The sequence below is a fragment of the Onychostruthus taczanowskii genome, unplaced genomic scaffold (genome assembly GCF_017590055.1).
Source record: "Onychostruthus taczanowskii isolate IOZ18803 unplaced genomic scaffold, ASM1759005v1 scaffold138, whole genome shotgun sequence".
In the NCBI taxonomy this organism is placed as follows: Eukaryota; Metazoa; Chordata; class Aves; order Passeriformes; family Passeridae; genus Onychostruthus; species Onychostruthus taczanowskii.
Genome location: NW_024498551.1, coordinates 1031987 through 1157172, shown reverse-complemented (window position 1 = coordinate 1157172; position 125186 = coordinate 1031987). Strand labels below are relative to the sequence as shown.

The 125186-nt window shown below is 58.9% G+C and overlaps 16 protein-coding genes across 42 annotated transcripts in view; 9 read left to right on the top strand and 7 right to left on the bottom strand.

Annotated features, from left to right (window-relative positions):
- Window positions 1-13385: 13385 nt before the first annotated feature.
- ZBTB7B (zinc finger and BTB domain containing 7B) lies at window positions 13386-27267 on the bottom strand. 3 transcript variants are annotated; one of them, XM_041397299.1, is made up of 3 exons: window positions 27221-27267; window positions 15773-16776; window positions 13386-14918 (listed from the first exon to the last, which is right to left on the bottom strand). In XM_041397299.1, the coding sequence occupies exons 2-3, from the start codon at window positions 16765-16767 to the stop codon at window positions 14498-14500; spliced, it is 1416 nt and encodes a 471-aa protein (XP_041253233.1). In that variant the 5' UTR covers window positions 16768-16776; window positions 27221-27267; the 3' UTR covers window positions 13386-14497. The 3 variants fall into 3 exon arrangements, with proteins under 3 accessions (XP_041253233.1, XP_041253232.1, XP_041253234.1); XM_041397298.1 differs by lacking the exon at window positions 27221-27267 and adding an exon at window positions 26001-26135; XM_041397300.1 differs by lacking the exon at window positions 27221-27267 and adding an exon at window positions 26062-26088.
- On the top strand, window positions 24332-27825 carry LOC121332155 (collagen alpha-2(I) chain-like). The gene is made up of 6 exons (XM_041397291.1): window positions 24332-24821; window positions 24957-25213; window positions 25705-25966; window positions 26220-26568; window positions 26623-27548; window positions 27788-27825. The coding sequence occupies exons 1-6, from the start codon at window positions 24332-24334 to the stop codon at window positions 27823-27825; spliced, it is 2322 nt and encodes a 773-aa protein (XP_041253225.1).
- Window positions 27562-30652, bottom strand: LOC121332160 (mothers against decapentaplegic homolog 6-like). 2 transcript variants are annotated; one of them, XM_041397301.1, is made up of 4 exons: window positions 30527-30652; window positions 29750-30163; window positions 29518-29616; window positions 27562-28903 (listed from the first exon to the last, which is right to left on the bottom strand). In XM_041397301.1, the coding sequence occupies exons 2-4, from the start codon at window positions 30141-30143 to the stop codon at window positions 28368-28370; spliced, it is 1029 nt and encodes a 342-aa protein (XP_041253235.1). In that variant the 5' UTR covers window positions 30144-30163; window positions 30527-30652; the 3' UTR covers window positions 27562-28367. The 2 variants fall into 2 exon arrangements, with proteins under 2 accessions (XP_041253235.1, XP_041253236.1); XM_041397302.1 differs by having other exon boundaries at window positions 29533-29616.
- A 958-nt stretch (window positions 30653-31610) lies between these two features.
- FLAD1 (flavin adenine dinucleotide synthetase 1) lies at window positions 31611-35468 on the bottom strand. Of its 2 annotated transcripts, XR_005952117.1 has the most exons (8): window positions 35182-35468; window positions 34321-35080; window positions 33758-33905; window positions 33473-33571; window positions 33196-33385; window positions 32734-32807; window positions 31957-32652; window positions 31611-31752 (listed from the first exon to the last, which is right to left on the bottom strand). XR_005952117.1 is itself a non-coding variant. In XM_041397349.1 (7 exons), exons 1-7 carry the CDS (start codon window positions 35329-35331, stop codon window positions 32517-32519), a joined length of 1557 nt encoding a protein of 518 aa, XP_041253283.1. In that variant the 5' UTR covers window positions 35332-35468; the 3' UTR covers window positions 31631-32516. The 2 variants fall into 2 exon arrangements, 1 of the variants encoding a protein (XP_041253283.1); XM_041397349.1 differs by having other exon boundaries at window positions 31631-32652.
- CKS1B (CDC28 protein kinase regulatory subunit 1B) lies at window positions 35397-41082 on the bottom strand. Of its 6 annotated transcripts, none has more exons than XM_041397352.1 (3): window positions 40955-41082; window positions 35988-36110; window positions 35397-35916 (listed from the first exon to the last, which is right to left on the bottom strand). In XM_041397352.1, the coding sequence occupies exons 1-3, from the start codon at window positions 41065-41067 to the stop codon at window positions 35397-35399; spliced, it is 756 nt and encodes a 251-aa protein (XP_041253286.1). In that variant the 5' UTR covers window positions 41068-41082. The 6 variants fall into 6 exon arrangements, with proteins under 6 accessions (XP_041253286.1, XP_041253288.1, XP_041253287.1 ...); XM_041397354.1 differs by having other exon boundaries at window positions 35988-36193; window positions 40955-41047; XM_041397353.1 differs by lacking the exon at window positions 40955-41082 and adding an exon at window positions 36454-36646 and having other exon boundaries at window positions 35988-36193.
- SHC1 (SHC adaptor protein 1) lies at window positions 36666-46679 on the top strand. Of its 3 annotated transcripts, XM_041397348.1 has the most exons (13): window positions 36666-36694; window positions 42224-42385; window positions 42625-42695; window positions 43011-43074; window positions 43333-43452; window positions 43882-43935; window positions 44055-44106; window positions 44288-44414; window positions 44512-44680; window positions 44839-44899; window positions 45013-45180; window positions 45263-45525; window positions 45771-46679. In XM_041397348.1, the coding sequence occupies exons 2-13, from the start codon at window positions 42227-42229 to the stop codon at window positions 45897-45899; spliced, it is 1437 nt and encodes a 478-aa protein (XP_041253282.1). In that variant the 5' UTR covers window positions 36666-36694; window positions 42224-42226; the 3' UTR covers window positions 45900-46679. The 3 variants fall into 3 exon arrangements, with proteins under 3 accessions (XP_041253282.1, XP_041253281.1, XP_041253280.1); XM_041397347.1 differs by lacking the exon at window positions 36666-36694 and having other exon boundaries at window positions 41198-42385; window positions 45016-45180; XM_041397346.1 differs by lacking the exon at window positions 36666-36694 and having other exon boundaries at window positions 41198-42385.
- A 122-nt stretch (window positions 46680-46801) lies between these two features.
- Window positions 46802-48841, top strand: PYGO2 (pygopus family PHD finger 2). The gene is made up of 3 exons (XM_041397350.1): window positions 46802-47062; window positions 47141-47190; window positions 47266-48841. The coding sequence occupies exons 1-3, from the start codon at window positions 46939-46941 to the stop codon at window positions 48337-48339; spliced, it is 1248 nt and encodes a 415-aa protein (XP_041253284.1). The 5' UTR covers window positions 46802-46938; the 3' UTR covers window positions 48340-48841.
- A 121-nt stretch (window positions 48842-48962) lies between these two features.
- On the top strand, window positions 48963-52474 carry PBXIP1 (PBX homeobox interacting protein 1). Of its 5 annotated transcripts, none has more exons than XM_041397343.1 (11): window positions 48963-49036; window positions 49549-49627; window positions 49837-49942; window positions 50030-50094; window positions 50184-50322; window positions 50415-50627; window positions 50709-50732; window positions 50815-50888; window positions 50973-51098; window positions 51187-52162; window positions 52247-52474. In XM_041397343.1, exons 2-11 carry the CDS (start codon window positions 49568-49570, stop codon window positions 52393-52395), a joined length of 1932 nt encoding a protein of 643 aa, XP_041253277.1. In that variant the 5' UTR covers window positions 48963-49036; window positions 49549-49567; the 3' UTR covers window positions 52396-52474. The 5 variants fall into 5 exon arrangements, with proteins under 5 accessions (XP_041253277.1, XP_041253275.1, XP_041253276.1 ...); XM_041397341.1 differs by having other exon boundaries at window positions 50169-50322; XM_041397342.1 differs by having other exon boundaries at window positions 50027-50094.
- Window positions 52475-53060: 586 nt separating this feature from the next.
- Window positions 53061-54924, top strand: PMVK (phosphomevalonate kinase). Its single transcript, XM_041397359.1, has 5 exons — window positions 53061-53287; window positions 53430-53493; window positions 54104-54256; window positions 54323-54452; window positions 54665-54924. The coding sequence occupies exons 1-5, from the start codon at window positions 53205-53207 to the stop codon at window positions 54799-54801; spliced, it is 567 nt and encodes a 188-aa protein (XP_041253293.1). The 5' UTR covers window positions 53061-53204; the 3' UTR covers window positions 54802-54924.
- Window positions 54925-55628: 704 nt separating this feature from the next.
- Window positions 55629-72374, top strand: KCNN3 (potassium calcium-activated channel subfamily N member 3). The gene is given in 9 exon segments (XM_041397358.1): window positions 55629-56303; window positions 56306-56515; window positions 59306-59401; window positions 62531-62949; window positions 66437-66578; window positions 68205-68315; window positions 69593-69720; window positions 69891-69960; window positions 70380-72374. Coding segments are annotated over 9 exon segments (1977 nt in total). The 5' UTR covers window positions 55629-55799; the 3' UTR covers window positions 70677-72374.
- Window positions 72375-85179: 12805 nt separating this feature from the next.
- On the top strand, window positions 85180-98722 carry ADAR (adenosine deaminase RNA specific). 2 transcript variants are annotated; one of them, XM_041397294.1, is made up of 15 exons: window positions 85180-85564; window positions 87862-89391; window positions 90665-90851; window positions 90934-91091; window positions 91508-91649; window positions 91835-92040; window positions 92252-92408; window positions 93390-93561; window positions 94150-94243; window positions 95607-95735; window positions 95841-95974; window positions 96452-96634; window positions 97105-97217; window positions 97662-97789; window positions 98097-98722. In XM_041397294.1, exons 1-15 carry the CDS (start codon window positions 85482-85484, stop codon window positions 98335-98337), a joined length of 3657 nt encoding a protein of 1218 aa, XP_041253228.1. In that variant the 5' UTR covers window positions 85180-85481; the 3' UTR covers window positions 98338-98722. The 2 variants fall into 2 exon arrangements, with proteins under 2 accessions (XP_041253228.1, XP_041253231.1); XM_041397297.1 differs by lacking the exon at window positions 85180-85564 and adding an exon at window positions 86534-86671.
- Window positions 98723-100699: 1977 nt separating this feature from the next.
- CHRNB2 (cholinergic receptor nicotinic beta 2 subunit) lies at window positions 100700-103850 on the bottom strand. 2 transcript variants are annotated; one of them, XM_041397203.1, is made up of 6 exons: window positions 103743-103850; window positions 103061-103206; window positions 102918-102962; window positions 102568-102677; window positions 101490-102450; window positions 100700-100971 (listed from the first exon to the last, which is right to left on the bottom strand). In XM_041397203.1, exons 1-6 carry the CDS (start codon window positions 103783-103785, stop codon window positions 100801-100803), a joined length of 1476 nt encoding a protein of 491 aa, XP_041253137.1. In that variant the 5' UTR covers window positions 103786-103850; the 3' UTR covers window positions 100700-100800. The 2 variants fall into 2 exon arrangements, with proteins under 2 accessions (XP_041253137.1, XP_041253136.1); XM_041397202.1 differs by having other exon boundaries at window positions 103061-103842.
- Window positions 103851-104275: 425 nt separating this feature from the next.
- Window positions 104276-112151, top strand: UBE2Q1 (ubiquitin conjugating enzyme E2 Q1). 3 transcript variants are annotated; one of them, XM_041397204.1, is made up of 13 exons: window positions 104276-104716; window positions 105801-105905; window positions 106202-106306; window positions 106623-106673; window positions 108559-108699; window positions 109259-109343; window positions 109771-109831; window positions 110338-110428; window positions 110511-110569; window positions 110822-110870; window positions 111027-111122; window positions 111259-111325; window positions 111729-112151. In XM_041397204.1, exons 1-13 carry the CDS (start codon window positions 104291-104293, stop codon window positions 111758-111760), a joined length of 1368 nt encoding a protein of 455 aa, XP_041253138.1. In that variant the 5' UTR covers window positions 104276-104290; the 3' UTR covers window positions 111761-112151. The 3 variants fall into 3 exon arrangements, 2 of the variants coding, with proteins under 2 accessions (XP_041253138.1, XP_041253139.1); XM_041397205.1 differs by having other exon boundaries at window positions 104496-105403; XR_005952114.1 differs by lacking the exons at window positions 110822-110870; window positions 111027-111122; window positions 111259-111325; window positions 111729-112151 and adding an exon at window positions 110056-110248 and having other exon boundaries at window positions 110511-110547.
- Window positions 112152-114672: 2521 nt separating this feature from the next.
- Window positions 114673-119123, top strand: SHE (Src homology 2 domain containing E). Of its 2 annotated transcripts, none has more exons than XM_041397274.1 (6): window positions 114673-115612; window positions 116200-116326; window positions 117131-117439; window positions 117873-118023; window positions 118121-118240; window positions 118713-119123. In XM_041397274.1, exons 1-6 carry the CDS (start codon window positions 115229-115231, stop codon window positions 119110-119112), a joined length of 1491 nt encoding a protein of 496 aa, XP_041253208.1. In that variant the 5' UTR covers window positions 114673-115228; the 3' UTR covers window positions 119113-119123. The 2 variants fall into 2 exon arrangements, with proteins under 2 accessions (XP_041253208.1, XP_041253209.1); XM_041397275.1 differs by having other exon boundaries at window positions 118646-119123.
- A 520-nt stretch (window positions 119124-119643) lies between these two features.
- On the bottom strand, window positions 119644-123248 carry IL6R (interleukin 6 receptor). Of its 4 annotated transcripts, none has more exons than XM_041397278.1 (10): window positions 122984-123248; window positions 122063-122308; window positions 121857-121998; window positions 121320-121504; window positions 121121-121242; window positions 120868-121012; window positions 120744-120787; window positions 120548-120626; window positions 120349-120457; window positions 119644-120271 (listed from the first exon to the last, which is right to left on the bottom strand). In XM_041397278.1, the coding sequence occupies exons 1-10, from the start codon at window positions 123069-123071 to the stop codon at window positions 120082-120084; spliced, it is 1350 nt and encodes a 449-aa protein (XP_041253212.1). In that variant the 5' UTR covers window positions 123072-123248; the 3' UTR covers window positions 119644-120081. The 4 variants fall into 4 exon arrangements, with proteins under 4 accessions (XP_041253212.1, XP_041253210.1, XP_041253211.1 ...); XM_041397276.1 differs by having other exon boundaries at window positions 121082-121242; window positions 122984-123244; XM_041397277.1 differs by having other exon boundaries at window positions 121082-121242; window positions 121857-121980; window positions 122984-123238.
- An 813-nt stretch (window positions 123249-124061) lies between these two features.
- Window positions 124062-125186, bottom strand: part of ATP8B2 (ATPase phospholipid transporting 8B2) — a 9313-nt gene continuing 8188 nt past the window's right edge. For all 4 annotated transcript variants that reach the window (XM_041397333.1, XM_041397336.1, XM_041397334.1 and 1 more), the window contains 4 exons: window positions 125148-125186; window positions 124923-125061; window positions 124708-124838; window positions 124062-124617 (listed from right to left, as the gene is read on the bottom strand). The exon at window positions 125148-125186 is cut by the window's right edge. In XM_041397333.1, the coding sequence (XP_041253267.1) occupies window positions 124330-124617; window positions 124708-124838; window positions 124923-125061; window positions 125148-125186 (597 nt within the window). In that variant the 3' untranslated portion in view covers window positions 124062-124329. The remainder of the gene's footprint in view (window positions 124618-124707; window positions 124839-124922; window positions 125062-125147) is intronic.

Sequence of the window (125186 nt, the reverse complement as noted above, 5' to 3'; positions counted from 1 at the left end):
CTTGCCCTGCAGTCACCTGGAGAGCTCCACAGGGAACCTGTCAGTTCTGCAGAGGAATGTCACAGAAGCAGCTGAGTTTCCATCGCAGCTCCCTGTGTGAAGAAGCTGCACTGTGGCATTTGAGGCAGAAAACGTGAGAGTAGAATCTTAGAACCTCCTAGGCTGGAAGGGACCCGCAAGGATTGTGGTCAGCTGACAGTGGATCAGGACATGTCCTGACCTCCCTGATGCTAAGTCAGTAACAAAACACCCTGCTGGCCTTTCCAGCACTGCAGGAAGCTTTGAGAGCTTCCCTGTGCCCTCAGGCAGCTGCCTCTGGTGGGAAAAGGGCCCGGGGCCCTCTTCTGTTCACATTTTGCCCCTTGCCCACACCCAGATGAGCAGCCCATGTGCACCAGTCCCTCTCACTGCCTGTGCTGCCTCAAACCCTTTCACTGGAGGTTCCCACTTCCAGCCTGTGCCAGCACATCTTCCTACAGCCACTTTCTTCTTTCCCTGCTGCTTCAGGCAGAAGTTCTCCAAGCTGCAGACAAAGAAAGCAAGACAGAGGTCCAATCCCTGCTGGCCATTGGGGCTACTTAACTATTCTCTCTCCCCTCCCACCCCACCTCTGTGCATGGTTTGCTGCAGCCAAGGCAGGCTTTTGGCAGTCTTGAAGCACTGGTGCCACACCTGTCCTGGCTCTTAGAACCTCAGACCCTTTTTCTGTGAAGCAAGAGCATTTTTGGGAACTGTTCCATTCCTCCCCAGTGAGCCCCTGTCTTGGTGCTGCTGGTCAATATGTGATGGCTTTCAGGCCAGAAGAGATCCCACGGCTCCATTGCCACCCACACAGCTGCATTCTGGAAGACTCTGCCTGGGTTAAGGAGAGGGGAAGCCGCACGGAAGGGGTTCCAAGAAGGTTCTGTGGTTGTTGGCTGGCTCAGTGTCTGAGAGCAGAGAAACGTGTGGCATCTGTGTTAAGCATTTCCCTTTGGCTTTTGCAGGTGCTGTGTGGGCAGCCTTTGGAATTGGACAAAGGTTTGGGCTGAGCTGGGCCATGGTGAGGAGGAGCTCAGGGCTGGTGGTTTCTCACAAGTGCAGTTTTCTGTCTTTTGGTAACTTTGGTGCCACGAGTGATGGTGGCTGCAGTGTTCTGTCAGAGCAGGTGAGCAGAAGCTGTGGAAATTTTGAGGGCAGGGTTGTGGAAGACCTCTGCAGTGTCTGGTGTCATTCTGCCTGGGGAGTTTTCTTGCAGATGATGGAGAGTAGCCTGCCAGCTGCAGGAATGGTGCAGTTAGCTGATGCAGCTTCTGTTGAGGATGGCTTCAGACCCCTCTGCCTCTGAAAGCTCCACTGAGGGAGGGGGAACTGCTGCCCTCCCCTGTGTAGTTTTGACTTTGGTTGGAAAGAGACCCCAGTGCAGCACGCCTTCCAAACGTGGCTGGCATTCATTCTGCATTAATGGTCTCACTTCCATGTGTCCCAGCAGCATCTCTCTTGGGCAGTGCAGCTGGCCACGTGCAGATGTCCCTCCTAACTCTGTAACACAAAAAACCCTAGTCAGGGTAAAATTGTGTATTTTGGGATGGAAAATTTATTGGTACCAGTTTCCAGCTGTGCATGTTCAGTTAATGCAAAAGGACAATCAAAGACTTCTGTCATAAGAGTGTTTTTAGTGGATGTGTATAACCACACACCTCTCAGGATAAAGTGAATTACTGAGATTTGTTCTTTATTTTACTCTTTAAAGTTTTACACCTCAGTTCCAGTTTTACTGACCAGCAAGTGTGGTGTGCAGCAGCAAGGGCTGGAGCTGTTGTGGGGGGGGACACCTCCCCTTTTTTTTTTTTTGCAGGGGAGGAGTTTCTCCATTTTGAATGGCATTGTTAAACATAATGATCTGCTGGTCTGAGCTCTTTCCCTTGTTTTGTGCCTCTTTGGGAGGTTGGGGTGAGATTATGTCTGTGGGGACACCTGAATGTCAGAGTGGGGGTGGGCAGTGGTGCAGTGGAAGAGCAGGTGTGAGGAGGATGAGGGGGTCACAGGAGATTTCCAGCCCCAAAAAGTGTCTGTGTTGGTCTCAACAACAAATGAGGAGCTAAACTCCAAACAAGACACTGTCCTTCCCCTCCTGCTGTGAAGGGAGGGACAGTAAATCAGAGATAATGACTTAAAAATAATAATTTGTAAAAAAATAAAATCACAAATCAATGGAATCAGACATACATGATGGAAAGAAATTTGTGCAAAATAAAGGAAAAGGTTTTAACCAGCAAAAACCAAGGTGTTTAGTAGCTCCCTTGTAACAAAGAGAAAATGGCTGCTGCTTCCCTTAGCAGCTCCTGTGGCCCAGGAGGACAGAGACAAGGTGGTGGTGAGGCTTTCTTGGCTCTTCCTCCCTGGAATTAAAAAACTGGGATGTCAGGGGCTTATGGAGTAATTCTGGTGGTGGATGGGGGGTGCTGGCATTGCCTGCTGAGCTCCAGACCTGCAGTGTCAGTCTCCCTGCTCCCTCTCAGTGACAGCAGCACAGTTTTGGCACTTCACTGCCTCTTCCTGCCCTTCTTGCACCAGCTGGGCTCTCCCTCAGCTGGGTTGGACTCAGCTGGTATCAGCCCCGCTGGGTTTGGTCTCTTCTGCACTTGGGGGAGGAAGGAACAGCCAGTGGGGGAATCCAGGCACTGAAAACTGCACCCCTGGCCCCACAGGATGATCTTTCTGTCCTTGCTTCTCTTGTCTGGGAGTAATCCTTGGACATAATGAATTTTGGAGATGGAATCAAAATTTCGGGGGTGGTTACCTCACAGAGGTAACCACCTGGCTTGTGTCCATTTGTTTTGAATCTGGCTTTTGTCTGGGAGCAGTCCTTGGGTGTATGGAATTTTGAAGGTGAAACCCAGTTCTGGCCATGGGCTCCTGAATGATAATGACACCACAGGAAATTTTCCTGTGATGAGTGGAAGCTTCAGACAAGCCCTGCCTTAAGCCTGAGATTTTGGTAACAGTTTAAATTTAAGGGATCACTCTGGACTGCAAGATCTAATGATGGCAAATCAGATCTATTTATAATAATTAGTTATTGATTAAACAGACAAGAGACAGCATGCAACAGATGAAAGATCCTAACCAGAATTACTTACTACATAGTAGAAAACTAAAGACCTACTAGTAGATTATAGCATAATATAAAAGAGTGTGCTATATTAAAGCTAGCAAAATAAATAGTATTGATTAGGAGGCAAATGTAACTCACCACCAAAATGACAATAACGTACACAGATTCCTTCACTTAACCCCTGGGGAGTAACTGTGAAGTCTGTACTCACAAGAGAAACTCCACACATTTCCATGGAAATGTATAGAAGATTTCTGCCTTGTGAAAGTTTGGTATGGCTTTTAGAGTTCGTAAAGTGAGGTGTCTGTCAGTCAAAAATCTGACTTACACTGCCAGAGCTCACTTATTCAGTAAGATGTTTATTGGCATTTGGGGGATGCCAGGGCAGCGTTAAACCCGTGGTGCCAGAACGACTCCCTACAAGACAGCTTGTCCTGTTTGAGTTATCTGAGTGGTTAACAAACAATGGATAAGCTCTTGTGGGAGGGTCAGATGCCCTGCTATGGAAGGAAATAATGAAGGCCTGAAGTTTCAGGTTGTCCTAGATTGCAAGGCAGTGTGTATTCTATTGCCATCTGTTGGAGGTGTGGCAGTTATCTTCTGTTAATTGGGCAGTTTTCTTTATCTCTTCCACAAAGCAATCCTCACTCTGGGGAGATATCTGCTGCTGATGGCCCATTGAGTGTCCCTGCATGGCTGATAAAATTCCACCATCCCATTGGGAGATGCTCCGCCCAGAGGGAGGAGCCAAGCATTCCTAACTGGATGTAATCTGAGATTTTGGGACACCAGAACATTTCCCAAATGGATTCCCAACTGGATTCCTAAAGGAACAGCTGCCTCTTCCACTGGATCTTCAGAGAAAGACTACACCTTTCTGCAGGATCACTGCTCCAATAGGACCACACCTGCTGCTCCAGGAGGAATGCAGCCACAATTCCAATTGGACTGCTACCAGCACCCTGACCAGCAGGGTGTCAGGTTGTGTTCTGACTCTTGTCAGTGTTGTTTTGTATTACTGCATTGTTCTGTGGGGTTTTTTTTTATTTTATTTTCTTCCCTAATAAAGAACTGTTATTCCTGCTCCCATATCTTTGCCTGAGAGCCCCCCTTAATTTCAAATTTATAACAATTTGGAGGGAGGGGGTTTACAGTTTCCAGTGCAGGGGAGGCTCCTGCCTTCTGTAGCAGACACCTGTCTTTCCAAACCGAGACACAGGTGTAGAAGAGAAGCAGCCCAGGGGAGGCCAAGGCCAGCCAGACCCATCTGTCCTGGCAGCTTTCACCTGGGAGCAGTTCTCGCATGTGTTGCGTTTTGGAGGTGAAATCAAAATTTCAGCCATGAGCTCTTGGGTGAGAATGACAATTCTTTTCCACAAGAAGTAAAGCACGTAGCCCCAGTGTTTCAGGTGCAGATGAGAGGAAGCCCAGAAGAGATTAATGCCAGGCAGAGCAGTCTGTCCTGGCAGCTTTTGTCTGGGAGCAATCCTTGGATGTACTTCTCGCTTGCTTTGCCTTGTGAACCCAACCCCTGACTTGCCTTGCTCTTCCTTGCATACCCATTCCTCCCCTTGACCTGTCTTCTGCTTTCATTCCTGGCCTTCTCTTGCAAGGCTTGCCCCTCCTTTGATTTGCCTTCCCATGCCTACCCCAACCTTGCATTTTTTATGGACCCCCTCTGTGTTCTTCCCTTGCCCTTTCTCCACTCCATGGCCTTGCACCGCCTTGCTCACCCATCTCCCAAGTCTGACAAGAAAAGGGCTCTTCCAGGTTTTCCTTCTGTCCCTGTTCCAGACTGGTTGGTATTTTGGGGTGAAGAGGGAGTTCTGTAAACCCAGAAGATCCTTTGCTGTGTTGTTTTTCCTTTTTGCCCCCTCTCCACAACATTGTCAGAAGAAGTGGACTTCTCTTCCATCCTGTCTTTGTCCCCTGGGCCCCTGGGTCTTCTACAGAGGCTGCTACACTGGGGAAGGGGCTTCCCTGTCACACTGTCCTGGGACAAGGGACAAAGTCCAGTCCATACATGCAGTCCATCTTGGAGAGGGCCTTCTCTGACATTTTGTTTTCATTGTTTCTGGGGGACTGTTTCACTCTTTGCTTTAGAGCCTTTGTATTTTTCGTTACTGCTGTTTCCTTATTAATTGATGTTTTGTTTTTTAGTAAGCTGTTATTTTTTCACTTTTATCTTCTCACATTTGTCTCTCCTTCTGTTCAAAGGGGAGTGCTTAAAACTGAAGGAGAGGTGGCTCATTTCCCAGGCTCCACCCCATAAATAGGCTTAAACTAAGACAAATTTGGTGCACAACTAAAGGGGCTTGAGAGAGAAAATTACCAAATAACAATTTTGTCTGAAACATTTGTGTATTGGGTACAGAACTCCCTGGTCACTGTGCTTCTGGGTCTAGTTGTGTGGATGTGGCACCTAACTTTGTGTATGTGTAGAGCCATTTGCCACCATGATGGATGTCCTTTTTCAGATCAGGGAGAGAGAGAAACCAAGATTGCTTTGTGGATACAGTCTGTGATATCAGTTTATGGAAAGTCAGCATCAGTGGCAACGAAGATCATTTTGGATGTGTATTCACTGTTGTTTGCCTGTCCTGGTCTGGGATGCTGCTTCTGGGGGTTTATTAATGATTGCACCAGCCTGCTGGGACAACAGGAGAGGATGATTTTCCCCAGCCTTTCACCTCCTTCTGCCCTTTCAGGTGTGACACATCACTTTTTGGGAATGTTGAATTCCCTCAGGATGTTAAAAAACACCATAATTTGTTGCCTCTTGTGGAGCAAATACAAATTTCCACACATGAGGGGCAAGGTCCAAGAAAGCTTCTTTTCCTGGCACACATTTATCTGTGTCAGATGCAGCTGAAAACTTTTTGGTTCAGAATCGGCTACAAGAGTGACAGAATGTGATGGCACGTGGATGAGAGAAGGAAAGTGCATGGCCCTGGTGTGTTTTGACAGCAGCAGTGTGCTCTGTGCTGGCTCATTGTCCTGTGTGAGGAGCAGATGGACATTCCAGCCTCTGGGAGAACGAAAACGTGTGGTGTTACACAGAACGAAGAAGGAGCCTGCAGAGCCCCGTGGCTGTGATGCAGCGTACTTGTACGTGGCTGCCGCTCGGCCGCCTGCCAAATCCAAGTTATCAGCTGTCAGGGGAAGGTCTGACACAGCTACCTGTGCTGATAAATATTCCTAACTCATCCCTGCGTGGAAACAATTCCATTTGGCTTCAGACTCTGGGATCCGTCCAACATGATGGCTGGTGTAGCCAAGCAGGGAAGCGCAGGGCACACGAGGATGTGCACGGCAGGTGCTCCCTGCCCGTGGGGCAGCAGGGACACGCAGGCCCTGATCGGGAAGTTGGGGCAGAAGTGTCGAGCAGAAGAAACCAGAGAGCTGATCACCCCTTCTTCAGCAGCAAAGCATATTTTGCTGAGTAAGCCCAGCAATGCATAAGCTAAAAATGAATGTGACTGACAGTCTCATGCTATAAAAGGCCAGTCCCACATTTCCACAGTGAGGACTTCTAGCACACCCCTCTAATCTTTCCCATGAGTGGGGATGCCCCCCAGGTTTACACCTCAAGGCTCAGCAAAAGAGATTTGCCCACAGTTGCTGACAGAGGTGAGGAACATCAATCTCTACTTCAAAACCCTGTTTTTTCTAGCTTTAATGAAGTGGCTTCAATATTGTGTCAAAAATAGAGCATTATGCTAAAAGTTACAGCCACCTGTCCTCTGTATTAGATAATTCTGACTAAGGTCTTTTTGTCAAAGCACTATTAGTATTGTAATAGAATTAAAGAAATTATTTCATTTATATAAATATATTTGGTTAGCCATCCTTGATCACACAAGATAAAGTTGTATAAAGGTAGGGTTACACCTGTGATCCTTTAGACATACACCTTTGACCACATCTGGGCCTGGGATTGGATTTAGCCACACCCAGACTCCTCTATGAGGAGTTTAGAAAGCCAGGGCATCGTTTCTGCACCTTGTGACACAAGCTGAGGGCTTCTCTAATAAATTTTGTCTGAAGCTCCCATCGTGTCTGTGACAAAGAGGGAGATAGTTCATCAGTAATCAGTGTTAGAAAGTTCTCAGTGTAGAGCAGTCACTCTCAAATTTAAGGCAAGCTGCCCTGGATGTCCAGGTTACACCTTCCATGAAGGTCCATGCTGGCTGCTCCATAGTCACAACTCTGAAAAATAACTATAGGTTGGTCACAGTAAAAACCTACACACAGGTTTTTACATACTGTTCTTGCAGAAATGTATTCAAGATATTTGTTTGCTGTGTGGCCTGCAAAGCACAAGGAGCCAGCTTGTGATAAGGGAGGACAGCAGGAGTGTCATCTCTGTCCAGTAAGACACAGTTTTGTCTCATTTTCTCCAGCTAATACTGCTCCAGGCTCGGGAACTGCATGTGGGATAATGGCTCACGGAGATTGAAGGGCTGTGAGTTCTGTTTTAACAGACTGAGCTCCAACTTCATATTTGGTTTGTGACACCAGTTCTATCCCCCCTAAATAAGCACAGGAAATCATCAAAGATACCTAAAATACAGGAACTTGAGAATAATACAGGAATATTCCTGTAATAACTTGAGAATGCAGGAACTTGTGATAACAGAGGATGTAGAAGGGGAGAATGCAGAGTGCAGAGCCATACTGCATTGTCAGGGGTTGTTATGTAAATGGTCATTTCTAGATTAATAGGTTGCAGTCCCAGCACAGAATCCATTGGTGTAAACAATTCCACTTATTCTAACATTTTGGAAGAGACAGCATCTGAAAGAATTTCAGTCCTCACCATGTTTTATACTGCAGGTACAGTCACAATATTTCGGCCTGTAATTCTTTCTGTTTCTTGCAATGCCCAAATTACAGCTTTAATTAATTTTCCCCTTGGGTTATAATGTATAGCAGAGCCTAGTAATATCTTGGACCAAAATCCTAGAGATTTTTTCTGACTTTTCAGTCCAGTTGTGTGCCACAATCCCCGTAAGACTTTATCACCTAGAATTGTTCCTTTCAACTCAAAAGGATTTCCTTGCCTAAGAGTGTGTAATTTGGCTTGCTCAACCAAAACGTTTTTGCAGGCATCAGAGGCTTCTTCTTGTTTCTTTGTCCATTGCTAAACAACTTTCTTCCTGGTCCATTTCTGCTGTTAGAGCATTTACCATAGTGTCTTGGTGTGAGGTGACAGGGGGGTTGAAAGAGAAGAATTTTGTGCATAGGCATTGACTTCTGTCAATGATGAGACATTTTTGCTGTTAAGTTCCTATTTATTTCTGATCATGGGACACTTGCACAAGATCATTCCACATTTGTTTCCTCGTCACACGTGAGGTAAGTCTTCAGTTTTGCCAGATGATTTTCATTCACCACCCGCACAGCTGGTTCTGAAATTAGAGTCCAAATTTCCCCTAAGGTGCTTGCTAGGACACCTCTATTACTGGTAGCACTGTGGTGGCTGGTGTAATCAAGGTCTTCAGTGAAACAGGCACCCCTCTCAAAAGCTGTATTTTGATACTTCTAGTTACTGCTGCCCCATCCAGACTAGATCCTGTAATTAGAGCGTGAGCCGTCCCCATCTGCTGCAGGAAACTAAAACCTTCTGCCTGGAACATCAGCTTCTGAGGGATGGCACTAATTCATCAATGTCTGAAGTGCTGTTCAAGCTGCTGCACACAGCCCTTGATACAGCATGGGGGTGGCAATGTCCTGCCAAACAGGACCCCTGACCTCACTCTGTCCCTGAGCACATCCCCAAGATAGCTGGTCCTTACTGCCTTAGGATTTAATAGATTTTTGCACCAATTAATAAGTGGACCGACACAGCCCCGCTATTCCAAGCTCACAAAACCCTTATCAGTTTGTCTTCTCCTCTCTTCTGCTGATAGATCTCCAAAAATTACATTTTGGAGTATAAGTGCACTGCTCCATCTAGCAGATCCCTCTGCCCCTCCATTTGTATGAGGGGTTGTGCTTCTACCCCCTCCCTTCCTGCTAAATCTGGCTAAAGCTCAGCCTTGGAGTCTGAGGACTCACTTAAGGTATTTCCATCCCATCCCTCAGGATCCCCTGGGAAATCAAAATCTTACTTTTCCCATATCAGTGCCTTTGCTTGTGAGCAATGTGTGCCACCACATATTGCTGTTCTACACTGCATTGCTGCTCATAGCACCACTGTGCTGGAGTATAATTAGATGTTGTGTGATTGCCTTTGCATCTTGTAAAGTCCTGACTTCCCTTTCCAACACTCACATTGCTCTGCAAGGCTGTAACTCCACGGTCCAAAGCTCCAAGAAGCAGCTAGCAGCCATCTCCACTGACTTGCAAGAAGGCTTTGGTACCCTTCCAGAGGGCACACACAGGAAATATCGTGCTCTGGAGCTCTAAGAAGAGACAAAGGAAGTTGCAGCCCATGGCTACAGCTGATCCATACCTTATCTACAGCTTTGGATCGTGGTGTTTATGGGAAATGTGGATCTGTTGCTCTTTGAAGTGCATCAAAGCGGGTGACTGGCACCTGAGGATTCACGGCCCTGCACCCATCTCCACACAGACACAAAGGAAACAAACACCCAGCTCTGGGTGTGGATCAGCTCCTGGCACACTGTGGGAAGGAACCCGCTTGGGGACCTTGTGGGGACCCAGATGGGGTGGCCATGAGGCCTTGCCTGGAGCATCCTGCTGCCCCTGGAGAATCAGAGCAGACAGGACTCCAGTGGGCACCAGGCAGGTGATCAGGGACTCCAAAGCTGCTTCAGCATCATGGCAGTGAGCAAATCCAAAGGGAAATGCTCCGGGGATATTCAAGCAAGGATGGATGGATGGATGGATGGATGGATGGATGGATGGATGGATGGATGGAATTATTGGATTGGTAAGTGCACTGTTGTTCCTTTTTCATATTGCTTCTACAAAAGGTGTAGATTTATCAGTGTGACTGATCAGTGGGATCAACCTCCATGTCAGTCACAAGGAAACACTGGGCAGTGGGCCTTGATCAGTCAGTGGCATGGGAGCAGTGTAACTACTTAAGGACCAAACTTTTGTACTGTGGAAGAAAAAAGAATGGTGTTAGAGAAGGAGGAATAAGAGGAATGGGCTGGAGATTCAGAGGTCTTTGCCTGAACGTGCTATTTGTTGACAGAAGGGGTCATTATAAGAGGTAAATATTATGATGATGGAGGATTTTGGCAGTGAGGCAAGGGGATCAAGGGAAAATATCAGGGCATGCCCAGTTGATACTCTGGTTCCAGTAAAGCTGGGAAATGGAGCCACATCTTCAGAAGTAACTGGCTGCAAGGGCCTGCTGAGGAAAGCTCCAGTACAGATTGTTGGGGCAGCAGGAAAATGAGCTTTGTAGCCACTCCTACCACCCATGGCACGTACAGCTGGTGACACTAAAATAACTAATCCGTTTCTACACATGCCATCAATGACCCCTTCCCTTGCTGGGGTGAGATATGTTTTGTAATTTAAATGCACCAAATCTTAAATCTTTTCTGGGAATACCTTGCAGCTTCACATTCCACCTGAGACAGTCTGGAAAGCTCAGGTCTGCCTGTTAATGTGTAAGCCATCAGAGGGCATTGGAGAAAATATTCTGGATGCCATTTGAAATGCAGTGATCCGCATGGGACACAGGAAAATGAGGTAAAACAGAGAATGTGTCTCCAGTTAAGAGAAAAAGCTCAGAACCAAAAGTTAAACCCTTAAGAATGAATAAATATCCTGTATAGACAGAAGCACAGAAAGGTCTGGAACCATGGACATACACATTTTTACAATTTGGCATACTCAGACAATGCCAACCTGAGTTTTAGATGCCTTCCTCCAGGTTTCAAAGAAGCCTTGTTCTCAAGAGTGCAGATTAGTACAAGTTTAAGAGTAATCAATCAAACATGCACAGATATACATCCAAGTGTACCAAATCCTTATGGCTTGTTAACCTCAGTGCTGGAAACAAACTCTTATTTTACTGTTTTGGCCTTAAAGGATACTTTCTCTCAATAGAAAGCATCCCAATAGATGAGCAAAGCCAGTCTTTGAATTGAGAGAATCCTGTGGCTGGAAGAAAGATGCAGTTGGACAGTGTTCCCTCAAGGATTCAAAGATAAGCCCACTTTATTTGGTGGTTTTGGCAAAAGAACTAGAGAAATGGAAAAAAGGTAGCAGTGTTCTTTCACAGTGTGTAGATGACATCCTAATTGGAGCTGACAAGGAACAAACCTGCTTGAAAGTGACCATAAGCCTGCAGAACTTTTTGGGACTTGCTGGGATTTCCAGAAAAAAAGGTAAGACTAATATCTTAGCTTTAAGGTATCAAAAGGACAGTGAGCTCTGGGGGAAGGAAAAAATTAATGATATTCCAAATTGCAGCTCCTAGGACTAAAAGATAACAGGAGTTTTGTTAGTGGCAGAATTTTGCCCCATACAGATTCAAAATTTTGGACTAGTAGCCAACCCCTTTCATTTGGCAATCAAAGGCCCTGAAGAATTCCTGGAATGGCCCTGACAATGTTGAACTGGTTTTAACAACACCATAAGGGATGCCCATGGAAGCACCAGCTTCAGGCCTTCCAGATACAACTAAACTCTTTTCATGATGTGTGCACAAAAGGCAACAAGTAGCCTCCATGGGGACGACACAGCTTCTTGGAAGTTGGCAAAAGCCAGTGGCATCCTTCTCCAAGCAACTGGATGGTCAGCATGCTTATGGGCTATAGCAGCCACCACCCTAACAATGCAGGAGGCCCAGAAATTCACTTTGGGCTGATCTCTGACTGTGCTATTGCTGGCTCTTCGGAATCCAGAGGGACATCACTGGATCTCTCTAAGCTGACTGGCAAAATACCAAGCTGTGCTAATGGACCAGGGAGAGAAGTAGTCATGTGTGTGACATCAGCTTCAAATGAAGCCATTTTGCTCCTTACTGAAAAGCAAGGACCTTTTCCATGTGACTGGCTGCACACCGTGGAGCAGTCAAGATGCCAAGATTTAAGGGATGAACCTTTGCAGGAACCAGGCAAAAACTGTATGTTGATGGCAGCAGATTTGTGAATACAGGTAAGTTAGCCCTGGTGGGATGGAAGAGATCAGTGGTATCTCTGAGGGTCTGTGTCAAGGCCCCCCAGGATGGTATTGACCCACAGAGCATCACCCTGTGCCCACAAGTCTCCTGCCTCCACCAGCTTCTTGGGCGGCCAGGTTTCAGCACCTGCATCACACCCAGATGCCAAGGTAGCTCTCCCCACAGTTTGGGGACCCCCTCCCCAGAAAATTTCCCGTTCCCCCCTGACAGCCCCGTTTTCCACAGGGCTGTATTGCAGCGAGTGCTACAGAACCCTGAACAACACCTGCTCCGTCTGCATGGCCCCCCTGAGCTACCCCGACGCTGGGGATGAGGAGCTGTGAGCAGAGGGGTGCTGGGGGGCTGCAGTGGGTGTGCAGGGGGGCTGCAGCTCAGCCCTGCCCTCTGTGCCCCGCAGGGACTCGAGTGACGAGGAGGAGACAGCGGGGTTGCGGCCGGGCGCTGCGCGGGCGCTGCGGGGCCAGGAGCGAGGGCGGCGGCTGCTGCAGCGCATCAGGGACCTGATCAAGGACGTGATCAAGGGCCCGGGGCTCCCCTCCAGAACGGCTGCCCAGCTGTGAGCCCAGCTGGAGGAGGTGGAAAAGAGTGAGGAGAGCGATGTGGGCAGCGGTGGGGGCTACAAGAACAGACTGCTCTGCAGGCGAGGGCTGGCTGTGGGGTGGCAGTGCTCCCTGTCCTCCCCAGCTCTGGGGATACTGGATGCCAACACTGCACTCCTCCCTCCCAGCAAGACTTCAGCTACCAGCAGCAGGCCAAGAACAGTGAAAGCGAGGGCAAGGGCCCAGTGACAGCTGGACAGTGCCATGGGACAGCAAAACCACGGGTCCAGGTGCTGGGATGTGCCTGGAGCCCCACCAGTGCAGCAGAAGCTGAGAGCCACTGGGTGGGGAAGGGCTGGTGAATAAATCACCTGGTCCTCAAGGCACCTGAGTCCTGGTACTCTCAGCTGGCATCCACCATCCCGTGATGGTCCTGACCTTGTGATACCCTAGCTCCTTGCTGCCCTGGCTGCATCCCTGCTGTGACCCCAGCCTCTCAATGCCCACCAGTCCCCATCTATAGCACCTGGGTGTCACCATCTCCATGCCCACTGTGCCTCCAGCCCCTACACATCCCTTTTCCCAGCCTTTATGGTGTCCCTATTCCCCTCCCTGTAGTGCCCCCACCCCTCAGTGTCCCCAGCCCACACACGGTGCCTGCTCCCCATCCCTGCAGTATCCCAGACTCTCAATGTCCCTGTCCCCAGCCCCACAGTGCCCCCAGTCCCGAGCTGCTCCAGGGCGGGGATGCAGAATGGACAGACAGCTGGACACGGGGGAAGTCCCTGCTTCTCCGTTTATTACCAAGCAGCCTTCGTTTTAAAAAAAAAAAAAACAAACACAGACATACAGACAGGCAGAGGCGGCCCGGCGGGGCGGGGGCCGCCCGCCCATGGTTTGTTTGGTTCCTGACACCAGAGAGGTTCAAGTAGCCGAAAAGGTTCAAGTTCACCATAAGGCACTTTAAAGCCATGACGGGAGCAGAGCCCCCCCGGCCCCATCACCCCTCCCGGCACCCCATGGCAGAGGCCGGGCAGCGCTGGTGGTTGGCAGCGGAGGGGCTGTGGGGGGGAATATATTACATCATCTTTTTAAATATAGATAAAACTCTTATTTGTAGACAAATAGTGCCGGTCCCCTCCACCCCCGGGGAGGCTGCGCCCTGCAGGGGGCATGTGCAAAGGACAGAGGGGTGACCGCGGGGGCCCGGCCACCCCAGGGAAGGGGGGGGTCCCACAGGGCCGGGGGATTTCGGAAGGGGAAAGGGTCCGGGGGGGGCCGGGGCTGCCCCACACCCGGGTGGGCTCACCCGAATAGTGCAACCAAGAGAAAGCAGCCGGGAGTGCAGGGGCGAGGGGAGCTCGCCGGGGGGGGGCTGCTTGGAGTGGGGAGGTGGGGACAAGCTATGCACAGCGTAGGGCAGTGCCCCCCCCCCCCACTGGAGAGGATGGGGGGGCTCTCCCCACCTGGGGGGGGGCCTTGGTCCATGGGTGCCCCTGCCCGGTCCTGGCATCCACGAGGGGTTTGGTGGGGGGACATCCAAGTCCCAATCCCCCCACCACCCGCCTGGGCATGACCAGGTGGGCTCGGGCACGGTGGGGGGTGGTAGGGGCCCCCCACCCCCTTGTGCAAATCGGCCGAGGGGAGTTTCCCCCTTTGCATAACTAGGAATGAACCGTGACGGGAAAAACAGGAACAGAAACCCCAGTGGGCACGGCACAGCTCGGCATGGAACGGCACGACACCTGCCTATGCCATCTCCACCGGCACAGTGCCATCTGGCTGTGGCCCTTCCTCACCCTCCGGCTCCTCTTCCTCCTCCTCGGGCTGCCCTGGAGCCCAGTAGCGGGCAATGGAGAGGCGCAGCCCCTCCAGCCGCCCGTTGGAGAGGTCGAGGCCCGGGGGCCCCGCGGGCGGCGGCGGCGGCTCATCGCGGCGGCGGCGGCGGGTCCGCACCTCCAGGCAGTTCTGGCCCTTCAGGTGCCGCTGGAGGTGGTCGTCCTTGGCGAAGGCCTTGTGGCAGAGGTAGCACTCGTAGGGCCGGGCGCCTGTGTGCAGGTGCATGTGGTTCTTCAGGTCGTAGCTGTGCAGGAAGCGGGCGCTGCAGTGCTGGCAGGAGTAGGGCCGCTCACCTGTGTGCTTGCGCATATGGATCTTCAGTTTGTCGTTCCTGGAGGTGGGACACACAGGGAGACATTGGCATTGAGTAGCATCTTCTCGTTGTTATAATCATGTAATGAGACTGATGCTGGAAAATAAAACAGCTCAAGACACGTTCCTAGCGGTCCCGTCCCGTTTGTGATTTGTACACAGACCCGCAGCCAGAGATAGGCAATGGTGCTGGAAACCCGGGAGCAGGGATGCTCTGCAGGGCTCTGTGTGCCTGGCAGGGCAGGGGCCATCGTACGGCTGCATGGCTGAGATGCAGCTGGCTGCTGGCAGGGGGGATGCTGCCGGCTACCCCAGGCTGCTCTGGCAGAGCTTACATAGTGCAGAAAACTCCCCTGGACCTGCACCACAACCATGACAGATGTGGTGCTATGAGTGCCATCAGGTATCAGGCCTTGGTGATCTGGCGGCACTCAGGGTGCAGAACACCCCACTGACCTGACTTCACCAGCAGCTATGGCAGAGGGACACCACCAGGGATGCTACTGGGTACCTTAGGTCAGTCCAGCAGCACTCATGAGGTGCAGAAGGCCCCATAACCCCACTGCACCACAAGAGAACTTGCAGGGGGTGCCACAGAGGATGCCATTGGCTACGCTGTGTTGGTCCAGAGCACTCATGAGGTGCAGAAGACCCTCTGAATGTGCACCACACTGGCAGGACTGGCAGAGGGGTGCTGTGCTGTGTGCCATCAGGTAGCCCAGATTGGTCCAGCAGCACTCAGGGGGTGCACAAAACCCCATGAACCATGCCAGGCCTGTGGCCAGGCCCTGGTAGGACTGGCATTGGTGGGGTGCCACAGGGGATGTCATTTGGTACACGTCAGGCGGGGAGAGCCCGTCCAGCAGCACTCACCGTGTGAATCGGACTCCGCAGACCTGGCAGGCAAAGGGCTTCTCGCCCGTGTGCGTGCGCATGTGGCGAGGCAGCTTGCCGGCGCCATGGATGACCTTGTGGCAGACGGGGCACTCCTGGGGCATCTGTGAGCGGCGCTTGCGCACCAGCTTGTCGGGGCTATCCAGCCCAGGCGCCAGCGACTCGTGGTGCAGCGAGCTCAGATACGCCATCAGGTCGGGGTCGATGGCGTCATCGTCAGAAGCTGCCTCCTCAGGGGACAAGGGGGGCTGGTAGGGGAAGGGAAAGGGGTGTGGGGGCAGCTCCTCCTCCTCAGGCAGCTCAAAGCTGTCGTAGGGCAGGGACAGCCCCTCGGGCAGAGGCGGCGAGGGCAGCTGGGAGGGCGGCGGGGGGCTGCCGGAGCCCTCAGCCTCAGCGGGCGGCTCCTCGGCGTGGTTGTTGAGCTGGGCACCACGGGCTTGCAGGAACTTGCGGGTCTTCTTGCTGCGGCGGGCGGTGGGGCGGGGGGGTGGCGGGGCAGGCACCTCACCCTCGGGGAGGGTGGAGAAAGCCTCCAGGTAGCGGCGGGCACGTTCGCAGTCGCCGTCATCGGGGCCGGGTGCCTCCAGCCCGCTGCCCTGCAGGATCTCCACGCAGGCAGCGATGACACAGGGGATCTCCAGCAGCCGGGCAGCACGAAGCACCTCGCCCATGTTGGCGCTGCTGATGGTCAGCGTGGCTGTGTAGGCAAACTCCAGCAGCGCACCCAGTGCCTCTGGCCCCACAAAGTCCAGCTCACAGACCTCCTGCCCCGGCCCCGGCCCTGCAAAGAGCTTCTTGAAATAGCGGCTGGAGGCAGCCAGGACGGCACGGTGGGTGCGGTACTCCAGCCCCTGCGTCTTGATGGTGACGTCGCAGAGCAGCCCCAGCTGCCGTTGCTCGTTCAGGCAGCTCAGCAGCTCGCTGCTGTGCTCAGGGAAGGGGATGCCGATGAGGTCGTCCTCTGGGCTGGCCATCGTCCTCACCTGCAGGAAGGATAGGATGCTGCTTGACTGACAGAGGAACATGCTGGGAGAGAGCACTTGGAAGAAACACTGCAGCTGGAGCATCACTGTCATGGAGCCAGGGCACGAGGAAGGCTCCCTGTACGTGCTGGGTGGCACTGGGGTTTCAGTGGGACACTGAACTGGGGCAGGCTTGGGGCCCAGCTCTGTGCTCAGCTCCCTCAATGCTATGTGAAGGTTGGCGGGCGCAGGCCCCCCACCACAGGCCTCCACGCTTCCTCCACTACCACCAGCACCCAGCCGCCCGCGCCGCCACAGCAAAGGGAGAAATCTCAGCGTGGTGCCTTTGAACAGCAGCGAGGTGCAGCACTTCCTGCGCCAGCCCACCCACAATCCCCCCAGCCCACCGCCACGGCCAGGCGCAGCCACTGGCTCCCAGCAACCCCGTCCTGGGAACATGGGCCTCACTGGCAGCAGGCACGGGTGGGCGGGCGAACGCTGGGAAGAGCACCCTGAGGGCCGGGGGCCGCCCCGTGGAGCCCAGCTGGGCTGGGAACAGGGGCCACACTTCCTGCCACGGCAGATTAGGATCAGCACCTGTGCCACCGGTTCCTGCCCCCGCTCCTGGTCGGGACTGGGCCCCCTCCCTCCCCCTGTGCCCCAGCCCGGGGCCACTCCTCGCCCAGCCAAGCCCAGCCTGCGCCAGTCAGGCCTTTCCCACGCTGCAGCTGGCAGAGCTTGGCCTCAGCCCTAAACCCAGCACTTCTCACACTCCCACTGTGGTCCCCATGGTGCACCACCAGGGACCCACATGTGGAGCCAGCACAGGTGGGAAGGGGGAGCCCATGACCCTCACAACCTGTAGGCAGGCTGCAGGCAGCAGTGGCAGCTCTAGGGCTGCAGCCTGCCCTGTGACACCATGCCCAGCTATGGCCCTTGCAGCCAGCCAGACTGCTGGGTGACACTGGCACTGCTGGGTGACAGTGGAATGGGAGTCGAGCAACTGCAGCCTGTGGGAGGCAGAGGCAGGTACCTCCTCTGGGTTGTGGCTCTCGATGCTGCCAGAGCTGTGCCACGCCAAGCCGAGCCATGGTGGACGGCGGCATGTGGCACTGGCCATCGCCAAGCCGTGCCAGGCAACGCTGAGCCATGCCAGGCCCATCCACCCCAAACCCACCAGGCCGTGCCAAACCACACTGTGCCGTCGGCAGGCGGGCGTGGGGGACGTGCCCCCTCTTGCCCATGGAGGGGCGGCGCGGGCGACGGCCCCCGGCACAGGGGCCCATCCCCAAGCCGGCCGCTCCCTGCGCTTGGGCGGCTGCCAGCTGGGGCTGCCTCGGCAGGCAGCTGGGAACGGCCCCGGAGCAACCGGCTGTGGAGCCGCCCCAGCCGCTGCCGAGCAGGCCCGACCGGCAGGGCAGGCGGCAGCCGCCCCTGAAACTGGGAGCCAGGCAGTGCCGACCGCCTGGGATGCTGGCGCCAGCACCCACGGCCAAGCCCCCCTCCCTGGCAGGAGCCCATCCCACCACCGGTTGAGGTCCCCTCTGCCTGCCGAGGTGGGGGTGATCGGATTAGGGGTGATTAAACCATCAGGGCCCTGGGAGCCAACAGGCAGTGACAGCCCCCAGTGGGATTAGGCAGGATTAGCTGCTGGGGCAGGATTAAGCAGGGGGGCAAGTACCCCCTGCCACAGCTTGGGCAGCTGGAGAGGGATGACAGGGATGGGGCACCTGCCAGTGCCCCACGGACCCCCAGGACTGTCCCAGGATAAAGTGGCACTGTGTCCTCCAACACTGCCTCCTCCAGCGCTGGCACCAGGACAGCCTCCCTTCTGCCCTGGTCCCCACAGCACCTCCAGCCCCACAAGGCATCTGGGCACAGGGCACTCACAAGACTGATGGCACCCACTGGCACGTGCCCATGGGGGTGTCTGGGCACAGGGTAGCAGCTGAGACCCTGTCATATCCCAGCAAGGTGCTCTGTGGGACGGGCACGGGCACCAGCCCCATCATGTCCCAGTGCAGATGGACACAGCCTCCGTGCTGCCAATGTCACAGAAATCACCGGCAGAGGTATGGTAAGGGAGTTGGGACCCCTGTGAGCAGCCACAGGACTCAGTGCCACCAGACATAGCTGCAGGGCTGGGGCAGGGTGGGGGCGAGGCGGCGGTGACAGGAGGGGGATTTTCCATCGCACCAAACCGCCCCTTACGGCTGACACCCCCACCCCCCCGCACATCCTCCTCACTGGAGCGAAGTCACATGCTGAGCGGGTGCTGCCGTCGAGGAGATCACCGCAGTGATAAGGAAATGGCAGAGGATGAGGTGTGAGGGGACCGGAGCCGCCCCCGGCCCCCAGCATTCCCTGGCTGCTGCTGGAGATGATGGCTGGGAGGACGCAGTGGTGATGCCCATGGCCTCGCCACGCCAGAGCTTTCTTGGTTACCTCAATGCTGTGGCTGGGCACATTTCGGCTGAAGCAGGGGACTGAGGAAAGGAAAGGGGGAGTTGCTCCCCGTGCTGAGCTGGCTCCCATGCAGGGCGGGTGGCAGCAGGAACAATGTCTGCCCAGGTCACCCTGACATGCCTCTGCCAGCCCAGGCTGCCTGGGACAACCATGGCCAGGCTCCACCCACCCACCAGCTCCCTCCGTCCCAGGGGTCCAGCCACCCAGGCAGGGCCACAGGCAGCGGGGTGGAGCCCCTGCAGCACCCCTCCCACATGGGGACAGGCCGTGTCCCATGCCACCAAGCAGGCATGGCACCCTGGGTGAGGGCACAATGCCAGCCTGCGCTGAGCACTGGGCCCGGCTTGGGGACAGCGGGAGGTGTGAGGTGGAAAAGGATGTCTAGGGGAGATCTCCCAACCTCTTCCCCATGGGGAAGGAGAGCAGAGGTCCTGGGGAGCACGGTCCCCACACTGGGCTGCTGCCAAGTGCCCCTGCTTTCGGTCACAAGAGTCACAAATGCTGTCGAGGGACTTCACAGCCCCACTGGGGAGAATGAGTCACCCCGGAAGGGGAGCGCAGTGCAGTCGCCCTGGCCCCTCACCCCGTGGGGCCCCTCACCCTTTGGGATCTAGGACGTGGACCCAGGAGTCCGGGCTGTGCAAGCCCCCCACCCTGCCACTGCCTGAAGCCAACTGGGAACAGCAGTGGCCCAGGTGCCGATGGCCACAGTGTGGAGGGTGGTGTGGGAGGGCAGGGGCTGTGCAGCCCCTCTGTCTGCCCAGCAGGGAAGGTGGTGGCCAGGGTCTGGCTCAGCTGGCGACCCTGTAGCAAGCACATGCTGGGGGTCTCATTGCTGGAGGAAGTGGGGAGAGCAGCACTGCTCTTTGAAAGAAGAAAAGAACAAGTAGAGACAAAAGGAAATGGTTTGGAGATGAAAGAGGATAAACAGTCCCCCACCCCACAGCTCTGAGCATGAGCCCCATGGCACTGCTCAGGCCCCCTGACACTGGCCTGCTCACACACAGAGCATGGGACATCAGCCATCAGCACTGAGAAGGGGGTTGAGCACCGTGGCCCAGGGCTGCCTCAGTGCCAGGCAGCACTGCACCTGGGGCCAGTGCCAGCCCGGCACGACAGCTGCCACGGAGGCTGGACACAGGGCATCCCTGCTACGGTGGAGCAGGACTAGCAATGTTGCCAGAGCCACTCCTGGCATCTGTGACAGGGACAAAAAGCAAAGTCCCCATGCCGCCCACCCAGCCTGTTGGCACTGTGCTGGCATCCTGGCCCCCTCCTGCTGCCAAAACCTACCCCACTGCCACATCCAGCCGCCTGGCATTGCCGCTGTAGGGTGTGGGCCCTGCTCTGCCAAACCAAAGTGACCCAGATCTCGCCACTCGTCTCGTCCCATCCCATCCCATCCCCCCCCACCCCATCGGCAGTAAGCACGGTGTAGGGCTCAGGCAGCACCAACGTCCCACAGCCTGCTGGTGCTGAAGCAGCTGGCCCAGATCTCCCATTGTCCAGTGCCACACTGGGTTCCCACCACCCTGGCAACTTCCTCCACCACAGCAGCAGTGATGGCAGGGTGGGTGTGCAGCTCACCTGCCCCGTGTCCTGGCGTGGCTCAGCGCTGCGGCGCGGCCCGGCTGGCGGCCCGCGAGTGGCAGGGAGGGGAAGGCAGGGTGCTGTGTGAACTTGGCCCCGCTCCCCGCTGCACTTGAGCTCAGGATCCCACCTCAAAAGGAGTCGACGCCCACACCCCGGGTCACGCACCTCCCAGCCCCGCTTCCCAGAACACACACGGCATTAACTCTTTGCGGCCGGTACTGCGCCGTGGGGCGCCAGCCCGGAACCGGGCACGGGGCATCCCCTGGCCCACTCCCACGGGAGAAAATTCCCAGCACTGCCAGGACAGGCACCCGTACCACAAGTATGCCTTCCCCGCCACTAACATCGTCCCCAAGCCGTGTGCCCCTGCCCCCCCGTGCCGCGGCATCACACAGGCCCTCACCTTGCCGTGTGCCCCAAGGCAGGGCGCTGGGTGCTCGCCACTGGCCATGGCCAGCCCAGCCGGGCTGCGAGGGCGCCTGTGCTCGGCGGGAGCAGGGCAGGGCTTGGTGCAGCATGCTGCAGCCTGCCCGGCCAGCCCTGGAGCCACCCCCCGGTCCCATGGATTCCTGTCCTGCTCTCCCCTTGGAGCAGGTTCCTGAGATCCCATGGGGAATGTGGGAAGCAGTGATGGCCCAGCTGGACTATGCTGCCTGACCCCCTCCACTCCCTGGGCAGGGGCACTCGTGGGCTCCCCGGCCGGGCTGCACATTCACGCAATCCCCCCATAATTACACCCTCTGTGTCCCCAGCTAAACAGCAATTAGCAGCCCGGAGAGCGCGCCCCACACCCCACCACCAGCACCAGCACCCGCCCAGGCAACCCACGCCAGACCGGTCAGGGGCACCTGCACTGCGGCACCCTGGCATGGCCCGGCAGGCTCCAGTGCTGGGGCCGTCTGCAGCAGGCCAGGCAGAAAGGGGAAGAGCCCCACAGCAGCCAGACAGCAAAGGGCTCGGGCCCAGCCCCAGCAATGCTGACGGAAGGAGCTGGGTTGTGCAAGAGCCCCTGGGCAGGCAGTGGAGATGGGCAGAGGGGCATTGCTAGTGTGCCCTCCATGGTATCCCACCTCTCCCATCACTCTGGACCCTGTGCTGGGCAGGAGCCAGCCGTGGTACCACGGGTCACTCAGTGCCCAGAGTGCAGGCAGCACACAGCCTGCACAGGGTTGTGGGCAGCACTGCCCACCGCACTGCCACAATGCTCCAGGCTGCTCCAGTGGGGGGCACAAAACAGGGCACAGCCCTGGACAGCATTCGTGAGAGGGAGGGAGGGAAGGAGGGAGGGAGCGAGGGAGGGAGGGAGAAAGGACAGGAGGGAAGGAGGAGGGCTGTGGCACCTGCTGCCAACCCTTCCCCTGCCCTTTGTTCCCCATAAAGGAGGGGAATGGCGCCAGTCCCCCCTGGCCCAGGTGTGCCAGGTGCTAAGGGCGGGAGATAAGGTGGGCGAGGCGGGCAGGGAGGGGCATGGCACGGCATGGGCACGCAGCCCTGAGTCAGGGTTCCTACTGGTGGCCAGGATGGGGTGAGTCACCGTGGCCCCCCCACCCTGGGGGTGTTGCAACCACCCAGGCGCTGGCCACAAACTGCTGCTCGCCCTGGCTGGGGGGGCATCGGGCTGCCTACCTGGGGGGCCAGGTGGGGAGGTGCTGGCCTTTGGGGAAGATGGGCTAACATCCATCCATCCATCCAGCCATCCATCCATCCATCCATCCATCCATCCATCTCCAAGCTCCACCCTTGCCTTGGTCAGTGGCACCCTGACCAGTGTCACCAGTGAGGGGACATGGCCTCATCCCAGCTCCTCTTCCAATGGCAGGATGGGCAACCCCATCTCCTGCATCACGTCCTGACACAGAGCAGCACCCTGACCTGCCAGGGCATGGCGTGCCATGGCCACATGCTTGCCCAGGACAGATGTGGCCAAGGGCATGTGGCCTCTGTGTGTCACCTCTGGCCATCCCAATGTGCCAAGGAGATGGCTGAGGCACAGGCGGAAAGGAAGGGAAGGAAGGGAAGGAAGGAAGGAAGGAAGGAAGGAAGGAAGGAAGGAAGGAAGGCAAGGAAGGCAAGGCTCTGCCAGCCACCAGCCTGGGACAGGCCGCTCACCTACAACTGGGCCTGCTCACTGGCCCCAGGGTGAGCTGGCTCTGGAGTTGCTGGCCCTGCAGCACGGTCACGGGAACCCCTTGGAGGGCAGCCAGACCCCCTGGGTCCCACTGTGCTGCACAGCCCCAAGGGCCCCCCCAGCTGGTGGCACCTCCTACTCAATATGCAGGGTTCATGTCCTCACAGCACCTCGGGGACTGAGCATCACCAGTGGCACAGGCTGGCCCCCAGTGCTCCATCCTCGCACCAGGGTGGTGCTGGTCCTGGTGGGGTCACCTGGCAAGGACAGTGCCAGCCCACAGCCCCCCCTCCACACCCTCCAAAATAGCCCGGCTTCCGCCCCCACGGCAGCTGCCTGCTGCCAGCTCCCCGCTGCCCACGGCTGATCCCGGGGAGGGAAGGGGGGCAGGCGATTCTAATCCCCCCCAGCCCCCCCGAGCCCACACAGCACTGACAGCGAGGCCGTGCCCGCCGCAGCCGCTCCAACCCACAGAGCGCCACTGAGGAGACCCCAGCCAGCCCTGCAGCAAGGGGAGGGCAATGCCCCATGGCTCCACATGCAGCAGGCATGGGCAGCCTCTCTGGAGCCCCTCTGTGGGGCATGGGCTGTCCCCAGAGCCCACCGTGATGACTGCACCACACCAGCTGCCTTGTGCCACCCAGGCAGGGCACAAGGGCCTCTTCCCTTCTCTTCCTTGGCCCTGCAGTGGGGCTGATAATCCTCCTGTCCGCCCTTGCTATGGCTCCAAGCCCTGTGCCTTGATGCTTGCCCAGGGGAGGGGAATCAAAGCAAAACTGCTGGGGTGTCACTGTACCAATGAATGCCAGCCAGCACAGCCACATTCTCCACCCTGGTGTTCAGTGTAGGCAGTGCCTGGCACCCACCTTGCCCCAGACTCAGTGCCTGGCAGCAGGACCCCCCTACCCACTCCCATGCCAGCTGATGCCCACGGGGCCTGGGGACATGACAGAGACAGCTGGGCAGAGTGGAGCACGCAGTACAACCAAGGCTGCCGGGAGAGGCCAGAGCTCGCCTGACCTACTTCTCCTTCCGCATCACCTGCTTTCATTTTCCCTCACCCGGGCTGGTCCCCCTGCCTGCCCAGGGCTTCACCAAGTCATGCCAGAAGCTCTGGGGACACAAGTCACCCAGGCACCATGGCTCCCACTGCACCATCCTGCATGTCAACCGACCTCCCCAGCGCTGGGCACACAGCATGCCCGGGTGCACTGAAGGTCACTGGCCACAGCCCCGGAGCCCCGGCATCACCACCTCCCCTGCCTGCATGGCTACCCAAGCGCCATCTTCCTGGCACGAAGCGAGTTAGACGGGTCTCAGCCCAGCCCCTCACCAGGTCCTCTGACCGCCCTGGGGCTTGCTGGGGTGTGGACATGCAGCTCTCGGGGCATGTCAGGGACGCCAGTGCTGCCACGGGGAGCCAGGCGGGCGCCAATCCTCCAGACGGGGCGGCCGCTCCCACCGGCACCCTGCCTGCTCCCGCCGTGGAGTTACCATGGGAAGGCAGCGGTGGTGGCGCAGGGGGAGCGCAGGCTCCCGGGGGCTCCCGCCAGCAGCCCACACGCTGCCAGGAGAGATTTCTCCTCGGTTTCATCATCCGCTGCCTGCCCTGAAGGAGAAGTTCCTGCTTCACGCACGGAGCGGCAGCCACCCCTCGAGGGCTGGGGTGCAGCGGGGGCCGCGCGGGTCCCGCAGCCCCGCCGTGCCCCCCCCGCCCCCGTGTGCTCAGGCCTGTCGCGCTCGTGCCACGTGTGCACTGAGGGTGCACGGCAGCAGCTGGCAGAGCCGCGCTGCCACAGCCCCGGGCTCAGCACCGCAGCGCTGGGGGCAGCCTGCGCCCAGGCAGGGGGTCTCGGAGGGTCCCCAGGACCCGACACGGGTATGCCCGCCCACACAGCTGTCACCTCCCTATGCTCACCTCCGCACCCATCCCCGGCAGACACTCCTAGCCCTGCTGCCCCACTCTCTCTCTGCTGTGCCAGAGTTTCCCCTTCTCCATGCACCCACTTTTAAGTTCCCGAGCTCAGTCCCTCCCTCCCTCCCAGCACCAGCATCACCACCGAAGCCTTGAGTGGCTGCAGCTGCCGCGTGCCCGGGCAGTGCCGGGGATCCCAGGCTGCCCCCCGCGCCTGCCAGGCTGTGGTGGGGGAAACCGAGGTACAGTGCGACTCACCCCACGACAAAACTGGCACTGTATCCCCTCGCCAAGTGAACGCAGCCACGGATCGAGGGCGGCTGTGGCCCAAGACGTGGATCTGCTCCGGCGGGAGGGTAAATACCGCACCCCGCCCCGGGCAAACAGCGGCCGGGGGCAGCCAGCCAGGGGGACGAGGACAGGTACGGCAGGGCTGGGCGCACGGGGCAGAGTCCACCGGTGCTTGGCAGGTGCTACCATGACACCGATCCCGGGGGACCACTGCACAGCCGAGCCGAGGCACCCACTGCTGCTGCCGGTGTGCCAGGGCCGGGGCTCACCAGCGTGGCACAGCGTGCTGGGACACTGGAATACCTTCCAACTCTACCAATACCGGTGCAGAAGGGGCTCTCTGAGTTGCCTTCCTCCTGCAACGGTGCCGTCCCTACCCGGTGCGCCAGGCATGCCGCCAAGCTGCTCACCAGGTTAGGAAGGGAGGGTGGCAGAACGCAGTCACCCGTGGGAGACCTGCGGGGGACCCTGGCTGGATGGAGCAGCACCGCAACAGGACCACAGCGGAGCCTTGGCAGCCGCCCCGGCACGCAGCGGGGACCTGCCGATGTCACAGATTTCCCGCAGCCCCGTGCGCAGGGACCGGGAACAGCCCACGAGTGACACCCCCCGCCCCACGGGCGACGTGTCCACCGGCTCCGGCGGCGGGCGGGGACAGAGGGGCCGTGCAGTGATCGCGTGCCAACCGTGCCCACCCGCCGCCCGCAGCATCCCAAATCAGCGCGACTCACCGCAACCGGGCGGCAAAAGCTGTCGCCGCACCGGTCCCCGTCCCGATCCCGCTGCCGGTGGGTCGGCACCTCCGCGCAACCCCGCCGGTAGGTCCGTCCGCTCCCACCCACTGCCGCTCACCTGCGCACCCCGCCCGAGCCACAGACCGGTCCCGGAGCCACGGCCCCGCCTCCGCCTTCACCTGCCGCCGCCGCGCCCCGCCCGCCCCCCGGCCACTGCTGCTGCCGCCGCCGCCGCCGCCGCCGCCGCCGGGGCTCCAGGAAGCGCCCGCCCCCGCCTCCTCATTGGGCAGCGCGCCGGCGGTCACGCGTCCGATTGGTGGGCTGCCCCGCCCATCAGCCCCGCCCCACCCCCCTCGGGAGGGCGGGGGTCTTGCGGGCCCCCCGGGACCGGGGCGCGCGGGTGGGGGGCGGCTGAGTCAGAGGCGGTTAACGGGATCGGGCGGGGGTCGGCCCCCGGCCTGGGCAGGAGAGCACGGGACGGCCCCGCTGCGGCCCCCACCGGCGCCGAGTGCGGTGCCAGGCGCCGAGCGCGCCCCGCCCGCTGCGGCCGCCGAGTGCCGGGGCCGGCACGGCACTGCCCGCTCCGCCCCGCGGACACGGGGGGCGGGGAACCGGGCACGGGGGGGTAAGAACCGAGAAGTGTACACCGAGGGAGAGTTTCGAGTGCCGGGCACGGGAAACCGTGCGTAGGGTGAGGTACGGGGTGTGGAGAGCTGGGCTCGGGGAACCGGGCACCGAAGAGCGGGCACCGGGGTACTGGAGTGCCGGGGACGGGGCGATGGAGAGCTGGACACGGAGAACGTGGCACCGCGGGGTGCCGGGCAGGCGGGGGCGCAGCGCAGGGAGCAGCCCCCTGTTCTCGGCGGCGCTGGAGCGGGGCGCGGCGGCCCCCAGCAGGGTGGCTCCTCCGCAGGTGCCTGGGCGCGGGCCCCGCGCAACCTGTTTGGCCGCTGCCGGCTCAGGGAGGCAGCGGCGGCCCCGGGGCTCACCTCGGCTCACCCCGGCCCCCCCGCGCCTGGCTCCGAGCGCGGCCACTGCCCGGCGCTAGCGGAAAGTGTGAGGAGCCACCGCCGCTCCGGGGCTGCCAAGGCAAACACGGCCCCGCGCAGACGTTATGTCAGTGGGCGGGGGGGCCGCTCCGGGGCCGAGAACGGGACCCCCCACCCCTTCGCCAAGCCCCGGTACCGGGCACCTGCCGCCGCGCCTCGCCCAGCCACCCGCTTCGCTCCCCCCAGCTCCGTCCGTCTGACCGTGCACCTGCATCCCCGTCCAGGGTACCGGCCCGCCCGGCTCGGGGCTTCCGCGGGGCGGAGGGGGGAACCCGCAGAACTACCTCACCCTCCGCACGGCTGCCACCGACCCCCGGCTTCATCGCTCCCCGCCCGTCCCCTCGGGCTACGGTTCGCCATCGCCGCTGCGCTCTGCCACTGCCTGCGGCTGTGCTCCCGGTGTCTCTCTCTCCCTGCTTCCCCCGAGGCGACGCCGACGGTGCGGTCGCACTCACCTCTCTCGGCGGGGCCAAGACCGGGGCCGGGCGGGGGCCGCGGGCTCAGCCGGGCCGGCGGCGTGGCAGGAAGGACCGGGTGGTCATCGCGGTCCGCGGCAGCTGCCTGCAGAGGGCACTGCTGGCTCCCGGAGCCGAGCCCCGTGGGCGGCACCGATACGCGTAGGGACACGGGTGTCTCTTGGTGCCGGTGGCACCGTTTATTTAGGTTAAAAACAGCAGATACGACTCGGGCAATCCGGGATCCCCTCGGCTGCACTTGCTCGGGGCTCCCCCATGCTGCCAGAACGGTTGAAGGACCCCCCGGGCCAGGGACCTCGCTTGGGTAACCCTGAACCGGTCCCCACCCCAGGGGTGCTCACCTGCTCCCCCCTCATTGCACCTGCCCTGCACCTTTCCAGATGTTCTAACCTGCCCCACACCTATCCAGATGTTCTAACCTGCCCCACACCTATCCAGATGTTCTAACCTGTCCCGCACTCCAGCTGAGGACACCTGCCCCATCTCCCCCAGCCCCAGCCGTACCAGTTCACTCTCATTTCCCGTGTCTGCAGTGACACCTAGGCCCACAGCTCCCCCTCCTCCCCACTCCTCTCACCTCCCTTCTCTCCTGCTCCCCCTGTCCTCACCGGCCCTGTTGCCACCCCCCAGGCCTGGCCCTGACAATGGGGACTTCTGCCTCATGCTCTGCTTTTTAAATAAAAATAGATAAATTATTATAAATTTAAACATTAAAATAATATTAAAAAAATATTAAATAGTGCCCTGTGTCACTGAGAGCCCCATGACTGGGAGAAGCAGGTGCTGGCAAGGTGGTGAACCATGCAAGAGGGGCACTGCATCCAGTCAGCACTGAGGCACAGAGTCCCCAGCTGCGACACAGCCCTGGAAGACACAGGCTGAGGAACAGTAGAATGGCCCCCCAGTTTGTGAACCTGCTTTGGGGGAGCTCCCTGGCACCCCCCCCCACCAGCCTGAGCCTCAGCGTGGCTGGTTCAGCAGGACCTCAAGCCAGCAGGGGCAGGAGGTGATGAACTGCCGAGAGTAGCAGGGTCCCCAGCCCTTGGCAAAGCTGATGCGGATACTGTGGGGGTCACAGGGTCCCTCCCCAGGTAGCTGCCAGCCCCCTCTGTCCCCTGCCCACTCATAATCGAACACCTTTGCCGAGTAGCCAGGCAGCAGCTTGAGGACAGTGAGCCCGCAGGCACCGGGGGGGCTCAGGGTGGGCGAGCTGACGAAGATGGGGTGCTCGCTGCGGTTGTACGCCCAGACGCCGCCGGGCTCCTGGCTCAGCAGCAGCCCCCGGCCGATCTTGCCCCGTGCCCGCCGGACAGCACAGCTGCGGTAGGCGGCGGGCAGCTGGGCCAGGCAGAAGCCACTGCCCCACGGCAGCTCGCAGAAGACGTTCACTGATGCCTCGTGCACGGCGTAGAGGCGGCCCACGCGCGTCCGGTACTCCCAGTAAGCCAGTTTGCACCAACAGCCATCCTTGAGGGTGCTCCATGAGAGACTGGTGTCTGGCAGGGGAGAGCAGAGCTGTCACCACCCGGACGTGACTGAGCCAAGCAGCTGGACGGGCCAAGGGGAGTGGGCACAGAGGGCATATGAGGACAGATAGATGGACGTGGCCGCACCAGGGATGCCTCAGCACAGAGTCCCGCGCTGGGTGTGAGCCTCTGGAGCTGTTCCCAGTCCGCAAGTACCGTGGTGAAGGGGTGGGGGAGGGCTGTGCGGGGGGTTGGTCCCTGAGTGCAGGGGAAGGTGGGGCAGTGGCAGCTGGTGGCCTTGGTGGCCAGCAGCCAGGCGGGAGCTGGGGCTGTGTGCGTCAAGGCACATTGTGTGTGTCCCCATAGGCAGCGCTTCCTCCAGCAGGGAGCCTGGTGCTGCCAAAAATAACAGGAGCTTCAGTGGCGGGGGGGCGTCTGGGCCCAGACTGCTCCCCCAGCAGGAACCCCTCATCCCCTGTCGGAGCCTTTTCCTCCTGCTGGGAGTGACTGCTGGCTCCATTCCCTGATTTTCATGTTCTGTCCCCTCCAATCTCTGCTTCTGACTCAGGGGTTCAGCCCTGCCCAGTGCCCTCCTGCCTGCTGGGTGTGGCAGAGGGTTGTGGAGGGTGGTGGGCCCATCTTACCGCACCAGTCCCCACCGTTGTAGCTGAACTCCATGAGCTGAGGCTCATCTGGCCAGGACGGACCACGGGATGCCTTCAAGTAGGGGGGTGGCGGGGTTTCTGCAGGGGAGAGAGAAGGAAATAAAAGGCTGGGAGTGCATCCTGCCCCCCTGGAGCCCTGAGCCAGCCCCAGAGAGCAGGGGTCAGAGCCTGGGTGGGCGAGGCAGCCCCCAGTGTTGCCGCTAGCACTCACCAGCTACAGCCAGGCGGCTGAAATGATGGGGGTTGCAGCACAGCCCAGCCAAGTCCCCGCAGGCCCCCTGGCCCCCAGCACAGTAGCAGAGGTGCTTGAGCTCATGGGACTGGTGGAGGTCAGGCCAGCGGAAGAGGCGACAGAGCAGGACTTGAGGGGGGAGTCCCTGCTTGACCCCTCGTGGGTCCCCCCGTGGTGCCAAAACGCAGCCAGACTCCCAGGCGCCCCGGCTCTCCACCACCTGCACCAGCAGCTCCAGCTCCTCATCCTTCAGCTTCTTGAAGAGGGCATGCACCGCTGGTTTGAGGGCACCGGGGCCATCCTCGGGGCTGGCTGCTGCACAGCGCTGCCGCCACAGCCTCCGCACCAGCCCAGCACGGCGTGAACGGAACATGGGGTGGTCGTGGGGACCACCTGCAGGATGGAGACAGGCATCACCCCCCGTGCCCTCAGAGAGCTGTGCCTCCGGGGGGATCCCAATGGGGACCCTGTGCATCTTCCTCTGTCCACCCAGATCCCTGGCAAGGCTGCTTTGCCTGGATTTGCTGCTGTCATCCCCACTATGAGGGCACGGTGCTGCTTCAAGGTGTACTGGCATCCCCAAGGTCACATCAGACGTGAGCCCAAAAACAACCCTCACTGCTGGGGAACCTGCCTGTGCTCAGACAGCGAGGGCAGGGGTCCATATGCTCCTGCCCACAGCACCCACCCGCTCCCCTCTCACCCCCCTATTGTGGGGCTGGGAAAGGGGTCCCTGCAGAAGAGGGTCTCACTCACGGTGGGTGGTGGAGGTGGGTGAGAGGCTCCAGGGCACTGCATGGGGCTGTGCTCTCAGGGCGGCCGGCACTGCTCTGCCCGTCACGCGTCACTGCCTGGACTTTTTCCTGTGCTGGGACACTCTCCCCTCCCCCGGACCTTCCCGTTTGGGGAATTCATTGATTTCCCTCATCCCAGCCAGCCCTGGGGCTGAGCCACCGCCAGGCCCACCACGTCAGGGCTACCACACCAGCACACAGCAGGCACAAGATGCGTGGGCTCCAGCGGTCAGGGATGCCCAGCACCATGCTACCAAGGCAGCCAGGTACAGCCAGGAGCCCAAAAAGCACCACAGACACCAGGGCACAACCACAGGGCAGGGTCCACCTGAGTAGCTGATCTGGGCAGGGGGAGGCCATGAGGCACAGCAGCAGGGCACCATCTTGGCAGACCCCATCCCTACTCGTGTCTTCACAGGGACCATTGCAAGGACCACCTAAGCCCCTCATGGCATCTTGGGCAAGGGTTTCTGTTGCCCCTCAGTTCTTGACCTAGGCAGGCCCCCCCCCGCGGGCAGTGGGTGAGGGTGGGAGCCTGCTCCACAACAAAGGAGCTAATGTAAACGGGACCCTTATCCCGCGCCGGGCCAGGCTTCCTGCTCCTGACTTCCCGCCGAGATAAGGGAGGCCACACTGGCGCCAGTGCTGCTGCCGAGGACAGGGCATGCAGAGCTTCCCCTGTGCTGGGGCCAGGCACCAGCACAGGCAGCAATGGGGCAGGGTGGGCTCACAGACCCACAGCCACCCCCACAGCCATGCTCTGGTGCCACCAGCCATGACCTTTGCTGCAGCTCCCAGCCAGGCTGGGCCCATTGGAGATATTTTCCTCTAGCTGCTTCCCACAGACTGGAACAGGAAATGGCCAGGAGTGGGGGAGCAGGCAGGCAATGCAGGCACAACCCCAGCCCCCACTCTTGCCCCTTGGCCCCAAGGGACGTGGGGACCCTCAGTCCTGGACAGGGGCAAGGGGTGTGCTGGAGTGTCTTAGTGCAACCCAGGGCGAGGATCGGGAGGTTTGGGGGAGACAACACACACACAGACATTCCCAGAGCTCTGCCCAAACAGACGCAGCCATTCAGGCACTGCACAGGTTTATTGGGGTCTCTGATCAGGGGGAGCACAGGCTGGAGCAGAGTCTCAGCGCCAGAGGTCCGTCAGCTTCATCAGCACAGGGCAACAGGGACAGTCCTGGGGAGGGGAGAGAGGCACAGGGGGTAACAACCCACTGACCAGTACCAAGGCCACACCCTCTCAACCCCCAGAACTGCCACAGCCAGGCCATTTTCACTCCAGGAGCACCATGGTTGGTTTCTGCCACCCCCACACACCACTGCCAGGTCCCTGTCACATTCCAAGCACCATGTCAAGTCAAGCTGCAGGCAGGTCACTCACCCACAGCACCAGGGCAGGCAGGGGCTGACGGGGTCCTGTGACACTGGGGGGTGCCTTCCCTAGTCCAGCAGCTCACGGATGCACCAGCTGCAGAGAAGGAGGTAGATGCATTTCCACAGAAGCCGCAGCAACCAGGAGACCAGGCGCAGCCCAAGGGAGGTGGCAGTGGGTGCTGGCAGTGCCAGTACCCGTGCCACTTGATGGGGAGCACCCTGCAGACAGGCTGCCATGGTGCAGAAGAGGTGCGTGGCCCATGAGGAATCAGCAGGATCTGACACGGTGGGAGAGGCAGCAGTGCTGACGTGTGGGGCCCTGGCAAGCACTGGAACCTACTACATTCTCTGCATTTCCAAAAATCCTACAACAGTGGGTGCAGGGAGGTGGCACAACCTGGGGACCCTTTTGTTCCTCCCACTCCTGCCCCATGGAGCCCTCAGGGCTCAACAAGACCACGTGCCAGTGCAGTGCAGACTGCAGCAGGTTTATTTAGTGCTGACAGGCAGCAACTTTATTCAGTCACTCCCAGCAGCACTCCAGTGGAGGCTCCCAGAGCGTGGCCTTCAGCGGCGGGAGGTGCGCTCTTCTTCCTCATTCTCCAGCTCATAGGCAGGCCGGTAGCTCTCCCGGCCCTGCGCATCGCTACAGCGTAGGGCTGGGTTCTTCTGTGTGTTGGTCATGCTCCCCAGGGACGTGTAGCTGTGGAGGGAAGAAGCAGCTGCAGGACTGCACCCAGGGCCACTGGCCGTGCATGTGAGAAGGGCAGCACTGGGCACTCACCCCTTGTCATAGAGGATACAGTAGGGGACAAAGAGCTTGCGCAGGAATTCCCAGATGTCCCGGTAGGTCCAGTCCTGCAGGCAGAATTGGGCAGGGATTGAGGCAGAGGCAAAAGGCTGCTTGCTCCCTTGCTGCCCAGGGAAGCAAATCAGACCTTCCTGGAGAGCACCTGGGAGAGCCAGATGGTCATCAGAGCACCACTGCTGCTCCCAGCACCTCCCCAAACACAGGGCACCCCCCCAGCAGGCAAGAACGAGCCCTGCCCAACAGCACCAGCAGCCTCACTGCAGCAAGGGGCACCACAGCTGCACAGAGGGGCAGCAAATACTCTGGGAGAGTGAGAATTGTGAGAGAAGCTGTCCAGGATGGGGGTGGATCATTGCTGATTCCCAGCCCCATCAAGTCCCCCTGCCAGGCCCTGTGGCAAATGCTCCAGCCCCAAAGCAAGTGGAGGCCACGTACCAGCAAGGGGTTCACCCGCATGTAAGGGGGCCAGTCGGGGTCTGTCACACACATGGGGGTCAGGGTGCGTGAGTAAGGGTCCGTGCGGCGCGTTCCCATCAGGACAGCCTCCAGCTGTGGCTGCTGCTCCTTCAGCTGGGCCAGAGCCTCCCGGATGGAGCCCTCCACAGTGCAGAGCTGGACCCCGTACCTGCACAGGCAGGTGGGCAGCTGTCTGCAGGCTGCAAGCAGCACTGCACAGCCTCTGGGCAGCAGCCCACCCCACTCTGCCTCCTACCTCTGGACTGTTGCCTGAATGAACTGCTCCATTTCAGGGAACGGGGACACAATGCGAATGTAGAGCACCTGCAGCCTCTCCTGCCTCGCTGGGAACCGCCTGCAGAGAGACCCGGTGCAGCTGGACTCCGACCAACTGGAGGCAAGGCAGCGTCCAGATCCGACCAGCTAGAGCCCAGGAATCCGCTCATTCCCCAGGGTGGAGCCAGCAAGAGCTCCAGAGCCCTGGCCAGAGTCTGCAGGACCCCTCAGCCTTGCCCCAGCCTGGAGCCCCATGCGTGGGTACCTCTGCACAGCAGCATGGACGAGGTGCAGCAGGGCTGTGCAGTCCTTGCCCCCGTTGAAGCCCACGCAGAGCTGGACCAGGCTGTACTGGTCCAAAGCCTCCTCAATCGTCCGTAGGGCTGCTGCCACCTTCTGCCCCAGGGCCGAGCCTGCCAGGACAGGACAGTTGGTGCCTGCCCAGCTCATGTTCCCTTAGCATGGCCCCAGGGCCTAGGGCACTTCACCCTCTGGACACACAGCAGAGGCATTGCTGGTACCACAGCCAACAGCCTGTTCAACCCAGAGATCTGGGCCACAGTGTGACAAGGATCATGAGGGCACTGGGGAACTACAGCACTGCAGCTACTGCTGCACACTGTGCTCTCAGACCCTGCCACCACCAGCCCTAAATGAGGTTACAGGTCCCATTCCCACCTGGGTGGCATGAAGCCCACTGCAGCTGCAGCACGCCTCAAGCCTCCCAGCACAGCACAACAGGCAAGCTCTGCTCCCAGGCTGGTGTTCCCACTGCCCCAGGAGAAGCATGGAAGCACGGAGCTGTGCTGCAGCACCTCTTCCCAGTACCTGACTCAGCCAGGCCATAAACCTCCACAGCTGCTGGAGAGACGCAGTCTTTCACCAACGGCACGGCAACACCCGGTGGCAGCTCCCTCATCAAGAAGCAATACGCTTCCTCCAGGTCCTGCTCTGACTCTGAGTCCAGGGTCAGCTTCACACGGTAGTAGTTGCTGGTCCAGTCTGGGTAGGAGCCCAAGCTGACGCGGCCTCGGAAGGTGGCATCAGCCCTGTCCAGCACCGGCGTGATGAGCATCTCATCGGACGCCACGTAGATGGTGCGGGAGTGGAAGTGGGTCTGTTTGCTGTGAAAGAGGTGAGCAAGGCCATCCAGGGCACGCTCCATCAGTGCCGGGATGCCGGGGAAGATGTAGACGTTGCGCACACTGACCAGCGGGTACTTGAAGGTGCTGCCAGTGTGCCCGTCTGTGCCGTAGTTGAGGCGGGAGGACTCGGGGACGCGAGCCAGCTTCATCTCAGGGCACTGCTCCTCTGTCTTGCCAAAGAACTTGTGCACCATGGCCACCAGCTCGGGATGGAGGACGACCCGCTCCCCAAAGGCCTTAGCCACGGCCTCGAAGGTCACATCGTCGTGCGTGGGGCCGATGCCCCCGGAAGTCAGCACGAAGGTGAAGCGAGCAGCAAAGGTGGCCACCTCGCTGGCGATGGCCTCCACGTCGTCGGGGACCACGGAGATCCGGGCGACACTCACGCCGAGAGCCCGCAGTCGCCGGCACATGAAGAAGGAGTTTGTATCCTGCGTGTAGCCCTGAGGGGACCGGAGACGCCCATGACGGCGGGGCGCCCCGACCCCAGGCACAGGCCCCAGCCCGCCCCCCGCCCGCAGCCCAGACCCGCCACGGGCCGCACCTTGAGAATCTCGTCGCCGATGATGATGATGCCGGCGGTGCTGGCGGATCCCTGGGCCTCCGCTGCAGGGCCCGAAGCAGCCATGGGGCGACAGGCGGCAGCGCACAGAGGCCCGCGCACCCGCCCCGCAGCCCGCAGCACCCCCCACATGGAGCTGCCCGGGCACCTCCGCACACCGCGACACCGCCCCGCGCGCTCACAGGCCGGCCCGCACGTCAGTCACACGGCCCCGCCAGCTCCCATTGGCCGAGAGGCGGGACCTGCGGGACGGAACCATCGCAGAACCGGGTGGAGGGGGTGCCGGTGCAGCTCCGCCTCCGTGGCCGTGCCCGGCGGGCCGGGGCACGTGCCCTCTCCGGTGGGCGCGGGGAGGCTCCCTCCCCCGGAGACCCCGGGGAGCCTCCTCGGGAACCCCCGCGGGACAGACTCCGCGGTACCGGGATCCCTTCGCCCTCCAGCCCAGCTGCCCCCGGCACTGCAGACAGACAGCTCCCAAACATCACTTTATTGAAGCTTTGGAGGCATCGCAACGGGAAGGGCCGCCGGAACCAGGGCCGAGCCGACAAAACGACGCCCAGGCAGCGTCGAGGGTCAGAGGGTGAAGCCCCCGAGAAATGCCGAGGAGAAGGAAGGTGTTTTCTCAGCGTGGAAGGACTGAGAGTTTCGGCAGACCAGGGGCCACTCACTTTTCTGGCTTCTTCGGCAATGGCCGCCGGAAGAGCAGGATGTGGGGCTCTGCGGGGCAAAAGAGGGGGTCAGGCCGGGCCGCCTGGGCGCCACCCGCTCCCCCGCGGGGCTCACCTGGCTCGTGGATCATGTAGTGAACCCAGCCCTGGCTCTGCTGCACGCCCAGGTTCCGCCACTCCGACTCCGACAGCAGGTGGGTCTTGGGCACCAGCTTGGCGATGTCCTTGGGCAGCATCACGTGCCTGCAGCCCCGCACCTCTCAGTCAACACCGGGGCACCCCCAACAACCCCTCATTGCCCAGGACGGAGATTCCCCACCGGAGAGCTGTTAACGGCACCAGAGCCGTGACCCGACACAGAACCCTCACCGCGACCCCCCGAGTTACCAGGATAATTCCCCTCTCGCTTCGTCAGGGAGCCACGACTCGCCCACCGCCCCCCTCCCACTCGCGAGCCGTTAACAGCCTCCCCACCCCACCGTTCTACGCTACCGAGGCATTTCCCTCCCTCAGCCCAGTAAACCTTCACCGAGACCCCTGCATCCTTATCAAGCAGATGTTACCGGGACCCCTTCCCGCTCCGTACCGATACTCAAACTCCTCATCGTCGTACTTGTCGGAGTAGTAGATCTGTTTGTGCGCCATGACAGGCCCGCCGTGCCCTCCCTCGGCGGCCGTTAGCGCCCCCGCCCCCCGCGGCGCTTTCAAACACCGCCGCCTCGCGCGCCTATTGGTCGGTTCCGCGCCGGGGGCGGGGCGAGTCGGCTGCCCATTGGCCGGCGCGCTCGCGACGCGGCGCGAGGCCCGCGCGCGACCGATGGTGCCCGGTGAGCGCGCGCCGGCCGGGGCGGTGAGGGCGCGCGCGGATGGAGGAGGGGGGACCCGCGCCGGGCCCGGGACCCAGGGCCAGGCCCCGCGGTGCCCCCGCGGCCGCAGTGTCGCCGGACTGAGGCCGCTTCGCTCGCCGCCGCCGCCTTCCGCGGAACGAGTTCTGGGCGTTCTGCCGCAGCCGCCCCCGAGACGCCGCCGCTCCCCGGGCTGTGAGGGCCGAGCCGCCCTTCCCAGCTGCCTCGTTGGCCCGGCGTGCGGGAGCCTGGCCGTGGGGCAGGCCCGGACCCTCCCGTGTGTCGCCGGACGGGGGTTGGAGGAGCCGGTGCCGTGCTGAGATCTGGGCTGACCCTCCCGGCGTGGCGGCTGGCTGTGTGTGCCTGGGGCTCCGGCTGGCGGGTCCCCACCCCGTGCGGTACACCGGAAGGACACCGGCTGTAGAGGTGCTGCAGGGTCTGGGGACAGCCCCGAGCCGCAAGCCTGGCATGACCTCCGGCAGGGACGGGGCAGCGGCTGCGTTTGGAGGGTTCCTCGGCCTCTGCGGTGCTGGGGTCTGCCCTCCTGCCCTCTGTGCTTCAGAGTAAGGCAGCAGGGAGTACCTGGAGCCTACCCAGCTGCTGTGGACAGGGGTAGCTGCTCCCCCTTGGAGATCTGTGTCTGCTCTCCAGCAGTGTGTTGTGTCCATCTGTTCTTGCTTCTCGCCTTGAATCTCTTAGATGGGGTCACCCACACAGGTTACAGACCATGGACACGGCTTCCGAGGAGATGTGACCTGGGCCCTGCTTGCCACGTTGGTGCTGCAGAAGTCTGTGGGCAAAGGGCACTTATTTTCCGTACTTGCCAGGGCTGCCCTGGTGTCAGCCTGTACCAGAGGGGCTGAAGATGCCGTCTCCTCTCAGCCAAGGAGGGCTTGAGGATCCACCAACTGCCCTTTGGTGGGGGAATGCATTGGCTGGGCCACCTCTAGCGCTGTGCACAGCAGTGTTCCATCCTCGGGAGGGACACAAATGGGCTTTGGTAAGGCTGAGCACCCTGGGTCCAGATGCTCCTTCCCTGCCACCAGCCTCGGTGCCCAATGTCCAAAGGGCTCGGTCACCACCTCTGCTTGGTGGTGGCGTGGTGCTGCAGGGCTCAATCTCCACTGCCTTGGCCAAGCACAGCCCTCCTTATCTCGCTGCCGTTCAAGCTACTGGCGACAGCTGGCACAGGCAGATAAAGGTACAATTGCTGCCAAGCAGTAAATCATGTCTGCTGCCCTGCACTGCTCCTCTGGCCTGTCCTTGACTGCCTTGGCTGGGCAGTGGCAGTGGGAGTGAGAAGAGTGCTTTGCTTGCCTTGTTTTCCCCTCGCAGAGCTTCCTGCCTCTGCCAGCTCACCCCCATTGTAGACTCTTTCCATGACTCCTGTCTTCACTGGTCCCCTGGGAGGGAGGGACACAGCCCTGGGGGCTCTGTGTATAATTTTGCATCAGGGTGCCAGCTGAAGGGCTGGAGGAGGGGGCAGCTCTGCCCCCCTCGTTGCCTTTGCTCTCCCTCCTTGCGTGTGGCTTTCCAGTACTGGTTTTTGGGCTGGGCAGGGATTGGCTCCAGCACTTTCCTTGGGTCACAGAGTGACTCTAGGCCCCCGATACCACTAGCCAGTGTGGGCAGGGTCCAAGCAGTGCCAGGCTCAGCCTGGTGTTCCTGTCCCAGCGCATCCCATCTCCACCTTCTTTCCAATGGGAAGAAGGTGGCTTCCAGGTTTCTGTTACTCTTTGTGCCAGCCGCATGTCGCGCGGCAGCCACAGCCCCATCCACCTGTGGACAGCATGGAGGAGCAGGGTCTGCCTCCTGGCACCGTGGCCCCCACCCACCTCAGCGGGCTGGGACAGGGCTGGCTAACTCCCTGTTTGTCCCCGAACCGCAGGTCGGAGTGCCAGACGAGAGGGGCTGTGTGTCTCTGCTCCCTGCCCGGGGCCTGCCCTGCCCTCCGCCGGCGATGGAGTATGTGGTAAGGACTTCGGTGGAGGGCTAAGTGGCTTCGGTGGTGGATCCTGCCTGCCTCCTCTGCCTTCTGGGAGGTCTCCGGCCTCTTCCCCACATCTGCACTGGTATCTCCTAACCCCCTCTTCAGAATGAAGGAGAGGTCGCGTGCAGAAATGCATAAATGTTGTTCGATGCTGCTGTGATGCGTGGGGGAAAATCAGCTATTGGCTGGATTTGAGTGTTCTCCTTTGCTTCCCCCCTGCCTCAGAGGTTCAGCATTGGCTGCAGTTGGACAGAGGGGGTCTCCTGCCCAGGGCAAGGTTTGTATGTGTGGCCGCCTGCACCTTGCTGCGATTTCTTGCCAAACCTGAACACTGGTATGTTCAGGCCTCTGACTCAGCTCCCAGTTTTTTTCCAGGGAAGATGGTAGTGGAGCCCTGAGCATCCCCACTCTGCTTCTCTTCCTTGCCCCAGGTGGTGTGTGAAGTCCCAGTCACGGGTACCTGAAAGTAGTACAGGTCCCTCTGTTTCTCATGATCCATTGTTGTTCTCATGATCGTTGTTGTGGTGGCAGGGCACAAGGAGCAGCTGGGCCAGGACATGTCCCCAGAGCTCCTTGGGGGCAGTGGTTGCAGCTGCTCTGCTCATCCTCTGCTGCAGGGGCAGGAGCTCTGCCTGGCAAGGGGAAGGGCTGTGGGATGGGGTTTGGGAGTGCCTGTTCAGGCAGGGCCGGTGTTCTGCGCCTTTGCACATCTCCAGGTTTGCCTTCTGCACTCAGAGCCCACTGGGGGGGAGCTCTGGTGCCCTGAGGTAGACTCTGGGGCTGGGGGGGCTGTGATGGTCCCCAAGGGCTGGGAGCTGTGATGCATCTTGTAACAGGCTGTTGAGTGGTGTGGGCAGACTGGCCTCGAAGGTTCTGAGAAAATCAGGAATTACTCTAGCTTATAAAAGCAGTGATGTGTCTGAGCAGGAGCTTCAGCTGTGAGGCTCAGCAGCCCTTTGCTGCCTGGAGGTGATGGCTGCTCCAAGCCCTGGGGTGGTGGAAAGGGGCCAAGGAGACACTCCTGCACCCTTGCAATTCCCTCCTGCTCTCATCCTGGGGAAGCATCAGGGCTCACAGAGCTGCCGTGCCAGGCAAGCCCAGGCCCACATCAACCAGTCCATCACAGGCAAACCCCACTGCTCCGTGGCCACTTGATGCTGCCCAGCCAGGCTCCCCTGGCAACAGGGCTGCACTGGCCCCTCACCGGGCCAGCAACTTCCTGGCTCCGGGCTTCCTGCTTTTCTTTAGAGGAGTGGTGCTGCGGCCACAGGAAGGTCACAGCATTGAACAGCCGGGGGCCCCTGGAGGGGACAGGCACTTTGTGGAACAGCCAGCACAGGCTCTCTGCGCCTGTGGGACCACCGTGGCTGAGCTGGGGGGGCTGGCCTTCACAGAGCTAGTGTGCATGGCCAAGAAGATGCTTCAGTGACGGGCCCACTCGCGTGTGCCACAGCCCCTCGCATCACGTAGGTGGCAATTTCCAGCCCTGTTGTGGCTTTCCTTTCCCTGTCCTCATGGCAGTGTGCCAGGCTTTGTGGCACACTGCAAGTGGGGCAGGCAGCTGCCAGTGCCAAGCAGTGCTGGGTGAAGGCTCCAGTCAGGGAGAGCCTTTTCCTTGGCCTGGATTTACCCAGGTTTGGTTTGGTGGACAGAGCACCTGGTGGTTCGGAAGGATCTGGCTTGTGATGCGTCGGGGGTTGTGCTCTGTCTGAACTCCTTGCCTCGTCCTAGAGGGGATGGGGGAGCTTTTGTCCCTCAGTGGGACCAAGGCTGCGGAGGGCAGCACAGTCGGGCTGGCCCAAGTTCCTGCTGCGTGCAAGTGCGTCGAGGACAGGGCAACAGGGGAGACCTGCCCCTGAGCCCCCTGATCCACAGGTGGGAGTTTCGCCCTCCTCCCCGAGGCTGAAGGGGCCAACTTTGCCCCCAGCACGTTCTTGCCGCCCGCTCCCGCTAGCTCCGCCTGTGACCTTGATTTTTCTGCTCCAGATAAGCGCTGCGTCCCCTCCCCTCGCCGGGAGCCCCTCCTGCGCTGCGCCCCAGCCCCAGCGCAGCCCGCGCCGCGGGCAGAGCCTGCCCCGCCGCCTGTGAGTCAGCACAGCTCTTCCGATCAGCCGCAGCCCCTTCATCTCTTCTCCCGGGAGGAGCAGCTGGGATGCGGGAAGCAGCAGCGATTAGCTGCAGCCTCTCCCACAGGCTCCCCACCACGGCTGGGGGTTTGTGCTGAGCCCTGCCTTGCCCAGCGCACAGCCTACCTGTATCCTGCTCCTGGCCGTCCTCTTTCTCCCACCAGCCCTCCAGGCAAGATCTGTGCTCTCAAAGGACTGCATGTCCCCGTATTCCTGGAAGCTGCGAGCACCGGTGTCATCTCAGCATCGCTGCTCCCCCCCGGCAGAGCCCGGCAAGCCAACGGCAGCTGCTCACCGCCGGCACGTGGGTTGCGTGGCGCTGGCTGCCACAGAAGGACCTCGTTCCCTCCTGGACACTGTTCGGAGCAGGGCTGGGATGGGCTTGGATGCGCTCTGTGTCTGCCTCATCTCCGGGCTTTAAATATTCATGCTTTTGATTTTCTCTTAGTGGGCAGTGGCACAGGGGCTGGAGTGAGCTGTGGGGCGGAGGGTGGCCGTGCTGAAACGAGCAGGGCAGAGGGAGCTGGAGCTGGTCCTGGATGAAGACAATGGGTTTTGTTGCTGGCCCGGTGTTGAAGTGGCGAGGGGCTTGAGGACCTCCAGGCTGGGGCCAGAGCACTCTGAGCTCCCCTCCCTGTGCCAGCGGCTCCCCAGGGTGTCGCTGCGGCCCCGTTTCCTCCCTGCTGTAGCGCGTTGCTCTCAGTCTGAACGGATCTGCACGTCCTTGCTGCCGCCGATCACGACTGATCGGCCGTGCCTGCACGGTGCTGGGCAGCCCCTGGACCTGCTGCCCGGCGTCCCAGGCCCAGCTCTCCCTGCCAGCCATGTGGGGCTGGTGTGGACCTAGCGCAGAGTTCAGCCGAGGCTTCTGCTTGGGGGCAGCTTCCCGGCGGCTGCAGGCACTCGGACTCTCCGTGGGGCCCCTGTGAGGCCCAGCTGGCTGCATCCACCCTACTGCCACTCGGGACAGGGCGGCTGTGGCCCTTCTCACCTGCCTCCAGCATGGATCTCCTGCAAAAGAGCAAATACAGCCACCTGCGGAACGAGTCTGTCTCCTCTCCGGAGGAGGCCATGGCAGGCCTGGGAGTCCTGCCCTCCCCAGTGGAGTCCCTTGCAAGCATGCAGTCTCTGCCTGGTTCCCTGTCCTCCTCCCTCAGCCACGCTGCACCTCTCGGGGAGCTCTCACCCGAGTTGGAGGAGAGCCCTACCACCCTCTGCTCCTTCTTCCCCAAAATGGCCAACCTGAAGCTCTCCAATCCCGCCAACTTGCTCAGCTTGCGGGGCTCTGCAGCCAGCAGCAGCCCAGGGGAGCCTGGTCCCCCTGGGATGCCAGCACTAGTGCCAGGGGGTGGTGCCAGCCCCGGCTCAGTGAGACCTGTCACTGTCTGTTCCCAGGATATGAACAAGCTGAGCTGTGGGAAGAAGACGCGGGTGGAAGGCGGCCAGCTGGGGGGTGATGAGTGGACCCGCCACGGCAGCTTTGTCAATAAGCCCACCCGTGGCTGGCTGCACCCGGATGACAAGGTCATGGGCTCTGGGGTCTCCTACCACGTCCGGGTGAGTGCTGGGGAATGGGGGAGACTGAGAAGGGTCACTGTGGGGATTTGGGGACCTCCTGGTGGCAAGATGTACCAAGCTCTTTGGGGAGGGGTGGGGGATAGGGGGGGCAGTGGGCAGTGGGATTCCCAGGGAAGTTACTGCTGCAGAGCCAGGGTGCTTGAGGCCCTAGCCCCCTCCCTGGGTACATGGGTGACAAACTCCATGGCTGGCCAAGCTCACCTTGCTCTCTTGCACAGTACATGGGCTGTGTGGAAGTGCTCCAGTCCATGAGGGCTCTGGATTTCAACACCAGGACACAGGTGACCAGGTGAGCTCTGCCTCTTCCCAGGGGCTGCTCCTTTTGGGGAGGGGTAAGGAAGTTGTCTGAGCCCTAGGTGAGCCCCTTGTAGCACGTGGGGGTTTCAGTGGGGGCCAGGGGCTGCTGCAGCCCATCAAACACTAATTCCAGTGCACTTTGCCTGCCCAAAGAACCCCAGCTGGCACTGCCTGAGAGCTTCCACTTTGTCACCCTGTCTCTCCTATGCTGATCCCTGTGTCCCCACTGCCCCGAGTGCTGTGGCTGCAGGGGTCTTAGGGCAAGGCAGGCACTGTGGGGGCTGACCTTTCACTGCACTCCCTGCAGGGAGGCCATTGGGCTGGTATGTGAAGCTGTGCCTGGTGCCAAGGGAGCCGTGAGGAGAAGAAAGGTGAGGCCTGGCTGGGAAGCTGCTGGGGGAGCATTTGTGGCTGGTTTGAGCACAGGGCCAAGGACCAGATCCCAGCCCAGCTGGCAGTGCTGTGCTGGTCAGCCCAGGGCTCTGATTCCCAGATGAGGCTTGGGCCAGGGCCACTGGTGAGAACAAGGTGCCCATCTCTGCTGTGGAAGCAGTGGGATGTGCTCTGTCCTCCTGCTGCTGGGCTATCTGGTCTGGGAGCCCCTTCTCTATGCTACCATTTGCCCCTAGCCCTGCAGCCGCTCCCTGAACTCCATCCTGGGCAAGAGCAACCTGAAGTTTGCAGGCATGCCCATCACCCTGACCATCTCCACCAGCAGCCTCAACCTCATGGCCTCAGACTGCAAGCAGGTGAGAATGGGGAGGAGTTGGGTTGGTTTTGGACAAGCAGGAATCCTCATGTAACTCACCCCAGATCTTGCTGGGGCAGGGGATGTCCCCAACCTCCCCAGGGAATGTTTGGATGGGCTGTGAGATGAGTGCTCACCTCCCCACAGTCCCTGGGGCTGAAGAGGTGGGAGGAATATCCCATGTGCTTTGTGGGATCTCTCCTGGAGACGCTGAGACCCAAGTCCCCTTGCCTGGGGCCAGATCTCCTGGTTTTGACCCCACTCCCAGTGATGTCCCAGTCTTTTTCCTGGTGCTCTGTGGCTCATAACCAGGGCTCTGCAGGATTTTGAGCCCCTGTGGCAGGTCAGCCCTGGGAGGAGCAGGATATGCCACCCCTGGGTGGGTGACAGGGAATTCCTGGCTGTGTCCAACGAGCTCTCCTCCTTGCAGATCATTGCCAACCACCACATGCAGTCTATTTCCTTTGCATCGGGGGGAGACCCGGTGAGTACCCGGCAGGGTCCCCATCCGTGCCCTGTGCAGGGGCCTGTCCTGCCCTCTGCCCAGCTCTCGGGCCCCATGCTCCCCAGCAGCCCTGTCTCACTCTGCTGTCTCACCCACAGGACACAGCTGAATATGTTGCCTACGTTGCCAAAGACCCCGTCAATCAGAGAGGTGAGGGTGCTGCAAGGGTCCTCGATGCCAAAGCCCCACTTTGGAGGGGTTCAGGATCAGCTCAGCATAGGGGGGGAACTGGGTGACCCCTAAGAAAGCTCTGGGGTGTACAGGGCAGGCTCAGGGGTGGAGAACCTTGGTGCTGGAGTTCCACAATCCCACCCCTTCATTTTCTACCCAGCCTGCCACATCCTGGAGTGTCCTGAAGGCTTGGCACAGGATGTGATCAGCACCATCGGGCAGGCCTTCGAGCTGCGCTTCAAGCAGTACCTGAAGAACCCTCCAAAGCTGGTGACCCCCCACGACAGGTGAGAGCAGAGTTATGTGACAAGGAGGAAGGTGGTTTTGGAGAGGGGATGCAGCCATGGCTGCTGTCATGGGCTTATCTGTGCTGTGCTCTCCCAGGATGGCAGGGTTTGATGGCTCTGCCTGGGATGAAGAAGAGGAGGAACCAGCCCCGGATCACCAGTACTACAACGACTTCCCCGGCAAGGAACCTCCCATTGGGGGGGTCGTGGACATGCGGCTGCAGGATGGGGCTGCTCAGACCCCAAATCACTTGGGTGCCACACTGGTGAGGCTCTGGGCATGTCCTCTTGGGGAGGCACCATCTTATAAGGGAGTCATAGGGACCCTGAGTGGGCCATGGGTTCTGCTGAAGGTTATTTGTGTGTCTCTGGGGTGTGGGGAGCAGGAAAGGGGATGGGGGCTCATCTCTGCCTCTCCCTGCAGCCTGTTGGCCAGTCATCCGGTGGGGAGTATGACCCCCAGAAGCAGCATGCTCCTGCCCAAGGTAATGTGATGGGTGTCTCCATCCTCTTCCATGGACCCCAGTACTGTGATGGTGGGCACTGGTGGGGGGCCAAGGTGGGCTTGAAGCCCTGCTGACCACAGTGCTCCTGGCAGCAGGGAGAGAGAAGTACCCAGCTCCAGCAGGCACGTCTGGCCGCACAGACCTCTTTGATGACCCGTCCTACGTCAACGTGCAGAACATAGACAAGACACGCCAAGCTTCAGCCTCTGGCACCCCCGCCACAGCCAACGGCAGCACTCAGAGGGACCTCTTCGACATGAGTGAGTGAATGGTGGCTGCAGCCAGGGCTGTGGGTAGGGCTGTGGGCTTGGTCATGGTCCCCCCGCTCCTCTCTCTTTGCAGAGCCCTTTGAAGATGCCCTGCGTGTGCCCCCCTCTGTGCCTGTGGCGCTGCCCCCCGCCCAGGTGGTGGCCTCCATGGAGGAGCAGCTGAGACGGGAGCCCTGGTACCATGGGAAAATGAGCCGCAAGGAGGCTGAGAAGCTGCTGAAGGTGAACGGAGACTTCCTGGTGCGGGAGAGCACCACCACCCCGGGCCAGTACGTGCTGACTGGCTTGCAGGGTGGGCAGCCCAAGCATCTGCTGCTCGTCGATCCCGAGGGAGTGGTGAGTCCACACAGGGGGCAGCAGTGGGGGTCCTAGGGGTTACAAGAGCCACCAGAGCATTGGGGTTCTGCACTGCTGCTCAGGGGATAACTCTGGGCTGGCTCTGGGGATGGACAGGGCCTGGCAGAGCATGGGTTTGAGAGTGCAGCCCCAGGTCTGTGCCCAGCCCATGCCATGGAGGGTGGTAGCTCTGGCCTCACGTGGGCACTGACAGCCTCCTGAGCGCCCCTTTTCTGGCCCCCCAGGTGCGGACAAAAGATCATCGCTTTGAGAGCGTCAGCCACCTCATCAGCTACCACATGGACAATCACCTGCCCATCATCTCGGCCGGCAGTGAGATGTGCCTGCAGCAGCCAGTGGAGAGGAGACTGTGAGCGCCCGGGGACCCCAGTGCACGGCACCCCCAGTGCGCAGCCCTCTGGCCGTGTTCGTGCCCCAGGGAGCCCTCAGACTCTTCCAGGTGCTCCACCCAGGACTGAGCATGGACTTGGCTGAGGACAGGGCCTCTCTCCTTTCACCACACGGAGCTGGTGGCCATGGGGGCTCAGGCTGTGAGTGCCTGCAGGGTAGAGAACGGTTCTTGTAAAGCCCATGCCTCTCCAGCTCCAGCCTTTGCAGAGCAGCTCAGCTCCTACCAAAACCCAGCCCTGCTGTTGTGCCACAGCCATTCTTGTGCTCACCAGCACGGGCTCAGGACTGGCAGGCTGAGCCCCCCGAGCCAGAGGCAGCCTGTCCTTATCTCTGGCCCCTGGGCCAAGGAGGGGGCCCATGGGGGGCTCCGCTCCCCCAAGCACGAGGCCCTCGACTGTACCGGATCACTTTACGTGTTAACTCTGTGCCTTGACCCCGCAGGTCCCACACTCTTATGCAAGGGCAGGGGCTGGTTACAGAGCCTCCCCCGTGCTCCCAGCACCCTGTACCCCCTCCGTGACATGCTTGTGCTCCAGGACGCGTGCCACCACGTCCCCTTCCTCCCTGCCCGTCCCGGCTGGGCAAGGGCAACTCTGGCAGCCCCGGGGGTTTGGCGGGAGGACCCCCTGCATGCACAGTGTAACTCCCCCAAGCCAAAGCGCAGCCCCGCCCCTCGCAGCCCCAGGCCCCTGCCCCGCTATACCAAAGGAACTGGCGGTTGTATTAAAGTTGGTATTTCTCTAGGCCTGCCTGCTGTGAGCTGGGAGGGGTCGCTGTGGGCGGGTGCTCCCCTTCCCCCCGGACCTCGTACGTGGTTTGTCCCGTCTGGTTCCCCCTCCCATCGCGCTGCATTTGGTTTGGTCTGACCGGCGGGTGGGGCGGGAGCCTGCGGTGATTGACACGTCTAGCGCCCGTCGTCCCGCCTCCCGCGCGCTGTGATTGGCCCCGCGCGGGTTCCGGTTCCGGTCGGGCCATGGCGGCGGCGCGCGCGCTGTGAGGGCTATGGCGGCCCCGCACGCAGAGAAGCTGGAGGGAGCGGTCCCGGCCCCGCCGGCCCCGCCGGGGCCCCCGCACCCCGCGGGCAGCGCTGCCGCCGGCGGGCCCGGCCGGAAGCAGGGCAAGGCAGGTGAGCGCGGGGGGACCGGGACCGGGGTGGGTGGGGGTCGCCCCGGCTCCGCTGACGCGGCCTCGCTTGTCCCCGCAGGGCTGCAGATGAAGAGCCCCGAGAAGAAGCGGCGCAAGTCCAACACGCAGGTAGGGCCGGGCTCGGGGCGGCGCGGGGGCCGGGGACGCGCCGCAGCAACCCTGACCGCCACCTTCTCCCCGCAGGGCCCTGCCTATTCGCACCTCTCGGAGTTCGCCCCGCCGCCCACGCCCATGGTGGACCACCTGGTGGCTTCCAACCCCTTCGAGGATGATTTCGGGGCCCCCAAGGTGGGGGCGGCGCCTGCCCCCTTCCTGGGCAGCCCGGTCCCGTTCGGCGGTTTCCGCATGCAGGGGGGGATGTCGCCGCAGGTGCCCCCCGGTTACGGCGGGGGTCCCCAGCCCCTGCGGCGGCAGCCGCCCCCGTTCGCCCCCGGGCAGATGGGCCCGGCCTTTAGCATGCCCCCCCAGAATCCAAACTACGTGCAGCCGGGGGGCTTGACCTTCGCCGGGCAGCCCTTCAGCCAGCCCCTCGGACAGAACTTCAGCCCCCCTATGGGGCAGCTCATGCAGGGGCCTGTCGCGGGCTTCGGGCCCATGATGTCCCCCACTATGGGGCAGCCCCCCCGGGGGGACATGGGACCCGGGCCAGCCCTCAACCCCCCCGGGGGCCCAGCAGTGGCTCAGCGCTTCAGCCAGCCCAGCAACCTCTTTGGACAATCGCCCATGCAGCGCCCCGGGCAGAACATGCCCCCGCTGCCCCCCACGGCCAGTCCCTTCCCTGGGGCGGACCCCGGCTTCCCTGCTAGCAGCGAGGAGGGGGGCAAGAACCCTCCCCCCAGCACCTTCGCCCAGGAGCAGCACTCGGGCTCCCCCGCCACCGTCAACGGGGCACAGCCCGGCTTCGCCCCCAACAGCGCCGGCCGCGGCGCCAGCACGCCAGAGACCAACAGCCTCCCGCTGCCGCCCCCCGGCAAGGCCAGCGGCGCCTCGGGCCACCAGCCGCCGCCCGGGCTCGTGTACCCCTGCGGGGCCTGTCGCAACGAGGTGAACGACGACCAGGACGCCATCCTGTGCGAGGCCTCCTGCCAGAAGTGGTTCCACCGGGAGTGCACGGGGATGACCGAGAACGCCTACGGGCTGCTCACCACTGAGGCCTCTGCCGTCTGGGCCTGCGACTTCTGCCTCAAGACCAAGGAGATCCAGTCGGTCTACATCCGGGAGGGCATGGGACAGCTGGTGACCGCCAACGACGGCTGAGCCACCGTTCAGCCGCCATGTACAGCTTTCCCCGCTGATTTAGGACCAAACACCCATTTTTTGTAGCTGTTGTCCCCCCCGCCAGCCAGAGAGCCACTGCTGTGCGCTGGCTGTGGCTGCTCACCGGACACTGCCTGGCACCGGGACCTACCAGGGGACCGGGCACGGTGCTGGCCGTGCCGGTGTCAGCCTTTTGCTGTGGGCAAGGCTCTGGCCCCGGTGCACCGGCTTGGTGAGGGCTGGGGTTCCCTGGTGCTCCACAGTGCTGACCCCAGTTAGGTCATTACCCTTGCAGGGGGCGCCTCCTGGGCTGTGCAGCGCTCCTGGTGTCCCCTTCCACATTCATGGGGCAGTGCCGGTGCCCCCTGCTCCGGTGCTCGGGATGGTCCCGGTACCCGCTCCCCACCCCAGCTCCGTCCGTTTTAGCCAGTCGTTAATGGAAATTTTTGTACCGTCGTTATAAAACTCTTAAACGCGCGTGTCGGTGTCTGTCCGGGGTTGTCGGTGTCTGTCTGGTACCGGATTGGGGGTGGGGGAGGGGGTGTTCGGTACCGGCGGGGCCGCGCCCGCTGTCCCCGCCCCCTCCTCGCGACGCTGCGGCGCGGGCTGCGATTGGCTGCTGGCGTCACGTGCGCGCCCCGGCTCGGGGGCGGCGGCGGCCCCGGGGAAAGTTCCCGGCGGGACGCGGCGGGCGCAGGTACCGGCCCCGGCGGGAGCGCTGCCCTGCGGGCCGGACCGGCGCCGGGACGGGGCTGAGGGCGCGGGCGCAGCTCGGAGAGGCCGTGGGAAGCGGAGAGGAGGGGGCTGTCAGCGGCGGGGCTGTCACTCCCAGGCCGGTTCTGGGTCCCGGACGGGGGTGGGGGGGAAGAGAGGGGCGGGGGCTGCTCGAGACCCCCGCCCGGTGCTGCCGCTTTGTTGTGGGGCGGTGGGATCCCGACCGGGGCCCCTGGTTTCCCCACGCCAGGCCCTGCGTCTCCCGTCCACCTGCTGGGTCGCATCATGGGCTAAAAATACCCCGCGGCGGCAGCTGTGTCGGGGGGGTGCAGCCGCAGAGCCGGAGCCCCGGGACGGCTCCCTGAAAGCCTCCCAGCTACGGGCTGGAGGGACTGGCTGGCACCGGGATTGTGGCTCTCCCGGTCACGTGCGGCCGGTCCTGGGAGCTGGGTCGTGTCCCGCTGTCCGTGTGTCCGCCCGTCTGTCCCCTTGCAGGTAGCGCTGGACTGTCCCTATGGCGGAGAAATTGGATCCCCGAGATGAAGAGAGCAGCTGGGTGCTGGCGGGAAGTGAGGTGAGGGCTCACAACCCCCAGAGCAGACCCTCACTGCTTGAGATCTCCAGGGCAACATGCCAGAACTGAGACCCCATGCCTTGGGGCCCTTAGGACAGCCCCCCAGAGCTGGAGACCCCCGGGCACACCCCCCCAGTGCCCACCTGGGGCTGCAGGCATATGGAGGTCGGGGTTAAAGGTGTCTCTCCCTGTGTACCCCCTTCCCCTAGGGTCTGCCCATTGACACGGTGGGTCCAGAGCAGGACTCAGCCTCCCATGGGTCTGACGATGAGGAGCCAGAGGAGGAGGATGAAGGCACCCAGGATACAGTCACAGGCAGGCAGCCACCAGGGGTATGGGGCAAGCCTGGTGTCACCTTCCTGTGCCACTGTCTCATCCCCATGCTCTGCCTCTCTCCAGCAGTGACTGCCAATGGTGCCACTACCTTCCCCAGCCAGACCTTGTGCCCTGAGGGCAGCGGGCAGGGGGTGAGTCAGACCAGGGGGCTGGGGGTGAGCTGGAACTGGTGGGCTGCTCCCCACACAGGGATACCCCGTGCTAGTGCCTGTGTCTGCAGGACCCAGAGAAATGTGAGGACTCCAAGGCAGAGTCTGCCCTGAATGGCTCTGCAGAGCCCAGCGTGTTGGAGGGCGATGAGCAGGAGGAGCTGAATGCTGAGGCTGAGCCACAACCCTGCCCTGACACCCCCCAAGCAGGTCAGGCCTCACAGGGGACTGGCCTGGGGGAATCTGTGCTGGCAGTGTTTAGGCGTAGACCCTCCCTGGAGGTCCCCCCCGTCTCCCCCTAGGGCCAACACCGGAGGACGTGTCCTGCACCAGCAGTGACGATAACACCGAGGGGCTGCGGTGGCGGCCGGGCCGCAAGCCCCATCCTGAGCCCCCCACTGTCACGCCTGCCCCACACCGGGGGACAGCAGACACTGGTGATGATGGGCTCAGTATGAGAACGTACCTGCTGGGTGCCTTGGCGCTGGTTGTTGTGGGGCTGCTGATCATCACTGGTAAGTGAGGTCCCAGTAGCCAAGGCCCCAGGGACAGGGTGGGGTCCAGACATCCCCCTCATTGTCCCCTCCTCTCCCCAGGTGGTATCTACGACGTGGCAGATGGTGAGTAGAGGCAACTAGCCCATCTGGGCAGGGGGACATTTTGCGCCAGCCTGGACATTCAGACCCATGTCCTTCTCTGCAGGGCCTGTGGAAAGTGTGGGGAGCTGGGACTTTGCTGCTGGGGAGCAGGAGTCACTGCTGTCCATAGACAGCAATGTAAGGAGGGGTCTCAAGCAGGGCGAAGTGAGGGCAGAAGGTGTCCTCAACACCCCCAGGGCTCCCAACCTTCCTGTCCTCCAGGACTCCCAGCAGAAGCCCCCTCTGCCAGATGATGGGGGCCCGCAGAGCATGGAGTCCATGAGCCAGCTCCTGGACAAGCTGGCCAAAGAGAACCAGGAGATCCGGCTCATGCAGGCAGAGCTACAGGTTGGTGCCCAGTACCACGTCTCTGTGCTGTGTCCTGGTGCTGCTCTCCCGCTGCCACCTCTTTCACAGCCCCCCAACCTTGCCCCAGGCCCACAAGGAAGATCTGCAGGCACTGCTGCACAAGAGTGAGGGCGCCGCGGCCGCGGCCGGGGCGCAGCAGCAGAGTCTGGCCGCAGAGAACGCGCGGCTGCGAGCGGCGCTGGAGCGGGAGGTGACCGCGCTGCGGGAGGCCCAGGCTGAGCTGCGGCGCCTGCAGGCCACGGGGGCCCCAGGCAGCCCCAGGGAGCCAAGGGCAGAGCAGGCACGTGCCACAGGCGTGCCAGGGCACGGCAAGGCCGCGGCACGGCGGCGCGGCAGCCTGGATTCACTGCGGCAGGAGCTGGCGGACACCCTGGACCGTGCACGGGGCTCTGGGGATCTCAAGGGGCTGGTGGAGGAACTGAGCACCCTGGAGCAGCACCTGGCCCAGGTGCTGGAGGCAGACGGGTCGGGGTCCTTCTCCACACCCTGGAAGAAGCCATCCAAGGTGGAGAAGGAGAGCAGGTGGCACAAGCAGCATGGTGCCAGGGGGTCCCCCCACGAGCACGAAAGGAGAGAGCATGGCAAACCCCACAAGAAGGATCCCCGAGCCCCCCGTGAACACAAGCCAGGCAAAGCCTGGGGGAAGCCAGGCTCAGCCTCCCACAGCCACCCCCGGCACGATTCCCGTGAGTTGCCCTGGCTCAAGCGGTACCGGGCACCACAGGGCTGTTCTGGGGTGACTGACTGTGCCCACAAGGAGGGCCAGGAAGTGCTTGGGGTTGCACTGCAGCCGGTGCAGAAGGTGCAGTTCCTGCAACTGCTGGAGAGCTTCATGGGGCAGCTGGGCTTGGGGAGGCAGTTTGGGAGGCTGGCACCGCGGCTCGACGGGGCCTTTAGGGCTGACGGTGTCTTTGCGCACGACCGCCTGCGGTTTGTCGATTTTGTGGATGATGTGGAGGATCTGCTGGAGGATGTGGCGTGGCAGGAGCGGGGCGACAAGGAGGCGGCTGATGGCTTCGAGGAGTACATGCTGCGGCACTACAGTGGGTGAGCTGGGGTGGGTGGTGCCAAGAGTCCCCAGGGATTCCCCCCTACTGCAGCCCATCACATTTTCCTTTCTCTTGCAGCACCTCCGGGAACGTGTGGAGCCAGAGAGCCCCAAGGCAGCATGGCACACGTGGGTAGAGCCAGGGGGGCAGTAGTGTGCCAGAACCCCCACACAAGGGCTCCCCACATGCTGTTTATGGGGTCTAGGGGTGACCAGCACACCCTGTAGGGCCAAGTAGGGCCACATCCCTAACCAAATGCACTGTGTGACGCTGCACTGCCACCATGAATAAAGTCACCGCTGGGCAGAGCTGTGTAGATGTGGGGAAAATGGGGGTGGGGGGAAGGGAGGGTGCTGAGGGAAGAGGTCTGCAGAAAGGGGGGTTCAGAGGAGGAATAGGGTGTGTAAGGGGAGAGCAGAGGAGACTGAAGTGCTGTGGGCAAAGGTGCTGTGAGAGGGAAGGAAGGAGTGCAGGGAGGAGGAAGGGCTGCTGGGGGAGAGGGCGTGCAGATGAAAAGGCGGGGCAGAGAGGAATATGCTGTGTTGGAGGGGAAGGGGGTTGCTGGGGGAGAAGAAAGGGTATTGGTGCTGAGGGAAAATGGGGATTTAGAGGAGGAACAGTGAAGAGGAAAGGGAGTACTGGAGGAAGTGAGGGGCAGTTGAAAAAGTGGGGTGTGGAGGGGGCACAGGAATGTTGAGGAGGAAGGGTGCTCGGAGAGAAAAGAGGGTACTGGGGGAAATGGATGCTGGGAGAAAGCGGGGTGCAGAAGAGGAGTAGGGAAATACAGATGCTGAGAGGAGCGGGGTGCTGGGGAAAGGGAACGTCAGAGGAGACTGGAGGGTGTGAGGAGGCAGTGGGGGCGCTGGGGGAAGGAAAGGGCGGGGGCAGAGGGGCGCGGGGTACCGGGGCAGGACCCGCCATGTCCCCGGGGCTGCCCCGCCGCGGGGCCGGCTCTGCCCGGCAGGGGGCGCCGTGAGCCGGGCGGGCTGCCCGGGGCGTGGTCGGGGGCGTGGTCGGGGCGGGGCCGGAGGCGCCCATGGCGGCGCCGCGCGCGGTGCTGCTGCTGAGCGGGAAGAGGAAATCGGGGAAGGATTTCGTGGCCGAGGAGCTGCGGAGCCGGTACCGGGCGGGGCGGGGCTGGAGCCGGGCGTGGAGGCGGGGAAGGCACGGCGGGCGGGGATGGTACTGGAGCGCAGGGAGGCCGGGACTTGGCCGAGTGGAGCCGGTGCCAGTGCCCGTCCCGCTCACCCCTCTCCCGCAGGCTGGGCCCCGATGTCTGCACCGTTCTGCGCCTCTCCGGGCCCCTCAAGGAGCAGTACGCCAAGGTACCGAGCCGTGTCACACCGCGCCGAGCTGTGCCAGGACACTGCTGTGCTGTGCCGTCCCAGCTCGTACCGTGCCACACCGTGACGTACAGTGGCACCATCCTGAGCTGTGCCGGACAGTGCCGTGCCGTGCCATGCCACGCTCGTACTGTACCACACCGTGACACACAGTGCCACACCATCCCGAGCTGTGCCAGACAGTCCGCGTTCTACCGCGTGCTGTGCCGTCCCACGCTCACACCGTGCCGCACCGAGCCGTGCCGTGCCACGCTGAGTTGTGCCAGGGCATGTGCTTTGCTGTTCTCTGCCGTCCCGTGCTCATGCCGTCCTGCACAGGGCTGAGCTGTGCCCTGCCCTGCTGCGCCGTGCCGTGCCATGCTGTGCTGAGCTGCACCACGCCGAGCCGTGTCAGGACACGCTGTGCCAAGCTGTGCCATCCCACGGCCATGCTGTACCACACCGTGCCAAGCTGTTGCGTGCTGTGCTGTGCTGTGCTGAGCCATCCCGTCCCGCCGTGCTGTGCTGAGGCGTGGCGTGTCATGGCAGCCGTGGCCGTGCCACGCCACGCTCGTTGGGCCGGGCAGTGCCTACTGACCCCCCTTCCCCACAGGAGCACGGGCTCGACTTTCAGCGCCTCCTGGACGCCAGCGCCTACAAGGAGAGGTTCCGCCAGGACATGATCCGCTGGGGCGAGGAGAAGCGCCGCGCCGACCCCGGCTTCTTCTGCCGGGCAGCAGTGCAGGGGGCGCTGCAGCCGGTGTGGGTGAGTTCTGGGGGTGCACAGGGGCCCTGGGGGCACAGGCCGGGTGCTGACCGAGCCCCTGCGCAGGTGGTGAGTGACACACGGCGCCTCTCAGACGTGGAGTGGTTCCGGGCCGCCTACGGGGATGTGGTGCAGACCGTGCGGGTGGTGGCTGCTGAGGAGACGAGGAAGAGGAGGAACTGGGTCTTTGTCACTGGTGAGGAAGTGAGGGGCAGCTTCGCCTAGTGTCACACCAAATCTGGGGCTGCCCACTGGGCACAGGTCTGCTGCCTCCACTACCCTTCCTTGGCAGTGGGAGCAAGAGGCTTTGGATCAAGGCCCCCACCTCTGGGGGGTGAAGCCATGGTGGGGGTACAGACAGACACATCCTGACCATCCCTGGGGCCCCCCTGGGCTCTGTGCTACCAGGGGTGGACGACGCTGAATCTGAGTGCGGCCTGGACCAGGGAGTGGCCTTTGACTGGGTGATCACCAACGACGGGGATGAGGTGGCCCTGGGCGAGCAGCTGGAGGTGCTGGTGCAGTCTGTCCACAGGAGCCTATAGCTCCATGTCTCTCCACTGGGGCTGGGGGACTGCATCATCCCCCTTCCCCCCAGCCCCTCAGCATCTCCACCTCCACCTCCTGCTGATGCTTCCTCTTCTGGAATAAAGCTCTGACACTGAGAACCGCTGCCACGCTGGGCCTGTGTCTCATTTCTGTGCAAGGGACACACAGGTGATCCTGCCCCGCCCCCACCACGGGTTTCCCGGCTTGCAGGAGGCAGAAGTGCAGTTCTGCCCAAGCAGGGGGTCACCAGCTGGGTGTTTCATGGTGTCTTTTAATGAGGTTTCTAGCAGCCAATTCCCTACAGATTATCTGCTTCCCAAATTCATACACTCACATCTGCTCCTCTCCTGCAACAGCTGGGCACGATGGGGTGGGGGTGGTTGTGCTTGGCTGGGCAGGGGGTTTTGAGGGGGGATTAGGGCCCTATATGCATCTGTATGTATATATCCCATACTCTGGCTCTACCATTACCCTGACCCCGACCTTGGGGACATCGTGAGACACACACCCCGTGCCCCCTGTCCATGGGGTGACCCACCCCAGGATGGGAACACCTGCTCCCGCTGCTGCTCGTAATCCCCAGCCTCTAAACGGATTAAAGGGGATCATATCAAAGGAGGGGGGATGCCCGTGGGGGACCCCAATGGGTTAAACGAATGAGGGGGTCGTTCGGGACTTGTCCATCGGGGCGGGCGGGCACCGGCGCCCGGTGCAACCCGGTGCACTACAAGTCCCGAACGACCCCGCAGAGATGCAGGAGCCGGGGGTGTGATGGGGGGGGAGATCCAAGCGGGGAGCGGGCGGGGATGATGTCAGCCTGCGGGGAGCCCCAGCGTGGCCAATGGCGCTGCGGGGCCGGGCCAGCGGCAGCGGCGGGGGCGGTGGCGGCGGCGATAGCGGCGAGAGCACGGAGCCCATTCATGATCCAGCGAACGGGGCCGGTGGCAAGTAAAGCGGAACCGGTGCCCTGTAAAGCGGCGCCGGTACCGCCGTCATGGAGACATCGGGGCATCTCCACGATTCGGGCGTGGGGGACTTGGAGGAGGATGGTCGGTGTCCCTGCCCGTTACCGGGGGATGAACGGTCACCGCCGCCGCCCTCCGCGCTGCCGCCGCTTCAGCACAGCCTGTTGCACTCCTCGCCCGGGTCGTTACGGGCCCCTCCTCCTCCTCCCGCCGCCCCCGCCGCCCTCCACCCTTCCTCCCGCCACGGCAGCCAGCTCAACCTCGGCGACCACCCAGCGGGCTCTGGGGTGGCGAGCAGCAAACACCGGCAGCCCAGCCCTTTGGTTCACCGGCGGGACAGCAACCCCTTCACCGAGATCGCCATGAGCTCCTGCAAGTACAGCGGGGGGGTGATGAAGCCCCTCAGCCGACTCAGCGCATCCCGACGGAACCTCATCGAGGCCGAGCCGGAGGCACAACCCCTGCAGCTCTTCGGTGCCGGTGAACCCCCTGAAATTGTTGTCTCACGCGAGGACAACCATGCGCCCACCACCCACCGTCCCACCCGCCCNNNGCCCGCCCGGCCCCCACCACCTTTGCCAAGGGGCCCAAGCGCAAGGCACAGAACATTGGCTACCGGCTTGGGCACCGCCGGGCACTGTTCGAGAAGAGGAAGCGCCTCAGTGACTACGCGCTCATCTTCGGCATGTTTGGCATTGTCGTCATGGTCATTGAGACTGAGCTCTCCTGGGGGCTCTACTCCAAGGTACCAGCGGGGCCGGGGGGTGTGTGCGGGGCTGCTGGTGGGGCGAACATGGAGCCATTTGCCCCATCTATCCCACGGGATAAATATGGAGCTCCTCTGGAGCGGAGCAGGGTCAGACAGGCTGGCTGGTGACTGACAGGATGCTCGCAGAGCTTTGGTGGATGCCGCAGCCACAGGTGTTGGGCAGGGTGAGCGCCCGGCTGCAGGTGCAGGGGCTCTGTGCTGGAGGCTGCTCTGCCGAGTCCTGCCCCATGCGCTTGCAGCAGCAGGCACCGACCCACGGAGGTTTGTGGTGCCTGTTGCTGGCATGGCAGTGCACTCCTCAAAAGCACTGTGCCCCCGGCCGTGCAGCGAAGCACCCCCTCCCTCCTCCGCCTCCTCCTCCACACCCCTTCCTGCCTTTTTTTTTTTTTTTTTTTGCAGGACAGTGTCTTTTATTTATAATTCTCCCCCCCACGTCCCTTCCAGCTCCTGCTCCCGGACTGCGCTGGTTGGCAGCGATATGAATAACTCTTTGTATAGACATCTGTCATGTTATTTATACTTATCCAGAGAGGGGAAGGCATCGGCACCCCCACCAGCACCCATGGGCGTCAGCGGGCCGGCGCTGCTGGGGGGGCTGGGGTGCAGCCAGCGGGGGTCCCCGTGCGCGGTGCCGCCCGTGCAGGGGAAGGGGCTGCTCCCCTTTCCTGCCTTCACCCGGCACGGGCAGTGGGGAGGGCAGCGGGAGCACGGGAGGTGGAGGAGGGGAGGCACGCTGCTGGGGTCCTGTGGTTTGGGGGACCCTGCTGCCTCCCCACCCAGGTGCCTGGCTGGGGGGTTCCTGAGCCCCGTCCTTCCACGGCTGCCGGCTCGGTGGGCATGCGGGGGCTGCGAGCAGCAGTTCCACTGCTCTGTCTGAGGCAGGGGCATGCCTCGGTGCCAAGCTGGCATCCTTGGCATCCTTGCCGAGAAAGAAAGATGCTTCAATGCCAGAGCCTTTTTCTGGTGGTTCCCACTCCCCTTTGGCAGGAGCAACGCCAAACCACCATCCCCCACCTGCATCTGCTACCTGTTGAGTCGCAGCCACCCTCGCAGGCTCCGTGTGCCCGCATGCCTGGCGCCAGGGGGACTGTCCACCCTTACCAAGCTGCCAGCAGAATGCTGCCATGCTCGCTGGCCCCACCACGCTGAGCTGCTGTGTCAGCTGGGGAAGACCCCGTGAGTCAGCGCTGCTGCCATGCAGCAGCTGTGACACGCTGCTGCGCCCCTGCCCCACACAAACCATTGTGCTGACAGCCACAGGGTGCAGGACGGTCCCTGGCTCCGGCCTCCGCAGGCCCTTGGCCAGATTTGCAGCAGCTGTATGTAAATCCCCCCGCAGCAGCCCCAGAACTCACCGGCAGGGCCGTGACCAGGGCTGTGGGAGTGCCTGTGAGCAGGGCTGGCTGCCGTGGTGCAGCTCCAGCTCCCCACGGCCCCAGCCACGCCACCGTGTGCCCCCAGCCAGAGGGTGCCAGGGCTGAGCTGGGCAGCAGGGACACACTGCTGTGTCCAGGGTTTGCCTTGCCTGCTCCCTGCCTCTCGGTTGATGTGGGCAGCACAGGGCCTCTCCTGCCCACAGGACAATGCTGCTGCTTCCCACCACCTGCGCAGCACCACCAGGGCGAAGCATTCTGCCATCCACGTGGTGGAGCAGGACGTGTGCCAGGGTGCCAAGGTCCTTCCCCACTTTGGCCCAGACCCCACGCTGTTTGCTATGAGCATGGGATCCAGGAATGGCTCTTCCTGACAGGTCTGCTCAGGCAGGAGGCACTGGTACACGCCGTGTGACACTTGCCAGGTGGGGCAGCGGGTGCCACATGCAGGGTTTGTGCCCCTGAGAAGGGTCTGGCCAGAGCCACCTTGGCACAACGCTGCCCCGAGCTTGCCTGTTAATAGTAGTGTTTAGTCACAGCACTTTTCTTAGCACCAGCCATTATATCCACACAATTGCACAGCCAGAGCCAAGTCGTTAACAATGCGGTGCCGCCTCCACAGCAAATAGTCCCTTCTCTTCGTGCAAACACCCTGTGGGGATGAGGAGCACGGGAAGAGGGAGCCAGGCGAGGCCAAAGGCAGCCCAGCACGTTGGGGAGCCAAGGATGGGATGCCATGAGTGTGCTGGGTCTCGGCAGGGCAGGAGTGTGCCAGGCCTGGGGGTGGCACAGAGGCGTGGGACGGTGCTCAGGGGGGCTGGTTTGGGAACAACGTCTTGGTGAGGGGCTGCCAATGGCCAAGCATCAGTGGGGCTGCGCTGTGGCTGCCACACACAGGAGTTTACCAGCATCCAAAGGGAACAGTGAATCCTGATTTTCACAGCAGGGACCCGCCAGTTCAGCCATCAGGGAATCAGGGGCTGGTTTAATTTACATAAGATTAATTAGCTGGAGGGTCTGGTTAGATCTTCTGTGTGGATACCATAATACTGGGCTCAGGCTAGATGGGGCTGGGGCATTGGCATTGCACATCTCAGAGGGGAGGTTGGGAACTGCTCTCAGCAGAATAGAACTAAAAAAGAGTTTTTAGTTGTTTTTGCTGGTGCTACCAGTGGTGCCAGTGATGCTGGAGGTGCCAGTGGTGCTGATGGTTCTGATGGTGCCCTTACTACTCTGTCAAGCTGCTTAGGGGGGAGCTGAAGCAGCAGAAGTGCCATTGGGGATGGGGATAGCAGGTGTGGGGGGTAGCATTTCCTTTGGGGTGTGGAGTCCAGTGCCAGCAGACTCCCACAGCTGTGTGCCCCTTAACACCTTCCCTGCTTTCACCCTGCAGGACTCCATGTTCTCCCTGGCCCTGAAATGCCTTATAAGCCTCTCCACCGTCATCCTGCTGGGCCTCATCATCGCCTACCACACACGGGAGGTGCAGGTAAGGTCCTGGCATCACCAGTGCCAAGCGAGGGGCTGCTGGGGTGGGCTGTGGGGTTTGCCAACCACCTGAGTGGGACACAGCACCTGAGCTCGCATCCTGCTCCATCCTGGAGCCTCCTTCCTCTTTGTCAAGGTCTTGAGGGGCAATTCTTGGTCTCTCTGAGCCCCAGGTGCCTGGCAGATATGTTGGTGGCTTGGGGTGACTATAGCCAGGAAGGGCTCAAGCCAGTCAAAGTGCCAAAGAAAGCCACGAAATCCTTTCCTATCAGGGCTGCACACTCTCTTCCTCCCTGGGAAGTTAAAGGACTCCCAGTTTGTTCCAGGAAGGCTGTGCTTCCCTGTGCTTCGGCACAATGCCAGCCTGTTTAGGGCCTGGGAGGAATGAATCACCAGTCAGGAGAAGGAGCATCCTGGGAAGGGATGTCAAAGCCCCTGGCCCTGAGTGCCATAATCCCACCGTGTCCCTCCTGGGGCTGGGGACAGAGGGGCTTTGCCATGTAGGGGCTGGCAGCAGCATCCCACTCCCTGCCTGCCTCAGTCCCCACTCCAGCTCAGCCTGCCCCCATGGGGACCAAGCCTGGGGGTGAGTTTCTCAATGCAAATATTTGAGAGCTCTGCTTCTTGCTGGAATAATATTTACCCCAGGATGACGGTGGTTGGGGTCAGCCGGGTGAGCTGTGCCGTCGGTGCTCACTGTTTCCTCTGCTTGTTGTTCCTGGCAGTGGGTTGTGCAAACACAACATCCACCCAGGCAGCACACAGGTCATCCCACCTCTCCTGCCTTGACCAGAGCCCAAGTGCCACTGCTGTCCCTCTGCACGTGGGGACTGAACCTCACCATGATCCCAGCTGCTTTGCAGGCCAGTTACACTGTCAAGACAGGGAATTAGATGAGTTTGACTTCATCTGCTCCAAACAAAGTTATGCTGGCTGCTCATTGCTGTATGTGTTATCAAGTGTTATAAAGAAATTGCTGATAATCCAACAAAAATTGAATGGGGCTGCCAGAGCTGTAAATCCTCAACTTCTTGTACCTCTTGGCCAAGGTGGGAGACTGTGCTCACCTGGCCATGGCACTTGTCAGACCTCCCAGCCTCTGGGAAAAAATGACTTCAGCCTCTTCCCTCGGGGTTCCCTCTTCCTCTCAGCCAGAGAAGCTGTGGTTGCCTCATCACTGGAAGTGTTCAAGGCCAGGCTGAAAGGAGTTTGGAGCATCCTGGGCTAGTGGAAGGTGTCCCTGCTCATGAAAGTGGGTGGAATGAGATGAGCTTTAAGGTCCTGTTCAATCCACACCAGTCTGTGATTCTATTATCCTGCTAATTGTGTTAATTAGTCCTTTGAAGGTTTTCCTGTGCCTCAGTTTCTCTGGGGCTGAGGCATCACTCAGCACCCCACGGATGTCTCTGGTGCCTAGAGCAGAACATGCCATCCTCTGCCAGCACCCCATTATCACCACAACCCGTGGAGGAGAGCAGTGCTGGCAGTGCTGCCAGCTCCTGCCAAGGTGTTGTGGAGGGGCAGAGACCCCTCGTCCTTGTGCTTGGAGTGCCTGGAGCTGTTCAGGCTGTTGGTGAAACTTTAATCCTCATGAGGTGTCTTGGTGGCTTTTCTTGGGCTTTGTTTTCCTGGAGATGTGGTGGCCAACGCTCTTGTTCCTTCTGCTGGAGCCAGTGGTGCTGGATGTGTTGGGAAATACCCCCTTGGGTACCACTGAACCACACTAGGTTTCCATGGAAACCCGTTTTGATGCTTTACAGGTACAGAACAGAGAGGGGCTGGCTCAGGGGAATCGTGCCCAAATCTTGCTCCTTCCCTTCCCTGCCCTATGGCAACTCCCCATCATACAGTCAAAAGGCTCCTGCCTTTTTCCGCTTGCTAATTTGTTTATTTTAACACCCTTTTCCAGGAAGGAATAGGCTGTCAGCTTGCTAAATGCCTGAGGATCTCCCTTGACAGCTTGGAGCATTTTTGTAAACAATTTCTCAAACAAAGCAGCTAAAAGGAGCAGAGTTTTCCCTACAGAAAGGGAGGTGGCTGGGACAGCCACTCCGTGAGTCAGTCCCAGTGGCTCCTGCCATCCCCAGGGAGAGCCCCAAATGCCATGCCGTGCCAGCGAGGCGGCTGGCACAGGTGTACTGGGGCCTCTGACAGGGCAGCAGGGTTGTTCCCGGGCTCAGGGCCAGCTGGGGCCGTGCTCCACAGCCACCTCTCACCCTCTGCCCGGGCTCTGTGCAGCCCTGGCTCTGTGAGCAAGCCAGCATCGCTTCACGCTTGCAGGATTGAGGACACGGACAGCAGCACAGCTGCCACATCCCCCTTGGATCCCTTCCTGGTGGTTTCTTTGCCAAGTGCTGCTTGCAGAGAGGCCCTGAGCACATCCCTCCTGCTGGGGTGATTCCGGTGTCCCTGTCACAGCAGGGAGAAGCCGATGGCAGCCTCAGGATTGCCCCTTCCGAGTCACCTGGGTGGGTGACTCCCAGGGCTCTGCTGGCATCCCTGAGAGGCCAACTGAGCTGCCATCTCCCCAGCCCCTGCAGAGACCCCAACTCCATCACTGATGATGGGAGAGGAGCTGCTGTACCCAGGATGAACCGTCAGTTGCCATGACAACTGAATCCCATCTCTGCCAGCAGCTGGATGCTCTGACTGTGGTGTTCACTGCCCAGATATTGCCCTGGCACTCAGGGTGTGATGACTGTCAGTGAAATCAGTGCAACACCAGGAGCAGGGGGACTGGGGTGACTCGTGCTGGTGCTCTGTGGCACCACAGCTTGCCCATTTCTGTGGCCTGGATGAGGGGGACATTCCAGGAAGTGGGTTCCTGCCAGCCAGATTTTGAGCGAGCTGTCCCCGTGCTGTACCTGGGTGTGTGCTCAAGGCCAGGCACCTTAAAGCTCTTGGTGTCCCCTGCAACGAGGCCATCCCTGACACACACTAGCAGGGCAGCAGAGAGCTTGGTGGTGACTCATTCCCATGTTTTTCTTCTCCGTCCATCCCCAGCGCTTCTGGCTGAGCCACACCCAGCTCCTCTTAGCTCTGACCCCCACTGCCTGTGGAGGGAGGGTGAGGGATGCCAGTGGGCAGGTTGTGGGGCCGCTGGTAACCGCGTGGTTTTGCATCCTGGCAGCTCTTTGTGATCGACAATGGAGCTGACGACTGGCGGATAGCGATGACGTACGAGCGCATCCTCTACATCAGCCTGGAGATGCTGGTTTGTGCCATACACCCCATCCCCGGGGAGTACAAATTTTTCTGGACAGCTCGCCTGGCTTTCTCCTACACACCATCTCGGGCAGAGGCTGACGTGGACATCATCCTGTCTATCCCCATGTTCCTGCGCCTCTACCTGATCGCTCGGGTGATGCTGCTGCACAGCAAGCTCTTCACTGACGCCTCCTCGCGCAGCATTGGGGCACTCAACAAGATCAACTTCAACACCCGCTTCGTCATGAAGACACTCATGACTATCTGCCCTGGGACTGTGCTGCTGGTCTTCAGCATTTCCCTCTGGATCATCGCTGCGTGGACAGTCCGTGTGTGTGAGAGGTGAGGGCGTTTGGGATGCGTGGTGCTCTGGGATTCACGGTGTTTGGAATGAGCAGGGGTTAGGGGTTCACGGCAGCTCAGGATGCTCAACGCTTGGGAATGCCTGGAGGTTTGGGATGCTCAGCTGTTGAGGACGCACAGAGGTTCAGGATGCAGGGAGGTTTGGGATGCTCAGTAGTTCAGGAAACAAGAATGACGAGCAGCAGTTTGGGACGTGTGGAGGTTTGGAATGCTCCGTGGTTCAGGATGTGCAGCGGTTCAGGATGTGCGGCAGTTCAGGAATGCGTGATGATGTGCAGTGGCTCTGGAAGCTCATCAGTTTGTGGTTTGGGATTCATGGCAGTTTGGAATTCTCAGTGGAGGTGCGATGTCCCAACACCCTGGAGGAGGAGTGCAGGGCTCTGGGGCCTCAGTGGTTCCCTGCACTGAGCCCTGTTGTTACAGATGATAAATTGTCTGCACAGGCAGGAAGAAGAGCAGGGTCAGCCCTGTCCTCACAGCACAGTGCCTAAGCCAGGCAGGGTCCTGGTGCAATGTGTGGTGCCAGAAGCCCCAGGAGCATGGGTGGGGGACAAGGAGAGTGGTGGGAGCTGGGGGCTGTGAATGAGGAGGACCCAGAGGTGCTGATGGTGACAGGGCCTGGCTCATGCTCTAGCATCGCTGCAACTGACTGCCATGACAACACTGTGGTGACATACCCACAGCTTGATGGCATCATGCCAGCATCAGCGTGCTCAGCACCGGGGTTGCTGTGGCGACCAGCCTGGTGGGTATCACTGCACCTCCATCTCTCAGGGACCTGCCACACTCTTTGTCTAGTGAGGGAACCAGGGGGCTGTGGTGGTGGCATCCCAGTGCTGTGCCAGAAGGTTTTATCCACAGCCACAGTGCAGGCTGCCAGCAGCTCCTGGGGAAGGGAGGGCAGGTCCTCCACAAGCTGCCCTGTTGTGGCAGCTTTGTGTCATCCTTGGAACTAAGGTGTGAGGGATCACGCCAACTGGCATCCCAGGGTTACCTGGGAGACCCAGATTGCTTCTAGATTGCTCTCAAAGTGAGAAGAAGGCCACCCTCCCTTCCTCAGGGTGGGACCCGTTGCTCTGGTCACGCTGCAAAGGGGCATTAGGGCAGCTGTAAGTGCTGTGGCAGTGGTGTGGGATGGCACACTGAGATTTTATGAGCTTTTACTGGCTGCATTTGCCTTCCTGCCTCCCTTAATGATGCCGTCCTTATGAGCTGGATGCTCAGGCACTGCCTAATTGTGTTTGAGAAATTGTGGTTTATGCCTCCTAAGCAGGGAACAGGCGGACAGGCACCCAGGACACACACAGGAGGGTAATCCAACACCTGGCAAGGCTTAGGCTGGAAGATGCAATGAAGAACTATTAGGAACAAAAAAAACCCCAGAAATTATGCAGACGAGGCACTGCAGATCATTGGCACCGCAGTTGCCATCACCTCCCTCGATGTACAGAGAGGCAGAAGAGAACCCAGGTGGGCTGGAGATGCGTCAGTCCTGGGGGATGCAGGACTGGGGGAACGCAGAACCCCTGGGACACGCTCCATGTGTGAGGGATGCCATATCCCTTGCGGATGCACCAGCCCTGGGGGGTGTCACACAGCTCCCACAAGGGTTACCCAGGACGTGTCCCCCTGTCCACGCTGCCCGCTAGCACCGGAAAACAGTTTTCTGCCGTTCGCAGGACCATTCCCAACCAGCACCCGCTGGGCCCGGGCAGTTCAGAGGCGGTGGCGCCTCTCCAAGACGCGCTTGTGGGGCTGGGGTGCCACGTCTCCTCGGCACCGAGCTGTGGTCCCAGCGGCTGTGGGGGCAGCAGCATCCTCCCGTGCGCGCCGCGGGGCCGCACCTCTCCGCAGGCGGCGAGTCGCTTAGCAACCCCGCCCGCCCGCCCGGCCGCCGCTCCGCCGCCCGCGGAGCCTCCGCCGCCAGCGCCGCCCCCCGTGCGCCCGCACGTGTGCCGACCGTGCCGCCCCGAGCACCGGCGGGCGGGGGTCAGCCCGGGGCAGGGCAGCAGGGTGATGCTGCCGCAGCGCTGAGGGGGCTGTGGCCCCCGCGGGAGCGGGCAGACAAGCGGTGCTGGGGTCTCCGATTGATTGCAGCGGCCCTCGGTGTGAGCGGGGGGCTCCTCTTTCTGCCCGCACAGCCGTGGCGTGGGCCAGCCCCTCTGCTTTGTCAATTCTTGCTCAAAGTGCTACTCAGAAGAGAAAATGTCCCTCCGTTCAGTAGGCCTGTAACCCCCCTGTCCAGCATGATGCTCTTGGGGCTGTTCCCTCGGGACATTCCACCCTGTGGGATGAGGTGGGCTCAGCTCTCCTCAGGAGAAGACACTGGATGGGATAATTGTGTGTGCCCCACTGCTGGCGCTGGAATTTTGGGGAGCACCACTGTTGTTATGGGCTCTAGCTCCCCTGGCCAACCCTGCCCAGAGCGAGCCTCACCATGGCCAAAGGTGCTTTCTGCTGCACCAGGACCTCATCTGAGTCTCCAGCTGAGGGAAAAACATTTCAAAAGAGGAGAAAACCCAACTGCTCTGTGAGCGATGATCTTGGAGTTGGGATTGCCAAAAGCTCCATCTGTTTTCCCTCTCCAGATCCTGTGAAGAGGCTGGGAGAAGCCAGCCAGGGAGACAGGAGAACAACCATCCTGTTCATAGTGGGGTAAAGGCACTGCCTGCCCCTGCCAGCTTAGGGCTGAGTCCCGCTGGAGACTGGGCAGGCCCTGCTCAGCTGCCAGGAGTCAGCACCACATCCCTGGGAATCGTACCTGCATGGCTGGGCTGTGCTTGCCCAGCCCTGGGGAGCTGGAGGCAGCTGGAGCCCCTGGTTGCGTGTTTGCTGGAAGAGCCACAGCCAGTCTGGGACAGCCAGAGTGGTCATTGACCTCACATCCCCAGCAGGAACCTGGAAAATCTGCAGCATTCCCAAAGCTGCAGCCACTCCACATGTGCTGTGTCTTGAGTGTGTGAGCTGTTCCTCTGTTCCTGAAAGCCAAGCCTGTGCCAGAGGCTCGACAGGATCCATCCCCAGCAGTTCTGCTGGGGCTGCTGGCAGCTCTGCCTGCTGGAGTGCCACAGCCCAGGCTGCAGCACCAGTGGGATGCAGGGAGGGTGCCAGGGGTGAGCTGCTGTGGTCAGGGCCTTTGCAGAGCCACAGCTCTTTCTCCCATCAGCCAAATATCGCTGCAGCACCACATGGCACCGGGGACACACAACAGGACTGGGATGTGGTGACAGGTCTGACTGAAAGCAGAAGCCCTTTCCACTGAGCTTTTGCTCTCATTTTGTCCATGTGGCTTTTCCAGTGCCAGAAATTGTGCAACCACTGCTACTATGGCACTTCCTGCTGTGTTGTTAATCCTGTACCCCAGCACAGCCCGTGCTGGGGGAGCCACGGTGCCCAGGTCCCCCCGTTTCTGCCCCATCTATCCCTGTCCCCTGCTGTGACACTGATGTCCCTGTCTCCTTGGCAGGTACCATGACCAGCAGGATGTAACCAGCAACTTCCTGGGTGCTATGTGGCTCATCTCCATCACCTTCCTCTCCATCGGCTATGGGGACATGGTCCCACACACCTACTGTGGGAAGGGAGTCTGCCTGCTCACTGGCATCATGGTAAGGGTCATGCCAAGCTGGTTTCCATTCTGTGGGCTCTGCCTGTCTCCATTGCAGAGGAGGGGCCACTGGAATTTACCAGGGCCTGTTTCTCAGCTGTTTTGTCAATGTACAAGGCCTAGTGACTTCAGCTCTGAGGTCTCATAGCCTGGAAGTTGATAGAGTTGTCTCAGCTGATGAATTTGGAGTGGATTTAGACCCACATTCAGTAAGGGTGGAGGGCCTTGGTGGAGTCAGTGATGTCCCCAGGGAGGAGAAGGGCACTTGAGCATCCCTTGGCCATCCTGGTCCACACCATCTGGCTTCCATTGCTCATCTGCCAGGGGTTCCTTTCCTTCTGGCCAAAAGGTCGCCATTTTCCAGTGCCTCCAGTGTACTTGCGCCTGGAAGCCCACCACGAGATCTCCTGGCTGGTGGGACTTTCCAGGAGCAGCTGGGGGTCCTATGGTCCCAGCTCCCCACAGATGTACCCCAGCCATCAGCTCTGCCCACCTCAGCTCCAGGCCCCGGGGATGGAGCCATCCCTCCTCCCAGCTAGGGCAGACCGAGCTGACACCCCATGAGTACCATCAGCTGGGGAGGCTCCACCAAGAGGTATTCATCCTTTGCAAGTCTTTGATCTGTCTTGGATGAGGCCAGATGCAGCAAGGCTGGTGTGGCTGGTGAGAGCCCAGCAAGGGAGAAAATCCCTGTGGATGGGGGTGATGCAGCAACTGCCAGCAGAGGAGGAGCTGCTGGCTCAGCCGAGGGGATTCTGGTGCTGCAGGCTTCTGAAACTCTTCCCCAGCCAGTGGTGACTTTGAAGTGAGACACTGTCTGTCAAAGTGTCCCACCACCCCCAGGACAGCCCCCCACCCCAGGGAATGGAGACCCCCACACCTCCTGGGGTTGGAGGCTTTGCTGGACTGCCCCAGTCAGCACCAGGGGTAGTCACTCATCCAGGAGGAGAGAGGTGGTGGCAGCTGAGGGTGTGCAGCAGGACCTTTGAGGACACTGAAGGATTCAGGGTACCAGGTTAATTAATGACTCTTTAAGGAGAGCTTGCCAGGCTGACAGCACTCTGCCAGAGCATGGCGGTGGGGGGAGTGACCCAGCTGGTATGAGCAGAGCTCAGGAGCATGGCAGGGAGGCTCTGGAAAGAACACCTCAGCACAGACGTGCACTGGAGATGGTGGCTGCCACACACATCTGGCCCTAATCGCTGGGATAAGGGAGCTCCCAGCTGGTGCAGTTGGGATGTGGGGCAATTTGAAGGGTCCTGATTTGGGGCCCCTTCTCTGCTCTCACCCACGTTGCCTGGTGCTTCCCCACTGCTCTCCCAGCCCAGACCTCTCTGGGAGTGGAGGGCTCCCCGTCCCACAGGGCTCTGGCATGGGGCAGATCCCTGGCCTGCAGTGGCACAGGCTCCCCACTGACCACTGCTGACCTTGTTAGTAGCCCTGGCCTCTCCTGTTAGTTACAGAGCCATTATCAGCCTCTCAAGGAGACCCAGGCTCTGTAAGATCTTGTTGAGATAATGGGAAGGACATGTAGCTTTAGTTAATTAGCAATTTCAAGGGTGAGGGTGGGAGTGCTGGTGTTACAAAACAGTGACGAACTGATTTCCCAACTGATGTCCCTGCACAGGGTGCTGGATGTACAGCACTGGTGGTGGCTGTGGTGGCCAGGAAGCTGGAGCTCACCAAAGCTGAGAAGCATGTCCACAACTTCATGATGGACACACAGCTGACGAAGCGGGTAAGGTGCCAAGGGGGACAGCAGGAGTGGGGGCATTGCTGTGTGCCAGGAGCTGGGGATTTGGGCTACCGTGGCAGGAGGGAGGTGTCAGCACCTCTGGATCCTGTGGGTACCACAGTGGAAGAAGGTGCCAGCATCACTGAGTGAAGCTACAACAGGAGAGGAAGGTGTTGGCACCTCCGGATGTGGGTCCTGCAGGTACCACTGCTGAGGAAGTTGTCCAAGTGCTATGGATATAGCACAGGGACAAGTGTTACACTGAGACAAAGAGCAGCAGCTCTCTTCCAGGGACTTAGGTGATTTTGGGAGCATACTCCCTCCTCTTCCAGAGCATTATCTCATTCTTCCTGTCAGGAAGACAACTGGGTTTTAGTGATTCAGTGTCCACCACAGATAAGAACCACATTGTGAGGCTCCCTTGAGAAAGGACCCAGAGCCTGCAGTAGGGTGTTCATGGGGTCACTGTCATACCAGGGGCTGGTGTCACATCCCTGGTAGCATGTAGGAGCAGCAGGAGGTCACTGGTCTTGGCAGCCTCATCATGACAAAGCATCAGCCAACCAAAAGTGGCATGTCACATAATGGGGTCTGCATGCTAGAATGTTTTAGAGGGGATGGTGGCAAAACGAGCATCAGTGCAGCCCTTGGAAATGCAACCAGTGGTGGCAAGCAACCAGGGCACCCGCTTCACCCCAGAGAGCAGAGCCCCAGACAAAGCCCTGACACCCCAGGAATAGTCAGGACCTTGGTGTGAGCAGGCTGGGAGAGCAAAACAGCTGGTGAGCCCCACTGCACTGGCCAGTGATAGGGATCTGCAGGCTCCATGCCAGTTCCTCCTGGAGTGAGCAGCTCACTGCAGTTTAGCCGGAGAGTCTGCGGAAGCCACGTCCCCACGCCGGCAGCACAACTGGGGCCTGCAGGTCTGGGACCTGCCAAGATTGGCAGATGGATGCAGGAATCAAGAAAAAAATTGGGATCTTTTATTCTTGAGGCTTATGGTACAACTTTGTGTGTAGGCAAAGAGTCAAGTGCTGGAGCATGAGTGCAGAGCAGGACTGGGATGTGGGTACACCAGGGGCCAACAGCTCTGCCCTCTCTTACTCCTGCTTGAAGTGCCCAGCATCCCCTGGAACAGTCCAGGAGAGCGTGCGGGTGCAGAGCCGAGCGCCTCGCTCCTGCTGGGGCAGGTCAAGTGCAGCTTTGGTTCATGGCAGAGCCACAGCAGTGTCTCTGAGATCCCACCTGGCTGGTGACCTGCAGCCACTCTTCCTTTTCAGATCAAGAACGCGGCAGCCAACGTCCTGCGGGAAACGTGGCTTATCTACAAGCACACCAAGCTGCTGAAGAAGATCGACCATGCTAAAGTCAGAAAGCACCAGAGGAAGTTCCTACAAGCCATCCACCAGTAAGAGGCTGTGCAGTGGGCTGGGGGCAACTGAGCTCCAGATGAACCAGGATCCTGTCCCTGGCAGGGGTGTGGGGGCAGTTTTCCATTGCCCAATATGCAGGCAGGTCTCCAGATGCAGTTTGAAAGAGGGGAGGGAGTACAGCCATGTGCTCTTTCCTTCTCTCCAGGTTACGGAGCGTGAAGATGGAGCAGAGGAAGCTGAGTGACCAAGCCAACACCCTTGTCGACCTCTCAAAGGCAAGTCCCACAGGAACCCTGTGGCTTGGCCAGACTGAGTGTTTCTCTTCACTCAGAGTAACTAAAGCAGACTTGGCTGACCGCAAAATGCTCCGACTCAGTAAATGTCACCAAGGAATAGCTGCTGTGGGATGGCTGCCCTTGCAAAGCAGGAGATACACATTCACGAGCTAGGGGTTCCCTGCAACCCTTTGTGCAAGGGGTACCACTGCTCAGCAGCACAGGGCCAGCAGAGTTTCCTCACTTTGATGGCCAGGGATGAGCCAAACTGCAGTCACAGAACCCCTGGAGAACCTGGGGTGGGCTGAGATGGGGCAGCTCTCAGGGCAGAAAGGGGTAAAGGGGTGAGCTCTGCTAGAAGCAGTGGCACTAACCCCTCCAGCCATGGTACTAACCCCGCCACTGTGTCCCCTCCCCAGATGCAGAACGTGATGTACGACCTCATCACAGAGCTAAATGACCGCAGTGAGGACCTGGAAAAGCAGATCAGTGGCCTGGAATCCAAGCTGGAGCAGCTCAGTGCCAGCTTCAACTCCCTGCCCCTGCTGATGGCTGACATGCTGCGCCAGCAGCAGCAGCGCCTGCTCACCGCCGTGCTGGAGGCCCGGGGCGTTGGTGTGCCCGTGGGCACCCCCCAGACACCTCTCTCTGAGAGCCCCATTGGGGTCAGCTCCACCTCCTTCCCCACCCCTTACACGAGCTCAAGCAGCTGCTAAAACACAGCCCCTCAGCCCCACCGTGGACAGGGGAAGCATTTCCACACAGATCATGAGGTCTCTGTGAACTTTCCTCTGGTCCTTGAACCGCTGCAGGACCCTTCAGCTGGAGCCAGTGGGACCAGCAGTGCCGAGCAATGCTCGGAGCTTTGCCAACGCCTTGGTATCGGGAATTGCATCCCTGTTCAGGTGCCTCTACACGTGGTGAAGGAAGGGGACAGAAGGTGATGCCTTGGGCCAGCCTGTGCCATGGCGTCCGGTGGCAGACGGAAAACCCACGCTCAATCTCAGGTCTTCACATTTGAAAACAAAACAAAACAAAACACCAAGTCAGAAGCACTGAAGCAACGGAGACACCGGAGGGAGAGTTTTTCTCCCTGGGGCACCCCCCTGGCCCCCTGCCCCTCTCACGATTGCCAAACCTCGCCAGGCAGATGCCAGTGTGGGGAGGTTCGTTATGCAGGCTCTGGCTGACGCTGCCTATGCTCCCTTCCATCTTCTTGCCGGGACCCACAGGACAGCCCCCTCACTCTGACAGCTGGGTGACAATGTCTGGCTGTAACCTTCCTGTGGAGTTCTCTGGAGCTGTGAGTGTTTTCTACCCAGAGAAGAACAATGGACACTTCTTCTTTCTGGTCCTTAGTGTCATATTCTGCCTGGAGACACATGCCAGAGCCAGGAAAGCAGTGCCTACAGCGTGCAGGGCCACGCAGCGCTGCCCCCAGCCAGTGTGTTGGTGGCCCGTGATGGGGCTGGCAGGCCAGCTCGGGCACTGAGGGGTCTCCAGGTGCTCACATCACTGCCTGCTGGGAGCCTCCCAGCATCTTGCAAAGCCACTGGGCTCATTGCAGCAGTCTCAGAAGTGCTGGATGAACACCCCATCAGCTCCAACTGTCTCCACTTGTGCTGGGAACGTCCATGCTTGAGCCCAGTTGGCAATGTCGAATCCACCAGGATCAAGCAGGAGCTCACTGGCAAGTGATGTGGTAGCAGGGGCAGGTGCTTCATCTGTTTAAAACAAAGCCCATGGCCTTCATGCCACTTCTGCTGGGTTTGGTGGAGGGCAGCAGCACTCTGGCACTGTCTTGGCAGAGGCACTGCTGCCCATGCCTGCCAAAGTGCAGCAACTCAAACTCCATTATACTTTTTTGCTGGTGTTCAGCTTCCTGAGGTACCCTTGGCATCACCTGGCTGCTTCTGGAACCAGCCACTTTCTGTTTTGCATTCACCATTTCTCCCTTTTTCCTCCTCAGTTCTTCCCCAGTGTCATGATCTGGCTTTCCTGGATCCTTGCATGGAGCCATGCCAGGCTCTGACTTTGGGGTTGGTGTTTGCTGCTTTCCATGAAAACTCAGCAGAGAGTATTTATATATTTTTAAACAGATGAAGTAACTATGTAATTACTCTGCAATATTAATTACACCTCACCCAGCAGTGTCAGTAATTGTAATCAGTCACTGTGCTACTCCAGGTATACTCAGCCTGTAATGCTCTCCTTTGTAACTTTTTCCCTTCCATAAATAATGCTGGATTTTGTGCACACGTAGGGGTAGAGACACAGCACCCTCCTGCACCACCACCCCTACACCCCCAATGCCGAAGAATTTCCTTGCTGCCAGTGGTGTGAGGTGGTTCCACTCCTTGTGCCCTGCAGCTGGAGTTACATAGAAAATAAGCAGTAGTTAGTGAGGAGTACTGCCCCCATGCTGGCCCGAGGAGGAGGAGGAGGAGGAGGAGGAGGAGGAAGAAGGCTGTAAGGCAAAAGCAGGAGCACTGCAAAATGAGATCCCTGTGCTGCAGAGGTGTTGGTAGCAGGGGACAAATACAGTCATCCCTGTTGCCTTCAGGCAGGCACGTGCCCATTGCTGCTGGTCCTTGGCCAGTGGGAGACACACAGCTGCTGGGCAAGAGCTGCTCTTCCAAGCTCTTGTAATTATCATTGATATCCCACGGATGGCTGGGGATTCACTGCTGCCTTGGAAGCCCCCCATGATCTATTCTCAGCCCAGCTGCTGCTCCCTGTATGCCTGTGGGTGCCCCCCTGTCCATCGTGCCCAGCAGAAGCTCCTGCTGATCTCTCTCAGGAGGTTGCCAGCATAGCAATGGAGAATATGTAAGAAATTCTGAGAAAGACCCTGAAATGCAGCATTTTCCCTGGCCTGCAGGCAGCTGGTGGAGAAAAATGCTTTCTGGGCTTCAGATAGGAGCAAACTGCCCATGGAACGGTGCTGTGCATGGAATGAGGTGTGAAGACGTGTCCTGGGGCATCAGAGAGCCAGAGGAAGTATTGATTCTTAAAGATCAATATTGCCAGCAGGGACCCAGGAACCTCCCTGCCAGCACACAATCAAGTCTGGGAAATCCAACCAAGTGAGACAAGAGCAGGTGCTGCCAGCTGCAGGCCCCAAGGCTGGAGGTGGTAAGGACCACAGCAAGAGCTGGGATTGCAGCTGGAGCAAGAGACCCTTGTTCTGGGGAAGAGCAGCTGCTGCTGCAGTGGGATTTCGACAAGGCTGGGGCAGTGGGTCCCTGTGCACCCCACAACCTTCCTCCCTGGCCTCATCTCAGCACAACCTGCAGTGCAACAACCCTTCTGCCTGGGACCTGGCAGCCCAGGGTCTACACCCTATGCCCTGCACCTTGCACACTGCATCCCACACACTCCCACACCCCTATCTCACCCCTGCACCCCCCTTTCCACACCCCTGAATGCCCATCCCAATCCCCAAAGCCCATATCCCACCCCTTCACCCACTCCCCTGCCAGTTTTTCAGCACTGGTACCAGTAGCCCTGATCCATTGCTCCCAGTACCGGACCCCACCATGGCCAGCACCGAGACCAGCCCCCTCCAGCCCTGCTGCCAGGACCCCAGAGCCCAGCTGAGGCCACAGTGAGGGCAGGCATGGTGAGGAGCCCCAGGGCAGGGCAGCCCAGCCCGCCGTGCCCGTGCAGAGCTGCTCCCTGATGGCAGCTCTTGGTCAACAGCAGCCTTGGCTGGCACAGCCCCAGTGAACAGCTCCAGTAAATGCTCTGCAGCCAGTCCTGTCCACACACCTGAGATGATCACTTTGGGTACCCTAAGGGACATCAGGACAAACAGAGAGAAGAACCGAGATCAGCAACCAAGGTGGAGGAACAGCACAAGAGGAAAATCGCAGCGATGCCGACCTCCTGCAAGCTGGGAAGCGTCTGATGCCACAGTCCAGTGGGGCCAATGCCCCTCCAGGACCCACCTGACCCAGCTAGTCCCATTTTTGGCACAGTCTTGGGGGCTTTTTTTGCTCCACGACTCTCCTTCCTGCTCCGCCTGCAAGGAACTATCCTAGAAATACCAGAAAAATTCCACGATCTCTCTGCAAACTCATGGATGTTTCTGTCCAGACTTAAGGAGCTTTGACCTGGGTTTGCATCTTGCCTCTGTACTGCTCGCTTCTTTTTTATTGATAGGGGAAAGCATAATAGTTTATTTTAACTATGAAATATATTGCTATATTATGATGGTTATGGTAACTTTCAATTATGGTTTTGTACCCAACACGGTTGTTAGCAGGCAGCAACAGCAGGCTGCTGCCAAAAATGTCTGTTTCTGAGTACAGCTACTACTGCCAGTGAGGATGGGGGACAGGGAGAAGTGCAGAACCCAAGTTGTTATCCTTTATCCCCCTTGTACTCATTCACAGTACTTGGAAGCTGACCTCTAGCAGGTCTGGATCTGTGTGTAGCCCAATGGCACCAGAGCTTTGCATGTCCCTACAGAAAGGTCAGGCTCCCCTTTTTTCCCAGGTTCTGGAAAGCCATTTTCCCCAGGTTGTCTCCTCCAGCAGAAGGAGGGACTCTGCTCCCTGGGCACAAGCTCTGCAAGAGTCAAACTTCCCCTTTTCCTCCAGGATGGAGGCTCTTAAGAAAGCAGTGCTGCAGAACACATTTTCATAGAATTATGGAATCATTGAGGTTGGAAAGGTCCTCTAAGAACATCAAGTCTAACTGTTAACCCAGCACCACCACCAAGCCCACCACTAACCCACGTGCCCAAGTGCCACACACACAAATCTTCTAAATTCCTCCAGGGATGGGGACTCCACTACTGCCCTGGGCAGCCTATACCAGAGCCTGACCACACTTACACACAAGAAATTTTCCCAGTATCCAACCTAAACCTCCTCTGGCACAACTTTCAGACATTTTCTCTTGTCCTTTCACTTGTTACTTGGGAGAAGAGACTGGGACATGTCCAGTTCACATTTCACACCCTGCCCTGGGGCGCTGCAGCTTTTGTTCAACCTCAGGATATGATGGCATAGGAGGACAAAACCCTGAGCATAAAAGAGAAATGAGATGAGATGAGGTTGCAGGGACTGTTTTGTCTCAGCCTTTCAGCTGGGAACAGGCTGCCCAGAGCTGTGTCTACCCCATCTCTGGAAGTGTTCAGGGCCAGGTTAGATGGGACTTGGAGTAACCTGGTCTAGTGGAAGGTGTCCCAGCCCATAGCATGGGAAATGAGATGAGCTTTAAGTCCCTTCCAACTCAAACTACTCTGATTCCATTATTCTGTGATTCTATGGACTCCTTGAGCCTCAGAGAGCATCACTTCCTTACCTCCAACCCCTGAGCTGCTGAAACTGATCCCTACTGGATCATAAGTCTTAAACTTCTGTTTGGCAGCCACCCTTTGTCCTGGCCAGTCTTCACAGAGCATGATGTGTCTGGGAGTGAGCAGCACCTATGGAACCAATTCCTGCTGCTTTTGTCCAGAGAAAGTCTAAAAGTCCCTGCACTGGCCCTTCCTGATCAGAGCTGCTGTCACTGCCACTCTGTTACCACTGTCAGAGCTGTGCTGGTCTCACCCTTCCAGGCCAGTCCAACCCAGTGGAACCCCAGCAGCAATGAGCTGCCATGAGGTCTGGATGCTCCTTGCTGGACCCCAGACCTGAAATCTCCCTGCAGAAACAAGCTCTGATGGAGGAAAGATGTTGGTTCTTCTGAGAGGCCAGGGCTGAGCCTCTGCTGATGCCAGCTAGGTCTGGGGCTGCCTGGGGATTCCTGGTCCTCTGCACCACTCTCCCTTGGGCTTCTGCTGCCCAGCATCTTCCAGGCAGCCCAGAGCCCTGTGCCTTGGCCACCAGGTATGTTTGGTGGGGGGCAATGGTGGTGATTGCTCAGCAGTTTGGGAAGATTCTGCTGCCAGGTTCTGTACTGCTCTGAGCTTCTTCTCACCTAACTCCAAGCTCCCTCCTAAAAAGTATCCAAAGGGTCCAAGGATGAAGAGAGGGGATTTTGCAGGAGAGAGAAAAAGCTTCTCCATGGCATTATTTCCCTATGGGATGAGCCACCTCAGAATCCCAAGAGGCACCAGGCAGGGCTCCAGAACCACCTGCCCAGTGGGTGCTCTTGGCTGGGGGCCCTGGTGCCCTGCACCCAGCTCTGCTCCTTCTTCTGCCCAAAGTGTTCTTCCCCCGCTGGGGTCTCAGCACTGCCCATGCACCTTCCAGTGGGAGCTGCTTGCATGTCTCTGTGGTCAGGATCCAGTCCTGGGCTTACCTTCCTCCTTCAGGGCCGGTCTCTCAGCTGGAGGACAGGAGTGGGGGCTGGCCCATATGACAACAGCCCATCCCCACAGCATTGCCATAAACCCGAGCTGTACCCAGAAACAGGCATGTTTTAAACTATGGCTTTAACCTGTTCACTGTAAAAAGTGCCTTGGACTTTAATCTGAAGAGGTCACTATCTAGAAGTATTTACCTGTGCGGGTGTGTAAGGATGCAGCTCTCTGTGCAGAGTTACACACACAAATATATGATCTATACGTACAGCTATCAGTGCCTCAGACCCTCTGTTCTGCAAGCCGTGAGAGCTCCTTTCTTTCTGCCCCTGGGGCCAACAGGGGAGTGATGTTGGAAGCATTCCTGACCCAGGGACCTCTTGCTGAAGTGAAAGTTAGTGCCACAAGGGTTGTGCTGGGTGCTCAGCAGTGCTGAGCTGTCCTGTTCATCCCCAGGAAGCAGCTTGGTGCTCCTCAGGGTCCATCTGTGCAGTTTGGGAAGACCCCAGGGAAGGGGATACATCCCTGTTCCCTTGTGCAGAGGGAAGCTGAGGCAGGGGTCACATCTCTGGACCCTCCATGCCAGGAGCTGCTGGGCACTTTGTAAAACCAGGGGGAACCCCCAGATGCCTTGTTTTATGGGAGTGATGAGGGGTTTTCCAGACACCTGGTCCCCAAAAGGATTTTTGGTTCCCATGTTCTTGGGCTGTGGCTCAAGAAAGGAGTGTAGGAGGTTGGTGGCATGGCAGATGCTTTTTCCTCTGGCTCTGCACTGAGGCTCCCCATGCTCTCCCAACTCTGCTCAAACATCAGAGCCGGGCTGCTCCCTCCAGTTCATCCCTCACCTCCAAAAAAACAAGGATAAAAGTTTTCTGGGGTGCAAAGGGCACACAAATAACTTTCCCAAAGTGAATGCATTGGTAAGGGGAAGCTGGACCCTTTCCCAATGAGCACCACTCTGAGCCTAGCAACGGGGCACTGCTGGCTTCAGCTCACTGTGAAGATGGCAGGCTGAGGGACTGGTGTCCCAAATTCCATCCTGATATGTGGGCTAGGAGGATACCAACAGAAATAACTCCCCCAGCTAAACATGGAGTTGTGGAGCCAGCAGAGAAGGAGGAAGGTGATGTGCAGTAGTTGAATTGTGATTAATCAATAAATCGGGCTTTTTTAGTTTTGAGCTAATACCTCTAAATCCTAAAAATACCTCCAGCAGTCAGGGGGGCTCTCTGATAGGTGATTAAACCCTTGGAGCTTCATTTCCAGGATTAATGGCTTAGAGCAGCAGAGCCCTGCCATACAAAGGCAGCTGTAGTTCTGATACTGCCCATGAAGGCAAGGCAGAATATGTTAATCTTCATGTGCAGCATGAAATCTGTTTTAATTAATGGCTCAGGGTTAAAATTTCTCTAAACAGAAAGGTAATAATGGCCATAGCATGGCTCTCCACCTCCCTGTGTCTGCCCTGTGCTTTCCCAGTCCCAGGAGGGAGGGGGAGGAGGAGAAGGATGCCGTTGGTGTGAAGGTCTGGGCACCTTTACCCAGCCCAGTGCAATGTGCCTGCATCAGCGCTGGAATGTGCAGTGACAGAAGGGGAAGGGCACTGCCGAAGAAAAGAGGGAAAAAAGGGGGGAGAAAAGAAGAAAAGAAAAAAAAAAAAAGCTGTTGTTTTGCTAAACAGGTCCTTACACACAGAGCTTTTATAAACAGCGGGGAACTACTGGCCTTCCACAAGGCAGAAGAAAATCCCAAGCAAACAGCTCCACAGGGCACAGGTTTGAACGAGCATCTGCCTGCTGGGAGTGAGCAGGATGTGGGAGGCAACTCCTGGGGGCGAGGGAGGGGCAGGCAGGGAACAGGGGCTTTGGATCAGGCTTTGCCTTTGCAGGCAGCCAAGTGCTCTGGTGCTGAGCTACGGCCTCTAAATGCTGGCATTTCCCCAGTCAGGAGCTGGGAGTCTCACTCCCTGCAGGGGCACTTTTGGTTCCTAGGGGATGGGGTGGGTGGTGAGTGAGCAGGAGATGTGGCTTCCAGCTGGGCAGTCCAGATCTGGTCCCCAGCTCTTGAAGCCAGGAAGAAAAGTGCTCAGGAAACCCTATTCTGCACTTGCTGCAGAGATGAAATGATGTGGGGACCTGTCCTGTAGCTATTTCCATCTTGAATGTACTGCTCCTTTCCCAAGGTAAAATTGAGGCTGCTCTGCTGCTAATTCATCTACCCAGCCTTGGTACTCCTGGCACCAAGGGGCTCATTCATTATTGTTCATCATCAGAGCAGTGGTGTGAGGTCTGCAGGCCAGATCACACCTTCCAAGCAGAGTGGGTAATATCAGCCAAACAGCTTGGCACCACAAAAACTGCTCCTGAGCCCTCGTAAGCCCAGACAGGGCTGCTCCAGCTCTTGCTACAGGCCATTCCAATGGGATCAGTTAACTGCTGGAGCCTGTGACAGTGCCAGGTCCCTGCCCAGTGCAGGGCTGGGACTGCATGCAAGGGATGGGAGGATGCTTCTTCCCTTCTGAGCTTCCTGCTCAGCCACAGCATTTGCATATCAGCTTCCTCTTCTCTCCCTGTAATTCCTGAGAGCACCTGCAAAGGATGGAGCTGCCTGATGAGAGGCCAGGCTAGAGTTAATAGCATCTCTGTCTCTTTACATGTTAAACAGATGGAAGAAGTCATCTCGGTTTCCCAGAGGCTGCTGACCTGGTGTTCCCACCATAAGAAAGGTTTTTCAGCAGGAATGGGCTAGAAGATGACACTTTGCTACTCAAATGATTATTTTGGGGTTTTCTGCTGGCGAGCAGTCAGTGTGTTGGAACAACAGCAGCCCTCCCAAGCCAGTTGGTGGTGGGGGCTTTGCTGCAAAACCCGCAGACAAGCTGTCACTTCACCCATTATGATATTTCAATAGAACTAGCAACCCAGGGTGGGGTCCAACTCCTGGGTCTGCTGGGGAGAGGCTGTGAGGGGACAGGGGAGCCCTCACAGCCACCCTGCACCAGGGAAAGCCCTTGCACATGTCACAAGGACTAAAGAATTAAAACTGTGAAGTGGCATTGCCAAAAGCATTTGAGATGGGACCAGGTGCTGCAGGGGATGAGGTTTGACATTGCCACCTAACCTGCACCAGGCAGTGCAGAGCCTGTTTTCATGGAATCACAGACTGGTTTGAGCTGGAAGAGACCTTAAAACTCATCTTATCTTGGAGTAACCTATGGGCAGGGACACCTTCCACGGGCAGGGACACCTTCCACTATCCCAGGTTTCTCCAAGCCCTGTCCAACCTGGCCTTGGACATTTCCAGGGATCCAGGGGCAGCCACAGCTTCTCCGGGCAGCCTCTGCCCGCACCTCCCCACCCTCACAGGGAAGAATTCCTTCCCAATATCCCATCTAACCCTGCCCTCTGGCATTGCCATTGCCCCTTGTCCTGTCCCTCCAGACCTTTGACCAAAGTCCCTTTCCAAAGCTCTTGGAGCTCCTTTAGGCACTGGAGGGGGCTCAAAGGTCTCCTTGGAACCTTCCATTCTCCAGGCTGAACTCCCAGCCCGTCTCCAGTGCACAGGTGCTACAGCCATGGAAGTATCTTTGTGGTTTCCTCTGGAACCTCTCCAGCAGCTCCATGTCCTTATGTTGGGGCCCCAGAGCTAGACACAGCCCTGCAGGTGGAGGGGTCCCCAACACAGGCAAGGTTTTGAACATCCATTCAAAACTGAAAAGGAAAAAGCAGAGAAGTAATTTCACTGCAAATGAAGCCGAGCTCTTTCCCATTTTAAAAATAACGGGATTTGTGGGAGAAGCGGTGAGCAGTTCTCAAGTGAGGTCAGGCACAGGCACAGAAATCCCTGTGAAGTCTCAGTTACTCCAGTTAATCCCAGCCAAGTCCCTTGCTGCAGCTCAGAGTGCAACAGACACTGACATGGTTGGCTCTCCTTCATCCTGCTCTTGCTGCCTCAAAGAAAGTTGTAGGAGCTGGAGTTTGCCCCGATTCCCAGGTGTGGAAGAGACACTGTCAGCTTCACATGGTTCCCTGAGGTTCCTCTCCTCCCTCCATGCCAAGCTGTGCTGGTACAGGGCCAGGGAAGATGCTGCTTTCTCCAAAGCTGGCACTGAATGCTGGTTGAGTGCAACAGGTTTTGTTCTAATTAAAGAGGAATCAATTAGGCTGCAAGATATTCAGCCACCTGGTGCTTCTGACTATTTTTTCCTCCTCCTTCTCTTTTTTCCTTAACATGCTGCTGCTGCTGCCTCCAGGGAAGCCATGAATGAAGCAAGACATGTTCCAGTTTCTTGCATTCTTTTAGATTAAAAAATGCTGTTTGGGAGGAAATCTGTGCAAGCCAACCAATTACAGTGCTGTACATGTCCCTGTGATCTGCAGCTGGCATCTCCTCTGCCATCCATTACTCCCTCCAGTCAAGCCTCCTGTGTCTCCATCAGCACATGGCACTGACTCTGTCAGCAGTCAGTTTGTGCTGCATGAAAAAAAAATGATCTGCAGCAATTAAAGAAAAAGCAGTGGAAGAGGTGTAATGGGATCTCACGGGAGGCATGGAGTCCTGCATGCAAGAAAGTCCTTTGGAGATCCAGCTGTGCCAGGCCTTTTCCTGTGAGATGGTCCTTTAGAATGTCTCTGTGCTCAACAGCACATAAATCAACAGGAGAGGAGGGCAGCAGCTGCTGCCTTGGGCAGCTTTGGAGTTGCTGAGCACTGAAAAAAGCTTCAAGAAAAAAGGGGAGGGTCAGCAAGTACCTCAAGCAACACAGATAAAAATCAGACACTGGAGTGGTGGTAAGTGGCAAAGGAGTAGTGGTGGAGAGCTCTGTCCAGGGTGCATGTGATGCTTTTACCCTCAGGTCAGTGCTTCTCTCCTCAAGGTAATGCTTTTCCTACCCATGGCTCTGCCTCAGGGATGGACTGTGAAATCCCTTTGATTTGTCTGAGCACATGATAAAGCCCCCTTGCAGATAAATCAGATTTAATATTAAATATGAAAGGGCAAAAAGGGGAGCCTGGGCTTGGATGGTGATGTAAAGGTCATCAAAGGGAGTATTAATGCCATGTCAACTAACATCTGTACTAGGAAGATCTTTGAATTCTGGCTTTAGGAAGGATTCATTAATTCAGCTGATTGACTCTCTGGAAACCACTGCATCAGATGTGCTCAGACCAGTGAAAGAAAGCCCCTTCCCCTCACTATTCCCCCTCCAAGAACAAGCTGGGAGGTTCACGGTCTGTCTGGGATCCCAGGTAACCTCCTGCAGCAATGCTTTGGCCATCACCTGAGTCAACAGCTTTGTAAGGGGCAGGCTGACCAGCCTGGAGCCATGCCAAGGGGACACTGACATCTGAAGCATCATTTGAGCAGCCAGTCTTCCCACAGCTCCTTTCCAAGCTGAAGGAGCCCCTGGCCATCATGGCACTGGGAGGGGGAGGAGCCCAAGGAGCCCACTCCAGGGGAGATTTGGCCCCACATGCTGTGATGGCTCTAAAGCCACATGAAAAGAGCCCCTGAGCATCCAAGAACTCGAAGTGAAGGCCGTGCTCACATAGCACACCCTGCCAGCCAGGTGGCTGAGCCACAGTCTGCCTTCTGCCTTTTTTGTAGCAGACAGAATAAAACCGTGCTGCTTCCCACCACTGCAGCTGCCGTGGGAGTCAGCGTGCTGCCTCCTCCTGCTGCAGATGTGCCAGGCCCACCTGCCTTTCCCTGCTGGCCTCCACTGCAGCATACTGTCCATCCCTGGGGCACACTGGTGCCTGAGGTGGATGAGGATCACACAGACAGAGGTGTCAGGAGACCCCCTTCCCCTCTCAACCTCACTGGGAGCTCTCAGGGTGAGTAATCCCCCCCTTGATGATTTGAAACCACAGACATGGCAGCTGCTGGGGCTCTACCAAAGCTCAGGGTCACTCCTTGGCTGAGCAGCAAGGCAAGAGCTTGTGCAATTCCCTGGATAGCTCTGCTGCTACCCCAGCTGGGAACCTGTCTGTTGGGAGCAATAGAGAGCAAAGCAGGGGGGAAAGGCTCTTTCTGGGGAGCAGCTCCTTGCTCTGGTGCCCATACCAAAGCCACAGGCTCAGAATGGGGCAGCACCTCTCATGAATTACCTGCTCCATGTTTATAGCTACCATAAAAATCCATGGCAAGAAAATAAAGCATTTTTTCCCTTCTAGGGGAACTGATGCTCTGGAGTTAGGAAGATTTTCCATGTCAGTTCCCAGCTGTACATGTGCAGACAGACTGGAGAAAGTGCAACACTTAGAAGAACGTGGGAACCAGCTCAACCCAGTTCCTCACTTCTCATATGAGGAGCCTGGAGTGTTTGATGGGTGCTTCTGCAAGGATGCCAAGCCCTAATTGCACCTCTTACCAGCAGTGTGAGAGCACAGCTTGGCCCTGGGGCAGAGGGGATCAAACAGCAGCACAGCAGGTGATAAACCACCACTCCCAGGGCTGCCTTCCCTTAGAAACCACCATCAGCTGATTAAGAAGTACAAATCTCTCATGCAGGAACAGGCTGTTTGCAAGAGCAAGGAAGTGATATTTTAGAGTGTCTAATAAAGGAGCTTAAAATGAAACTCTGCAGAACAATAGCCTGAGCTGATAACTGGCATCCGAGCAGAAAGTCAGGCGGGGGAGCTGTGCCACAATTTATTTCCTCTCATTTCATAAGAGGGAAGCAAATCAAAGCAGACACCTGAGGCATCTCCAGCTGATGCTGGAGCTTTAGTGAATGCTGCCATCCTGCGGGGAAGCCTCTGCTCAGCCTGGGGAACGTGGGAGGTTTGGGGCAGCCCCCAAAGAAGCAGGGGAGGAGGATGAGACCCAGAAGTAATGGAGCTTTCTCCACCCCCCACCAAAATCAGCTGGCAGCCTCAGGTAAGCTGGTTATCAGCTCCTTATCTCCACCACAAACTGACTGGTTTTGCCATGACTGCAATCTCCAGAGGCTGCAGGAGCTTTTGTCACGGCCAGGCAGAAGCCATGGCTGTGTTAATGCTGGGACTTCAGCAGCTGGAGGTCTCCTGGTCTCTCAGCCCGTTCCTATGGAAACAGGCTGGGAGTCTGCCAATTTTCCATAAAGAAGGAGAAAGGAGAATGAGCTGGTATGGATGAAGTGCCTGTTTGTCAGGTTTAGGGTGTTGCAATTCTAAAGGATACGTGGCCCAACAATGCCAGCAGCACACGATTTCATGAGCAGCCTATGGCACACCAAGGCTGTCACACAGCAGTGCTGGAACCTTCCCATTCCATCTCCACAGCAGCCAAGATGAATCACATCCATCCAGCCTGGAGCAAAGCTTGGGAGTGATTAAAAGAGAGTGAAAAAAAGAAAAAGAACAGATTGAGGAGTCGGTAGTTGTGTGCTCTGTGTGCTGTTCAGTGAAGGGGATGGGAGACACTGCTGATGTGCACTGTGACCTCTGTGTTTGCCATGAGCCTCGTCCCAGGCAGGAGCCTTTGTGCTCCCAGACCCTCCTAGGAACAGAGATGTGACAACTTCAGTGAGCGTGCCAAGCTCTTCCTTAGGCAAGGAGTCTCTCCATTATAGAAAAAAAAAAAAAAAAAAAGCACCAAAACGACACTATGACACACAAGCCCCAAAATTTCTAAATCCAGAAATAATCTGAAAAGAAAACCCCAAACCCTTAACAATCCCCAGCCTTCACTGAACACGAGCAGCAGCTGAGCCTGACAATTCTGGAGTCTGACTCACCATTTCTGCAGCCTGCCACTACTCCAGGTTCATTGAAATGCCTTTGGAAAGCTGCAGGGAAGAGCCCACGGTGGGTATATGGTCCCCACCTAAAGGCACATACAGGTCCCTCCACTGGGACACACAGAGCTGCTGGGAGGACCAGGGTGCTCTGAGGAGCTTGTCTTTGCATGTTTTGCCCATTCATGGACAAATGTAGGCAGATGGGCCTCTAAAATTCATCCAGAACCCATGGCCATCCCTCCTGGCTCCCTCCACACCCACCATTCGGGTAGAAGAGGCTCTGGGGACTCCCAGATGATGGTCCTGCCTGTGACAGTTGCTCACCGGTTGTACCACAGCAGCAGAACTACAGAATTGCAGATTTGCTGAGATTGGAAAAGCCCTCTAAAATCACTGATTCCAGCTATTGATTCCCCATCACGGTCAAGGCCACCACTAACCCATATCCCCAGGTGCCACATCCACTCCATTTTTGAACACTTCCAGGGATGATGACTTCACCAACGCCACGGGCAGCCTCCTCCAGAGCCTTGATCACCCCTTCCCTGAAGAAACATCCCCTAACATCCGATCTAAACCCACCCTTGTGCAAGCTGAGGCCACTTCTTCTTGTCCTGCACTTGTTGCCTGGAACAAGAACCCGACCCCCATGGCTGGTCCATCTAATAGCTTGGCTCCCAAGCCTTTTGGTTGTGATCCATACCCGCAGGTATAAACACCACAGTGCCCACTGCCCAGCCGGGGCTGCTCCGAGCCGCTGACAGCCCGAAGGGCGGTGCCGGGGCAGCTCCGGGCAGGTCCCGGTGCCAGCCGGTAAATGACACACGGCTGTTGAGGTGCAGCAGCAGGCAGGAACGATCTGTTCTCTGCCGGTAGTTTTGTAACTCACACGGTCCGGATGGTGTCTGCCCGGGAAAGGGAGGATCCACCGGCAGCAGGGGCCGTGCCTGCTTTGGGATTACGGAGGAGAACGTGTCCATTTGCCTAGAAAGAACCTCGGACAGGGTGGGATGTGACTTGCTGCACCTCCGGCACTAAAATAATGGATTAAAATGGGGGTGAGGGGAGTCCCACAGGAAGCCTGTGGTAAAAAAGGAGCCCCGCTGGGGAGACCTCGGTGAGGGGCACAGGGGGATCGGGAAGCTCCAAGGGAGAAGGGAGCCGCACCACAGACAGAGAGCCCACAGGAAATGGGTGTCACACGGGCCCTGGGGGCGCACGAGGACGGGAGGAGCCCCCAGCCCTGAGGGCACGGCGGGGCCGGGCACGTTCGGCGGCGCTCAGGGCGCACGCGCGGGCCGGGGCGGGCGGAACGCCGTGGGAGCCGCGCGGGGAGCAGCGCCTGTGCGCGCCGCCGCCTCAGCGGCCGCTGCCCCGGGACACAGCGGGAGTGGTGCTGCCTTTCAGCCGGGGGACTGGGCGGTTGTGGTGTCTCTCCCGCAGCGGAGCGGCCGGGCCGGGCCGAGCCCCGCCGGGCAAGCAGCGCCGGCACAGCCGAGAGCTGCCCGTGACAAACATGGCCGCGCTCGGGCCGGGGGAAAGATGGCTGCCGCGCCGCTCCCTGCGCAGGCGCGTGGGGTTCGCGTGCGTCATCAGCATGCGCCGGCAGCGGCAGCAACGGCAAGGTACAGGGGTGTGAGGAGGGGGCGGCCGCGGGCTGGGCCCTCACGGGCCTGTGTGGGTCCCTCCGGGCCCGGGTATCCCGCAGCGGCCTCGGGCCGGGTCCGGGGCCTTACGGGCCTGTGTGCGTCCCTCCGGGCCCGGGTATCCCGCAGCGGCCTCGGGCCGGGTCCGGGCCCTCACGGGTCTGTGTGCGTCCCTCCAGGCCCGGGTATCCTGCAGCGGCCGCGGGCCGGGTCCGGGCCTTCACGGGCCTGTGTGGGTCCCTCCGGGCCCGGGTATCCCGCAGCGGCCGTGGGCCGGGTCCGGGCCTTCACGGGCCTGTGTGGGTCCCTCCGGGCCCGAGTGTCCCGCAGCGGCCGCCGAAGCCGGTGGCACCGCGGGCTCGGGCCGCACAGGCCGGGGTGCAGCCTCCAGCGCAGGCAGCCCCCGCGGGCGTTCGGAAGGCGGTGTGACCGTGTCCTGGCTCCCCAAGGTCCCTGTCGGGACCGGGTTCCACAGGGCGGAACGCGCAGAATAAAAGCCTCAACTCCCGGCTTTCGGTGCTCGCCGCTCTCCCGTACAGCGCCCCCCGGGCTCGGGGCCTCGTCCGGGCGAGCCCCTCGTGCTCGCGGTGCCGCCACTGCCGCCGTGGATGCGCGGGCCCCGGAACGCGGTTTGACACGGGTGCAGGCGGCAGCCGTCCTGCCGCTGTGCCGCTCTCCTCTGGGGTGCGGCTGAGGGTGGCAGGTGTTCCCGCAGCCCGGCCCTAAGCCGGGACAGCAGCCGCTCCTGTGGGGAGCCCCGTCCCGGCGGCGGCTCCCGAGTGACGGGGCTGCAGCGCCATAGGGAGCGGGGGAAGGAGCTGCCCTCCCTGGCTCGCTTTCCCGCCGCTGGTAAGAGCCTGATGATTGCTCCCGAATCCGAGAGCCTGTCCGGGAAAGCGGCCAGCCCCCGCTGCGAGCTCCCTGGGCGGGGCGGAGCGGCTGCTGCGGGAAACGAAACCGAAACGGAGCTCGCAGCCATCTTGGCGGTGCCCCGGTGCCTCTCGGCCGCGACGCGTTCTGCGGCTCGGCGTTTCCTTTTTCCCTGTATTTTCTCATAAAATAATTGGGCGTGTGGATGAGACTGAGGTAAGAGCGTGGGTTTGTTTTGTTTTTGTTTTTTTTTCCAAGCCCCTCATCGTGGTTTTGCCCTGCCCGTGGCTCAGGGAGCACTTGTAAAACGGGGTCACTGAGCAGGGGGGCAGCAGTGGGACTCCCTCGGAGCTGGGGAGCTGTCGCGCTGCACTCAGCCTCCCCACGTTTGTTGTAAAAATAAGTCCCGGTGAAGGCAACCGAGTGCAGCTGTTTCATGGAAGTGAAATTTAAGTTGACCTTGAGGCGTTTGGTGAAGATGGGGAGCTTTATAAAGATGAGACTTGGATCAGGAAAACTATCTTTGTGACGATAGGTGCCGTAAGGAGGTCACGGAGGAGCAGGCGGGACGGGGACCCGGCAGTGATGTATCATGTTGCATGTCTTTATCCTCTCAGTTTTGTAGCAAGTGTTATCAGAAAATTAGAATATGCTGGGCTGGATTCCTTACTTTTAAAAAGCATATTAATCGTTTAGTCTTACCTCTGTACCCCAGGGGAGCAGCACAGCTTTGTGTGATACAGTGAAATTTGGGCTATAATGGAAAAAAAACTTGTACCGTTGCCAGCTGCACACCTATCCAATTTCTCTGCATGTTATCACTTTCATTCCCCTCCCGTGTGATGTTTTACCTCTACAGGTCACATAGTGTCCAGGGAGGAAAAGACACTTGCCATTTCAGACTGTTTTGGCCATGAATCTGAAAATAATTGCAAGCCTGTTGCAGCTCTGTTCTGTGTGACCATGCAAGTTGCTCCAGCTCCTTGTGCTGGTCCAGCTCACCTCCTTGTACTCCTTTACCTCCTCATGCCCCCATTTCTCAGGCTGCAAAGTAGGTCTGAGATTCTTCTCTCCCTTGTGGCAGTGGAGCTTGCTGTGTTTCAGGAGCACATCCTGAGCAGGCCACCCTGCCCCGTGCTGGAATCAAGCCTAACAGGAGCAGTGTCAAAGCTGCTTCTTGGGATTGACTTCACCTGCAGTTTGGGCTGCTGGTTCTCTGCTGGGCAGCCAGAGTTTGCCGTTTGTGTTTTTACAGGACTAATTTAGATTCCTAGAGAAGTAGAAAAAAAATGACAAGTGAGAAGATGCTTGAAGTGCCTCAGTAGCTGGGAAGCTGTTTAAACTGCATTTCTGGAATGCTGTCGTTGTGAAAAGATGTTCTGAGCTCCTGTGTTTTTTCTCCTCAGGGCGGGAGAGTGTGGAGTGAGTGGCAGCTCCTGTCCTGGCTCAGCAGCAGCCTGGTTCCCCCGCGTGTCCCAGGAGTGCGCTATGATCAGAGGCACTGGGCGAGGCAGAGGCTCCTATCTCACCCAGCCAAGGCATAACTGCTCCAGCACTAACCGAGGTCCTTTTAACCACCCTCGTACCCCACAAGAAACTAATCAGGAAACCTTTTTACACAAGCAGTTCCTAACAGAGCAGGACGCTGAAGTCTGTGTGTTGCAGGGACAGGGATCACACAAGGAGTGGCGCACCAGAGGCGGGCGAGCTGCGGCACCGGCTCCTGCAGGCAGAGGTCAGCCCTGGGCTGCAGCCCGTAGGTTCTCCAGCCAGCATCCGCAGGTTGAGACTCTGCCTCGGTATTGCCCTCCGCAGCACCATCGTCAGGAGAGCACCAGGAGAGATTCTGACGCTGTGAGGCTCAATTTCCAAAGACTGTCTCTTGCTGGGCAAGACTATGAACAAGAAATTCTGACTGTTTTCAGGCAGCTTGGGGAGGGGAGGACTTGCACGGCTCATGAGCTGGCACGTAAACTTAAAACTCAAAAGAAAGAGGTCAACCGTGTTTTGTATAAACTCCTCAGAGAAGGCAAGTTGCACAAAGAGGGAGAGACACCACCACTGTGGAGAATTGCCAGCCCTGGTTCGGGGAGAGAAAGAAGCCCTACTGACCACAGTGCCAGTTGTACAGATCCCACAAATTGTGAGAGCAGAGGAGGAGAGCGGAGCACGTTTGGCTTGGGAGACACAGAGATGGCTGAGACAAAGGAGAAAATCTGCAACTATTTGTTCAGTGTGGTGGAAACAACAGCTCTCAATCTTGCCAAGAACATTGGGTTTTCGAGAGCCAAGGATGTTAATGCATTTCTTAGTGCTCTGGAAAAGCTGGGGGATGTCCACAAGCAGAATGCAACTCCACCACGGTGGTCCCTGACAAACAGGAAGCGCGAGAGGATGCAGATGAGGCTGAAGGCCAGCACAGTAATGCAGATGGCAGATGCCACACCTCCTGAGTCAGGTCTTCCCTCTTCCATTGTCCCTCCATGTGCCCCAGAGGTGACTGCAGCTTCACCAGCAGCAGTGAAAGAAGAAGAAGAGGAAGAAAGTGCAGAAAACGGGCAGCAGCCTTTGGGGCAGGCTGGTCAGGGCAGTGTCAGTGACACAGAACCAGATGCATCTGAGGACACTAAGCCTGACTTCTCCAGTTTGAGTAATTATGATAACTCAGAAAACAGCAAGTGGACCACAGATGATATCCCAGATAACCTGAATGCTATCAACAAGCAGCCTGATAAGTCAGAAAGCATCATGAATTCTCAGTCTTCCCCCAGTTATGCTGCTCAGTTTGAAACTGCTTTCCCATGTACACCTGTAGAGAAACTGATAGCTTGTCAGGAGAAGAACCCAGTGAGTGGCCTTACTGAATATTCCCAGTACACGTACCAACACTGTGATTTCATCATGCTGGAGCAGAATGGACCCTCTCATGAGCCACGGTGAGAAAATGTCCAGCCTTTTCTGAGCTCTTTTTTGCATAAAATGATTTGACTTAAACTAAGTTCACCCACTCAACTGTCCTGAAGGGGCCTGCTATTGATGTTTCTTTCATTTCAGAAGGATTAGCCTAGTTGATTCCTTGCATCAGCTTAAAAAATAAAGCAAGGCTAAAATTTAACCCTAGGCAGTCCAGTTTTGGCATTCCTCATTCTGAGCAAAGTTGTTTGGATTAATTTCTTCACTACATCCCATCTCAATTACTTGCCTTCAAATTTGACCATGCAGGGGGAAGCTGGTATTTCTAAGCTGCCTCTCAAGATGGTCTCAGCCTGGAAATGGTGTAAAGGGAGCCCAGAACAAAGTGTTTGGGTGCAGGTGTCTTAATTTAGACAAGGTGGCCCCACTCTACATTTCTGTGTTGTAGCAGGTCAGAGCCAATTCTCTGAGCTGAGCATGTGGCATGACACAGCAGCTGGCTGAGTTAGTCTCTGGAGTCCCTTGCAGAATCATGGCTGTTACTGAGCATAAGCAAGACTGAGAAAATCTCCATATGTGCCACACTGGAATATGTCAATTGATCCGCTAGACAGGAAAATTGGCCTGATTTCTACAGATGGAGTCCCAGGGTTTTGTTATTCTGGGTTTTTGGGGTTTTTTTAAAGAAGGGATCTGAATGGATTCAGTGCCATAGTCCCTCTCCAGATCTGGTTTGACCCACTCTCCTCGGAAGCAGATTTCCAGGGCTGGAGGATGGAAGATCAACTTGTTTTTTAGAGGTCACAGGAATGGGGGAGGCAGAAATATCAAAGGCAAGAGGTTTATGTGAGGCAGCACCTTTCTAAGATGGATGCCCTGGATAGCCATGGAGAATGCCAGAGGGAGGAGTGACCCCCAAATGACCAGGTGCTAATTAAACAGTGCAGGCTGCTTTTGAGCTTTCTTATTCCTGGCCAGGAGCCACCACAGAGCTGCTGCCTGCATACACCCATTACCTGTTTCTGGCATCTGTGGTGGAACAAGGCAATTCATCCTGTTCCTTCGGAACAAAACGTGGAGCTGCTTCTCTGTTGTGAACAGCTCTGGAAATGTAATGATGCAGTGCTGCTCAGGTACCCTTGGTGTTTTTGTCTTCTGCTCATGGCAGCCTGGATTTACTCTCCCATCTGGGAGCTGGCTGTTTCTTGTCCTTTGAATTCCAAGAGCAGCCTTGCTTACTCTGAGAAGACCACACTTCTGCTTCTCAATATGCCCCTTTGGTTTTCTCTTTCAAAGGTTTAAGTTCCAAGCAGTGATCAACGGGCGCCCATTCCCACCAGCAGAAGCAGGGAGCAAAAAATTGGCTAAGCAGGAGGCAGCAGCTAATGCCATGAAGGTCCTGATAAGTGAAGTGGAGAATGGAAGGCAAGGTGGAATTAAATGTGAGGAGCCATTTCCCTCCAACAGCTCGGAACCAGAACTGGTGAGTCCTGTTTTCTTTACTTTGCGAGGCTGCTCAAACAGTATTGAGTCTGACACTGATTTCCTCCATCTTCTTGCTGTAGCCTTTGCAGCTGGAGCCAGAGCTGTCATCTGCAGCAGCCCACCTCAACCTGCTTCCTGGGAAGCACCCTATCAGCATATTAATGGAGTATGGTCAAAAATCAGGGAACATAATTGAATTCCAGCTGCTCTCTCAGGAAGGCCCACCTCATGATCCTAGGTATGGCATATTCATGTCAACTTTGAGGGAGGGTGGAAACTCTTTATTCACTGTACTTCCCCTGTGGCATGCTGCCCACATTCCTGGAATTGTCACTGACCTAGCTGAGTGCTCCTCCTAGCCAAGGATTCTGGGCATGGCTTGTCCAAGATACCTAGTTCCAGAAGGAGGCCCAAAGTGGTGCCCTTTCTCAGAGAAAGGATGCTGTTTCTTCTACCAGAGCAGGAGGGGGTTCCAGTCCTGTACCCTTCCTGGAGGTGCTCTACTGGAAGTGTTTAGGGCCATCACAGTAGATTTCAATTGAAGATAAATTGGAGATAACCCAGAAGGATTTACCTGGAAGTGGGACACGGGGATAATAACCAGATTGAGACACCTATGGTTAACACTTTTCATGTACTATAATGTCCTGTCAGGTTCAGCTACTGTGTGAAAATGGGTGACCAAATTTTCCCTGCTGTGGTAGGAAACAGCAAGAAGGGAGCAAAGCAAATGGCAGCAGAAGTTGCTGTGAAGATTCTTTCTGGAGAGTCTGTACCCCATGTCTTGCCTGAACAGGTATAAAGAGCTTTTTTATAAGACCCAAGTGTTTGGAAGTGGGTGTTCCCCCCCCTTTTATTTCCTATTCTGCTGGATTTCACCCCACAAGGTCATGTGGGGCAGAGGTTTGCTGCTGCTCTTGGCCTGCACTAAATGCAGCTGCTCAGTGTTTAACAGTCTTTTCCTGTCTAACTCTGCTCTAGCCTGTTGTGAAGCCCCACAGTGACCAGTCCATGCACAATATTGCCACTCCAGATGAATCCAAAGTGGTGAAAACGAAGGGTGTTGGGGAGCTCATCAAATATCTTAACGTCAATCCTGTCAGTGGCCTGCTGGAATATGCCCGTTCCAATGGGTTTGCTGCAGAGTTCAAACTCATTGACCAGTCAGGACCTCCCCACGACCCCAAGTAAGTAGCAGCATCTGGCTGAAGGAAGTTTTGTGCTGCTGCTGTTGTTGTAGGAAAAGGGCAGAAAGCTCAAAATTGCTGATGCCTTTTGAGATGGCAACAGGCCTAGTTGCTGCCTCTGCCATAGCTTGTCCCTCTGATTGCCTCCTCTCTCCACTGTGAGAATGTAAAAATCAAACTGAAATCCACAGGTTCCTTGGTTTCTTTGTAGATTTGTCTATCAGGCGAAGGTTGGAGGCCGCTGGTTCCCAGCTGTAACTGCACACAACAAAAAGCAGGGCAAGCAGGAGGCAGCTGATGCAGCACTCCGAGTCCTGATTGGGGAATCAGAGAAGACCGAGCGCATGGAAGGGATGAGCATCGCCGAGGTAAGTCTTCTGCCAAAGCTGGGGCTGTGTGGTAGTCCTGCCTAGCCCCCTCCTCTCAGTCCAGCCAAAAAATGCTTTCAAAATCAACTGTGACCCCTTTGTTCTCTGCAGCTGTTGATAACCTGATACGGTTTTCCTGAAGTGGGTTAGATGTCTCCTCAGGGCACAGGCATACTCTTCTGTCCTACAGGCCTCTGCTTTAGGGCTAAATTATTACCAGATTCTTCCATAAGCTACTAAAATGTGTTCCTGTGGTAGAGTAGGAACAGGGGTTTTTTTAATTATATGACTTTTTTTTATTATTTCTTCCACATTTCTTTGTGCTGCATTAAAAATTGTGTGTCAGCTCAAAAAATTCATGCATCACTTAAACGCAAAGCCCTGGTTATGTCAGGATGGCTGTCCCAAACTTGGGCTGATATAAATCACACTTGGAGTGTTGTGAGCTCTGAAAAGCCTCATTCCAGGCAGCACAACTGGGCACAGCAGCTGGGGCTCTAAATAGCAAAGCCATCAGGGAGGATTTGTCAGTCAGCAGTGCTGGAGGAGATGAGTTGGTCTGCACTGGAATGACTGTGCACGCTCCTCACAGGCAGCCAGAGGAGGAATTCCTCCAAAGCCAGGAACAGATTTCCTTGGCTGAGTCTCTGCAAATAGGCAGGTTGGTTTTGTTCCTTCTTGCTCGGGGTTTTCCCTGGCATTCTCAGGAGGTCGTTCCTCAGCCAGTGTCGCTTGCTGCTGTCTCTGATGTGGCTAAAGCAGAGCTCAAAGCCTTGGATGAGGTTTTCCCAGAAATACCTAAAAGAGCTTCACCCGCCCTTGACACAGCACTGCCCAAAGCTCAGAGTTTTCTGTGCACTGCCTTCTGCTTGGAAAGCTGTGCTGCAGGTTAGCTCACTCTTGAGCTGTGCTGCAGGTTAGCTCACTCTTGAGCTGTGCCGTGTGAGCTGCTCATGTGCTGTGCTGTTGTCCCTGTCCCAGCTCCCTGTGAGTGGCAGCACCCTGCACGATCAGCTGGCCATGCTGAGCCACCAGCGCTTCAACTCCCTCACAGCTCGCCTCCAGCACAGCCTGCTGGGCCGCAAGATCCTGGCTGCCATCATCATGAGGAGAGGAAATAAGGGCCTGGGAGTGGTGGTCAGCATCGGAACAGGTATGAACAGCTTCCTCCAGCACACTCTGAATTCTCTGCCATGCTAGGTTTCCCTGTCAGCCACGGTGCAGGAATGGTTGTTGCTGTAGGCTTCCTCAGAGGGAACAGAACGTTCCCAGGGCTCACATGGTGTCATGAGTGATCTGGTTAGAGAGAGGGAGGACAAAGCAAATGTGCCTGCAGCTATATTGCTCTTAATCTTTGCTTGCATTGCTGCGTCGTACTCTGTGCATCAGAGCATGGGTTCCTTATGTGCCAGAACACACAATCCTCCAGTTTCTCCCAGCTGCACGTACCTTATCTCCCTCCCTGCTTTGCTGCCAGGCTTCTACCAGGAGTGATGGGCTAAAAAGCCCTGGGAAGGTACAGTCCCCCAAAACTCACGGCAGTTTAAGTCTGTCTGTCCCTAAAGTGGTGTCCCTTTATTTTCTTAACTGCTTGTGATAGTGATTTAATAGGCAGGGTGCTCGTGCTGGTGCTGCTGCTCAAGAGTCCAAAGAAATAAGACTTCCTCCCTCTGTCTCTGAAGCCATCTTGACTTTGATATCTGCCCTATTATTGAATTCTTTATTTGTTTGTTTGCTTCAGGTAATCGCTGTGTGAAAGGAGAAGAGCTAAGCTTGAAGGGGGAGACAGTAAATGACTGTCATGCAGAAATCATTTCTCGAAGAGGCTTTGTGAGGTGAGAAAAGGGGAAACTCAAAAGGAAAAGGGGAGAGGCCTGCCAGGAGCTGCTCTCCCATTCTGCAGGGATGTGGCTGAAACACACCCCTAGATTTTTGCTGTGCTGAGAGATGCTGTGATCCTCAGACACTGTTTACTCATGTGTTGTTGAATGAGTTCATTCATACAGAGGGATGTTATTTTTGGTAAGAAGGGGCCATACCTGAATGATGCCCAAATATGTACTGAATGGGAGACTTGCCAGGAGCCCAAGGGCTGCATCTGTTGTACTTAATATTAAGCGTCCTGCTAGAGCTGCTGGGCTGATGTACAGGGTGCTCTGCAGCCTGAGCACAGCTCCTGCCGCACCAAGCCACTGCAAGCTTGGTCTCCTGGCCTTTCTGGATCTGGCTATAGAAGGATTCAGGAAAACATACTGCATATGTTTGCTTTGCTAATTAACATGGTTTTCAGAGGCTGGAAAGGATTTTCCCAACTAAACTACAGAATTCTTTTCTTCCTCTCCTCTTCCCCTCCCACATTCATTGTGGCACTTTTTAGTTTTTGAAACGTAAAGTGAGATGAAGCTGGACTGCTTGGTTAACGTTTGTCCTTCAGTTATGAACAAAAAAATCAGCTGCTTCCTCCAAGCCTTTGTGTGCTGCCACTGTGCTCTGCATTCCTCAGCAAGGGAAAGTGTTGAGGGCAGGTCCCTGGGAAGTGATGAATCAGGATTGCATCTTGCTTACTGTCTGTTTCAGCTGTTAATCTTGACAGCGGTAGCTGCTCTGGCACAGCAGAGTGAAGTCTGCCTCTCCTTGCAAAATCAGTCCCTGCACAGGCTCAAGGACTATCTGGGAGGCTGCAGTTCTTCTTTAGTCCTTGACACGACGTTGGAGACCTCAGGGTTTTCCCTGGTCAGAAGCAGCCATAAAAGACCCATCAGTGTAAACAGATCATGGGCTCGTTATGATACCACTTGAATTCAGCTGCCTGCAGGGTTGTTCACTTTTAATGCCAACTTGCTGCTGACTAAAGTGCTGGTTAACAACCTTGAAGTCTTCTTCACACTGGGATCAGATGCAGGAGAGCAGCACCCAGCCAGGCTCCTTCTTTTCTCCTGCCAGAGCTTCCCTCAGCTTCCTGGACAGGATACTGCTTTTCTTCTGCTTGTCCAGTGCATGGCAGAAAATCTGCTGGATTTTTTTCCCTTTTTGTGCATCAGGCATTGTTTGTTGGCTTCCCAGGCATCCTCAGCCACAGCTCCTGGTCTCTGCTTTTCCGTGTGGCAGGAGTGGGTGATGTGGGGCTCTGCCTGTCAGTTGAAGCACTTCTTGTCTGAGAAGCAGAGCAGCCTTTTGACAGGATGGTGTTTTTTTCAGGTTTCTTTACAGTGAGCTGATGAAGTATGACCCATCCAATCCTTCCTCTGCAGAAGAGAGCATTTTTGAGCAAGCAGGAGGAAAGAAACTCAAAATAAAGAGCAATGTTACCTTCCACCTCTACGTCAGGTTGGTGTGGGGGTTTGAATGACTGGTGTCAGCAGCACTGTCATGCCCCTGGCCCTGGCTGTTTCCTTTACAGTCAGTGCTAACCAGGGAGGGTTTGTTTTCTAGCACAGCACCATGTGGGGACGGAGCACTCTTTGATAAGTCCTGCAGTGATCAGGCAAACGAGATGGGACAAGCCCAACATCAGCCTCTCTTTGAGAACCCCAAGCAAGGCAAGCTGCGGACCAAGGTGGAGAATGGTGAGTGCAATCACTCCCTGCACCATGGGGTGGCTTCAGTCCTCTCCTGGGAGCCTTTCTGGTGCTCCAGAGCTTCCTTACCCCTCTCTGTGTGGTTCCTTACCCCTCTCTGTTGTGGGATTTGAAGCATTCAGGAACCAGAAGAGGTAGATGGAAGGCTTTAGATAGAGTCCCTTTCCCCTTCCCAGCTCTGCCTCTTGCACTGCCATCCTTGTGAAGTTTGCAGCTGAAGTTTGATGCAAAGCTCACATCTAGGTCTGTGTCCTGCCTTTCAAGCAAAGTTCTATTCTGCTTCAGCCATGTTGAAAATTGCTCATCAGTACCCAATACTGAATGCCAGGTTGTTCTCTGAACCTGGTGTCAGACTCCTGAGTTCACTCTGGGTATCCAGAAGTTTCTTGTGCAGTTGCTGATGGGGTTTTGATTTATTTCAATATCTGACTCTATACAGAAAAGCTTTCTTCTTCTCTTGTGCAGGGGAAGGTACCATTCCTGTGGAGTCGAGTGACATTGTGCCCACGTGGGACGGGATCCAGCACGGGGAGCGGTTACGAACCATGTCCTGCAGTGACAAAATCTTACGCTGGAATATTCTTGGCTTGCAAGGGGCATTGCTGTCACACTTCCTGGAGCCAGTTTATCTCCACTCTGTTACACTTGGTGCGAAACCCTCTGTCCTCTCGGGGTAAAACCAGGCTGCAGTGACAGCTCCTCTCACTCCCCAGTGTGATGGCAAAGTTTGTTTGTGGAGGGTGTAGGAGTAACAGACTGAAATGTCTTTCTTGGCAGAGCTGTTTGAAAATGCAGAGAGAGTCCATGGATTTTAGGCTGTGGGTAGAGTCGGTGTCTCTGCAAAGTTCTGGATATTAGGAGGCACAAGTGGTCTAGGAGAGTGAGACAAAAACTGCATGTTTGTGTCTTCAGTGAGGAATGTTGCAGTCTGGAGACCATGGATACACAGATACACGTAGCCATGCTGTGAGCTTTCAGGAGCCTGTGAGCAGTGCTGCAGTTTTTGGGGTTTGGCCAATCCATCGATGTTGGAATGTTGGGGGACACAAGACAGATGATGGACTTTCACATCACCTGTGCCATCCTGTTTCCTCACACCTTTCCCTTTGTCTCCACAGGTTACTTGTACAGTCAGGGTCACTTGACCCGTGCCATCTGCTGCCGCATGGAGAGGGATGGGAGCACGCTGAAGGAAAAACTCCAGGCTCCGTATCACATTAACCACCCTGAGGTACTGCAGCTGCAGCACTTCTTCATCTTTGTCCCCCATTCCTTTCCCTGTGGTTTTGGAGGTCCCTGAGGTGCTCTACAGGGAGGGTTGTTGTGCAGCAGCCCTCCAACCAGGGGCAAGAATTAGTGGCCAGAAGCACAGAATCATACAGTCAAGGGATATCCTGAGTTGAAAGGGACCCACAGTGTCTCATTAGGTCTAGCTCCTGGCCCTACACAGGACAGCCCCAAGAACCTGACCTCTTTGTGTCACCCGACAGTTTGGGGGTTACTGGCAATGTCTTAGTCTGGAAAAAAGGACACTAAAGTTGCCTCTCTAGCCTTCAACTCGGTAATAACCTTTTCCTTGTAACTCTGGAAGGTTTAGGATGAGCTAAAACTGTGAGGGATGAAAGGGGCAAGAGACTCAGGCAGCAGGACCAGGTTAAGCTTCCTTCCTGTGCAGGTTGGGCGAGTCAGCGTGTATGACTCTGCAAGGCAGACAGGCAAGACGAAGGAGTCATCGGTGAACTGGTGTCTTGCTGATGAAAGCGAAGTTGAAATCTTGGATGGCACCAAAGGGAAAGTAGATGGGTAAGAGGAGCTTTTCCTGACACTGCCTTTTCCTGACACTGTCTGAGGGAAGGGGGGCAGCCCTGAGGTGGGGAGTACACTCTGCACTGTTACAGCACCCTACACATGGGGAGGGTTGGATAGAGGAATTTTAAACAGACATAAGCAAGCACTCCAGAAGGAAAATAATGTTGCCCCACCTGGACCCTACCCCTGAGCCCTGCCAAGCCCAGAGCTCCTCTGTCATGGGATTTTCCCTGAGCCCCCTGCTTCTCTTGGCTCTTCTCAGTGTCCTGTCCCTCATTGCTGTAATTGTCTTCCTTCCCAGTGTGAAGCTGGAGGTGTCTCGTGTGTCCAAGAGGAAAATGTTCACCCTGTTCCAGCAGCTCTGTGCAAAGAACAGCCGCAAAGACCTGCAGGGCTTCTCTGTGTACTCGGATGCCAAGAAGGCAGCCACAGCTTACCAGGCTGCCAAGCAGTGCTTCTTCAGCACGCTGGAAGAGCTGGGCTACGGCAGCTGGATCCGCAAACCCCAAGAGGAAGAAAATTTCTCTGTCCTTGATGTGTAAGGAAGCACTCTGCAAGGACTGGGGGGTGAATGTGCGCAGGCTGTGCATGGCTGTGCTCATCCCTCTTTCACCACGTTTTTGGAGTGGAATCAGGACTGTGCAGCGGTTTCCTCATAGGCCTGGCTGCCCTGTCACTGTCACTCAGACCCTGTGTTTTTAAAATGTGCATGTAAATGATTCTCCTGTTTTTTAAAGCAAGGGCAGGCTCAGTCCTCATTTGCTTTTTTATAGTTTTGTCCCCCCCTTTATTGTTTTTTAAAAAAGGCACGAGAAACCAGAGGAATTTTCAAGACTGTGAGCTTGAAACCTTTGGACCATGTACTGCAAATCCCTCTGGCAGGTTTTGAGGCAAATTTTCTCCTTTGAGATTAAAAAAAAAAAAAAATCAGGCTGTTTGACTGGTTTTCTGTGTCTCTCTTGGAAGATGACTGGCAGCCCAGCCAAGCTGGGACATGGGACTGACCTCTGCAATGTGCAGCCAGAGGACCAGCATAACATTCTGCATTAATGGCAAAGAAGAAAGTTTCAGCATTGTTTGCCATGGGTGTGTTGATTCCCATTGAGGTGAAGAGGGGCCTGTGGTGGGGTTTAGAGAGGGACAGAGATGAGTTAGTGTTTGCTGAATGATGAAGGGAGCCAGGTAGAGTTTAGAATTGAGCCTCTTACCTCAAGCACAGGGCTCATTGGGCAGACCTGAGCCCGTGAGGGCTGGGCTCTGAAATGCTGGGGCAGGGCCCTCCCAGCTCCTTCCCTCACTGCTAGCTCTAGGACAGGATGGGGTGTCTGTCTCCAGTCTCTGGACCCCAGTGGTGGCTGCAGGCCCTGTCCTGTGTCTGTGTCTGAGCTGAGCCACATGCCAGAGCTGCTGGTGGAAGGTGAGAAGGAGCAATGCTGTTGCCATCCAACAGCAAGCTTATTGGGTGGTGTTGAAGCAGCCCTTTTCCCTGTACAAGGCAAATGCTGGCTTTGCCTGGGTTGAGAGCTCTCTCATATGAGACAGCGACCAAAGACCTGTTAGCATGGAAGTACAGCCCAGTGAGGAGCCTAAGGCTGGGAGCAGGACCCCAGCTCTGGCTGTGGATCTCCACAGGACAGCCAGGCTGGGGCCAGGCAGGGTCAGCACTTGCTGAAAGCCCAGCTGTCACATGTTCACCCTGCCTGCAGCTGCCCGTGGGCATCCACTGCCACACAGAGCTGTGAGGGGAAGGAACTGCCTTGGCACCCAGCCCAGAGCAGGGCTGGGGGGCTCCTCTCTCTGCAGCTGCTCAGGGAGCTGTGTCTGAGGCTATGGGGGCTCCTGCTGTGCTCCCCACACCTTCCCAATACTGATAGATCTCCACTCCCCACTGGGGCACAGCAGGACCCCCCCATCCTGCACTCACTGAGGTTGGACCAACAGCAGAGGAGACACAGAGGTGGGATGAACTGGGACAAGCCCCTGGCATGGGGGTGCTTTAGGAGCAAAGCCCTTAACATTTAGGTATTGGGGTGCACCCCTGAGCTCCAGGAGCAGCAGCTGCAGCAGCTGGGATTTCTCTGGCTGGGTGAAGTGCTGGGATTTAAATTAATTTCTAGCGTGCAGCTTCCCCTGGCCCTGTGTGTTGCCAGGCCCTGCCACCATCACTCCCCCCAGCCCCGGGGATTAGTGGTATTTATAGCAAACACTCCATCTCAGTTTTCCCCAGCGAGGCCAATTCCTGCTGGCCAAGAGAATGCAGGCAGTGCTGCTGGCCATGGTGTCAGCCCAGTGACCCACAGTGGGGCCCGACTGCCAGCAGCTCCCAGCTTGGGTTGATTAATTGTGTTTTTCTTTTCCTTGAGCAACTCATCTTGTGCCTGCTCTTGGCTCCAGCATGCTGAGCCTGGAGTGGAACAGAAGAAGATAGGGTTGGAACAGCCCCTGGAACTTGCTGCCCTCGCCTGCAGGTAGGACCTAAAAATAGCCTCTTCCTGCTTGGTCCATGTGTTCACTCAGAGCCAGAGCTGAGCAGCTCTGTCTTCCTCCCCATGCCCCTGCTCCTGCTCTGTCATCTCCTGGGAACCCCAAGAGCTGACACAGGGGTTGGCAGCACGAGGCTGGAGCCAGGGGCTGCTCACTGAGGCTGGGGCTCTGGCCCCACATGGCGTGAGAGGAGATGCAATGAGTGGCTGGTGCTCCCAGGAGCAGAGGAGAGAGATGAGCGTGTCCCCATGGATCAGGTTTCACGCTCCTTTGCTCTCTCCCTCGGCAGCTGGGATTTTCCTCTCAGAGATGATGCCTCCCTAGCCTCTTACCTTGGTCACAGGCAGCCAGAGTCACCCCATCCCGGCTGCATCCTGCTCTCTCAGGCCTGCAGAGCACAGTGTAGGATGAAATGACACCAGATGGAACCAGCCCGGTCCTGTGGAAGTATTTATTGGTTTGCAGGGGCTGCCTGAGCCCAGTACCCAGCTCTCCGGCCCTGGGACTGGCCATTCCCCATGCTATTTGGAGGTGGGGGTGCCCTGGCCAAGCTGCAGCAGGGAGTTGGTGGTGTAGTTCTGGAAGAGGGGCTGCAGGAACATGCCAATGGTGCCAAAGACACAGACGAAGACGAAGATCCATAGGAAGAGGCGGTCGATGACCATGGCCACGTACTTCCAGTCCTCGCTCACCTGCACGGGGCCAGGAAAAATGCTGGGTCAGGCTGGGGCCTTGGGTATTGCCTGACACTGCCCCAGCTGGGGATTTGGCATATCTCAGAGCCTCGAATCTGCTCCCTCAGCACTGCAGCTCCTGGGGCTGCCTGCCAGCCTGCTGTGGGCCTCATGGGGCTCACTCCCCCTGCTGTCACCCACACTGCTGAGCCCAAGAAACATTTTCCCAGTGAGCAGAGCTGGGAGGGGACTCTGCAGAATCTGCAGCCTGACTGCCATGCAGGGCCAGGCCTCCTGGGAGCCTCCTCTGTTTCCAAAGCAGCTGCTTCAGCATGGGACTGCAGTGGTGGGTCAGGGATCAGTGCTGGTCCTCACTGGGCATGGGGCTAGGCAGGGATCCCCTTGGTGCTTGTGCACATCACTTCCTGTGGTGCAGCCGTGAGCCAAAACACACTCTGCACCCTGCAGCTCTGCCCGCACCCCCCAGCACCTGAGCACTGCCCCCTCCCACGTGCACACCGCCCACCTCGACTTACGCTCTGATCGTCGTCCTCGCTGCGCATGTGGTCGGCGATGAAGCGCACGCCGTCCACCGCCTCCTCCAGCCCACAGCTGCAGCCCGCTGCGGGGCCCGGCGCCTGCCCCTGCCGCTCCCGGTAGCCGTTGAGCCCCTCGGCCTTGGCAGCGCCAGGGTTGGCGTAGCAGGTGCAGGTGTGGGCACCGGCCTGCACGAAGAGAGTGGCGGCAGCAGCGCGTTCCTGCGTGTGCCGGCGCTGGCGCAGGCGCTGGCGGGCGCAGCTCTGCCGCGGCTGCTTCATGAAGAGCAGCGCCGGGAGCTTGTGGAGGAAGAGGGTGCGGACCCAGGGCGGCATGGTGTGCGTGGTGGGCGAGCGGTGGTGCACATTGAGGACACAGACGCTGGTGACGATGGAGAAGGTCACCAGCACCATGGTGAACATTAGATACTTGCCCACCAGTGGCACGTCCAGTGAGGTGGGTGGCACGATCTTGGAGATGAGCAGGAGGAAGACGGTGAGGGCGAGCAGGACAGAGATGCAGAGTGTCATCTTCTCGCCACAGTCAGATGGGAGATAAAACACAAGGATGGCCAGGGAGGTAATGAGGATGCAGGGGATGATGAGGTTGATGGTGTAGAAGAGCGGCTTACGCCGAATGATGAAGTCATACGTGATGTCCACGTAGGTGGAGTCATCGGGGTTCTCGTTGCGCCGCCCCGGCAGCGCCACGATGTCCCACTCGCCGCTGGGTGTGAAGTCATCCAGGCTGGCCACCTCGCTCTTCAGCACCAGGTCAATCTCGGTGCGGTCGTAGGTCCAGGAACGGAACTTCATGGTGCAGTTCTGCTGGTCAAAGGGGAAGTGCTTCACCTCGATCTTGCACGCGCTCTTGTAGATGGCAGGTGGCAGCCAGAAGATGCTGCCATCGTAGGAGATCACCGCGTTGGAGTAAAAGGAAACCTCGTACATCCCATCGGCGCTGGGGTGAAGAGAGCTGCTGTCAGTCCTGCTGTTGTCAGCCCCAGCAGTACAACAACATGGCCCCCTGCCCTGGGTGGGGCTGGGGAACACATAGCCCCCCCTAAAAATGACCTACTTGTTGTAGAGCACCACATCAGGCAGCCAGATGTGCTTGGAGGGCAAGCGGACCTTCTTCATGTTGTCAAAGTCCTCAGGCTTCCACGTGAGGCGATAGTCCTCCCACTCCTGAGGACAGGTGGGATCAGCCGAGCCCAGCCCAGCCACAGGGCGGGGGCCTGGGGCAAGGGGGTGGTTCAGGACAGGGGGGACACAGGCTTTATGGGGGGCTCTAAAAGGGCAGGGTAGACATTAGGGTCCCACACAGGATGTATGGGATAGGGATGGGTCTCAAGGCAGGGGCTGAGAAATCCTGAGGCAGGGTGGACATAGGGTTCTCAGGGCCACATAAGAGTCCAGGGTGCCCACCTGGGTCAGCCAGACATTCGTGGTCATGATCTGCTCCCGCTCATGCTGCAGAGAGAGAAGGGCCAGTCACCCAGGGTGCTGGGAGGGTTTGGGGCCCCCTCGCTTGCCCAGGGGGTTGGGGAGCAGAGTCCTGGCCAACTCACCACGCTGATGAGCTGCGCCAGCGACACCATCAGCTGCACGGTCACCAGCTCCGAGCCATTGGTCGCCGGCCGGATCAGCTTGTTGTAGCGTGCAGGGTCCAGCAGGTACTCAACCAGCCGCTCCTCCGTGTCTGTGCCCAGGCTCCCTGGGGCACGGCCGAGCCTGAGCCCCATGGCGGCAGGCAGGGCCCCCCACGAGGGTCCGGGGCCCCCCCGGGACAGAGCCTGTACCCGGTCTGGGGCTCTGTGCCTGGCAGCCCAAGAGCAGGAACGATGGGGCGCATGCTGGTGGGGTGTGGGTGTCACAGCCGGGCACGGAGCGGGGAGGGCCGGGGGCGAACGGGCGGGCTCAGGGGCTCCGTGAGTGGGGGCGAGCGGCTGGACAGCGCTGGGGGTTCCTCTCCGCCCTCCCCGCCATTCCTGCCCGTTCGTGACACCCCCTCCCCGTTCCTGTCGGTTCCTGCCCACCCCGGGCACCGCCTCGGGGAGCCCGAGCCCGCGGCGGCCGCACAGCCCCGGGGCGCTCGGGGAGCGCCGGTGGCACCGGCACCGCGGAACGGCCGGTACCGGCCCCACTCCGGACCCGTCCTGTGCAACAGGCGCAGCCCCCGGGCCCGGCCCGGTCCGGTCCGGTCCCCTCCCCGCCTGTGCCGGTGCCATCCCCCACAGCCCCGGCACTTACGTCTGAGGGCAGCGAGAAGGCAGAGGACGCGGAGCAGCGCCATGGGGGCGGCCCGGCGCCGCCACCGGCACCCGGCGCTGTCCGCGGTTCTGGCCGGGCGCTGTCCGAGGTGCTCGCCGTCAGCGGCCCCGGGGCCGCCCCCGCCTCCGCCCCGCCGCGGCCCGGGGACACGGCGGCGGGGTCTGAGCTCCCCCGGCCCGCCGCTCCACCGGGGCACCTGCACGGCCAGCGGGGCGGCGGAGCCCCGGGCCGGGATCTGAACGGGAGGGCGGGAGAGTTGGCGGGTGGAAGCCGGGAGCGGAGCCCCGCGGCCGCCGCCGTACGCCCGTAGGGGGTCTCGGAGCCGGCACTGCCGGGCCTTGCGGAGCCCCGTCCCCGCCGGGCCTTGCGGAGCCCTGTCCCCGCCGGGCTCGGCCGTGCCCGGTGCCCCCCGTGACCCCCGGTGACCCCCCCGGCAGGGGCGGGGGTCCCCCCCCCCCCCCGGCAGGGGCGGGGCCCCCCGCCGGCCCCGCCCTCTTCCCCGGGGCTTACTGAGCGTCACTTCCCGTATGTCGCGAGACGCTTCCGGCGGGGCCGCCCCGCCCGTTCCGGCGACGGCACTTCCGGGAGCGGGGCCGTCCCGCCGCCATCTTGGGCGGGCTCCGGGGCTGCGGCGGCGGCGGCGGCGGAGCGGGTCCCTCCATGGGAAGATGCAGCGGGCGGGGCCGGAGGAGGCGGCGAGGGCGCAGGCGGCGGCGGGGGGACCCGGGCGGAGCGGGGCCGAGGTGGCGGCGGCCCCCGCCGGGCGGCTCCTGAGGCGGGAGCTGCGGCTGCTCGAGTCCATCTTTCACCGCGGCCACGAGCGGTTCCGCATCGGCAGCGCCTGCCCGGACGAGATCAGCTGCGAGTTCGTCCCGGGGGCCGGGGCCCGCGCCGGCGCCTCTGCCTCCCGGGGGCCGCCGCCGGGACCCGTCCGTATTCACTGCAACATCACGGTGAGGCCCGGGGGGCGGCGGGCCCGGGCTCTGCGGGGCACCGCGAGGCGGCCCCGGGACCGAGCGGCTGCTCCTTCGCGGGGACGGGGCTGTCGCCGTTGGGGCCCGGGGTGAGCCGGGCCTGTGCCCCAACGTCCCTGCGCTGGCTGCGGCGGGCGGCTGCCCCCGTCCCCCCGCGGGAGCGCCCCGCCGGCCGCGCGAGCTCCTCGGGGCCGCGGCTCACGCAGAGAACGGCCGGGGCGCAGTGCCCGGCGGCGCTCCCGCCGCCCCGGTGTGCGAGAGCAGGCCGTTCCCCGTGGTGTTTGGAACCCCCAGCCCTGTCCCGCTGCTCGTGCCCAGGCGTGGAGCCCCTGAGGCCGCCCTCGTTCTCCCTGCTTCCCCCGGGTTTGTTTCGGAGGGTTTCCCGGCGGGCCCTGATCTCCCCGGAGAGGAGACACCTGCGGATTCAGCGTCACCCTGCTCTGGTTCATCCGCACCGGTGTTTTAGGGATCCCGGTGCTGGATGGCTCGGTGCCGGTGTGCTGATGCCCTCTTTGGTCACGAGTTCCAGCTGGTTTGTGTCTCCAGACGAGGAGGGCTAGCAGAGCTTGGACAGCCCCATGTGTAGATTCTCAATGGGACTAATGACCAGGATTTTCTGGAGGGGCATGTTGGGAGTGTTGCCAGAGGCCTTGTCCTGGATTAAAGGTACCTGCTTGGCCTCTGCTCTGCGTGGGTGCTGCCAGGTTCACCTGTAACTGCTGGTGAGGGTAGTAGGCAGTGTGCAACGTGGGATGCCCTCAGTGTCCTGCCTCTACTGCCTTCCACCCCCAGTGGCCCCACGGGCAGAGGAGTGGCCAAAATGCCACTGTCCTCCCTCTGTGTTCAGCCCTGGGCCAGGGGGACACAGCCCAGAGCCAGCCCAGCAGGGTCCCAGTAGGGGTTTGTGTTGCCCTCAGCCCAGGTTTATGCTGCAGGGTGGATCAGTCACCTGTGGCCTGATCTCTGTGGTACAGAGGGATCTTCAGCCCCCACCCCGTCTGGCTCACTGCTCTGTGCTCCACAGCGGCCTCCATGCCACCAACACCCCCTTTCCCCTGTGCAGGAGTCTTATCCAGCTGTTCCCCCAATCTGGTCTGTGGAGTCAGATGATCCCAACCTGGCAGCTATCCTGGAGAGGCTGGTGGAAGTCAGGAAAGGAAACACCTTGGTGAGATGTGCTCTGCTGCCTGGGGGAGGGGAGCCTGGCAACTTTTGGAGGGTAACTCCCTGCTTACATGTCCCCAGCTGCCTGAAGTGGGGATTGCCTCTGGTCTCATAAACGTTCCAGATGTTTGGGATGAACTTCTCTGACATCATTTGATGCCGGGGTGGGATTTTGCACCCGTGTCTCCTGCTGCTTGTATCAGGAGGGAGCAGTGAGGCCTTTGCTGGCTGGCTGCAGGGCTGAGGCTCAGCTGGGCACGGGGCTCCCCACACTTCACTGACCTTCCGTTCTCTGGACAGCTTTTGCAGCACCTGAAGCGAATCATCTCTGACCTGTGCAAACTCTACAACCTCCCCCAACATCCAGATGTTGAAATGTTGGACCAGCCTCTGCCGGCAGAACAGGTAAGTGGCTCAGGAAGAGGCTCCCAGAGCTCAGAAAACAAGTCACAAGTTCCCTGATGTTTGCTCTGGAGGCTTCTGGGGGTTACCAGAAGAGGAACACAGTGGATGAGAGATTGGATTCCTGTCCTGGGTGATGCCAACATGCTCTGCTGGGCCTTGGTGCTGTTTCTTGTAAAGGCTCTCAGCTGCCCTTTGCTTTTAATTTGGTTCTGCTTGTTCATCCCTGTTTGACCTCACCTTGGAAGCATCTGGGAAGGCAGGAGAGCATTTTCCCAGGATGCTGACCACACAATCTCCATCCCTATCCTCTCCACAGAGCACCCAGGAAGAGGTGTCCTCTGAAGAGGAAGATGAAGAGATGCCAGAGGTAAGTGCCACCTTAGTGTGTGAGGATATGTGCCAGAGAGCTGAGCACAAGGAGAAAGGTGCTGCAGGGTGCAAGGGTACAGGGGTAGAAGCCTGGGAGAAGCTTGCAGCCACCAGACAGGGAAGTTTAGACCAAAGGCTGGATGCTTCTTCGCATTTTGATGCTGAGGATTCTGAGGCACAGCTGGGCTCTGTCTATTCACAAACCCCGGGAGAGCAGAGAGGCTGAGCATGGCCATGTAGCCGTGGCCTCCAGAGGCATGTGGATGAGCTGTGAGCAGAGCTGCTTGGACAGTATGTGCTGTTCTCTAAAGGCTGAAATTCCTGCGAGAGGGATGGATTTCTGGGTTGCTGTTGCTGGCAGGGAAATCTCTGTTGCATGGAACTCCCACAGAGAGGATGAGGTCAGGTGGCTGAGTGTGCAAGTGAGCTGATTGCCAGCAGTGGTGGAGGCAGCCACACTTCACTGCAAGCTGAGGGCACCTTGCTGCACAACCCACAGGCTCTGGTTGTTTGGTTTGCAGTTTAGAGATCTGTGGAAGTGGGTGGAATAATCTTGAATCTCCATGGTGACGTTTAGCAATGCCTCAGACACGAGAACAGCACGGGCACTGAGTCAGCAGTGCTGTGGAGCCTGGGGGCAGGTCACTGAGCAGCAGCACCCCAGCAGTTGGGGGGTTTTGGCAAAGTTAATTGCTTGCTAAATTAAGGTTGGGCTTTGCTAGCGTCCACAGGGAAAAGGGGGAGGGTTAAACTGGAACCAGCATAACCGTGTGAATCTGCAAATCTGCAGCTTTATGGCAAATCAGTGTGCACAAGGCCTCCACTCCTGTAGGCTGGAAAAATAAATCCCGAGGAGCTGAGCATTCCCCCTTGTGCTTTTTGCTAATGCCAGGCGTTGTGGAGGGAGAACGCTCATGTAGAGCAAAGGTTTTGTGCTGAGCAGTGGGATTTGTTCAGCTCTGTGGAGGAGTGGAGCAGCAGAACTGTGTCCTGGCACACAGATTCATTATGCAGGTTAATCTAATAGAGGGATTTTCTAGGAGGATCTATTTTCCTGTGTGAGTCTAAAAGTGTCCAAGCCCTTCCAAAAACACTGCTCAGTAGCCATGACTAGCCCAGAGAGGCCAGAGTAAACACTTGTTCAGAGGATTTAGTGCCAGTGCTGGAGCTGTGCATGCCCACAGCCATTTCCAGGCAGCTGAACCCTGTGTGCATGGGGACAGATTTCTGCAGTGGGCCCAGATGGCTGCAACTGTTTTTTCCCATCTGGGGCTTGCATTGCCACATGTTATTTTGGGAAACAGTGAGGGCCAAAGGCTCTTCTGGGGTCAGGTACTACACTTGGGGTGTTCTGAGCAGATCTAATGAGAGACCTGCTGTGAAATCCCCACTCTTTTTGAGGGAGTAACATCCCATGCAGCTGGATTTGGGTGCAGGGGTCTGTTCTTCTCCTGGTGCCAGTGACCTGTGTCCCTGTTAGGGTTTGGCTAGCCCAGGGGCCCAGGTGGCCTGGCAGCACTGTGGCACGGGGCTGTGCTTTGTTCCAGTCACCCAGCAGCGTGGCACAAGCTGCTGAAGCCACAGGTGTGCCAAGATCCAGGGTCATGGTTATGTGGGGCTTGCTGAGGAGTGAGAGATTAATGGGTCATTATAAACAGGCATGAGACATAACAAAAGACAATCCAGCAAACAAAGGGCTCATATGAGCCCAGCTGAGTGCCCAGACCTTGTGCCTTCCACTCTGTTTGTACCTCAGATCAGGAGCTGGGATTCACATGCTGAAAGAGTTGCACTAGGAATCCTTCCTGGGTCAGGGCAGCTCAGCACTCAGAGCAGGGAGGAGCAAAGGCACATCTCTTTGAGCTTTCCTCTTCCCTTCCCAGGACACTGAGGACTTGGACCACTATGAGATGAAAGAGGAAGAGCCGGCAGATGGGAGAAAGACGGAGGATGAAGGCATTGGGAAAGAAAACCTGGCCATTTTAGAGAAAATAAAAAAGAACCAGAGGCAAGATTACTTAAATGTACGTGTCGCCCAGTGGGCAGGTGGGCTGGGGAAGCAGAGGGACTCAAGGGCAAGAGTGATGGAGGCCCTTGCCAGCCCTCCAGCCCTAAATCAGAGGGGCTGTCCCCAGCCAAAGGTACAGCAGTACCAGTTCTCCAGGGCTGATGGGGCTGAAGCAGAGGAGTCTGTGAACTGCCTCTGCAGCTCAGGGAGGGCACTGGGTGACCCCAGGGACATTGGTGCCTCATGGGGCAGTCCTCCTGCAGCAAGATCTGGGGCTCCTTCTGCCACTGGAGCTGTGCCCTCACAGTCACCTGGGGCTGTGGAGGTGGACTGTGCTTGTGTACCCCTGGGCTAAGATTCTAGGACAGTGGAGAGGACACAGAGGTGTTTCTGTTGTGAGCTTTGCTGCCTGAGGTGACATATTTGGGAAGAAGGACTGGCTCAGAGGTGACAGGCAGGATACAGTCTGGTACAGAGGCTGGACCGAGTTATAGCTCAGGTGTTGGCCTCCTAGAGCAGTAGCCATGGTTGGGTGCAGCATAACAATACAACTTTCCCCTCGCTGTTCCTTGCAGGGTGCAGTGTCTGGGTCTGTGCAGGCCACTGACCGGCTAATGAAGGAGCTCAGGGATATTTACCGATCACCAAGTTTCAAGGGCGGTGAGTGCTGCCAGGAGCTCTGGGCAGGAGGATTCCTTCTCCCCCCGTGGGGTACCCAGTGGGCCTTGTGCTGCTCAGCTGAGGGGGAGGATCTACAGCATTGGATGGCTGTGGCTCTGTCAAGAGTGAACAAAACCACCTTACCCTCTCTCTTCCCTGCCATTGCTGGATGTACGTGAAGAGCATGCTGTGGGTTGGAGAGTCATGTGACTGTGAGGGGAATGGTGTTCCTACTCCTTTCCTGAGCCCAGGGACTCAGAGAAAGAGCCTGCTGCCCTCAGGACTGTCCTGGACAGGCACTGCTTTTCATGGAGGGACAGTGCCCAAATGAAGTTGTGCTGCAGGGCCCAGGGAGTTTGAAGTCTGGGTGATGGCTCAACCCCCTCTCAGTGTCCCCCCACAATGACCCCCTGTGTTCTCCTTGCAGGATACTATGCAGTTGAACTAGTGAATGACAGCCTGTACGATTGGAACGTCAAACTCCTGAAGTAGGTGGCCCAGCTTGGGATCATGCATTTTTGGTGGGTTTTGGTGATGGGACCAGGAAGTCCCTGTGAGCAGAGGGGACATGAGCATGGCAGGCGAGCACCAAGCAGACCTTGAGTTAGCATCTCTCAGGCAGCTGGCTTGCTGTCTCCACGACAAAAAGGAGATGATATCTCCAGGCAAGATGAGGTAATCGGAGGGCTCTGCAAGTCTCTGCTGTTCCTAGAGTCCGGAAAGAGGTGCAGCAGGCAAACCCTGAGCTTTCACACCCTCCAGACACCAGTGCTGCCTTTTCCTTGGGCCAGGCAGCCTTTATTTTTAAGCTGGCAGCATGGAAAAGGGGTGTGATGGTCTTCTCTGCAAACCAGAAGCAGAATGCTGGCAGCCCGTGCTGTCCACGGGGCTGCCCGGCTGTGCAGGTACGGCAGCTCCGGGCTGTGGTGGCAGCGAGCACGGCTGGCCTGAGGTGCACGGCCTTGCCTGACCCTCTGGGGTTTTCCTGTCACAGGGTTGACGAGGACAGCGCTTTGCACAACGATCTTCAAATCCTCAAAGAGAAAGAAGGAACAGATTTCATCCTCCTCAACTTCTCTTTTAAAGTAAGGCTCCCCTTCCCCGAGAGATGCCTGACCCGTTCTCCTCAGAGAACTCAATGGCTCTGCTTCCCTTCTCTCATTGCAGGATAACTTTCCTTTTGATCCACCATTTGTAAGGGTTGTATCCCCGGTGCTGTCAGGGGGGTGAGTAACTGTCTCTCTCTCTCTCCTCTGCAGTGCTGCTTCCTGCAGCAGTTTCACTGGGTTTATCCAGAGCTGTGCAGCCCCGTGACTTCCTTGTCATGGGTTTGCCATTGGGAAGCAGACAGCAATGATGGAGTTTTTAGCATATTTTTTCCATCAGAAATCTAATCAGAGAAGGTGTTTCACCTCTGGAGCAGTGGTTGGGTACGATCACATCTGTCTGTGTGGTAACTTTGTCTGATTCCTTCCCAGGTATGTTTTGGGTGGTGGTGCCATCTGCATGGAGCTGCTTACGAAACAGGTGGGTGCTGGTCCCTGGGGGAGCTGTTCTGCATACCACACTCGGTATTCCTGACAGCTCCTGCCCTACCACTGCCTGCCAGAGCTGGGGAAGGCTCTGGGGGCTCTGGGAGCACAGGTGGGTGGGTCTGGCCTCACTGTGTGTTTCGTCCCTAAGGGCTGGAGTAGTGCCTACTCCATCGAGTCGGTGATCATGCAGATCAGTGCAACGCTGGTGAAAGGGAAGGCACGAGTACAATTTGGAGCCAACAAGGTAGGGCCTGGGCAGTGTAGGAGAATGGGGGGTGGCAGATGGGGGCACAGCCAGGTCTGGCTGCACAGGGAAGGTGCATGGGATGGCTTCCCCAAGGTTCCTGCTGGACTGACGGTCTCCTTGCCTTCCCTTGCAGAACCAGTATAGCCTGACAAGAGCACAGCAGTCCTACAAGTCCCTGGTTCAGATCCATGAGAAGAATGGTAAGGACTGAGGGAGAGGGCCTGCATGTTCCCTTGCTTGTTTGAGCTCCCCAGACAAGCCACTCGAGTTTTATCCTGCCTTAGGTGCGGAGGTGACAGCAGCAGTGGCAGCTGCTGTAACATAGTGTGGCTGCAGAGTGCTGCTGTCCTCTCTGCTGCCCAGTGCTGGTCTCTGGTGGCTGTAACTAGAGGCAGCACCTCACTGATGGCTTGGACTCGATGGTCTGAGAGGTCTTTTTCAACCTGAATGATTCTGTGTTTGCCTGTGTGGTGTTGGGAAGTCAGCCAGAGGGAAAGCCTCCCAGTCATCAGGAATATGTGGCCCTTAAGAAGTGGGACTTGGCTGCTTTTGACAGCTTCTCCAGGTGCAGTTTCCTCCCTCACAGATCTCTCCTCATTCCAGGCTGGTATACACCACCCAAGGAGGATGGCTAGTGTGGATGCTGCAGGACCAATCTGAATATCTTCTGGATGCTCTACTTGGATCTTAGTGATGCCTCTTGGCTTTCTCCCAGGATGTAATAGCTCTGCCTGTTGCAGGACAATACTGGCTGTTCAAAACTCTAAATAACTGTTTAAGGAGTTGGACTGACCCAGAACACTTGCTGGGCCCATGCTAGCAGGCATTCTTATTAAAACAAACTCTTGAGCCTCTTGTATTGCTGGAAACTTTTGACTCTACTCCAGTCTAGAGCATCCTCCTTACCTATGCTATGGATTTAATTTATTTTCTTATTTCATGTACACTGCTTTTTTTTGTTACGGTGTATGATGGATGTGTATGGAAAATGTATCTTTGGAGAAAAATTACAGTTTGTTAATTTGAGAATGCTGGTCTAACTAATTTTTTCCAAGCTCCTGCTGGGTGGGTTGTGCCCTGCAAACCCTGCTGCAGCCCTGGTCCCAGGGTGAGGCAGTCGGTGGAGCTGTGGCGGGCCCAAGCCCTGCAGGAAGACTTGGTGCAATTGCCTTGGGAGAAGAAAAGCCCTTTTCTTTTTTGGCACAAAGGGAGCAGGGTTTCTGCCCCATCTTCCCTGGGCAAACCCAGCTTTTCTGTATAAACTGCAGACTTGCACCTCGAAGCACAGAGGGGGACATCTGTGAGGCTGTCCTCTCCTGCAGTGGAGGAAGGGTCTGTGGGTGTATCCCAGGGCTGCCAGCTCCCACCCCACACTTCTCCCTGTTCTCTTGCCAAGCAGTAAGATGAGCTGAGGCCTGAGCTTTGTCCTGTTTCTCTCCACTAGCCACGCATGGAGGCTGAGCCCCTTGTCCCCATCCCTGCTGTGCTGTGGCTGCAAGCTTCTGCAGGGAGTGGAGCATGGGCACTGCTCTGTCCTGCCCCTGCCCCCCTCCCTGGCCAGGACCCGTTCCAGCAGTGAACACCCCGTTCTATGGGGTTTTCTTTTACTCCCCTTAAGCTGTTGTTCCTGCTCGCCTTTGTACTCCAGCCCTCCGTGGATGGGGTTGCTGCAGTTGTGGCCTGTTTCCCTGAATCCCCACGGCCCTGTTTTGAGTCAGCTGGAAGGAGATTTGGCTGTTGGAGCTCCTCTAACTCGGGCCACGTCCTCGTCTGGAGGACAGAAGTGACGCACTAGTGTCAAAGATGGAACCATGCATATTAATTCACTGTGTTTGAATAAAAGTCATTAGAAAATCAAAGAGCCTCAGAACTCCATTATCTACTTCAGCAGCTGTTTCCCTGTCCTGCTCAGAGCCTTGGAATAAAAAGATGCTGTTAGGGATTACTCACAGCTGCAGGAGTGGCTCTGGCCTCATCTTTGGGACTATTTTGAGTGCTTTACTGAAGGACCAGAGGATTTGTGAAGCTGAGCAGCTCTGGCCTGTGTTCTCCAGCCCAGACCAGCACCTCCTGGGGTTCTGGGTCTTCTCCAACCCTGTTCCTGGTACCTGGGGCTGGAGGGGCAGAAGTAGCTGCACTCAGTTCCCACCTTTAGCTCAGGAACCTGCTAGGTAGCAGGTTAACTGAGTTTAAATAAGATTTAAAACACTTGTGGGGCTTTCTCTTCGGTGAAGTAAGGACTGCTATGCTGAGCCCAGTGGTGGGGTTGGGTTGGGATTGGGTATGTTGAGTTGGTTGGGAGAGCTCATGGCACACACTCCCAGGTGATGGTGGCTTTACAGGCTGGGAAGAGCAGAACTGAAGAGGGCCCTGCAGGACGCTCTGTCACTGGGATGCTGAGCTGACAAGCATCGAGGCTGAAAGTGAAGCAGGAGCAGGTGTCTCCCAGGCCATCTGCCAGTCCTGTCTGTTCACACCTGCCCAGCGAGGAGCCATCCCACTCTGAGCTGGGCTTGGCCTTCATTGCCCCCAGGCTGGCTCAGGGAAGCAGGTGTGCAGAGCCGCCTGCCACCACTGCCAAAGGCACTCTCGGGGCTGTGCTGGGAGTGGGAAGAAGTTGCTGGTGGGGAAGTAGAATTTTCCTAGGCCTCAAAAAGGCAAAGCTGAAGCCAGGCGAGATCCCACGGGCAGTTCGGGCACCAGCCTGCCAGCGGCATCGCACCGCTGCGAGGCACATCCTGCCCAGCCGCGCTCGCGAGGAAATTGCCATCACTTCCTACGGCGCTGCCAGCGCCCAGCACCTCCCTCTGTACCGAAGAGGAGCTCGTATTCTGCACAAACTCCCCTCCTGGAGCTATGGGAGCAATTTTGCCACAAATCCGTCTCCTCTTCCGTGCAGTTGCAAAGGGGGAGAGGTTGCTGTAAGGGCCCCCCGGCACTGCAGCCCGACAGAAGCCCAAACCACTGGGCTCTGCTGCGCTCTTCCAGCAAGGTGACAGCACGGCCAGACAGAGCTTGGCTGTGCGGTGTGAGGCACAGAGTGCCCCGGCTGCACGCAGCGCTGTGCCCCGCCGGGCTGTGCACCGGCTCCCTGTGAAGCCGTCTGTGCACAGAGGGCTGGCGGGGCTGTGCAGTCCCATCCATAGCGAGCAGAGCCATGCCCAGCCTCATCCCTCAGGGTCCGTGCCCAGGGTCTCTGGAGGGGCCCACGCACGCTGGTCTGTGCTGTCCTGCGCTGCCCTGGAGTCTCTGCGCGGGGTCCTCTCGTACGGTCCGTCCGGGGCCGTGTGTACGGTGGTCCCATCAGGCAGGCAGGGTCACGGGGTGCCTCAGCCCCAGCGGGACCGGACCCTCACCGAAGCTTCCCACGGCTCCCCGAGCCCGCCGGGGCCGCGGCCGCCTGCCCGCGCCGTTCCCCGGGGCCGCCCCTCCGGATCTGGGCGGGGAGCGCCGGCCCTGCCACCCCCTCCGGCCCCTCCGGCCCCGGCCCGGCCCGGCCCCGGCCCATCCCGTCGCAGCCGCATGGGGCCCCCCGGGCCGGCCTGACCCCTCTCCGAAGCCCCTCTGCCCCCGGAGACGGGCCCTGCCGAGGAGCCGCGACGGGACCCCCCGGCTGCCCGTTCCCGGCCGGGACCTCCGGAGCTCGGAGAGACCCCCCCGGGCCCCGTCCCCAGGGGCAGCGGACCCCTGGAATCTCCCCGGGACTGCCCCGGCCGGACTCCTCCGACAGCCGGCGAGACCCCCCGACTCATCCCATTGCTGGAGCGGATACGCCGGCCCCCTCCGAGACCCTTCCCCGGGGCCAGGGACCTCCGAGGGCACGCGGTTCCCTCCCCGGGCCGCAGGAGCCGGCACCCCTGGGGACCCACCAGCTGTCCCCGCCGGGGCCGAGGACGCCTGGAGCCCCCCACGAAGGCCCCGGTCCCCCGGCCCGCATCCCCGCTCCCGGGCTGGCCCCAGGCCGCAGAGGATCCCGTTCCCAGGGCTGGGGGCAGCCGGGCTGCCCAGCGCCCCCCGGCTGAGTCGACTCCGAGCCGGCGGGGCAGCCGTGGGGTGTCGCGGAGCCCCGGGGGGGCTGCGGGACCCGGCGTCTCCTCAGCTCCATGGCGGCCAAGTGGTTCAAGGAGTTCCCATCCAACCTGAAGACGGTTTCAGAGAAGGCTCGGCCGGGAAGCGGGAGCCTCGGGAAGAGCCGCAAGAATTCAACCGCTGAGCTGGGGGGCTGCCGGGCGGCTGGGGGTGGCAAGGAAGGGGGCAGCCGGCTGTCACGGGACAACCTGCAGGGTCTACTCCAGGCCGCCACCGGGAAGATGCGGAAGAATTCTCGAGTGGAGGGAGGCACACCGGAGGGACCCTCCAAAACCTACATCAACCGCCTCATCAAGGTGGAGGCTTCCGAGAAGAACGGGAAGGGACACCCCGGACCCCTGCCTGCCGGCCTGCCTGCCCCCGAGCAGGACAAGGGGAAGCCCCCCAAGACAGAGACGGTAAGGCAGGGACTGGGAGCCGGGGGCAGAGGGGAGATGTGGGGAGCGCGAAGCGCTGGCGGCTTTAACTGCTTTGGTCTCCGACTCATTAGCCTGGCTGACTTCATCCTTTTATCCTGCCCGGCTGCACTGCCTTTAAATTCCTTCAAAGCTGCCTTCATCCCAGCTGCCCTTCATCACCCATTCGGGGGTGGGGGGGTCGTCGGGCATCCTCATCATAGCCAGCCTGACCCCGGAGCTCATCTGCTGGTTAAACAAAGGCTGATGTAAAGCTTTTCTGGGAAGCTGGTCTTTCACCCCTGCACAGCCTTGGGAGGACTGGGAGCCAGTCGGCAGGATTGCTGTCACCCAGAAGAGTCCCAGAGCTCCCCCCAGGCTCCTCACCATCACTGAGGGGCGTAGGAATGGTCTGGACTGCCCCCACCCGAAGGTGCCACTGGGTGCATCTGGGGTTGTGGCACGGCTCCATTTGCCCCAGATAAGCTGCCGTCCTTCCCTGGGGACCCCAGTGTGCCTATTCCTTGCCTGGCTCTCCTGCCGGGGTCCCCACGGCCCCCTGAAGCCAGAAATGCCTGTTCTCTGCCCAGGTCATCATCCTGGAGGATTACGCAGACCCTTACGATGCCAAACGGACCAAGGGGCAGCGGGATGCTGAGCGCCTGGGGGAGAACGACGGGTACATGGAGCCCTACGATGCCCAGCAGATGATCACAGGTATGTGCCACGTTGAGCCATGCCACAGCAGCACAGCTGGCACCACTCCCCAGGCGGGAGTCTGTGGCTGCCCTTGGAGCCACCCGGCGCAGGAGGCTCCGGGAACAGGAAAGCCGCTTGCCGCTTCCTGCGGCTGCGCAGGGCCAGATAAGGAGCGGGAGCAAGGCCGGACACTGACCCGTGCTGGCCGGCCCCTCAGCCATGTCCGTGACCTGCTGCCATCACCCGACGGGCACATGTGGCCACTGCAAAGCCCTCGATGCCCCCCAGTCATCCCTGGGTACCACCCCCCAAGAGTTCCCAGTGGACGTGCCCCCCAGCCAGCGACACCCCGGCTGGCGTGGCGACCGTCCAGCTGGCCACAACAACAGGAACTGACTGGGCCGGAAGCTGGAAATAAAAGATTTGCTGCTGATTTTTTTTTCCGTGCGGGGCAGCCCAGGCTGTTCGGCGAGGACTGGCGCCGTGGGGAGAAGCAGGGGGCTGGGAGGGGCGAGCCCCTGGGGCGGCCTCCCGCACAGCTGAGCTCCAGCTTGGGGTGTAGCATCCTGCTGCCATGGAGCCCAGCTGGCCCCACTGGCGTGGGGCTGTGCCTGTGGCGCCAGCAGCCCCAGGGCTGGACAGCAGAGCAGGCGCCATGAGGATGGGCCCCTTCCTGCTCCAGCTCCTCCCGAGCTGGCTCCCAGCGGGGCGTTGCCGGCATGGAGTCCCCAGCACATCCCTCACCGAGGACTGGTAGTGGGACTGAGGGGTCTCAGGGGACACACAGATCCATCCCTGACCCACCATCCCTCTTCCCCACAGAAATCCGTCGTCGTGGCTCCAAGGATCCCCTGGTCAAAGCCATCCTTCTGCTGGACGGCCCTGGAGAGCCTGGGGAGGGGGGTGCCAAGTTGGATCTTGCCAAGAGGCTGGGGGGCAAGGAGGTGGCGGGGAAGGGGCCACAGCTCTATGACACCCCTTATGAGCCTGGGGAGGGGGTGGCCGGGGGGACCCCAGAGCGCAGGGTGAGGGCTGGTGATGGGCGCCTGCCTGAGAATGACGAGCGCCCGGCGGGGGAGTATGAGCAGCCCTGGGAGTGGAAGAAGGAGCAGATTGTCAAAGCACTGTCAGGTAGGGGACAGGGACAGGATGGGAGTGAGGATGGGGGGAAGGGACTGACGTGGGATGGGAATGGGGGTGGCAACAGGGACAGGGATGGGGGCAGCCTTTCTAGCAGGGCTTGTCACAAGAGGACAAGGTGCAATGGGTTTTAACTATAAGGGACACTTTAGATATAAGAATTTTCTTGGGCTGAGGGTGGCAAGGCACTGGCACAGGTTGCTCAGAGAGGTGGTGCCTGCCAGGTCAGGTTGGATGGGGTTCTGAACAACCTGATGTAATTGAAGATGTCCCTTCTCATGGTGGGGTGTTGGACCAGATGGGCTCAGACACATGGTGGGAGAAGGACTGGCAATGGGGGAGGTGCTGGGGACGGGGATGGAGATAGGGATGGGGATCAAAAGTGGAGGTGGGGCTTTGGGGGCTCACATCTTGTCCCTCCCAGTCCAGTTTGAGGGCTCGGAGCGTCCTAAGGAGGAGACGCTGCGGCAGCATCTCCGCCAGAAGAGCTGGACCCCCAAGATGCTGAAGCCGGCGGGCACCGAGCACAGCGAGGGGGAGCGGGTGGACCCCGCCCTGGCCCTGGAGAAACAGCCGTGAGTAGCGAGGCCGATCCACGCGTGGGGAACGGGGCGAGGAGGGATGGGGTGCCCGATGTTTGGCACGGCTCACGGCCCTCCCTGCGCCCCGCAGCTGGTTCCACGGGGCCATCACGCGGGCTGAGGCCGAGAGCCGGCTGCAGCCGTGCCGGGAGGCCGGCTACCTGGTGCGCACCAGCGAGACGGGCAGCGGCAAGTACTCCATCGCGCTCAAGTGAGTGTCGGGGTGGCCACAGAACTGGGGGGTCCCGGGGGTTCCCACCCTGGGGAGATCGGGTGAATCCCCACTCTGGGGCGCTGCTTCGGCGGGAGCTCCCCCGGGTTGTTCACGCCAAAAACCCCGATGGGGAGGAAGCACCCCGATCCCGAGGGATGGCACCCCCCGAGCCGCGGGGGGACCCAGGCATCCTGGTGCGAAGCTGGGGCGGAGGGGGGGTACGGCGTGTCCCCCTCCCCGGCACATTGTCGGGAGCGCCAGCGGCGTTTCCTTCCTGAGGAAGTGCAGCCCCTGGAGCCGAAACAATCAGAGCGGGACGGGAACAAACAGGGGTGGATACGGCCGCGGGGCAGGCGGGCGCCGGGGGGCTGGCGGCAGCACTGATGCCTGCTGGCCGCCCAGGACCAGCCAGGGCTGCGTCCACATCATCGTGGCCCAGACCAAGGACAACAAGTACACGCTCAGCCAGGCCAGCGGCGTCTTCGCCAGCATCCCTGAAGTCGTGCACTACTACTCCACTGAGAAGCTGCCCTTCAAGGGGGCTGAGCACATGGCCCTGCTGCACCCCGTCCACTGCAAGCTGCATTAGCGTCGGCCGGTGCCGCCCCCGAGTGGTCTGCGACCCCCACCCCTGTGGCATGAGACAGCGATGGGGGCACGTACCACAGGAAGGGTCCAGTGAGAGAACCCCTGTCATGTCTCCAGTCCTGAAGGGACCCCACTCCTGGACTCCAGCAGGGCTGGATTTGTCCCTTTTGCTGGGACAAGTCCTGACCACCCTGTGCCAGAACCGACTTGTCACGGGGCTGCCCACGTGCCCGAGCTGGGGGCACGCAGTGACTGGGATGTGTAATGATCTAGTAAAATAAACTTGTTGGCTGAGAGGGAGCAGTGGTTCTGGGGGTCTGGGATGGGCCTCGTGCTGGCAATCACCAGTTTTGGGGGCCAGGGGTACTGGGGCTCCCCCAAAAGCACATCTGCATCCTGCCGGGCTTTTTATAGCAGGGGCCCAGCAGAAGGGAAGAGGAACACTGTCTCCAGGGTGCCTGAGCACCCTCTTCCCTCGACCTGTGGTTTCCTGCCCGGGTGCAGCTGCAGCTCCCAGGGGTGTTGCACAACCCAGCACGGGGTGGGCAGTGCACGACAGAGGAGGCACGGCTGGGGGTGCAGGGCAGGGGGCTGTGGCAGGAAGGTGTGCACAGCACAGGGGGTACGGCCTGGGAGGCACCAGTGAACCACGGAGCACAGCCTGGGGTACATGGTGGGGGGCATAGTTGGAGTACAGCAAGGGAGGGGGTGAATGAAGTGGGGGTGCAACCCCCACTGGAGTCAGTGCCAAGCAATGGGGGGGCTGCAGCGACCCCTCTGCTACCCCACTCCTCCCAGCAGCCACTCCAGTATAAATCCAAAGCATTTATTTGAGCCACATTGTCCTGTTTCTCCAACATATGCTTTAAAAAGGAGCAGAGGTATGGGGCTGATCCAGCCAGGCCCTCCCTCCCCGACCCCCGTGGCACTGTAGGGATCAGACCCTTCCCTGTGGGACCCCAGACCCGGTCCTGGGCCAGCTCCCAAGCTCTGGTGCAGCCATGCTTCCAGTGCTGTCACTCCTGGCCATCCCAGCTTGGCCATGGTGTTGAAGGTGCCCCCAGGACCCCGTTTGAGTTTTTCCCAGCTGCTTCCCCATGGGGGATGGCATTGATTCTCCTCCTCAGAGGCTTGTCCCAGCCACAGAGCCACCAGGTAGTGGGGGTGAGAACTGCTCCCATAGCTACATCAAAGCTCTGGGACCCCCCCCATCCAACCCCCAGACACCTGCCAGCGTATTCAGCCCCTGGCTACTGCCCTGAGGAGGAATAATCTGCCTGAGTTGTGTGGAGCATTCCAGGGGCTGAGGGGGCAGGGTGTGAGAGCAGAGGGGTATCACTGAGTGTGGGTGGGGGTAAGCTTAGAGGGACCAGCATGTGCTGCCCCTCGCCCTCTGGCTTGGTCGTCTCCTGCCCACTTGTCCACCACATCTGCCTGTACCTGCAGGGGAGAAGAGCAGCTCCAGGTTAGGGAGGGGGCAGACACAAGCCCCCTGGACCAGCCCCCCTGACACTCACCTCACCACAATGCCAACAAACAGGGCGATGCCAAGGAGCAGACTGCCCCCGGTGACCAGGAAGGCATAGGGGGATGCCACAGGCTGGGTGCTGGATTCCATGACAGACCCTGACAGAGAGAGAATGGGAGGGCTTATTGTGAGGCTAAGGGACCTGGGTGTCCCTGCCTCCCAGCCCCAGCCCAGGAATCCTTCCTCACCACGAGCACCATTAGTATCATCCTCCCCGAAGAGGTTGGGGGGCAGTGTCACCCCATAGGTGCCATCCTCTGTGGGGACCTGCAAAAGGTGGGGGGGCACAATGGGACAGGTCAGCCCTCACGCTCTGGTGTCCCCGTGTCTCACATGGGGACAGGAGACCCCTTGAGGAGTGTGTGATGCTCAGACCATTGTTACCTGTGAGCTGAAAGGCTCCATTTCAGAGGTGAGGTCCCAAGGGTCTGCAGAGTGAGGGATGAGTATCAGACTGGGAGAGCCCATGCTGAGCCCCCAGTCTCAGAGCCCCACGTTCCCCTCCTACCTGTCCAGGGGGTACCCACGGCCTCCTGGCTCCACTCGCTCCACGTGCCATGGCCGAACTCATCCTTCGCCCTGACCTGCACCACGTGCCTCGTCCCGCGCCACGCGTCACGGATGTCGAGCCAAGTTGTTGTCACCTGATCCACCTGGAGGGGACACAGTGCTGGGGACAGTCTGGCCAGGGACAAGCAGCATGCCAGCAGGCGGGGTCTCACCTCCATGAAGGTCGGGGCAGGCTCGGGGCGGTAGCGGACCTGGAAGCGGAGCCAGTAGAAACGGGGGTCCCAGGAGGGGGGGTAGGACCAGTTCACCCGCAGCCGCTGCGGCGCCTTCTCCAGAGCCTCCACCGTGACATTGACCGGGGGGTCTGGCTTCACTGCCGGGGAAGAGGGGGCTCAGGGCCTCGCACTGCACCCTCGGCCACCCCAGCTCCCAGCAACGGGCAGCACTCACGGACACCGCTGAGGGTGATGATCTTGTCTTTGCCGGCCGAGCCACCGGCGCTGTTGCTGACGCACGTGGACACCACCAGGGGTTTGGTATCATCAGTGCCAGGTGGCACCTTCAGCCGGCAAACGAACTTCCGTGCCTTGGAGAAGTAGCGGCACCGCTGCTCTGTGGCATTCTCAGCCGCAAACCTGCGAGGTCACAGCTCAGGAGGGGCTGCAGCATGCTCTAGGCATAGGGCAGCCGTGGGGGACATGTCCTATGCTGTGGGGTCCCCAGCAGTGTCGGAAAAAGGGTCTGGGGGAGGGATACATTCTGTGCCATGGGGTCCCAGGCAGCACTGGGCAATGGGGCCATAGGGAAGGAACACATCCTGCGCTGTGGACTCCCAGCTACCCGTAGCTGCTAGGGAAGGGGTCTGCAGGGAGGCAAGCAGCCTGAGCCATGGGGTCCCAGATGGCACCAGGGAAAGGGTCCATGGATAGGGACATGTTCTGTCCTATTGGGGTCCCAGCCCATGGTGGATGCAGTGACAGCACTCACCTCCGCTTCACCCAGAGCGTCGCCCGTGTCCCTGGGGATGGCTTCTTCTGCTGTGGCCACTCACACAGGACATCCTTGTCGTGGCTCCGCCGGTAGCAGAAGACCTGGGGAGTTTCAGGGGGCTCTGCAAGGCAGGGAGGTGCTGGGGGACAGGGGCCATCACAGGCAATGCTGCGAGGGACATTCCCACCCCAGCGTGGACCCACCTGCCACCAGCAGCCGCAGGGAGCGCAGCAGGTGGCTCCCCACGGAGCAGCTGTAGTGCCCAGAGTCCTCGTAGCGCAGCCGCCGCAGGAGCAGCGTGTTTCCCTCTGCCAGCTGTCGTCCCCAGCTCCCCTCTGCCCCCTGCTCCTCCACCTGCCACAACACCGTGGCATTTGCAGGCACCTCGTCCTGGCAGGTCAACGTGATGTTGGCTCCCAGGTGGCCCAACACCGTGTCCCGCGGCAGTCCTGGAGGAACAAGAGGGGACCAGGCGATGAAGATGAGACCCCAGGCCCGATGGGTGGCCCTGGAGATGGAAGGCACCCGATCATCTGCTCTCCATGTCCGGTGACTGCTGGGGGTCAGGGCACTGAGCTGGAGAGTGGCAGTGGCTCCTCACGGTGTGGAGGGGTCTGCTGGCAGGGAGCACAGCTCAGGGAAGGTGGCACACTGGGACCGGTGGTCCCGGGAGTCCCTGGGTGGGGGTCACTCCAGTGCCAGAGGGGTTAAGCGACTGCGCTGGCCGGCAGCCCGGGTGAGGCCTGGGCAGCGCTCCCGGCTCCCTCCAAAGGTCAGCGGCCAGCGTGAACTTGCTGTTCCCTTCGGCTCCTGCTGCTGGGAACGCAGGCAGCACCCACCAGAAGCCGGGACACAGCACCAAGACACAGCACCCGGGACGGGACACAGCACCGGGACACAGCACCGGGACACAGTGCCCGGGACACAACACCGGGACACAGCACCCGGCCCCCAGGGGTGCCGTACCACCACCCGCCCCCCTCCCCGGGCCCGGCTGAGCCCCCCTGGGGCAGGCACGGAGCCGCATGTGTCCCCTCGCCGAGCCCGGACCCACGAGGCCCAGGTACGGGCAGAGGCTCAGGGCCACCGCCGCTCCCGCCCTGCCCGGTGCCGGCCGCACTCACCGGCGGGGCCGCAGGGCCGCCCGGCGGCGAGGTGGAGGAAGAAGCGGAGAGGGAGGAGAAGGAGAAGCGGCCCCGGCGGCCGCGCCATGCGCCCGGTCCCGGGTAGGAAAACATCGGCGGCGGCCGCGGTTGTGAAAGCGGGCGGGGGCGGGGCGGCACGTGCGCCCGGGCCGGGCGGGCCGACACCGCCCCCTCCCCGCCGCTCTGCCCCGCGTACAGGACACGGCAGGATCTGCTCGGATTATTTTCTTTTTTTTTAATAAATAAAAAAAAAAGCTGTTTTGGGTTGTTGGTTTGTTGTTGTTTTGGTTTTTTTTCCCCTCAAGAACCATAAAATGATACCATCCCGCCAGACAGAAACCTGCCATAGCCCACCTCTATCCGCGGCCCCTCCACCAAAACAACCCTAAAACCCCCCAAATCCCCTCCAGCCCTCGCCAACACCCGTCTTAACAAGCTCCTCTTTGGTATCGCGTCCCTGGGATCCCAACAGGCCCAGAGACTCCCCAGGGTCCCCCATTGTCCACCTGCACTTCAGCAGCGCTCAGTCCCTCAGGAGCTGGAGAGGAGGATCAAGGAGGAAGCAGAGGCCGAGCGTTGCGCAAGACCACGCGTGGGAGTGAATCACGGCAGCCGCCAAACCCCAGCCTCCCTGTGGCACAGAACACTTCCCCTTTCCGAGCCAGCACCCACCGTCCTGGGGAACTGAGGCAGGGGGACAAGGAGGGTGACCTTCCTCCCCCCCTCTCCCTGTACCCAGCCAAGAAATGAGTCGCTCTGCAAACTCAGAGGTTTTTTCCCTTGGCTTTTTTGTTTGTTTGTTTTGGTTGCTTTTTTTTTTTTTTTAAGGGGGGGGGTATTTTTTTCCTTTTTTTTTGTTTATATAAAAAAAAGACACGTGGGTGAAGGCCATGGAGAGGCCACAGTCCTCCCACAGCCCTGCACCTCTGGTACGATACATTCATGTGGGATGGGGCGTCTGCACTCAGTGGAATTGAATACTGATGGAGGAGTGAGCGGGGGGGGGGGGGGGGGCGAAGTAGGATACCCCCTCGGGGGGGGGGGCTGATATGATGACATCCATCCATCCATCCATCCATCCATCCATCCATCCATCCACCCATCCACCCATCCATCCATCCATCCATCCATCCATCCACCCTCCCCGGGTGTATTTTTTGGCTAGAAAGCGACAGTCCAGACTCCTCCAAACCTCAGCACTGGCCCCCACATCACCTCTGCTCCTACCATGGGACCCGGCTGACAAGGGGCTTTGCCCTCCCCAGGGCCGGGGCAGAGGAGGGGAGCCCCCAGCTGCAGAGGAGGGGATGTGACCCCCTCCAGCCTCACACCCTGAGAGTCTTGTCGGCTGCGCCACCGGGGCTGCCGGCACTGCTGCCCTCGCAGCCCTTCTTCTTCCGCAGGGTGTCAATCCAGCTGGCGCTGGGGCGGGGAGCAAAGCTGGAGAGCGCCAAGGAGCTAAGCCGCATGTTCTTGCCAGACATGATGAGCTCCCCAAAACCCTCCTGGTGGGAGAAGGCGTAGCCAGAGCGGCGTGAGCCCGCACGCCCTGCGTGCCGCATGCACCGGTGCTGCGTCTTCTGCTTCTTCCGTACCAGCTGAGTGTAGCGCACCTGGGGACACAGGGCAGGGTCAGGGCCCGGGGAACCACCTCTCCTCAGGGCTGGGGCCCTGTGACTGCTCCTGCAGCCATGGGCTCTCACCGTATCAGAGAGCTCGGGTTTCAGGTCCAGCTTAAGGAAGCGAAAGGCCACAACGGGCACGATACAGACTACGGCGGTGAGGGCGATGGTCAGCCAGACCGTGGGCTGGGCCAGCGTGTTCTGCGCGTTACCTGGGGGAAAGAATGAACCCGCTGAGGGCTAGGCCAAGGCAGCACCCTGCTGGGGTGGGGAGCACAGGGCACACAGGGACTCACCCACAAAGCGGAACTGATTGGGGAACATCCGGAAGAGGCCGTCGCTGTGCATGGTGAAGAGGATGGCGAAGTAGGCGGCCAGGCTGCCCCAGATGAAGAAGTGGTTGATGGCTGTCCAGAATCCTGTGTCTAACCCGATCTAGTGGGGGGAATGCAGGAAGAGACAGGGCTCAGGGAATGCCTGAGGTGCCCCGAGGGTCTGGGGCCGAGTAGCCACATCCCCACCTGCACACTGACAACAATCACGAGGGAGGTGGCGACAGT

Excerpts from the sequence above, each read along its gene's own strand:
- SHE (XM_041397274.1), top strand. The coding sequence starts at position 115,229 with ATGGCGGCCAAGTGGTTCAAGGAGTTCCCATCCAACCTGAAGACGGTT. Across the intron at positions 116,327-117,130 it reads TGCCCAGCAGATGATCACAG|AAATCCGTCGTCGTGGCTCC; the intron begins GTATGTGCCACG and ends TCTTCCCCACAG. Across the intron at positions 118,024-118,120 it reads CTGGCCCTGGAGAAACAGCC|CTGGTTCCACGGGGCCATCA; the intron begins GTGAGTAGCGAG and ends TGCGCCCCGCAG.
- CKS1B (XM_041397352.1), bottom strand. The coding sequence starts at position 41,067 with ATGACACCGGTGCTCGCAGCTTCCAGGAATACGGGGACATGCAGTCCT. Across the intron at positions 36,111-40,954 it reads CGGCCAGGAGCAGGATACAG|GCACGTGATGCTGCCCAAGG; the intron begins GTAGGCTGTGCG and ends GCGGGGCTGCAG. Across the intron at positions 35,917-35,987 it reads GTTCACTACATGATCCACGA|AGCCCCACATCCTGCTCTTC; the intron begins GCCAGGTGAGCC and ends TTTGCCCCGCAG.
- PBXIP1 (XM_041397340.1), top strand. The coding sequence starts at position 49,568 with ATGGCGGAGAAATTGGATCCCCGAGATGAAGAGAGCAGCTGGGTGCTG. Across the intron at positions 50,095-50,168 it reads CTGAGGGCAGCGGGCAGGGG|TGCCTGTGTCTGCAGGACCC; the intron begins GTGAGTCAGACC and ends ACCCCGTGCTAG. Across the intron at positions 52,163-52,246 it reads GTACATGCTGCGGCACTACA|CACCTCCGGGAACGTGTGGA; the intron begins GTGGGTGAGCTG and ends TTTCTCTTGCAG.
- IL6R (XM_041397276.1), bottom strand. The coding sequence starts at position 123,071 with ATGGCGCGGCCGCCGGGGCCGCTTCTCCTTCTCCTCCCTCTCCGCTTC. Across the intron at positions 121,999-122,062 it reads CCTGCGGCTGCTGGTGGCAG|CACCTCCCTGCCTTGCAGAG; the intron begins GTGGGTCCACGC and ends CCTGTCCCCCAG. Across the intron at positions 121,505-121,856 it reads ACGCTCTGGGTGAAGCGGAG|GTTTGCGGCTGAGAATGCCA; the intron begins GTGAGTGCTGTC and ends GTGACCTCGCAG.
- UBE2Q1 (XM_041397204.1), top strand. The coding sequence starts at position 104,291 with ATGTCGCGAGACGCTTCCGGCGGGGCCGCCCCGCCCGTTCCGGCGACG. Across the intron at positions 106,674-108,558 it reads AAGATGAAGAGATGCCAGAG|GACACTGAGGACTTGGACCA; the intron begins GTAAGTGCCACC and ends TTCCCTTCCCAG. Across the intron at positions 110,429-110,510 it reads TCCTCAACTTCTCTTTTAAA|GATAACTTTCCTTTTGATCC; the intron begins GTAAGGCTCCCC and ends CTCTCATTGCAG.
- ZBTB7B (XM_041397299.1), bottom strand. The coding sequence starts at position 16,767 with ATGGCCAGCCCAGAGGACGACCTCATCGGCATCCCCTTCCCTGAGCAC. Across the intron at positions 14,919-15,772 it reads TGCGGAGTCCGATTCACACG|GAACGACAAACTGAAGATCC; the intron begins GTGAGTGCTGCT and ends TCCCACCTCCAG.
- LOC121332160 (XM_041397301.1), bottom strand. The coding sequence starts at position 30,143 with ATGTTCCGTTCACGCCGTGCTGGGCTGGTGCGGAGGCTGTGGCGGCAG. Across the intron at positions 29,617-29,749 it reads CAGCCGCCTGGCTGTAGCTG|AAACCCCGCCACCCCCCTAC; the intron begins GTGAGTGCTAGC and ends TCTCCCCTGCAG. Across the intron at positions 28,904-29,517 it reads CAACGGTGGGGACTGGTGCG|ACACCAGTCTCTCATGGAGC; the intron begins GTAAGATGGGCC and ends CTCCCCTGCCAG.
- ADAR (XM_041397294.1), top strand. The coding sequence starts at position 85,482 with ATGGCTGCCGCGCCGCTCCCTGCGCAGGCGCGTGGGGTTCGCGTGCGT. Across the intron at positions 92,409-93,389 it reads AAGGGATGAGCATCGCCGAG|CTCCCTGTGAGTGGCAGCAC; the intron begins GTAAGTCTTCTG and ends TCCCTGTCCCAG. Across the intron at positions 95,736-95,840 it reads ACCTTCCACCTCTACGTCAG|CACAGCACCATGTGGGGACG; the intron begins GTTGGTGTGGGG and ends TTTGTTTTCTAG.
- PMVK (XM_041397359.1), top strand. The coding sequence starts at position 53,205 with ATGGCGGCGCCGCGCGCGGTGCTGCTGCTGAGCGGGAAGAGGAAATCG. Across the intron at positions 53,288-53,429 it reads GCCGAGGAGCTGCGGAGCCG|GCTGGGCCCCGATGTCTGCA; the intron begins GTACCGGGCGGG and ends CCTCTCCCGCAG. Across the intron at positions 53,494-54,103 it reads TCAAGGAGCAGTACGCCAAG|GAGCACGGGCTCGACTTTCA; the intron begins GTACCGAGCCGT and ends CCTTCCCCACAG.
- FLAD1 (XM_041397349.1), bottom strand. The coding sequence starts at position 35,331 with ATGTGGGGGGTGCTGCGGGCTGCGGGGCGGGTGCGCGGGCCTCTGTGC. Across the intron at positions 33,906-34,320 it reads TTATGGCCTGGCTGAGTCAG|GCTCGGCCCTGGGGCAGAAG; the intron begins GTACTGGGAAGA and ends CTGTCCTGGCAG. Across the intron at positions 33,386-33,472 it reads ATTCAGGCAACAGTCCAGAG|GTACGGGGTCCAGCTCTGCA; the intron begins GTAGGAGGCAGA and ends CTGCCTGTGCAG.
- PYGO2 (XM_041397350.1), top strand. The coding sequence starts at position 46,939 with ATGGCGGCCCCGCACGCAGAGAAGCTGGAGGGAGCGGTCCCGGCCCCG. Across the intron at positions 47,063-47,140 it reads CCGGAAGCAGGGCAAGGCAG|GGCTGCAGATGAAGAGCCCC; the intron begins GTGAGCGCGGGG and ends TTGTCCCCGCAG. Across the intron at positions 47,191-47,265 it reads GGCGCAAGTCCAACACGCAG|GGCCCTGCCTATTCGCACCT; the intron begins GTAGGGCCGGGC and ends TTCTCCCCGCAG.
- LOC121332155 (XM_041397291.1), top strand. The coding sequence starts at position 24,332 with ATGTCAGGGACGCCAGTGCTGCCACGGGGAGCCAGGCGGGCGCCAATC. Across the intron at positions 24,822-24,956 it reads GTCCCCAGGACCCGACACGG|TTCCCGAGCTCAGTCCCTCC; the intron begins GTATGCCCGCCC and ends CCCACTTTTAAG. Across the intron at positions 25,967-26,219 it reads ACCTCCGCGCAACCCCGCCG|CCCCGCCCCACCCCCCTCGG; the intron begins GTAGGTCCGTCC and ends CCCGCCCATCAG.
- CHRNB2 (XM_041397202.1), bottom strand. The coding sequence starts at position 103,720 with ATGGCACCGGCACAGGCGGGGAGGGGACCGGACCGGACCGGGCCGGGC. Across the intron at positions 102,451-102,567 it reads GATGTGGTGCTCTACAACAA|CGCCGATGGGATGTACGAGG; the intron begins GTAGGTCATTTT and ends TCTTCACCCCAG. Across the intron at positions 100,972-101,489 it reads GCGAGGACGACGATCAGAGC|GTGAGCGAGGACTGGAAGTA; the intron begins GTAAGTCGAGGT and ends GGCCCCGTGCAG.
- SHC1 (XM_041397346.1), top strand. The coding sequence starts at position 41,831 with ATGGATCTCCTGCAAAAGAGCAAATACAGCCACCTGCGGAACGAGTCT. Across the intron at positions 43,075-43,332 it reads GAGCCGTGAGGAGAAGAAAG|CCCTGCAGCCGCTCCCTGAA; the intron begins GTGAGGCCTGGC and ends ATTTGCCCCTAG. Across the intron at positions 44,107-44,287 it reads AGACCCCGTCAATCAGAGAG|CCTGCCACATCCTGGAGTGT; the intron begins GTGAGGGTGCTG and ends TTTTCTACCCAG.